This window comes from Perissodus microlepis, chromosome 4, assembly GCF_051167445.1.
Source record: "Perissodus microlepis isolate ML-2025 ecotype Zambia chromosome 4, ASM5116744v1, whole genome shotgun sequence".
NCBI lineage: Eukaryota > Metazoa > Chordata > Actinopteri > Cichliformes > Cichlidae > Perissodus > Perissodus microlepis.
In genome coordinates this window covers 8,265,597-8,383,092 of record NC_140464.1, presented here as the reverse complement: position 1 = coordinate 8,383,092, position 117,496 = coordinate 8,265,597, and the positions used below count along the sequence as shown (strand labels likewise).

Below are 117,496 nucleotides of genomic sequence, written 5' to 3'. Positions count from 1 at the left end.
CATTCAGTTTTTCTTTTGTTGCTGTTTTTTTCCCAGGTGAAAGAATGGTTTGGAACCTCATGCCCTACACAACCAAAGACTTTACCATTCGCTCTCTGGCTGACCGCATTAGTGATCTCAACCACCTTCTATTCCTCTACCCTGACAGACCCAAGGATGAGGTTTTCTCCAAATACTACACTCCGCCTCTCTGTAAGCATCCATCTGAGCACACAAACCGCTGTTACTTTCAAATTTGATTCTCACAGCTGCGAAGCCTTCATTACTGAATGATGTTCACATTGAGCCATTACTCATTCTGTCTCCCTGTGCTTGTCTGTTTCAAAGCTAAAGCAGTTGACGGTTACGTGAAACCACAGATCAAACAAGTTGTGCCTGAGTAAGTGTCCAGCTTCCTGTTCTCTCTTTTTCTCGTGTCCTTCCATCACCGTTTCCTCTCCATTCTTTTCTCATTGCCATCCACCCAGCATTTTATTCTGTAAAGCACAATTTAGAGTTAATCACAAAATACTGGGCCATGAATTCAGATCAGCTATTAGCTAGCTGTTACAGTTGGAGGAGGCCAATTAAGCGCGGCCTGGGTTCCTGCGTGAGCTCGTCTTCCGCTGATCATAAGAGTTAGGCTTGTTAGTTAGCAAGGCACGCTCCCTGCCTTTCTCCACAGTTGGTTCACCTGCAGATATGGAAAACGGCCATAATGATACAAAAAGGCCTGAAAATCATGCTGAGGATCGTTGCTTAGGCAACTACTGAACACAGGCTAATGGGGGGTTGTTGTTTTCTTTTCTTTTTTTTCCCTTGTGTCTATGTGTAGATACATTCAGAGATGTATATGTACTTTGTTCATTACTAAAATGTGGTGTTTTGGTTGTTTTCAGGTTTGCCACAGCCAATCCAGACCCAGCAAGTGGGAATCCAACTTACATGGATCAAGGTGCCTCTCCAGCACCTGTCAGTCACCCTCACGCCTATGGCATATATCCAGCTATGTGAGTTTACAACATTTTTTCCGTGTCCCAATTTTGTGCGTGCAAGGAGTTTCTTGTAACTCCTGCTGTTTGATCGCTGTTATGCCGAAAGCTTGTGTGAGTGGCCTCTATCTATTTCCTGTGGCAGGGCTGACTCTATGTTGGATGCAGATGGAGACTTTGACCTAGATGACACCATGGACGTAGCGAGGCATGTAGAAGAGCTTCTCCGGCGGCCTGTAGAGAGCCAGTGGAGTGGCCAGCAGTCGTGACCTTTGACCGTTTAACTCGCAACAAAACCAAATGAGCCCTGCCCAGCAACTTGCCCTACTCACATCGACATGGTTTAATTCCATTGGTCTCTCTCATTTTTTTTCATATTGCTATAATGTGAAATGTTCATAATGGTTGTGATTTTTTTTTTTTTTTGCTTTCCAGCATGAAAACATGCATGTCAGTGACTTCATATTGTTTTTATTTGTGTAATCAGTGTTTGTAAAAGAAAGTATAATGCAAAACCTCTAATGTTACAATGTTATGAAAAAGAAGTAATGGTCACTCACATAGTGCATGCATTTTCAATTGATTTTAAACTGATTTTTTTTTTTTAAATATGCTACTGTATGAAGTTATTTTAGAAGTTGAATGTTTTTATTTTATATTTTCTTCTTTGTAAATGGGTTATTAGTATTTTATTAGTGACATTGAACTTTCCCTTTGACAAAAAAAAGAAAGAAAAAAGAAACTTTGATGAAAAGTTTTGATTTTGCTCCTAACAACATAATCCGAGTCACTGCTCTGGAGAGTTACAGTCATTTTTCTTCAAACCCATATACACTAACCTAAAGGCAGAGTGACTCTTTGCTCACCGCAACTGACAGCACACACGCTTCAAAGATACACATGCACAAATTTAAGGTGTATTTGTTTCTGATTTGTTCACCAGCTGAAAGGAGGGGAGAATTATGTACCTCCCTTGCTCTCACAGGGCTACTTTTTCTTCTGTTTGTACCTGAAATGCAACTCTGAGCATCTACCCAGTGCTGCCTGCTTGTCCTCTCAGGTCCCTCTGTGCCCCTCATCAGTGCTACCTCGCATTATTCCACTGACAGTCTCTGTTAATGATTCTCTTGTTGTTTTCTACACCACATTCACACCAGTAGGTACGGTCAGAAGTTTTTCTTCTTTTAATCTGCATTATTTTGTGTGAAGACGATCCCTTGCTGCACAGGCTAACTCTGTTGGCTGTTTTTATGCTTGAAACTGCTCACCTGGAAAACACCGGAATCATGAAGTGTCACGTCTGATTGTTAATGCCTGAATATTTGAGGCTGTTCTGCTCCCTTGTGACTTTTCTGCCTTTCAGTGCATATATATATATTTTTTTTTCTTTGCATCTATGAATGAGTGCAGACTTCGAATGCTTGCACATACTCACAAGCTGCTGGGTCATGTTTAGGATTCTAGGATGTTGAACTGTGTCAGTCTGTTTCTTTGCCTGACTTTTGATTTCCCATATACCCCCACCCCTCCACACACACATAAAAAATAATTGTCTTGCATCTCAGGAATGAATCACTTTGCTTAACTGATGTATAAGCCAAAAAGAAGAGATCTATGTATACAAAATATATGAATTTATTTTCTCTAGCTTAATTGTATTTTATTATTATTATTGTTTCACTGGCACTCCCAAATTGAATGTAACCTTTTGCATGACCGCACAATACTCTCTCCGTCAGATAAGAAGTCCCCCGTTGACCATAAGTAGCAACTGAAAAAGGACGCACGGCAACTGGAAATTAGAGGTGTAGTTCTGTGTTTGTCCAGTAAACACAACAGTATTTGAAATATTTCTTTTCCTTTTTTTTAAAAAAAAAAATCTTTTTCTTTTGCCTCACTTTCTTTCCTGTTTTAGAAATCTCAAGCTACATGGACATTCTTGTGCTATGTCTCTCATTATCATCACTTCTGAGCTTTGTTTCACTGTAGTCTGTGTATTTTTTAACGATATAGATGGCGCTGTGTGCTGTTTTATGTACGTACCCTGTTTGTGGTTTGGGTTTATGACTTGGAAGTTTTCCAAGCGAAAAAGCTGTTGAGTTGAAAAGAAGGAAATAAAGTTTTATAAATAATTTGAATTCAATCTGTAGGAATACTTTGAATTTTAAATGTCTTGTGCTAAATATGTTTTGTATGTGCAAATATACAGAGTAAAACAAGTAATATGTGATAATATGCAGTACAACATTATATCAAAGTGTTGGACTAATCAATATTCGATGAGGCCTTCCATATGGAGAAAACAAATAAAAGTAATTTATGCCAGATTAAGAATGTGAGCTGAAGTCATCACCAAAGAATCTTGATTCTTGACATTGAATTAAACGACTAAAAAACAGTACTTTAAAAGAACATGCCTAGCTATTTGCATGAATATATTGACTATTGCACAAAGCATACCACTGTGATTTAGAGTTTTACACGTTTTACACAAAATAATAGACCATTTGTCAAAAGTCAGATCACCCCTGATCTGGGGCAGATCTACTGTGGAGGTGTGGCCTAGCATGTCCCATCCCCAGTGCCACCATAGTTTTGCATATGACAATACTGGTTATTAAAATAAGCTAGAATTAATGCTTTGAGCCTAGCTACAATTAACGTTGACTTATAGATACTAAAACTGAATATGTTGCATAATATAATTTGCATAGCAACCAAAATTGCTTTATTTTCTTGCTTTTAGCAGCAACTGACACCTATAATTGTCCCTGAGCACAATTTGAATCAATAACATTTGAGATTTCAACACAGGTGGTTGATTGTTACACTGGAAATGCTATGAAGGTGAGTCTTACGTAACCCAGTAAATCATGAAAAATGAGGTTTAAATTTCTGGTGGAAAAATACACCCGTTTCTTCATGAAAGTGCAGATTTCTGACATTTGGTGTAACAATTTGATTATTACTAAAGACTTTTTACTGATCCATCTCATGTGTAGCTTTCTGGATTTCACACTTATTTGGCTACATGCTTATTTATTATATAGGCTATACAGTACATAAAATCAAATTTGGCATTTTTATGTAACTGAAATATTATTTGGGCCAAAGCCAGTAAGAAAGTTACAGACAATGTCGATGTGCATATTTGCTGCATTTGTATTTAAACCGTATTTCATACATATTACAGAATGTAACACCAATGTGTAAAGAAATGGCTTTGAGTTGGCCACCCCATCTCATTTCCATACCACCCTAAGAAAATATCTCTAGATCCACCCTGGTGTCTTCCTCTATTTGAAAGGAAATTATTTCACATGCTGGGAATCTATATATCAGCTCGTTTCTGCCATCTGGTGGAGGCAGGAAACATGGCTTTGTGTGGTTTTTTGCTAAATTGTCACTTATCTGGTTTGTGTCATGCCTCGATAAGAGATTATTTTCCATGGAATTCAGTAAAACTTAACCGCATTCTGCCCATTTTTTTTACTATTGCTTTTTATTTAAACAAATAAACAAACAAACTATTGTTATAGCGCAAAGGCTTGATTTTGCATATGAAGACTCAACAGACTCAAGTAGAAGTTTTCCTGTAGAAATTGGGCCTAAAATAATTTACAGTACAGAAGGGACTATAGAACAACTGCAGGTAGGTCCATAAGTTTAATGTACAGGGCTTTACTTTCTGATTAGTTTTCCAAATCCTGCAAAACCAACAGATATTGATAGAAATTGGATATTATTTGAAGACTAAGTCACAGCCCAGTGAAGCATGCTTAGTTACTGTAGACAAAACTGAATGTTGACTGGAGGCGTCTGCAGCAAAGGCCCGGCAGAACATCTTAAAGAAGACACGGCATTTCATGATAACCGTGGCCTTCAGGCAGTCGTTAATTGCAAAGGATTTTTTTTATCAAATATTGAAAAAAACAATCCTTATTTAAAAACTATATTTTACCCAATTAGTACTGAACCTCGTAGTTAAGGGAATTAGGCATTATAATGGCTGCAATTCCCAATTAATGCAATATTGTTTGATTTCAAATTCACTGTAGTGGTGTACAGAAGAAGAATTCCCCCCAAAATGATACAATTAAATAAATTAATAAATACTGAAGATAGACAAAGTGAGATATATGACATTATGCTTTTATAATTAGGCTACAGTAATTATGCTGTGTCCATTTGCAATGAAAGTAATAAAATATATATGATATGTCAGTTTTGAGGGCGCAGACTGTTTTGTAGGTCAACCGAAAAATAATATACTTTTAAGGTGTGGTTATCTCCCGATGCTTCGATGTGTGCTCAGTCATCCAGGTAAGGAAATCCCAAAAAGTTGATTCTGCTCTGCTCATGAAAGGATGATACTTTAATTTCCACCTATAGTTGTGTAACTACACATAGGTATAAGTTAGCACATTTTCTGAGTTAAGGGCATAAAAAATATATATATAAATCTTGACCTTGTAAATTGTCACTGTGTCTCCTTTCTGTGATGTCCTAAGTGAGCCTAACATGAGGATGACAAATTTCATGACACATATATTAAAAAGCATGAATTCATGATTTTAACAGCAAATCATTTGAGGACAGTCAGCTAAAATTAAGCAAAACTAGAAACTTTTCAAAGAAGCAGCTGTTAGCCATATTCTGTACTTTAATATCTCTATCTTTATTCCAACTTTTATGAACCAAAATAAAGAGCCACCACTAGATGTCAGCAGAGTCCACAGGATCAGACAAGGGCCCGCTATTCAGTGCTTGTTGCTAAATTTCAATTGAAAAAGTGTAGATTATTAACAAAGCTTATTCATGCAGACTGATATATTTTCACTGGAAAGGTGTACGTTTTGATGGCTTGGGTCTTATTCATAGCACTGAACTGGCTTCTTTTCACATACAAATATGGTCATAGTGCAGAAGATCTTTTTGCATCTAAATAATGGCTCCCATTGGCCTGTGGGATATTCAGGTATTTTTAGGTGTCCTGTATATTTGGTAACCTATCTTCTGGTAATCCCGCCCCTTCCATCCCTCTCACCTTCACTTCTTTGCTGCTGTTAGCATGCCCTTTTCCTGTCTGAATACCATTTCTGAAGATCCTGGTACACTGATGTCTGATTCACTCCTGGCATGCATGCTGTTGATGTATATAGGATGTTCTCTTCAGAACCTGTATCCATATCCACATTTTCAATAATCTGTCTTAAGAGGTGCTTGTCTTGGTCCTATGATGGATAAAAAGTACAGCTTTTTCTTTTGAAGCACATAGCAGAATTGCCAAAAGAAAAAATTACTGCATGGGTTGATTTCACCTGATAAGGTAAAAGACTTTCTTGTCCATTGTTGCTTCTATTCACATTATCAGGCAGCGTAATCATTATGCTGTGTACAAAGAGTATTTCAATTATTTACTGTCTAAGATTAAATCATAAAAAATTGTCCTCAAAATGGGGCCAAGATTAGGCCACTGTCAGTGGGTTACATTGAGCTCAGTTTCCCCCATTATTCAGAGGAGTCATTATATAATGATCTTCTGATTTATTACTTTGTGAACAAAGCTGGTCATCAAATTACTACATCACTACAATGCACATAATGATATGGGTATCTGCAAAGTTTTGACAAGCACTACAAATAGACATATAGTAAAGGCTAGTGAACTGAAGATGAGAAATACATCTGACAATAGATCACCGCAGAGCAAGAAACTCTTCTTCATGAGCAATGAAGTCAGTTCTTCAGGTTGTGAAAGTGAAGTTGATGATGCATCGGAAGCTCAGGCGTCAAAGACGACTTTAAGGTTGACTTTATTCTAGCCAAAAGATGTGTATCATTCACTTCAGCTCGCACACTGATGCAACTGATAGCTGATCAGGCATCAACAGCGCTGCCTTCGTAGCAGATCAAAAGATGTTGTTGTCGAGAAGTAATCTTAACCAAGAAATGTTTAGAGCTGAGATACAAGAAGCATCAAGCTGTACATCCATGCTGCCTCGGGTGAGCAAGTGCAACATTAGTCAAACAGTTGAACTAGTTGACAGTCCACATTTTCCATTTTTAGCATTTTATGTAAACTTCTGCACACATTGTACTCTTTCTATAATTGTTGTAGTCATGAATTAGCAATCATTGTAGTCTGTGCAAGTTATCTATACAGTAAGATGTAAGCTGGCTGTTTACCTCTGGAGAAAGAATCTTCACTTTGCAGAACAGTGTGTGAAAAATATGCAAGAAACATCTACATACATGGCAAAAATAACACAAATGGCCCTCTGCCTAACTTACCCCAGTCTCTCCTCGCCCTGTCGTGGGAACTACCACAAACATGTTTTAAATATGCTGCCAGCTGTTTATTTTTCCATCTGTCAGTTTGATGAGTTTGTCAACACAACAGCGTCACTTTAAGATTGTGTAGTGTGTAGTTGACATGAAGAATCGGCTTGGTCATTGGCATTGCAGCTGGCTAGTTATCTGACAGTGATCTCTTTTGACTTTGTCCTTAAAAAAATCTATTGGAAGTGCACAATTAGTGTGTAAAAAAAAAAAAAAGCACAGTTCTAAAAAGCGTTTCTAATGTTCATTCTTTTATTTGTGGTTTCGATTCCTGATTAACCAATTATCACATGTGCTAGCACAGGAAGTGGTGACAAAGATCAGGAAGACACACCCTCCACTCCCCATCTGTGAACATCGTGAACTTCCTCTATAGATAGTCATCGCTGATATTTAGAGTTCTCATTTCTCACCAAATATTAATATATGCCTTGCTCTTTTGGTTTCATTTAAATGTCTGAGAAGGCGACTCCTCCCAGCACTCAGGGAGGAGAGAGCCGTTAGATGCTTGCAGGTACGGCAACGGCGATTCCATTGGCCCGAACCTGGCAGCTACTGCAACAGCAGGGAGCAGCGCCTTACTGTATACAGCTATGGCTGACATCCTGCCACAGGAAACTATAACAAACCTCAATAGAAAACAACAAGGTGTTATTTTGGAGTATCACTGCCATTTCAATGTTTAAAACTGCTGATGCGGCCTGCTCTGTATTTCTCTTTCTTGCTTACAGTTATTTTAGCTCATTTTACTCTCAGTCAAACAAAATAATGTTTATTTAGTTCCCGTGATTCTGATGTGGTAATTCATTGGGCCTCGATGCCCACAGTGAGTAAAGAAGTATATCACAGCTCAGTCTAACATACAGTTAATGTGGGTGCATAATGCCCCTTTTAAAAGACTGACTGCGGTCACATCTTGGGAATTCTTTTGAACTATCGCTTGAGTTTGGAGACCGGTCGTCTGAGGCCTTTTCACATTAAAGTGAGACAGCCGGGGTGGGTGGGGAAGCTTTTAAAAGCAGGATTTTTGCTAAATAATTTCTGAGAATGCATAATACATGACCCTCAGAGATCGCGAAGGGAAAGGAGAGAGAGCAACGAGCGAATAAGGGGAAGAAAGGGGTAGAAGCCTCTAGCCTCCTCTTTAAAAAAGTCACTGCCTATTTATATCAGCAGTCGTTTCATTCTCTCATCCCCTTGCCACATCCTACCTGTCCTTGAGAAGAAGCTGTAGGGTGGTGCGTTGTGGTCTCAGACCGAGTAGAAACACAGGCATCCTGAATGAAAACTTTAATTTCTACAGACCTTCATACCCTTTGAACACATCTGATGATTGTATACTGTTCACAATAATCTTGTGTGTGTCTCCCGTGGGTGTTGTGATTTAGCAGAAATAATTTCTCCACAGTATATAGCATTCACGTAAAAGATAACCACCCAAATATAGAACCAAATCTGCTCGCGATATAGAGATGCTTTTGCACTGATAAGTCTGGCCACATTTCACAAATCTGAGCACAAGTCATGCTCTCTGCTGCACATGTCTCTTCATATACAGATTGGACATGATTTGATTTGCCTTCTTAGTGGGTTATAAAGGAGGCTGCTTATCCCAGCTCAAGGGCTATAGCTCAAGTGATGATGTGAGTTGGTCTGACACTGAATGTCACACCCCTCATTGTTGTAGGTTTTCTCATCTGACCTCAGAAATGTCAGCAGATGCTCAGTTTGTGGTATGTATGTGGCTGTGTGACAAGAGTATTTTCAGTTTACTTTGTGAATATTAAGTATATTGTAAATGAGTACTGAATACTCAGTGTCCTCTGTTGTTCCTGCTGATTATCCCTAAATTAGTGCATAAGTAGGGAAGGGAGAGTTGGGAAGGTCATCCTTGCATGCTAAATGAAGAGTGATAATATGACGTTAAAAAAGAGCAAGAGTTCTGGCATTAGCTTTAACTGCAAAGCATGAAATAATTAAACAGTGTACATATGCACATCATAAGCATGCTCATTTAAACTACAATAAGTACATAAATGTGGAAATGTACTTTATTGCCCTGAATATCCAAAAACCACCCAGGAAATTAGGACGCTGTGTTTCTGAGGCTAGATCTGGTCATTATCATACAGTTTCTGCTGCAGGACTGACCTGTATGCTCCAGTCTGCACCACCTCAGGAAATTAACAGATGATGAAATTTTGGCACCATATAATGCCAAGGGATAAGTTACACAGTATTTAAGATGTTGAGCCACAGCATCCTGCCTGCACAGCTTCAGTGTGTGCCTGGGGTAATGATTTCATAAGTCTCCGGATCCCTGCTGCATGCTGCTGATTGAACATTATTCTTCTAAAAGATATTCCCCTTATTTGGTGTTTTGATTATTATGGTGGAACTTGCGATTTATACAATGTCTATATTCAACCCAACCATTCAGTATCTCTGTGTGTCATCTGAATGAGTGCATTCACATCAGGACAGAAATGTTTCCTCATAGGGTTAAAGAGATCACCCAGAAGAACTGGTATTCATCAGCAGTGACCCTACCCTCTGTGGGAACCAGTGGACCAAATCATGTAAGTGAAATCCCCCAATACAGTGTGGCTCAAGGGCCCAGGTATTAATTTTTATAAAACACCCACTCCTTTCCCACTAGATTCATTTGTTTTAAATGAATTTTTATTTATTTTTTACCTTAAAAGTTGGTGTATTTTCTTTTTTCTATTGGTTTTTGCAATAAACCATATGGGTACTGATAAAGAAATTCATAAAGTGTATCTTCACAAAATGAGCTAGAGTAAATCGCTGTATTTTAAATAGTAGTTTTAAGACTTTTTTAAGATTATTATTATTATTATTTTTTTTACATTTTTATGAATTATTTCCATGTTTCATTTTATTCTTGGCTCTTTAATAGGCTTCCTGGAGCGTCCTCTAGTGGAGACTGCAGCCTGCTTGGCAGAGAGAGTTTGTGAGTTAGTTACGAGCGCTTATTTTGACAAAAATGTCTGCTGAAACATTAAAACTGTAGAAATGTTAAAATGCTCACCCCAAATTCCAAAACACTCACACAAACGTGGTGAGCTTGCTTCAAAGCTTAGTGACTCTGCGCGTGCACGTCAAGGAATCGAGCCGTGATTGTGCACGCGACACTGGATGGAGTGGTGCACGCACTTGTCCGTGTGCGCACGCGTTTATGCGAGTGCGCTCTCACGTTCTTGAATTTGTCCCGCGGATGCCTGAGAGGGGAAGATCTCCTCCAGTTTGCAAGCACTGCAAAAGTGTTGCTGGCACGAGGCGATGCGCGCAGAGTCTAGAGAAGCGGACGTGGTGAGAGAAACAGATTTTTTTCAGGGCAAGGAGACGAAACTGCAAGCGATAAACAGGAGCGACATCCTCAAACCCCGATCATAAGTCTGTATTTCCATTTTTTTATGAGCACGCGCTTCCAGAAAGCGAAGCGGGGGACGTCGCGCGTGTGGGGTGCACCGTCTGCTTGTTATTTCACCAGGACAGTTCAGTCTGACCGGCCTGGCTCTCGAGTACCAACGCTGCCGTGCGCTCCGATGATGGACCAGCCTCGGTAATTCGGTGAAGGAGACGAGCCGCCCGGATGACAGCAAGTCCACCGTGGTTTGAGAAAATGGGTTGTTTTTACATTGTGGCGGGGAGGGCTCTGCTGTAACACCGGCGGATCATGGCAGGGGTACACGCTTCAGATGGGGTGTCGGGACATTTATTGGATCCTGCCATCAGCGCCCCGCCAGCTCAGGGCGCGACCAACGCTGCGGGGATCACCGGCGATGCGGCCACTCTACCTCCGACCGGTACCCGGACGTACTTGGAGGTGTCGGCCGCCGCTCAGGGGTACGGGGCGGAGGGAGTTTACACCAATGGACGGTACAGGGACCACGGCAGTCCAAGGATCGGGAGTGGCAGCCGTGATAATTCAGCGGAGAGAAGTCAGGGAGCTGGAAACACACCTTGCGGCATCATGAAGGTTGGCGATTAAAGCACTTATTCTCATTGTCACCGATCCTCAAGGTGACACAAGGAGAATTTGCAAAGTGGCGGTGCTACAGCTGTAAAGCAAGGCAGGCAGTAAAAATGTGTTTGCGGACTTCCAGAGTTTCCGTAAATGCCCCATAAAAAAATGAGAATTAGGCAGCTTTCAGTTTTGCAGCGCCCCGTAGAACTTTGGCATAATGTCAAAATTCATAGCCCTATGGGAATAAAGCCGAAAAGTTCGTTAAGGTTTCCATAGAACATCTTTATTTTGGTTTTCATGTGTGGATTTTCCTGCTTAGTGTCAAACCAGTCGGGACACTTTCAGTCACCTTGAAAACCTGATATTAGGTTACCGTAAAGGTCCATATTATAATAATATTAGTTATCCTTAGGTTGTATCTAAATTGGAATTTGTTACAGGGGTAAGAAATGTGGAAGTGAAAGTAAGTCGGACTGATGGTGTGTAGAATTTGGTGTACTTTGAAACTTTTTTCCCACAATATAAATTTAGATCGTTGGCCGGGGCATGCGCATTTCTTCTTATAGCTCCTTCAGTAATGGATAGTGTCATTCTAATGTTTTTAATGGCGCGCAACCCTAATTAGTGCTCCCATTACTAGAGGTTAATTAACTTGTCTTCCACAAACCTGCACTGTCAAAATGGCAAGTTTCCTCATGTTATATATAATGTGACTCTACATGCTTTTAGTAGGCTACTGCATAATATCTGCCTTGTTGCAGTCTGTTAGCGCGACAGATCATCATGGGGTCTCTGGTGGATATAGAAGTATTATGGAGGTGGGACACACTGGAGAGTTGCAGTCTGTCATATCAGACTCAGCTTGCATAGCAACTGACAGCATGCAGGCAGGTTATTTGTTACCCCCCATTATTGGATTTCCCCTGAATGTGAACAGACACAAAGTACTCTCCTTCAGACCTTCAAACAAACGCATAGGCACACACATCTATGAACTTTCAGATGTAAAATCCACTGCAAATTCCATTTATAGTGCCAGTAAAATAGCTATAAAGGAGCCAGTCTGCAGTTTACATTGCTTAAAAATGATGGTTGATTGGAATCAACAAAAAAAGAAAAAAAGAATACAGTAGATATTTGAATATCCTGAATTATCTGTGGAAAACGCTTATCATCAGAGTGTTACTTAGTTACAAGTGATACCTATGTGATGCAGTATGGTCTCTTCTGAGAGGTGCACTGATGTGTCTGAGGCTCTTTTTCCTGTTGGATGTCTGTGTGCGCTTGACTGCATCATGCATGTCCTTGGTGAAATAGAGTAGAAGGTACGTAAGATAGAATTTTGGAGCGAAAAGAAGGCCAGACTGATAAAAACACAAGGAAACTACAAACTGGGCATAGTTTGAATTCCCTTTTTTATGTTACACGTTACATGGTACAGTGTTAAGTTTAGAAAAGTCCTCTGCTCTATAAGCTTACTATGATACATCAAATATTGTTACAGTTGCTTGTCTTGACATGTAGAAGAACGTGTAGATATTCGCCGACAGACATTCATATCTTGAAATGTTGATACTTTCTAATCTTCATCGTGCATCCAAGTAGGGCTTAATTTCTCTGGTCGGTGCTAGAACGATGCACTCCACTAATAAGATAACTATAAAGTATACACTGGTCAAGTGGGGCATGGTGGGAAAATAGATCAACCATTCTATGCAGTTGGTTTCTGTATAGCTTCAGCGCACATGACTGCTTTTCAGCAGTTTACTGCATGTCTGTTTAAGCCAAGATCTAAAAGGTGAAGGAGTTGTGGGTGCATGGGAATCAGGAAGCAAACGAGCTATTCCAGCATTGCATCGGAACATTAACTTGGCCCTCGGTATGCAAATGTTGGAAGGAAGGAGTTTGCATGTTTGTCCTCTCCTAATTTCCTCAGCGGGGTGACATTTTCGTGGTGGAGAGACTGCAAAGTGGCTGGGGAGGTGGGTAGGTGGGGGGTGTTTGTGATGCAGCCTTGTTATGTAATGCTGGATTGTGGACAGCTGCAAGGCCGGCTCCAGCCTGGCTGCAGGGTGGAGGGGACTGACAACTAGCGCAGCTAGTGAAGCAGCAACCAGTGTTTTACGAAGCATGTAAGGCGTATATTCTTGCAAGTCAACATAATATACAGTACATTTAGCATATTGTTCCATTCATCTTTATGCATTCTAGATGGGTTTTTTTCAGGCGAGTACAGGCAAGGTAAAGCATTTCGACCTGCAAAGTCAGGTTCTAATTTATTAGAAAAGCACAGACATAAATGATATAAACCCACTTCAACAGAAAATAAAAATCAATACGGGTCACACCGTTATCAGTTGTTCTTGCATAAGAACATCTCACCCTTTCACCTCTTTTCTCTTTTGCCACGAGAGGCAGGACATCACTTCAACTTTTCATTGATCTCATGTAATAGATTTGAGTCAAAATGACTCAGTGTACCCCTCCCCACCTCCAGAATGCAATAGAATACTTTAAAAGAGCCCGACCTTGCGAGGGGATTAATCCACTGAGTAAAGTGAATGTCCTGGATGAAGATAGGGCCAGGTAAATGCTATGTTCAAATAATCTCAGATGAGACATCAAGTAATTTACAAATTTGCATGCAACTCATGCAATTTAAAGATAGATGTTGAGAATGTTTTTTCTTTTATCTGAAGGACAAAATATTCTCTGGGTTAAAACCAAGAAAGACAAGATTTTTGGCACTCTTGTCTCTGTTAGAGAAAAGTGTTCTGCCAAATAATGCCAAATAATCCTCGGCGCTGAAATGTTCCTTTCAATCTCAAGGTCATAGCCCTCCACTTATTTATCATATAAATAGAAAGAGCAGTTTATTACTGTGTTTGACTACCCCTGGTCTCGATAACAAATTCAGGACATCCTTCCCTCGTCTCAGCCAGATGACCTGTATGGTATCAGTGTTAAAGCTGACCAGGCAGATATCAGTGGATTTCATAACGCTCCAAGGTTGATGAGGGAGCAGTCCTAGTTCATGCCACAGGGGTTTTGTATGATTAATTAGGAATGGTCACCATGACATGAACTGTTATTTTAATTTGAATCTCCTTATTTGAATTATATCTGGAGGATTCTTGCAGTTTGATTATATTTTTCAGGATACCGACTTCACACATGCTTCCTTACTTTTTACAAGAACAGAATAACAGAATTCTTCGAAGACAGATCTTCTGGTTTGTATTATTCCAGTGAAATTTAAAATATGTCGAACACCTGGATAGAAACATAGCTGTAGGGGATATTTCGCGTATGAGGACAGCATCTTAAATCTCTGCCTCTGAGTCTGGCTATTGTTTCACTAATGTGAGCTTTGTCTGATCCTTTCCAGGGCTGAGGACAACTCAGTAGAAGCCTGAACTAATAACACTGATTACATATAGAGGGATCATCTGAGATGATGAAAATGAGAATTGGAATAAGAACCTGTTTATGCATCACTACTCCCATCACAGGCTTTATGAAAAATAATAGCTCTCTCCAGAAACTTAATTTAAAGGGAATATGGGTACAGATCACTCAAGTTTACGTAAAATGTGTGTCTGTTCATGGATTTCAAAGAGCATAAGTAATTCCCATGTGTCCTGCAGCAGCAACTTGTACTAAACGCCTAGATATTTTTGGAAGGCAGAGATCTGCACTGCATTGAAAAAGAGGCACCAGAAGATGTGAAGCGGTGATTACAGACGTCTGGGGCTGCTGAATCATCGCTCGCTCTCTTGGCTCGTGTTCTAAAAGCAGCAATCTGCGAAATACAAACATCTCAAATAGGCTTTATTGTATGTGAAACCGCAGCTTAGCATCAAACGGGGAGCTAAATCATAAACAGTTTTGTAAAGGTCACTCACCAACAAGAAACGAGAACAAGCTCACGATCACCCAAATCCAGTTATTGAACAACAGTGATTTTAGAGTGTAGAATTATGTGTGTTTTAAGTTTTTGACTTGCTATTTTAAGCATATTTGATAGGCATAACAAAACACTTTCCTCCCTTGAAGCTGACTTGCGTCATATAGTATAGAAAGGACAAGCAGCATAAGTGCAGCATGGTGTCATAGTGGTTAGCAATGGTGCCTCCCAGCAAGAAGGTCTTTTGACTTTGAGGTGGTGACTCTAAATTGGTTGCGGATGTGAGGTAGATAAAGCGCTTAAAGTGCAGAGAATAAAGCACTGTGTGAATGTGTGGTAAAAAGTAGCTTGGAGTCTAAAGCGCTTTAAATGCCAGTACGTTTGATCTGGTCAGTGGGAAAATTTGATATATTTGAGCCACTGTCTTTATTGGAGCTTTTGAAGCTTGGTTATAAACGCTTTCAAGAAACAGATCAAACTTATCCAGGTTATTATTGATGACTAGGCAAATTTCTAAATACAGTTCTAGCAAAGATTTGGAGATTTTTATAGCAGCGTCTTTAAAAATTGTTAAAAGGTCTCACGAACCAGTCAAGTTTCTCTTGTATTTTTGGCCATTCATGTGCGTGGAACAAAGGTGCCTCCTAATCCTTTGTCCTGGTTTATTCCCTTGAAGGATAGCGATTTTAACTATAACCCCAATTACCCATGTGTCAAATTGCAAAGAGATCAAACGAGAACAAGTGATTTGATTGGACACCGTCAGGGAGTGTTTGAGGTGATGGCTTATCTTGATGATCCTTGAGGGATGTGCACAACAGTGATGTCATCAGAGGATAGGCAGGTTGTCTATGTCAATGTGGTACTCATGCCAGAGAAAATCTGCGGCTGAAACAATCCAGGCAGGGCATTGGTTTGGACATACACTGTAGTAGAGTCTGGTATGGTCTTGGCTCTTCTGTAGAGTGGTTGTAAGGTTGAATAATGGTCAGATATGTCATCTGATCATCCCCAGGTTCATCTGAGCTAGGGGATGAGAGGTTTGAAAGATGATGTCTGTGAGAACTGCACCATCTCCATCAGGCTTTGCTTTTGCATGCGTTTACTGCCTTCATGCCACTTCCTCTCATCACATGTTTTTTTTTCTGTCAATATACAGTAAGACAGAAAGTGAATGTAACAGTGCATCCTCAAGAGTACTTTCTGTGAATGATGAAACAATTTGCAATCCTTTGCAAAATACAAAAGCTGCATGTTTTGAACCATGAACGTATCGGACGGATGATGACTTTTTTTAATGCCAATTGCATAATTACTTCTGTTTATTAGTAAGAATATTGACTGGTCCCCTCACTGATTCCCACTTAGAGTTCTGTGTGGAAAAAAACATGCTAGTTTTTGATGCAGGTTTTTGGTACGAGCAGAACTGTTTGTTGTCTTTGAATCTGTACATGCTGTAGAAATAAAGAGGGAAAAACCTCAAAGCAAAAGCTTCGCTGTCGGTACAAATGCTCTACTGTCATAAGGCTTATTTTACTGTTACTGTTCCATTGTGCAACTGTCAGAAAAACATGCCAGCATTGATAAAAGGAACAAAGGATTGGGAGGTTTACAATTCTTTTGGATTGGATCATTCCAACTGGAACCAGTCAAGCTGTTGTGGCTGATAATAAATGAGGCAGTAATAACTATTGAGTACAAATGGATAGGAATATGAAATCCCTTTAGTATGGTGATCAGGATCACGTGTTACCATGATCACATATGCACATAGGCGCCCGTGTGCACAGACACACACTTACACAGAAACACAAGAGGAGAAAAGAAGGCTAGTGCTAACACATATTAAAATCAGTTTTTTCATTTCTTTTATTGACTCAGTCATTCTTAGGTTTGGTCTGTCAGATAGAGAGCTCTGTCTTCACGTTTGCATCATTTATTCATCGTCTTCTGCAGACAAGCCATGCCAGGGTGGTCAGGAAGACTTATCTCTGAGACTGAAATTTGAACATGAGGAGAACCTGAACAGTAGAAGGAATGATGTGAGGGATATGGAAATTTCTAACAGTTGTATGCGACAAAAGACTGAACTTTCAGCCACATCTTTCTGTGAGAATATAATAAGATGAGAGAAAGTTAATATTGTAAGATAAGACCAGAGATTTGCTGGAGGAAGAAAGCGAGTCAGCATCTGACCGTCTGACCTTCTGGGTGGATTTACATGAAAGCATATCAGAGCTAGTATTATGTTTATGTTAAAGATATTAGTAAAGCTTAAAGTCAATATTACCGGCAACCAGTGATGGGAATAACAGCGTTATAAGTAACTGCGTTACTAACGGCGTTACTTTTTTCAGTAACGAGTAATCTAACTAATTGCTATTCCTATCGTTACAACGCCGTTACAGTTACTAACAAGGAAACGCGGTGGGAAGAAGTAAACACTTATTTAATCCCACCCCTTTGCCATAAGTTATCATATAGTAGTTTTTACCTTTAAAATAGTTTTTAAAGGTAAAATGTTGAGGGAAATGTTTAAAAATGGCCAGTTATACCCTGGACCCCAGAGAGTTAAACGTTTTTTTAAAGTAACGCAATAATTACTTTTCAAGTAATTAATTACTTTTAGAATATTGTAACTCAGTTACTAACTCAGTTACTTTTTTGAAGAAGTAACTAGTAACTATAATTAATTACTTTTTCAAAGTAACTTTCAAAGTAACTGCTGGCAACAGTAATTTCCCTACAGGGAAAAAAAGAAGGTACTGCTGCACTTTTGTTGTCATATTTTACAACAGAATAAGGGCATGTATGACTATACAACACTGAAATACACCTTTTAGACTACTATACATAAATGAGGTTCTAATGTCATCAAGCGAAGTCCAGCATAAATGCATAAATGAGTTTACTGTTCTGAGCCTATCCTGGCTGTCATAGTGTAAGAGCAGGGTACACCCTGGACAGGTTGCCAATCTGTTGCAAAACTAAGGCATATAGAAAGGCAACCAGTCACACTGACAGCCAATTTAGAACGATCAATTAACTTAACCCCATGCATGTCTTTGGACTATGGGAGGAAGCTGGAGTACCAGGAGAAAACCCACAAGACACTGGAAGAACATACAAACAGACTGGGATGAAACCCAGGTCCTTCTTGCTATGAAGAAAGAACTGTGGTGCTGACCGCTGCACCACGGTGCCCCCCCCCCTTTATTTGTGTATTTAATTCATTCATGTGGATTTCCATGAATGAACCAGTTAGCACTTGCATCGATTGCTTCTGTTGCTCAAATCTTTAGAACTTTAGGGTTAAAAAAAGAAGTGTATGAGGCTTGTCTCTACTCCAGCCTGTCTTATCAGCATTTACAGCTATCGGTATCCAGCGCTGTCCTGCATCATGTTTACTGTCGCCAAGTGGTACAAGTTTCTACAGCTTTGAACACTGATTGGTTTAAAGAGACCTATAGCTTAATCATGCTCTTTGGTTTCAGTATTTCTTTCTTCTTGTCAGCATGGATACTCGTGTACTCGATTTCTGTGTACCCACTTTGCTAGATATTTATTTATTAATTTTTTTATGTGTGCTTTTCCGCTTCGAGGTGCTCACCATGTCAAGACCTAGCCAACCTCAAACCTCAGCATATTTACAGCTTTCATAATCGTGGGACTGATCTTATGTAATTCACACTGAAAGCTGGACTGCACAAGTGCATTTTTCTGCTTCTTAGATGAGAAGAGGAGCTTGCTTTGTTTTTACATCTCTGTTGATAGATGCATGGTGAAATTACTGTATTTTATAATCTGTTTTTGGCTTTCAGTCAAATATTTGTGGTTTCAGGGTGTAAATTTCAATACTTCTTTCTGGTGCTTACTGAAATGCATGTTCAACACAAAGTAACAAAACCTGCCAAGTAGACCAAAATATCAAAACTAAGTCTGATTCAGTTTGTAGTCTTTGTTGTTTAGATTTTTAATGACTGATCATACAGTTTCAAGTTTAACGCTTATTCTATTAGAGACTTTATTAATAATTGTGTTTGCTTAGCAAAACATTAAAGACATTAAATGTCCAGTAGAAATGACAAACAGCAGCAATGATTAGCTTGACGAAAATTATTTACTGTAAAATTGATGCTCCTTTAAATGATCTTTCAGATGATGCTTGTAGGCTGACTCTTCGCTCAGTCTTATTTAGAACCGCAGCTTAATACACAGAGTTATATGAAATTTTCAGCCTTCACATTGAGCATTGTGCTTGTCAGGATGCCAACTTCAGGTAATCAGCGCAGAGTACTGTATAACCGCAAACCTAATTGTGTGAAAATCATTGTGTGCACAATACCAAGCTGCCTTCACTTTTTGCTATGCTTTTAAAAAACAAAACAAAAGCAGTGCAATGCATTGCAAAAGCATTATTCAAATTGCCCAAAGCATTATGCAAAACTGATACTGAAAACAAGACTCAGCACTCTTTTGGGTGGTAAAAACTTGCATGATCAGGTTCCTGTCTACTAACTGTGCAACTGTTGTACTCACTATTATGAGTCTAACTACTGGAACTCTGTCAGTGTTCAATTACACATTTAAGCTTTTGGGCTTTATGGTTAGTGATTGAAGCAGCACAGCACCGAGGCTCATAAACAGTATTGGCTAGAATCTAAAGGCCTGTTGTCAGCTCAGCTATGCTTTATGCTTTCTTACCGTTGTGGCTGACGATAGCCACTAGTACAGAGAGTTTGCCAAGGATTCACAGATGGTCCCATTTTTCTCTTTCTCTGGCACAGATTACATATGAACAGGGAATTTGGGGCTTTAAGCACAAGAGCTTAATGTTCATATAAATGGGAAGAGATATGATATAGAATTTAATTGTCTTGTTGTGTGATTCAATTATTGACCCTTTCTGGGAATTTTTGTTTGTGTCTTTGTGTCTCATTTCATCCAGGAAGTGCTTAGTTTAAGCCTTCCCATTTGTGCATCTGATGGTTTGTGGAATTTGCCAGAGTTGCTGTGTCTGCCCAGTCATTCTTTAACTGCATCACCTACACAAACAGAACATGAGTTGGAATCAAATTTGCCTCAAACTTTTAAAGCAAGATCTTAACTCCCAGTAATTCTGCTGTTTGTTTGAAATCTTGCACAGATGCTGCTTAGACCATATGCCTGGTTTATTTTAAAGATGTAAAAGTATCTGTGTCTTGTGCTGCTGTGTCCTCAGTGATGCTTTCTGTGACCTAGTATGTATTGCCCCAGGGTGTCTTTCTGCAGGTTACAGTACAAGCACAGACATGTGACTCAAACATTCCACTGATGCTCTGAAGACACGCACACACGCACACATGCACATTAATAATTTCAATGCATATGCATACATAAATGACTCTTTTGAATTGCACAACTGTGTTTTTGTGTTTCCAGTTCTGTTTATCTGTTCTTTACATCACCTGTCCACTAAATGTCTGCAGTATTGTATTATATGTGTGCACTATATATATGTACTGGTAGTTATTGACAAATTTTAGGATTGGTAGACTAAGCTCAGGGGTGTCTTGCAATAGCTTTCTATTTGCAATGGACTTCTGGTCTGCCTTCCCAAAGCTGCTGAATGTACTGTGCATCGGTTTGTATATTTATATTTTCTCTAAAAGTACACAGTTTGTGTGTGACTAGAGAACAGATAGTGCTTTGCTGTGACTTTGGAGTAAAGGATTATATGTGTGTTCTTTTCATTGCATGTGTAGGGTTCATGAGAGACATAGATCTGGACTTTACAGTGTGAAATATGATACTATACAGTGAGCTCTTCCTGGAGCTGGGAAAATAATAGATGGAGAGGGAGGAAGGAGAAGAGGCACAACCTGAAAGCAAATGAGAGAGAGCCGGTTTTCTTGAAATGAAAAGATAGAATTCATATTTAACAGCGCAATTTGTAGAATAAGAGGTTGTCACAGGGGTCGCTGTTCTATCTGTTAAGCCGCGTTGACATAGTGAAGGCTCATTCATCATCATGTACTGATATTTGTGTTTTAATACTGACTTGGAGGATCCTTGAATCAGTCTAGAATATATCAACAGTGGAAATTTATCCAACAACCAACCTGCATGTTGATCTGATGGATAACAAATGCAGTAATGCCTTGCTGTAAGGACCAGGCATCTAGACTTTGCTTGATGACATTAGAAACAGTCTGCCAGGAAGCAAAACTTTGACAGAGGAGCAGTGGTTTTCTTCACTTCTTCTTCACTCAACTCTTTTAACCGGTGGTGGTTTATACACCAGTCCTCATTTGTGTTTAGTCCTGTTTCCCTACCCTCACTCCTAATCGGTTGCCCTCCGGCAGATTCAGACTTCAGATTCAGGAGGTTTCTTTTTGTTAGGTTTTTCCTTTCCTTTCCTTCACCAGGTTCTTGCTCGTTGGGGGTTGTCTGAGTGTTAGGGTTTCTCTGTGTTATTGTAGGGCAGAGGTCTTGAACTCCAGTCCTCGAAGGCCACTGTCCGGAAACTTTTCCATGTGTCCCTGTTGCAACACACCTGAATACGATTAGTAGGTCATTAGCAAGACTATAGAACTTGACTGCATGCTGAGGTGGCAGTTCAGCCATTTGATTCATGTTACAGCAGCTCATGAGTGAATGAACACGGTGCAATAAAAGTACATTTTTCCAAACACTTACATTTACTTAAATTTACTTGAGTAGGGTTAGGGATTTCCACTTCAGCAGGCAGTCTAGTTCTCTTCTCTTGCTCATGACCTACTAATCTTATTCAGGTGTGTTGCAACAGGGACACATGGAAAAGTTTCAGGACACCGGCCCTCGAGGAGGGCTGCTCAGCCTAAAAGCAACCCCCAGCCTTCTGTGTTGTCTTCTGCCCAGCCTGTTCTTTAGCTGTTTTTGCTTTACTTCAGCATGATTGACAAGAGCTCTGAATCATAGACTGATTAAAAAGGAAAACAGCTTCTTACTTACTTCTTACTTTTCTAATGTTGGACTGGGGAAAGACTGGTTGCGAACATGACTAACTATTCTGTCTTTAGGCCCAAAATGGTTCGGGTGCTACTTAGCAACTAAATTCACGTCTCTGCATCATAATACATAGAGGTTCTTAGAGTTGTCATTCAATCTTTTGAACCACTTAAAAAATATTAATGAACTCTGCTAACTGCTGCTTTTAGGGACAGGAAATGGAAAGAAACAGGTTCTAGACCACAATCTGCCTGTGTGTCTTAAACCATATGATTGATGCATGGTGTGACAGCTGACACTGGCTAAATGCTCAAGTAGCAGGAATAGTATATCCACCACCTTGTGTTTATTTTTGCTTCTTTGACTGCTGCAGCTCCAGTTGAGCCTATCAGCAAGGAGCAAACACCTTTTTCTATTACAGTAAGAGGAACGATTAGTTGGGAAATGGGTGATAAAAGTCTGTGAATAGCAACAAAATGTGTATTGAAATGCCCTGAATTCCTGTGGTTCAGCCAACCAGTTCTCTAAACCTTTCTTCTATTTAACAAGTTACTTTAAGATGGATGTCCAGTCTTCAAAACTAGCTGCCATGAGTGTTTGCACCAGTACAGACCAAAAAATCTGCTTTCATAAACTTCAAACATGCCAGAGTAATACATTGCAGGCAACATGCTGGCTCCATGTTTTTGGCTTCTTGGTTGTCACTTGAGTAAAGCAGTTGTGAGCAGGAAATGTTTGAAAACTATGCTGGGTGGTCTGTTATTGGACATTCTGAGCTCTGACATTCCTAAAAAAAAAAATTTTACGTATGAGGTGGTTGTTTGAAAATGATGGCAGGGAAATCAACATTGAACAGTTTGCTGTTGGTTTTGACCAAAACAGGCAGGCAGACAGTCAGAAAGGAAAGTTAAAAGTAATGAAATGTCAGATTTCCTTGAATGCATTCCCATGAAGGATCATTGCACCTTCTTACAACTGCAGTTGCATACTTTGAAACCAAAGTAATTAATTTGGAAACTGATAAATATATGCAATTTATTATTAAAGGAGGGAAGCATGTGCAATAATGGCCCTTTATTGAGTTCCTACTACCTCGATGGCCTTTTTATGCATTTACCTTCTTAATGCCATTGCGTAATGTCAGATTCCAATTAGCCTGAACAGAACAGGCCAGTCATAGTAAGTGAGTACAAATTCAGCACAGTGTGACCCAGATGTCAACTGCCTTGACAAGTTGTGTGAAAGGAGCGCTTGTTGTCATTGGCATTTTCTTTCCTTTTTTTCTAAAATTGAGGCAGTTTAAAGAAATTGGAGGGAAAAAAACAGCTCGACTGTCTGGAATACAGTTTCATTTGTAAGCTTGTGTGTCGGTGTCGCCATATGATTGCACTCAAGGAGCGGATGCAAAGACATGAGTCAGTGTAACTTTGAGTGTGCGATTGTGTAAAAAGGTCAGACACTCATGCAACACGGAAGCCTGTTTAGTAATCAGGGAGAATTAAGGTCAGTGTGTAGATCTGATTGCCAGTGAGTTGCAGGTGCTGGGAGGTGTGGGTGGCACGCAGCGCGGGCCAAAAATAAACATAAGGATCTCAATTACATCTCAGTTTTTTTTAAATCGATTTAAATGCATCCACATCCAGCTGAACTTGATTTAATTTGACTGCGTATCCTAACTTTAGAAGGAGAGTAGGACATTCTACGGGAATATACTGGAAACAGGGAATACAACAATCGATGTCAATTTTCCCAATCAAGTGTTCCATTGATTACTCTGAGGGTTAATCATGTTAATCAATATGGACACAAAAGTAAATAATCTTTGCACTAACTTCATTAGTGACTTCTTTTTAGTGGAAGTGGTGGGAAAAGCTTTGAGATCCTAGATTACCTACACTAGTGTATGTGTTTTATTTGAAATTATTACATTGTTAATAAGGTATCAACCTTGTGGAAGCAATGTTCTACCTACTTTACAGTCATTTTAAATGGGTGTAATTAGATAATTAAGTGAGATAATCACTGTGGGTTTATTGGTCTCACACTGAATATTGAATCCAATCAATTTAAATCAATTTTGTTTCATTTTTTTTAGAAATAGGCCAGGGGGAATGATTATATTATAGTTCTTCCTGTTTAGTTGGCACATAAGTGTGTAAACAAAATAAAAGCATGCAATAAAAAGACTTGAAATTGATCACTGAGACAAATTTCTGATCTTGAGCAAACTCACTTAAAAGCCAGTGAATTTTTCTTTTGAATGGTAGTCTTATATCTCAGAAGCTGATTGTTTCAGACAAATAAAGCAATTTAAGACATTAGGGTCAGGCTGAGATGAGAGGAAAGCAATTTCTCAGGAGCTTAATGGAAGAAGTCTGAGAATATTGTCAAAATCTCACACTGATGTTAATTTGAGCTTGGCTAGGAGAAATAGGCTGGACAAAAAAAGAGGTTTGATTTGAAATTTTCCTTTTCTTCTGGATGTTCTGAATGTCAAATGGCCTGCGTTGAACAAGAAGTGGGGGAATAGCATACCGATCAATGTTCAGACATCTCTGGTGAATGCTGTTCAACAGAGGAGAGGAAAAGAGCAAAGATGGAGTATGAAAAGGAGGATGAACAGAGGACTAGACCAAAGGAGAAGGCACTGGGTGTTCTACAGCTATTAGGCCATTAGCACCTTCAGTTGGCAGTAAACCTGAACAGTCTTCTCCCAACAGCCCAGTCACGAAGCGGGAGGATGCAGAGAGAGGCAGGGAAGTGAAACACAGATGAACGGAGAGAGTGAAGATATGAGAGCATACATTTTGCATGTACATGCTTCAGTGAAGTCACAAGGGTGTTCCTCCTCCTTCTGCCTCTCTGTCCTCATTTAACCTGAGTATAGCGTGGGTGTTATCTGTAATTCATGAGAAGTTTGACTTAACAAAAAAGTAAAATGCTGTTTGTGTGGGTACCGGACGGATGCTATCTTCCTGAAGAGGCTCACGGTTGTGTTCATCAGATTTAGAGCGCCAACTTGAAATGAATTGTAATACGACTACAAAACAGTGTAGCTGTGTGCCATAGACTGAGGTCCTTACTCACAGGGATCATTTGCATGTGTGTGTGTGTGTTCAAATTGATGTGAAAACTAGTTCTAGTTGATCTGGATGGATGAGCTATAATGGCATATTTAATTATATTGAGTGACAGTCATCAAAGTATATGGGTGATTCTAATTTTTTGGAGTTTGATATTCAATTCTTAGCTTTCTTTAAAGTTTAGGTTTCAAAATTTATTTACTCAATTTTCAGAGTTTTTTGCTTTAGTTCTAGTTTGTATTAACGGAATTTAGTCAGTTCCATCATCGTTTCCCCCCAAATGTTAAGTTTATTCACGTGTCTGCGTTTCCTGATTTTCAGTTATTTTACTTTTATATGTTTTGTCTTGCAGTTAGTTTTACTCCCCCTGCTGTCTCAATGCAATTGATTGTCTTTATCTGTGAGATTACTAACATATGCAATTGATTCTAATCCCCTAATTATCGTCTTCTACCTAGTCTGTGTTGCCGTGTCTGTTGATTCCCCCCTTTGTGTTTTTATGAGTTATTTGAATTTTGGGATACCCAGGTTTTGGAGTCTAGTGTATTTCTACATTGACCTGAATGACTGTCTTGCCTTTTGTTAAAGTCAATTGCTTACTGATTACTTAATAATTAATCTATTCATTTTCCATTAAAGACAATCCAAGTAGTTGATGGAAATGTGGACATTTATACATTAGATTTTTATCAGCATACATGTTAAATATTGAATGAAGTAACAAACTGGCAGTTAAACTTTTGGCACACCTGATGAGAGTATTGGAAGATCTTTATATTTGTAGTAGGGGCCAGCGATATAACCTCGGAACTATATCACAAAAATTCAAGAAACTTTTTTGATGACATTTATGATACAGGAAAAATAGATTGCATCTTGCAGATTGCATCCTGTCATTGATGAATATGTAATTCAAAGAATGAATCTATTGCCATGAGGGGGTTGCTGCAGTAGCTTTATAGCGGAATAAGAGTGTCACAACATTAGGATTGTGGCATGTCCTGTACTCAGTGTGCTATAGACTGGTATAAAGGTAACTTTTTGTGTTGTGTGTCAGCCTCTCATGGTAAAAGCTACTTAACAACCTCCAGCAAAGCAGAATGCTTTTATAATACAACGAAACAGTCCCTGCTAAAGATTGAAACAACAAACTTGTTTGACTGCTTGAAGTGAAAACACCATTGAGTACAACCAGACTGCAACCAGACTCCACCGACCAATCAAATGGTCGCTGGAAATTACTGATGAGGTATCATGGCGAAAAAAGAGGACTTTAAGCACATGGTTAAAAAAGCTCAACCCAAAATGTAACATCCCAGGTAAAAAAAAGATTTTCATTTTTTTATGTCACAGTTTTGTGCATCTTGTCCAGAGTTGCAAGGTTAGCATGCTTTTTTTTTTGTTAAACAGTGAAGCAGACATGTTATACTTTTACTAACTGAACCTATATTAATGTAAGAGCAATATTAACACATGAGATTACAAACTTTTTTTTACTTTGCCTCCGCATGCAAACAGTCAGGGTTTAAAGTGAGATTTGGCAGGTGGAAGAGCCCTGATTGGTTGTAGTGGCTCAGCATGGTGAAACAAAATAACAGTAATTTCTATTGTGAGCTTCAGTAGGTTTTCTGTGTGTTCAGGATGTGTTTGTCTGACCTGTGCTGATGCTGCTGCTCCTCTGACATTTACTGCTCTTTGTGGGTTTACACAACCGAATTCAACAGGATGTAACCCAATATTTCACCTGCTATCTTTGCTGATTTCCATTCTCTACATGAACAGTATGCTGTTTATACTAGACAGTATAAAGTTAGCATGAAGTTTGAGTTTAAATAATTAATCTTTTTTTTTTTTTTTTAAATTTACCACAAACAAAAATATATATTGTTTTAATAAGGAACATAAAGTAAGACACAACCTATAAAAACACAAGTAAACAAAAGTAAAAAAAATGGGTGTACCATCTAGTTAACACACACACACACACACATATATATATGTATATATATATATATATATATATATATATATATATACACAGAAGTACAGTAACAAAATATTTTTTACTTTGTTACTGTACTTCTGTATAATTTTGTAAAGTATTTTTACTTTATTACCCCTCACCTCTGCCAACCATAAACACCAGAAGTCAAAGGTAAGAGGAAAAGTATCCTAGGTGGTGTTTTACCTGGAAAATGTAAGTAAAAGTATAATTTAACATCTTCTCACTGCGGTTTAACAATAACTACATTAACTTAACTTTGCAACTCTGCAATCTGCTTCTTTGGATGTTTTTTTTTTCTTTCTTTCAGGCAAGTAAAACAGATTTTTGTTCTAACATGTTGCTATGTATGGTTTATGAGTCCTTACTAGGTGAATATGACAGTGCTGATTAAAAATTATCTATTTATTGCGAGAAGATACATCCATTGGTGGATGGCTAAAGATTGTTTCTCATGTCTCTTCTATGCTTTTGAAATTTTCATTTAGTGACCAATAAATTAAAATGATTAGCCAATATCAGTATTCTGATAAATGGCTAACACTGGCCGATAACATTGGCCAGCCGATATAGTTTTCTGCCTCAAGTATGAACTAAATGCTAACGCAAATGGAAAATGTCCTACTGCTCCAGGTACACATTACAATTACTATCAACTCAAGTTTTGACTGCCAAAACATGAGCGCCTGCAGATGAGCAAAGGCCACAACTAAAATTTGAGTTCTGAGAAACATTCAAGGAAACTTTTGAATGCGGTAAACAGAGCAGATGCATCTAGGTTGTCGGTAATCGAGTCACCTCAGGTAATTAGTATTGATGCTGTATTAACAAACACCTCATGCTAACGAAACTCCCTCAGGCATTACATAAATAGCAAATGGAAACAGGTGGACATTTCCTCTTTGTTTACACTGTTTGTGCTTGTGAGGAGGGTGAAATGTGGTGTGTGTGTGTTGTGTTGTTTATGCTGTGGAAGAAGCATTCATGGTGCTACCCCTTGTGGTGCAGCCTCTTTCCTAACTACCACATACACACCAGTCTCTAGAGACCAATAGATTCGCAGTGTGTGTGCGTGAGAACCGCCTTAAAAGACTCATACAACCCACACAATGGCACCACAATCGAGCTACCTGCTATCACAGTCGGAGCTGAGTGAGGGGAGCTAAAGTGTGCAGATGAAAGAATGAGAAAAGGAGGTCTGGCAATAAATGCAGCTGAAGGGAAAAAACAGCATTATTTAAAAGTGTTGCTGCACAAGGGAAAAAAAGTGTGATGTATTTTTATGTTCCAGAAATGAAGAAAATAAAAACAAGCAAATTCAGGCGATGAGAGAAAAATGCTGGTAGTACAGGAGTAGATGGAGATTGACAGTGAAAACTGGCAGGAGTGTGGTTGTTTACAAGACAGAGAGGTATTCAGTTAAATGGTGGTGGAATGCAAATAGGAAGGAACAGGAGAAGAAATTAGCGGTGGAGAGGCAACGCTGATGCTGTGCTTAGCTAAATCTTACTGGCCATTAGATTAGCAGGAAATCTAATGGCAGTGATCTGTACAAATGTTAGTTTATAAAGCACACTGATGCTTTGGCAAAGGCCAAACTGCGCATCCAGACCAACATCGGATCACAAGAAGAAGCGTACACTCGGCCATGCGTACACGTGCATTGCTTGCTAACGTTGTTAAATCCTTTCCTTTCTACGCAGAAGTTTGTCCTTGTACGAGTACATGCTGCTCCTCCCTGTTCTGCTGCTCAGCCCCTCCCACCTGTGTCTAAACTCACTGCCAGAAAAGAGAGAAATAGAGAAGGAGAAGAAAGAAGATCACATTTCCCAGAGTCAATGCTGCATAGGTGATATAGGAATCTGGCAGCCAACTATCAGTAATAAGCATCTACCAGCCCAGCCTGCATCAAGCACATCAACAGCCTCCTCCCCGACATTAAGTATTGATTTCTGACAGACAGGACTTGTGATTGCCAACGTAGATCTGCCACTGTGTTTGTCTCCCCTGACTTGTGTGATACCTGTCATGTATGTGGGGGCATTTGCATGCTTGTGCTGTCAGGGTGATTGCTACATCTCTTATTGATGGAGCTGTTGACTGCGAGTAAATTGAAAAAAAAAAAATGCTCGCACAGTGGAAATGTGTTATAGACTGGGGCCATAAAGTAAAGTATATCCCTGCAGTCCCGGAGACGTGAATTGCCATGCACGCCTACTGGGCCCTGGCTTCTAGCTAAATAAAAGGGTTGCTGTGACACTGTGTGAATTATATTCTGTTTTAATGGGGTGCACTTCATATTTAATGTTTCATAATAGGCACATATGTATGCAAAAACAAATAACTAAACTCCCTATGCATTAGCGTGTTTAAGTATGACAACATCCATCCATCCATCCTCTTCTGCTTATCATTTCAGGGTAACAGTGGGGGGTCTGGATCCTATCCAGATGTTATAGGATAACAGGTTTCCAGTCTATCGCAGTGCTAACACAGAGGCGGATGGCCTCACATGCACACACATGGCCAATTTAGATTGGCCAATTACCCTAACACGCATGGGTTTGGCGAGGTGAAATTACTTGTCTGGGCGTGCCACTGCATCAGGCAATAAACGTGACATATTTTATGTTGGCATGAAATATATATTTTTGTTTAAAAAGAGACAGCCAAAATGAAAAGAGAATCAGTGTGGTACCCAGAAATGACACAATAAACAAGGAACTGGAAAGCTGACTGCCATTTAGATCATTCATCTTTGTACTGGAAATGGAAATGCACAAGGCTGTGCAACAGCTTGAAATTTACTCGTGCACTCTTTTTTCTGATGTCCTCGCTGCCATGCTGTCAAGTTTATAGTGATAATGGTGGGTGGCAGATTCACCATAAAAAGAAAGATGCAACTTTTAGAGCAACAAATCCCTTTGTGCTGTTGGTAGAAAATCTCAACAGATTTTTTTAGTTTTTTGTTTAAACAGTTACGTAATATCGTCCTCGAAGTCTTGAGGTTAATAGATGTCCAAAGCAAAGAGTAATTGCCATCGCCGCCGTAGAACTAGTTTGTTCCGGTATTAAAAGCATAATGCTAGAAGGACAATCAGAAAGGGCAGACTTATTCCAAAGCCATTTTTTTATCATGTGTAGGACCTCCCATACTATAACCAGAAATAACATTTGTTCAATTCAATTCAATTCAATTCAATTTTATTTATACAGCGCCAAATCCCAACAACAGTTGCCTCAAGGCACTTTATATTGTAAGGTAGACCCTACAATAATACATACAGAGAAAGAACCCAACAATCATATGACCCCCTATGAGCAAGCACTTTGGCGACTGGGAAGAAAAAACTCCTTTTTAACAGGAAGAAACCTCCAGCAGAACCAGGCTCAGAGAGGGGCGGGGCCATCTGCTGCGACTGGTTGGGGCGCTTATTAAAGGCATTTTGCTGATTGCTGTATCTGATTCCAAAGAGTTCCTGAGAATTCTTATTTGGCAGCTCTTCTGCTAATTTCCTATGATGGACAAACGTCCTCAGAAACTCAAATCCAGATAATTTTAGCAGAGCATGATCTGAAGAAAGTCTGTTTTCAAACCACATCTTCAATTTTTTGTTTAGCATGTTTAATAGCCATAATTTTGCGTCATTTCTCTATGCTTGGTAATAGCTAACAAAAAGTAGTGTGTTATATATTGTTTTGATAATGTTCTGATTTTAATGATTTCAAATAAATGTTTTAAAAAGTGCTTCTGAGACTGACGGGGAATTGCTGTTATGTAACGTTTGTGTGTGAAAGTGACTTGTAAGCCACACAGTACATGAAGGTCAGAATTATTCAATAGTCTAGCCTGCTTTTGAGAGATGCACTGCTTGCATATCAATGAGAAATATTCTCCTCCTGCATGTCTCAATGTTTCTTCATGTTTTCAAGATGCTTAATGGAGGAGACACCTAATTTCATGCCTCTGGTCAAGCATCCATTGTGTGTCTCATAATTTTCCTCTCAAATTTGATCTTTTTTTTTCTTGCCATGAAGGGAGCCTTGCAGTGCCACTGACTCATTTAACCAGTGATTTTCCACTTAGTCATTCATCAGAATTCTTTCTGCTGATTAAAGTGCATCAATCAGGCTGTAGATTTGTGATATCTGTGGAATTTTGTTTTTTAAAAAGCCCAGGGTGACACTTGTAGCCTTTGTGAAGCCTTCAGCTGCACATACAAGCAGGGCAGCTCACATTTTTTAGACAAAGAAGAAGGGAAATTAATCAAACGTGCAATGGTGTGTTTAATTGAAGTGGGAAAATTAAAGCTAAGAAGGCAGAAACTGTGTATTTATTTACTGTATTGTGGTTTTAGTGGGTGTAATTTATTGTTATTATACAGTTTTGATAATCTGTTCTGTATGAACTGATATTTCTCAGTTTCCTTCTCATTCAGTTGATAAACACCATCGTAAGGACTCAAGGTGCTGGTTCTGCTTTATTTCAGATTCAGATTTTTTTTTAATAATACGATAGATATATTAATCGGTGCCAATATATAGATAGTTGTACCGCAAATTACAAGTGAAATTATGTAATTGTTACGTAAGTATGATAATTTGAACATTCAAAGTTAAAAATGTGCTGCAGTGGCTTGTAAAAAATGACAAATGAGCTAAATATGCACAAGTCTGAGTGTTAAACATGAACGACGTCAGCTGTCACACTGGCTTGATCATCCTGAAGTCTCCATGTGAGCTTTTTGTTTATTTATTTCAAGAATCACAACTTTGTCTGGTTTGAGAGCATGACAGAGTGAAAGAGGATGTATAGCTGGAAAATGTTTTCTCTTCACTTTAAAAAGCAGAAGCTGAAAGTTGAGCATTCAGCTGGAAAAAGTGTCAACTTGGCTGTAATTTTGCATGAATGTTTTTGAGTGAGAGAGAGAGGGGGGCAAAGAGAAACCAAGACATCTGTGAGGTAATGCCTCATAAAATGTTGTCTGTCCCTGTCTGGCTTTATTTTGGAGGCACGGGGGATGCTGGATCGAGTGTGTGCGTCCGCAGCTGCTTGAAAAGAGCCTGTAACAGACAGCTGAGACTGAATTGAAAGGACAGTGACCAGTGAAAATTTGCATACCTCAAGGCAACTGATGTGATATTTTGCAGGCTTGGGTCAGACTAGTGATTTGCATGCTTGCATCATGCTGACTCAGCACCTAAAGGGAAAGAGAAAAAGCCAGAGGGAGAAGCTCTCATGGCAGCTCCTTGCTGCCATTGAACTCTTCTAAAAACAGCTCTGCATCACTCCTTTCCTCTTATCTTTTTATTGATGATTGATGTCTGGTGTGATAAACGTTTTTGCATGCAAACTGAAAAGAATGCTGAAAAACTGAGACAATGCTGTGATTTCATATGTGTTTTTGTTTTTTCTTTTGGTAACTCTGCTTCAAAAATAAAGCTCAACCTGTGTCCCATTTGTGTTTTCTGCCCTTAACCACTCGGCTGGAAAACGCATAAGCAAACACCCACAGCTTCACCTACGTTCTCTAACCCTTCAGTCAACCTATGTATTGATTCCTCACTGGATTTTCACTCAGTTTGAACAAAACTAAAAAAAAAAATGACTCATTTCTCTGTGTCCATTGTTTTCCTCGTGAACTGGCAGTACACACCGAGATCGGCGTCCTTCAGGACGCCTCTGCATAGCTCCTGAACTCGATACACAAGGCTCAGCGAGTGGTGCAGAGCAGTCCGTCTTGTCATCTCTTACTCGAGATGAGTTGGGCTCCAGCTTCGGTTCCGTCGATACTCAACACCTACAACTGCTTTGATGAGTAGAATTAGTTATGTGACACTTCAGGGCTAATCATTTTGGCATGGCACATGCATTTTATAGTTGCCAGTAGAATTTCTGTGTCATTAACCCCTCTATATTTTAAGTATATATAATATGGAACTTGGACAATTATGGTAAATTGTGAAGATGTATACACTGAGCAGTGTTTCTTTTTTTTTTGTTTTTGAGAATATTTTATTGGCAATTTGTTTATGTATTTCCTCTTCCTGCCCGTTTGTGTCGGATCATAGCGGTTCCTTCTTCTTGTGGCTTTGAGTGTAAATTAACAACTGAAAGACATCACTGAGTTGCTAAGCAACTTAGACACCCTATTAACCTCATTGTACATCTCTGACTACATTTCAGATGAATGAAATGTAGGAAAAATGCTGTATAAACAGAAAGATACCACTTTGTATGCAGTGCAGCATAGTATACAGTACATAGTGGCTTGTTCTTAGGCTACATCAAGTTGCCAGTTTATAATATTTAGACTACATTCATTTATATGAATCTACACATATATATTGGAGTTGCATATTTAAGTAAACACACTAACAATAAATGTTGACGTTGTGGAGCTGACCTTTTGAAGTTTTTACCGGCAGCAACCGTGAAGGAACTGTATGACAACTGGTCAGTAAACAATCAACATAACCTCCCCAAATGAAGCACAGTAATTAATAAAATATAGGTATGAGCTCATGCACAGAAACAAGTAAGGTGATCACTAAACTGTTACATAACAGCATTAATATTTACAGCAATGTCTTAATTTAATAATGCACACTGAAACTGGCAACTGCATATATAGCACATACTGTATAAAGTGAAAGTCAAGAATTTATTAAATTATTTAATGTGAATTTTTTTAAAGATATGTTCATAATTGTATCTAAAAGAATCGGTGGATTAGTCTCTACACTGCTGCTCAGTTTTTTTTCTTGCCTTGGCAGAAAAGCCATCAGTTTGGCTCACAAGTGTTGTAATTAATAAATCTTTTGGCCTAAGTGTGACAACACTGTTTATTTTATTAGTTGCTCTTTTAATATCCTGCTTTAACAGGAAGGGAGCACATTTTAAAATACGTCACAGTCATGTAAGAGAAGTCACAGCAAATGGGTTATTCCCTTTTCTAACTTTCTCTTCGAGATAAAACCAAATATTAAAGCATTTAATTTTTTATGCTATGTTTCTTAGAGTGAGTTTGACAAAAGGTTTCTTTTTATTAAGGATTAAATTATCTTAAATATTTAGCAGGCCTCTGTTTCTTGCTGTGCATGCTTAAACTGTATATACAGTCTCACAATATTTATGAAGGATAAAAATGTTATGCAAGCTTCCTAGTGTGCACACAGCATGCAACTTTTTATGAATTCATACAGTCGTAGACTAAATTTTAAACAAAACCTCTTATCGCTATTTTTTTAAACTTCTGTCTTGCAAGGCTAGTTAGCATTTATTTACATTTGACTTTCCTCCTGAATGTTTTTTGCCCTGGGATTAACCACTTTCCTGGGCTTTCCCTGTTAGACTGGTCTGTGTTAGACTAATTGCAAAACATGGGTTCAAATTCCCGTCACATATCCTGTATCATAATTTTTATCTTTTTTTATTTATAGATTCTGGAAAAGCAACATATGTCAGTGTCCCTCCATTTTTAACTTTATCATTTTATTTACATGCTGACAGTATGCTGAACACCATATGGTTACTTTCTGTATTTGGTAAATCGTGTTTCATTTTCCAGCAAATATCTTCCCAGTTATCACAGGAAAACTTGTGAATAGTATAAGAATCTGGATGCAGTCATGTAAGCACCCCTAAGGTAGGCCTTTCAGTTACTTATACTCAAGAAATTGGCAGTCAGTTGTAATCATGGTTCATACTTCACACTTCACACTTGTAGCTCATGAAAAAAATCAAATCTGTGTTTGATGGGGAGGAGTTCTGCAAGTACACCCTGCTGTGCTCTACTGAAAAACATGGATTAAATATACATATGCATGTGGTATTTTCATTTTTCATTGAAAGTGAATACTGAATCTTCTTTTCTCAGTTCTGCTTCAACATTATGTTTGCTCACTGATGCCATTCTTCAGGATTATGCACCTGGCTGTTTCTTCTATCAGCCTAGTGTTTGATCAGATTAGTTGTGGCGCATTTGTATTGTGCGGTGCATGCATGTTTGCAAGTGTCTTTGTTTGCTGTGTGCGACTGTCCTTCAGGTCGCTCACAGCGTAAAAAGAGGACAAACAGTAAGAACACATAAACAGAGGCACAAGCAAAGGAAGGTCCGGGCATACACCTCTACCACGTAGTAAAACTCTTAGTGTTATCACTTTGCTGCACTGTTATAATTGTATTAAATCCCTCCTGCACACTAAGCCTATACAGTGGAGTAGTGCAGAGCTGGCTGTTGTCCTTAATAAATGTAGTAAATCAGCCAGGATGCTCAAGGATGCAGCACGCTAAATCACAATAAGCTCTTTGTGCAGGAAGTGACAAAGGAGCTTCCACTTGCACGGCCCAGTGATTGAAGGCCTTCTGGTAAACTGAACAGGCAATAACAAAAACACAAGACAAATGATGGTCATATTTAGCTCCTGCTGAGGATGAGGCATACTGCAGATGCAGTTGTTTAGACCTGGAAAAGAGATGAAAGTAAGAAAGACAAAACATAAGGCGAAGTCGGGTAGAAAGGCAAAGTGCCCCATAGGACCCACATTGTGTATGACGGTCTGGTGCACTGACGTCAAACGGTGTGGAGTTCAATAAACTAGAGAAGATTGGTCGTTTCAGTGTGATGCTGTCAGCCCCTAAACCATGCACTGTAAGAGTATTGATTTTTCAAGCTCACCTAGGAATTTCATTCACTTGCGTGTGTAAGCATACTGTAGATGTTGCGCAGATGTAATCTTCTCTCAGGGCAGAAAAATTGCTAGATCCTTCTGCTAAAACTTTATTCAGCTACAGCTTAGGATTTGTCACTTTAAGAAGATAAAGTTTATGTGGATTAACTGTACTTTGTGGTGTGATTTTTCTCTCCTGCTGATTTTTTTTCTCTAACCTGCAACCCCCCAAAGTCCTTAACAGCTGCTCAAACCCTGGTTCCCCTCTCCCTGCCCTTGTAACACCCACACGTTCTACCCTAATATGTCAAAGCACTCACTGCAGAGGCTTTATTTACTGCTTTATTTTTTTATGTTGAAGGACTTAGGACACCTTACCCTTTCCTTAGCAATTAAACAAATGCACAATAAAAGCATCCTTGGAGAGATGTGAGTAATACTGGCGCTTTGGGTTTTTAAGTAAGACCTCCATCTTTGTTTATGAGCTGCTTTAAAATAGGGCTGTAGTTTCAAAGTCAGATTGTCAATTGGTGAGAAGCGCTAGCTTTCCAGGAATGATCCATTAATTCTGACAGCTGGAAGAGCTGAATAGATGCAAAAAACAACATGTTTTTTTACAGCTTTGAACTCATTCTGCTAAAGGGAGATTGCTATATCTGCCTTGTTAAAGAAGTTATTTATGTGGCTGCAGGTTTTTAAATGGTCATAGACTTAAGTGTAAACCTTAAACAGTTGTTTGCATATCACAGCTCAACAAAATAGTCAGGTATATGCTTGTCATCTCTGAGAGCTCTGTTTGTAGTTATCACTGTGCAGTTAATAGTTGATTTTTATGTTTTTGTAAGAGTTTTTTTCTGTTTAATTGGTTGAAGAGTAGATATTACGTAGATTTCACGTGATTCAGTTTATTTTGAAAAGTCTCAAAAGGATCTTGAGCTTTATTGTGAAAGGTTTATGTGGAACATAAACAAGCGGACACACGATGATGTTACCGTCATTGTTGCTAACTACGACACATAAAAACAGGCGCTTGTCCATCCTTAGTGTGGTTATATTAAATATAAGAGAAAGAGAGAACTTTAAGAAATTAATATAGCCTCTACAGTGACCATCAAAACGATGAAAAAATATTGCCGTAAAGAGTTTATTTTGCGACACCACGAAACAAACGATAGCGTAAAATGAAAGATAGACGTTTTTATATCGTCATCAGATATATATCGTTATATTACGGAGCCCCGGAGGGGACATGGGAGAAAAAAAAATTAAGACGGACTTTTGCGAGATCTCGCAAAACTAACTCGGGATCTCGCAAAACAAACTCGGGATCTCGCAAAACTTTTGCGAGCTCTCGCAAAACAAACTCGGGATCTCGCAAAACTTTTGCGAGATCTCGCAAAAGTTTCGACCTCCCGTTAGCTTCGAGCTAACGGGAGGTCGAGACCTACTACAGCCGGGAGGAACACCGCTTTCCCGGCACATCGTGCCTCGACCTCCCGGTCGGCTTCGAGCCGGCGTCCGAAGAATGCGGCTAAAACTTTTGCGAGATCTCGCAAAAGTTTTGCGAGATCCCGAGTTTGTTTTGCGAGAGCTCGCAAAAGTTTTGCGAGAGCTCGCAAAAGTCCGTCTTAATTTTTTTTTTCTCCCATGTCCCCTGCGGGGCTCCGTATTATATCGAACAGCCCTAAGATGAGATATACTTTTGTTTTGCAATAGATTCTGGGAAATTCCTTGTATTTCATGCAGAACCCCACCTTACTGATCTCTACTAAGCTAATGCTTCTGCTAGCTGCTGGCTCTGGGATTATAAGGTTTCTTGCGCTTTACAGAGAGCCATACAGCCAACTGCATCAAGAGAAAACTCTCTTTGTGAAACAGCCACTGTGCACCACTCACTTACAGTATCACACTGCTAGATGCTCTTTCCCTTTCAATACAGACTTCAGTTTTACTTATTCAGTAAGTTGCAAGGGAAGGTGGGATCTTCATACTGTGGTAGCATTCAGAAGTCAGAACTCATACAAACACATAAGCTCAAAATTGAAGCCATTTCAATGTGTTTTCTAAAGACAAGAGAAGATGCTGAGCCATGAAGAGAAATATTTCCAAATAGACTGTTTTTGTGACCCATTAAACGCAATGATATTGTGGTCTCAATTTAGAGGAGGCCCGCATCATTTAAACAACAGTTTATATGCCAAGCACGATATTCCCGTGATAAGATTAAACTGTGTGTGATTGTTTGGGGCCCGTTGCGTCCCCCATGTGTCAGGAAAAGAGGACAGTCTGAGAAAAATATGCTGATTGTAGACGAAAATACACAGAACGTGCTTCAGTTCAAGACAGTGGAATAGTTAACCATGTTTTTGTTACCCCTCTCTGATTAACCTTCACATGACCTTTAGTAACAATAATACATCCTTTCTTGCGTTTATATAGATGCCTGTTATTAGTCTGTGCTTTAAAAAAAAAACACATCCTCATCAGATTCATCTTCCCTCCTTCTGTTCAGTTCTCTCCCAACCCCCTCTTCTTCTCGGTAAAGTAAGGCCATTACTAAAAATAGGAATTACAATTCTCCTGTTCGTCTCTATGCATATCACCCACCTTCTTTCCTCCTGATTCAAGAGACCTTCAGTTTTTTCACCTGTGATGTGCATCAGCCAGTCCATCACCAGTGCCATTCCACCAAGCCGGTTTTCAGATTGGATTGTCCTCGCTGCAGAATTTCCAGGCAAACACAAAGGTCACCTTCAACCAGAGCTCCTCTGCAAAGTGGGCACATTGAACCACTCTCCTCACGTGTCCTGTACCCTCTCTTTACTGTGCATTTACACAAACATGCTCACTTCCTCCCATGTCCTAGATTTGTCTCCACTGCTGTGAGAAAAAGCTTTTAAAACTGCCATTCATCTTAGCGTCAACCCTGTTCCCAGCGCTTAATATGTGTTGCTCGTCATTCCAAGACATTCATTTCCTTAAATGAAAGCTGTAATTAAATGAGAGTACTCTTTGTCAGTGATAACTATATGGTTATATATGATGTAGAAAGATTTTAGTGATGTTTGTTTGCCTGTTTGTTACCAAATAAAATTTAATTAAAACCTGGTGGATGGTTGGAGTGTAATCAAACAAAGAATTGGGCTTGACAGTTGTGTTTTTCAAGCGCTCTTGCAGCTATTAGTGCGTGAATGTCTCCGCAGTGTTTTGTGTTGTAGCTGATGGAGGTCTGGTTCCTATTAGCTGCCTAAGATTATGTAGGTACCCTTGTGCCACCAAAATGGGTGACAGACAAGAGGCATGGACAGGAGACTGTCACAAGCCAGGATGCTGGTAGTGTATCATTTGGGTTTTGTGGCTCACTTGATCTTGATTCAGTGGCTCCTCCTGAAGCCTGATCAAATTGGGATCTGGGGATTTTGGAGGTCAGGTCTCTGCTTTGGGCTTTTTCCTGTGCCCTCATTTTCTGATTAGTTTTTATGGTGTGTTGGAAGGTAGAGGTCACTCGGTCTGCAACAATGTTGAGGTAGCATTAAGTTAAGCATTAAGTTTTAGTTGAGTCGGTTATATTTTATGTAATACATAATCATATCTGATATCCTCATCCTCAAGTATGATTAACTAAGTGCATTGGTGAATGATTATCAAAGTAAAAAGAAGGTGGCTCTTCATCCAGCAGATCAAAGATAAGCGGGTGTAGATTGCAAGAAATTTTTTCTTTACACTGGCCCTGGAACAGTCCATGAGTCGGTTTGCCAGCCTCTTGACGAGACAGAAGGAGCCTAGCCAAGGATCAGACTCACGGGGATTATTTATAGACTTGAGTGGGCTTCACGGACGCAGGCGTGGAATGTGTCAGAAAGAAAATGCATCATTGATCAAAGCTTGCTCAAAGACATCGTCTTATTTTTCCCAAATGCTGAGCAGAGATGGGGGATTGGGAAAAAAAACAACAGCGTTCACCAACGTCTCTATGTGTGCTGTGCTATAGTAAGCTTGCTTGCTCCACTACCCACACAGAGTCCTCTGCACCTACACAGGTGACTGGACTTCACTGAACACATGCCAAATTTAGCCTCCTTATCCTCTATCTCTACTCCAGCATCTAAATAGCTTCTCAGCTCTGGATGTTTAAAATACATACATGGTGGGTGTTTGAATATTGAGTGTGCTGTACGTGGAGGCAGGTGTGTAACTGTGCGCTAATATGTGGGTTTAACAATGAAGTAAAGTGTGTTTGTGTAGGTGTACATGAGGAGGCGTAGAAGAAAAAAACAGAACCTCGTAGGCGTCGGTTATGGATTGCACATCTTGTACCCCGTGTGATTTTTTTTTCTAACATTTTTACCTCAGGAAGAGATGGAGGCTTACAGAATTGCTATCAAGGACAGGCTGCAGTGATGTGTGTTTATAGGTCCTTCTTTTTTAGTCTGCATATCACACTAAGGAGCATCTTTCAGAGGACAGTGCTATTCCCTCTTTATGCCCACCTCCTGCTTGTCCTGTTCGCGAATAGAAAAGAGGGGAAATGTCAGGTGAGGCGTAGGGAGTGAAACGGAGCAGAGTGTAGTAGAGGTGTCCTGTGCTGCTGCTGCTGCTGCAGCACAGCTCGTTGTTGGCAGGAGGGGGCACTTTTCTCTCTCTGCCAGTCGCTGCAATGCAGATGGCAGTCAAGGTTATGCCTGTCCAACCACACCGACAGACTGAAGTAATGAGGATGCTCGTGCAGGAATTCCAAGAGATGACAATTAAGCTTTGGGAAACTTGTAGTTGTGTTGTTCTGTGATGGTTTTATTTGTAGCTTAAGATCCTTCATGCTCAGACTTGCAAATGTCGTAACAGATGTAACCTATGTTTCTTTGGCTGAGAGGCAATGTTTTGGTTCTTGTACACTTCACTAACATCTTTTATTTTCCTCTTTTTTGGAGGGTTGTAATCTATGGCTTGTTGTCATTTCACAGGAGTATTGTATTTGAAGTAGAGGGTAAATACTGTGGACGTGGATAGCACGGGACTGGCAGCGTGACATTTGTTGTTAATCAGCCTCCTGCTCATCCTCAGCTTCCTCTGTCTGGGTGTGATAAACATGTCAGTCTCAGCCAAACTGCAACACTGAGTATCACAGGCTGTATGTGGTCAGTGCTTTGGAAAAGTATGTTCAACATTTCTTTGGAAGTGGCCATGTTTAATACTATTGTATTTGAAAGCCACTCTAACATTCTCACTTCCTGTTCAAAGTGAGCTGCAGTCTTACACGGACATGCTGAGAGAAAACAAAAGAGGATGGGCAAATTTCCACATCCTGTGTGCTTGTCTATGCGCGCATATACCCAAAAAGAATTCCTCTGGGTTCCCCTTTTTGCTGCGCCTGAGGCTGAGGCAAACCAGTCACTGTGAACAGGTTTAAAACAGCTGCCTCTGTCAGATATTATTGAGGAAGTGATAGATCATTTTCCACAGGGTGGAAACATTTAGCACACCACTAGAATGACCTTAATTGTTTCCCAGTATCAATTTGATCTCTTTATTGATGCTGTATGAAGAGATATGTTTAGCCAAAGAGCAGATTAAGACAAGATAAAAATGTATTGTGAGCCAAGAGATGCAATGATGATGAGAGAAAGTGGAAACATGAACGATTGTTAGAGGTGAAAGGGCAAATGGTAGAAAAAAGGAGGAGACTGACAACAAGACCCAAGTGTTGAAAGGCTAATATAAACTAATATCCCTTTATTGCCCATTATCAGAAGTTAGTCAAACACACTTTCATGTCACACTCCCCTAAACCTTCACATCTCTGTCTCTACATCAACACAGCTTAGAACAATTGCCTGTGGCTGAAGACCATTTGGAGAAATGATAAAACACCGTGGTAATGAACGTAATGAGAGGAACACTTTGGAATGAGACAAAACTGTTTAATTAAAGCAATAATGACCACAAGGGGGTATTAAACATAGTTAAATTTGACGTTGGTGGGTCTAATGTAGTGATTGCATGATGGGCTTGGCACACAGCTCTGTTTGTTAGCATACGGCTGTTGTGGGATTAATACCTTGCAAATCCCTTTGTGTTTTGTTTTTTTTGCTTCCATGATTTCATTATAATAAGATGACCCAGCTCTCCTTGAGCTGTGCAGTTCTACCAGCCTTTGAATTATTAGGAAAATAATTAGCCTTGTTTATTTTATTCAAACACAGGATCCACTTCCCTAAAGAAGCACTGCACAAAATAAGATTCCTAACTTAAATCAGTTTGTTTTTCCATATAAAATCTGCTGTCGTGATCTTAAATGCACAGGAAGTTACTAATCCAAGCCTAAGATGAAAGCATTAAACTATTCGCTAAACAAAAACAAGGCAAATACGAGTAAATCTCCCCTGTCCTTTTTGGTGCTTTCAGTATAATGCGATCAGAGAATAGTTGCTCTGCTATGAGGATATCTGGGAAATAATTCTTTAAAGTTGTTCACATTTTTCTATCACTGTCACTTCAGTGTGCAGAGGTCAATTTGGATGCATGAGGAGATAACAAATTTAATGTGTGCATAGTCTTTTAAATATTAGAACCCTGTTCTTCATTGGCACATTCTATTCCGGGACACTCAGACACATTAGTTAAATGGGGGCAATGTGCTCAACAGAGGAGGTGCAAGATAAAAATTGTGAACATGAGCTGATAAAAAGCCTTCAAACATGCTCTGCTAAACAAGATAAAACTGTGGAGTGGATGCTTGCCTGGTGATGTTAGAGAATCCAGTGGCAGTTAACTGGAGCAATTATCCCCTCAATTCCCACGCACCCCACCGCCCTCACCAGACACAAGGATTATTCTATTGTTTTACACAGCTTCCATGAAATTACAAACATAACCTTACGTAATCACTCGGGACATTGAATTTCTACTTGGACTTGCCTGAAACAACTAATCTAGGCATCTAGTAAGCATCCTAGTCCAGTAGTCCCCAACCTTTTATGCGCCACGAACCAGTTTAATGTCAGACAATATTTTCACAGACCGGCCTTTAAGGTGTTGCGGATAAATACAACAAAATAAAATGATGCAACCAAGACAAAAACTGTGCTATTTTGTAAATATGATAATAAACGTGAATTCACTGTGTAATTGTGTTTAATGGAAGTTTATTAGCAGCGTCCTCCTGAAATGCACTAACAACATTGAGAGTAACATCCTCTTCTCTGCCCCTTAATGCTCTCTGGTTACTATGGTAACGCGTAAATATTTCTTTCAAAATAAGACACACATCTACATCATGGGAAAAGACCCAGGGAAACCGAGTTAACGATAAAAACCCTGAAAACCATAAATTTCATACCCGAGCCTCAGCTCTCGCGGCCCGGCACCAAAGGACTCACGGACTGGTACCGCTCCATGGCGCGTGGCTTGGGGACCGCCGCCCTACTCAGTTGGCTGAAGCAACTCAACTAGTTTCTTTTGTGTAAATGAGTAGCAGCTCTACACTAAAGCCATCCCGTATAGCCAAGCTTCTCACCCACTAACCTAATCTCGAAGGGAGACTCCAGACACCCTTCAGAGGCAGCTTGCATCCACCGTCTCATTCTTTTAGTCAATACAAAGAGTTCATGGCCAAGGTGAGATTGGCAACATAGCTTGACCAGTCTGAGACTTGGAACTTGTCCACAATCTGGACAGACTTAAGGGATCCTATGCTGAAATAGCTCCTGGCATCACTCGGACACATAAACTCCTTCACCATGATAAGGTGGTGATTTATGGAGGACCTTTCTCTCACTTTATGCATATACCTGAATATCCTGAACAGAGATGTGAAATATGCTGTGCACAAAATTAATATGTGCACCTTCTAACATGGTTTTACAAATTAATATATAAATAAATTTATTAGAATTGGTCAAACTGATTATTCAGAGTTGTGATTGACAGTGACTTGCACAGTGTGATAAAGTGTTCACCAAATCCACAGCAAAATCCTTGAACGTTATACTGTACACGTCTATAGACTTGTTATACATGTTCAAGGATTCAGATATGATCGTATTAAGTGATAATGGTATGATAAGGAAAAGAGACACATCACATGCTCTGTGCATGAAGTATCTAGATGGCAGCAATTGGTGTGGTTTTTGTGGGGGGGCTTTTGTGGTCCCTGGCTCAATACCATTGACTTCTTCTTCTCTGTGGGCCAGTAATTAGTCAGACTGTTCGGTGGGCTCTGACTTGCTGAGAGTTCTCTGGGGGATTTCCACTTATTATCTGACCGTGAAGAAACTAAGCTTTACATTCCAGGCACAGCAAGTGTCAAACACAATGGACCACCTGGATGAAAATGTAAATTCATTTGTGGACTAGGACAAACACAAGTACGTCTGCACACAATCAATTCAGGCATCTCGCATTCCCTCGCAGACCTTAAATTTTCTCGGCTATTCACACATTATGTTTGTGTTCTGCAAAACTCTCACTAAGATGGTGTAGTGGATTTCTCAATGTGCAACTAAGACTACTGCTGTGAGATTTTAAGCACTCGGCCACATTAGCGATTACTGTGACAAACAGTGACGGGCCTGGCTTCTCTCTCTTTTTGACTCTCTTTCCCTTGTCTGTTTTTCTTCATTCTCTCCATCCCTTTCTCGCCTTTCCTATTTCCAAATCTGTATTCAATTCCAAGATGGTTTATTGGCATGACAGATAACAATACCATGTTGCCAAGGCAAAATGTTACTCGCATTTTATTTATCTGTCAATCCCTGCCTTCCTAGCTCCTTCCCTCCTATTAGGAGTCAGTTTTTCAGCTACATTTCATTTGCCTTATTGGCGCTGAGGTTGCACAGTGTTGCCAAAACATCTAAACAAATTAAAGTTAACATTATCAAATCATCTTTCTTTCTCAATTTCTGTCAATTTCTACTTCCATCTCACTTGCGCTGTCTTAGCTTTGGCCCATTTTATCCCCTTTTCCCTTTTTTTCCCCCCTGTGGATGTCTATAACAGAGGATAGAGTCTGTTAGAGGCTGAATGATGTCTGCCCTAAGCTCTGGATTCAGACGTCAGTTTAAATAACTATCTAGGATGTAGGGAAGGAGAAGGCACTGCGGTGGGTTTTTTTTTTTTTTGGGGGGGGTGGGGGGGTGGGGGGGTGACGGGCAGCCTACATCTGAGGAGGGGACTGACTGTGACCTCTCACCTACCTCATGCAAGCAGACCCATGCTCACTGGCTTATGAAATCCTGTGCGGTGAAAGTGCTCTTTGTTTTTTAACACCTAGTGCTTCCGCTGGGAACGGTGTTGCTCTTGCTGGACATAACCCACCGTTACACTATCACATTCATCTGTTAATATAGTTTCTGCTGGGATTGTTTAAAATAAAGACTGGAGATAAATGTGCCTTGTAACAAAGATGAATTTTGCCTAGTTACTCAGATTCACCCTAGGCACTTTGAAACAGTAAGCATGTGCCTTTGCGATACCTGCGATTGTGTTTGACATGTCAATGTGTGCGTTTGCTGTGTAATGTGGCTTGATCCTACGGCTCGTTTTCTATGATCCTCAGGCACACATGCTGGCAAACAGAGCAAACATACTGTGACTCACATGTTGGAGAGCACGTCATCAAGAGGGCTCTGCTCTGTTCTGTCTTCACTCCCCATTACCCACGCCCCCTTGTTGCCTATTTCGTGGATTCTCATTGCACACACACAAATGACACTGGAGCTCTGTAGGCGAGAAGAACTGAGCCATGCCTGACCACTTTCTGCAAACCTGTTTTAGAGTTGAGATATGATAGCCGTGAGTGGCAAGCGGCCAAAACAGCCCTGGAGGAAGTAGGATAGCTGGAGGTTTGCTAGAATGGGGTGGAAGTGGGCCACATTAGAAAAAATGAGCAGTATGTCTAAAGTGTCATGGAAAGTCATGTGTTTAAAAACAGGATTAGCTGAGCTCCTAACCTTTTTGGTAATTTTAACTGTTGCCAACCCAGAGATGGAGACAAGAACTGTTTTTGGTTTTGTGGGGGTTTTTTTTTCACCTGACACACTAGAGTGTTGTATTTTGGAGTGTGTGAGTATGTGTGGTAGCAGTCAAGTGGTTCATGCCACCACACAAACAACTGGAGGAAGAGGACTTTTTAATTTTTCTTGAGCACACACAAAAACACTCCAGTCTGTGGAGATAAAGGAGGAATTAATCTCTCTGATAATGTTGCTTTCCGGCTTCCACATCATAGTGGAAGAGTACAGAAAAGCAAAGGAGATGGACTATATAAATTTTATAGATTATATGCCATTACAAATATAAAGATTTAAAAACTATGCAAAGACAGGAAGTCTATTAATATATTGCATCTATTGTACACAGCAGTACAGTCAAGGGTTATTGTTTTGATGTGAAGTATTCAATAGGGGACTGGAGTGTACAGGCAACCTGGGAGCCACGACTGTTGTTGCCTGGGAGAGCAGAGAGTTTTTTCCATTAATTGCCTCCCTGGAGTTATGTTCTGCAGTCACACTGCTTATGGTGCCCAGTGTCATAGTGTGAAAACAATGATAAGAGAAGGGACAGAGCGTGACACACCACTGTCTTTCAGGGGGTGTTGAAACACTCATCTCACCCTTCCACCAGGAAGTATTTGACCAAGACTCAAGTTGCTGGTGTTCCCACTGAGGTTTTGTAGACATCTGACTACTAACCATGTGGCATTAACTTCAACATTTTGGACCTGTGACAAAGCAATGTCAAGGTAATAGTGCTTAAGTCAGTCAGGCCTAGAGATCAATCCGTGACCATTTGTTAACCAATGATCATGAGAGAAACATGGGTATTCCCCAAATGGTTGCAAGTAGTTGCTGGATGGTTGGTTGGTGGAAGTCACTGGGAAAATGACTGCCAAAGGCTGAGTCACACAGCCCTACAGACTGGTCAGTAAACCCCTGGAAACCATCTGTTGCTAGGGAAAAATCCATATTCACCACCTGGTTAGCAAAAACATAACTGCTTTGATCGTTTGTGTGGTTGTAATTTGAATGGAGGTGGTGGATTTGTCTGCAAACAGCAGCCAGCTACTCTCTGAGGTCTAGTAAAATTATGAAAAGTGCAACACAAACTGGAACTGTAGACCATTTACCTTCAAAGTAAAAGCTGTGCCTTATGCAACATGTTGGCTACAGCACTTGTTTCCATTGCTCTTTTTCAGGTTTTACTACTGCTTGGCTAGTAGTTGCAGACAAACCTGAAAAACTACAGGCAACTGTGGCAATCTGTTAGCAACTAGCAACCAAATCAATTACTAGGAAGTTTCTGGTAAAGTAACTTGTTTGCAACCAGTTTCACCCATCCTAGCAACTGCTGGTTGTGTCACATCCAATAGGACAGATTACTTTCAAGCAATAGGCACGTTAGAAACCTCAGTAGAAAGGGGAATGTGGGAGCTGTGGAAGATTACCAAAATACCCCAACATCACCACAGCAGCAACAACAGGCAGTCAAGCATACACACATAAACACACACATACATAAAGAAACACAGGGCCAAAGGGGATCTGAGAAAATATGTGAATCAGAAATAAAAGAGCACAAGAAACAGTGAAAGAAGGTTTAAACAATTGTAAACAGGCAGTTCAAATCATTAAATTAACAAAATTATTTTCCATGAACTTTGTTATTCATGCATGTACTATTATATTATCATTTCCAACTAGTGTGTAATCATTTACTACCACACTACTAATCCTATGAAAAGCAGAATTGTTTTCAGTTGTGTTTTGCTGCTTAGCTTTGATTGAGAGGCAAAGAGAAACAGCATGCTGTCTTGTCTGGTTGTCCGGCTAATTGTAACAGCATGTTAATGAGACACTAGATTACCCTTATAGCCTTTGACCCTCTGTGGCTACATCACTTCCCTGAAGAAGGCCTGGAAATAATCAGACCTGAACAGATCTTCCCTCGTAGAACTACTTGCTCAGTCTGCTTTCAGTCATATTCCCAATACCCCAGTTAATGTTCATGTCCATCTGGCTGATTTTGCAAATAGCTCATGAAGAGCAAACCAGAGGAGAGACCAACTGTCTTTCAGTCTGTTTTTTTAAAAATAGACTAGAGTGGTAGCTGTAATTTTCTGTCACATGAGGTGAAAGGACCGTGCTCGTCAAAATAAAGTGCATGGCATTTGGGTTGAAATGTGAGCTCTTGATTATGGCCTCCAGATTTATCTCCCGCTTCTCCTATGATGGATGGGGCTGAATGATCTACTGGAGGAAATGAACGCAAGACAAATAAGGATCTAAGGACAGAATCAACTCTTTGGCCCGTTTATCTCCTATGTGAAGTGGTTGATGAGCTCATATTACTCTGTAAAAGAATTTGGAGCTACAAACTGACCAAACAGCACTGTCTTACCCTTACAGTCTTGGCACGGGTCCATGCATTTCCATGTGCCTGTGGCTCTTGGCACTAGCTCTCACAGAAATTGCATGCAAGTGTATCTCAAGGGGAATAACACAAATACTAGCTTTATTTTAACATATTGCAAGCAACCTTTTTGACCTGGGTGGACCAGGCATGATTGGGCTAAAGCACACCATCTGGTAAGATCAGTGATCACTGACTAAACTTATCCAGGAGGTATTCTCAGAAGCACTGAAGAATTAAAGATTTTGACATTATGATATTGAGTGCTTATGTGTAGGACAATGAGATAGAGGTCATAAAACAAGGGCACAAGTGGAGTAATGATCATGTCATTTCTTCAGCTCTGCCTAAAATGGTGCTCATTAATCGTGATGAGTTGCTATGCATCATCTGCTTCTGGCTGTCAGGTGGAAGATGGATAATCCGGAGGTGTTTCACTGTGGCTAAAGTTGGACCATGCTTTGGGGAGATTTATCAGGCCTGTACAGGCAGTCACTGTCTTGGGTGTTAAGGGGATGCCCTGAGGGTGACTGCCCTTTCTGGCTTTCCAAAAAACAAAACAAAAAAAGATGAAGATACAAGAGACAAGGTCAAATTAAGTGGCTTTGGTTACATTTATCTTGTATTGGAGGTTAAACAAACCATAGCTACCGATATGGCTCTGTAGTAATGGAAATGCCCTTTTGAAAGAGTCTCAAAGGTGTTGTGCTTAGAGTCTTAAATAACAGTAATTTGTGGCTTGGTTTAGGTTTTTAATGTACTGTTCTTTGTGCTATGCATTATTCAGCAAGCCTATTTTCCAAGTTTTAAACCAGGCCATGTGCATTCAGGCTATCTAGCTAACCACAGCTCTGTGTGGAAATAGGACAGTGCTGTGTACTCTCACCAGTTAGACTAACAGACCTAAGAGCTGAAAACGTTCCAGCATGTCATTGCAGGTGGTGTTTGCAAGTTGCATTTTACATTGCAAGTTTTATTTTAAAACTTACAAAAATTTAGCTCAGGACTGTGTAGAGTGATGTCTCCTTTTCAAATTATTCAAATTATTAGGTTTCACTGCAGTCTGTCATTCTCTCAGATTCTATATTGTACAAAAAAGATTGAAAACAGATTAACTTGTGGGGCTTTCCTATGAGAGAAATCATACCATTGTATCATCCAACACTGCGTCTCATCTCTTAAAATGTTTATAAGAAATAGTCATTACTAAATCAGAATCAATATGTGATTTAAAGTTATTAATGTGTGATGGATAATTAGTAATAACTTATTAAAATTTAATAGTTTGTCATATTTAAATTATTAGCAGATGGGAGTGGTGCATCGTTGTCTATCTTTACCTTTTAGCAGCTATAGTATGGGATTTTCCTTCATTTAATTCAGTGTGGATTTACATATCCACATATAGATATATTTAACTATAGACATAATGCTATCTTTTTGTTTCCTTTCTGCTTTTGAATTCACATATAATGTCTAACATGGTAACCTACATTTTCTCTCATCCAACTCTTCCCTACCCCATTTTGTTCCCAGGATGGCTCCAAACAGAGGCAGGTGAGGAAGAAAACGGTATCCTTCAGCTCAATGCCGAGCGACCGCAAGATCAACAGCACAGCTGCTTGTATGGCCTTCATGATGGAGGGTTGTGAAATGAAGAAGGTGCGCTCCAACTCGCGTATGTACAACCGCTACTTCCTGCTGGATCCGGACATGCACTGGTTGCGTTGGGAGCCATCCAAGAAAGATTCGGAGAAGGCTAAACTGGAAATCAAGAGCATTAAGGAGGTCCGTTTGGGGAAAAAAACTCCTGTTCTCCGCAGCAATGGTCTCTCTGATCAGTTTCCTGATGAATGCGCTTTCTCTATCATCTACGGGGATAACTACGAGTCCTTAGACTTAGTGGCTAGCACAGCAGATGTTGTCAGCACCTGGGTGATGGGCCTGAGGTATCTGGTGTCTTATGGCCGCCACACTGTGGATATGGTGGAACAGAGTCAGCCAAGTCTACGAACGTCTTGGATTGGATCAGTGTTTGAGCTAGCGGATGTGGAAAAGGAAGGACACATAGACCTATTCAGAGCCACCCAGATAATTAAGGGGCTCAACCCTGGAATGAAAGAGTCTAGGATACAACTGAAATTCAAAGAACTCCAGAAAGCTAAAGACCAGTACGGAGAGGCAATTAACTTGGACACTTTTGTTGAGGCCTACTGTGAGCTATGCACACGGCCAGAGATTTTCTTTCTGCTGGTGCAGTTCTCCAGTAACAAGGAATATCTTGACAGCAAAGATCTGATGCTTTTTGTAGAGGTAGAGCAGGGTGTGGAAGGAGTAACAGAGGACATGTGCAGGGATATTGTTCAGAAATTTGAGCCATCTGCTGAAGGCAGGGAGAGAGGCTACCTCTCCATTGACGGTTTTACACACTACCTCCTGTCCTCAGAATGCCACATTTTTGACCCCCAGCACAAACGTGTATGCCAGGATATGACTCAGCCTCTTTCCCATTACTACATCAACTCCTCGCATAATGCTTCCCTTCTGGAGGACCATTTCTGGGGTTCGTCAGACATCAGCAGTTACATTCGAGCTCTGAGGATGGGGTGTCGCAGCATTGAAGTAGTTGTATGGGATGGCCCTGATAATGAACCAGTAGTGTATGTGGGCAGTTCGGTAGCCTCACAGCTAGCTTTCTCTAAAGTTCTGGACGTTATCAACCAATATGCTTTCGAGAGCTCTGAGTACCCCCTTATTCTCTGCTTAGTGACCCACTGTTGCATTCCCCAGCAGAGGGTCATGGCACAGCACACGAAGAAGATTCTCGGGGACAAGCTGTATATTGACTCACCCAACAAGGAGGAAAACTACCTACCCTCTCCTGAGAAACTCAAAGGTAAAATCCTCCTTAAAGGCAAGAAGCTGCCACCCAGCTGCAGTGATGCTGAAGGGGATGTGACAGATGAGGAGGAGGGTCTGGAAATGTCCCAAAGAGTGGGAAATGATGAGAAAGACCAGCTGAATGGCTTGGGCTGTAAGATATTCAGGCTGTGCAGAGAGCTGTCTGATCTTGTATCTCTCTGCAAGTCAGTCCAGTTCAGGGACTTTGAGTTCTCTAAGAGGGAGCAAAAATACTGGGAAATATGTTCCTTCAATGAGGTAGATGCAAACAAGTTTGCTAATGAGTTTCCAGAAGAATTTGTCTGCTATAACAAGCGCTTCCTCTCCAGGGTATATCCCACTCCCATGAGGATTGATGCCAGCAACATGAACCCCCAGGATTTCTGGAAATGTGGCTGCCAGATTGTGGCCATGAACTATCAGACTCCAGGTCTGATGATGGATCTCAACCTAGGGTGGTTCAGGCAGAATGGCAACTGTGGGTATGTTTTACGGCCAGCCATTATGAGGGCGGAGGTGTCCTACTTTAGTGCCAATGCTCGGGACTCCCTTCCAGGAGTGTCTGCACAGCTTCTTCACATCAAAGTCATCAGTGGGCAGAATCTTCCCAAGCCTCGTGGTTCTGCTGCTAAAGGGGACGTGGTGGAGCCCTACATATATGTGGAGATCCATGGCATACCAGCTGACTGTGCTGAGCAAAGAACCAAGACTGTGTCTCAGAATGGTGACAACCCTATTTTTGATGAGAGCTTTGAATTCCAGATTAATTTACCTGAACTTGCAGTACTGCGTTTTGTGGTTCTAGACGATGACTACATCGGAGATGAGTTCATTGGCCAGTACACCATCCCATTTGAGTGCCTACAGCCAGGCTATAGGCATGTCCCTCTACAGTCTCTTACAGGAGAGTTCTTACCCAACACGACCCTGTTTGTTCACGTGGCCATCACCAACAGACGTGGTGGAGGAAAGGGTCATAAGAGGGGTATATCTGTCAGGAAGAGTAGGAAGGCCCGGGAGTACACCACCACCAAGACCACAGGAATCAAAGTAGTGGATGAGCTCTTCAGAGCTTCCACCCAGCCTCTCAGGGAGGCCACAGACCTCAGAGAAAATGTGCAGGTAAGGAATTAAATACTAAGAAAATATTAAGTTACAGTTTGAAAACTGGCTTCTCAGTCTATAGATGGCTGGGGTGGGGTTTGTGGATGTGCTCTGCATCTTCCCCCATCACTTCCTTTTGATTTAAAAGAAAAGTACAAGGAAAAAACTGCCATATATAAGTGATTCCACAGTACAGATCAGTAGAACATCAAATTCAGATATGATTTTCTGTGGTAATATGGTATTTAAACTGGCTTATATAATGCAATATTTTCGGCACACATAGGTTAAAGACAGCATTAAAGTAGTTTATTTTTTAAGTTTACCATTTTTTTTCTAAACATTTTACCCTGATTTTGAGGTTATAAAACACGCTGATAATATTTACTAACCCTTTTTAGCCATTTAATTAATAATTTGTATAATATCAAGGCTTTCAAAATAAATTTACATAATATTTTATTGCATCCGTAGCAATAAAATCCATTGTAAATGTTTTGCATTGTACTTAGTTCACTTGCTATTGTGGATAGAGGCTTGTCACTAATTGTGCTCTATTAATGTAATAAAAGAAAGGGGCAATAAAGCGACATTGGTGTACAATTCTAAAGTTTATGAATAGTGTAATCATTAATGAGGCACAATTTCTGCCCCAGGATGACGAGTGGGTTGCTAGGCACTTAGTGCAGTATTTTAATGCTCCTCTCAGCTCAAATGAAGATTTGTAAGCACTGTGTATATTTGTCTGACGAGGAGCAGCACGGGCCTTTCAGTGTCTTTGTTGGTGGTCATTAATATATGGTGTGTGGCAACTGCAGAGTGGTATAAATGCTTGTGCCATTTGTGCTGTCTACAAATTATAACTCAACTAGAGCTGGCTAGAGGGTTTTTTTTGTTGTTGTTGTGTGTGTGTGTTCTTAAGTTGTTAGTTTACGTCGGCAGCCTCTTGTTTTGTCGTGTTTGAAGGAGGTCATTTTTGTACACTGCTGAAACAGCTCCAACAACAGAGTTCCATCTTCCACTAAAAAGTAGATTTCTAAGTGAAAGAAAAGACTAAAATGAATAAATATGTGCATTTTTGTTCTTCTTACTTGCCTATTGATCATATGTGTAAAGGAGCCCATGGGAGAGAAGGAGAGATTTAATCTTTTCCTCAAAGTCTAGTTTTAAACATTACTGTAAATCACTTTACACACTTGTGCACATGGAACAAAGTAGTGATATTTTCTTTGTTAACAGAATAAGTTTCTGGACTTTTTTCAAGGATAGCTGCATAGGCAGAGATAATCCTCACTAACTTCTGATGGAAACTCAGTCATTTTGTTCTATAAGCCGGCCTGAAATATGACAGAAGCGGCTCAGTTCAGAGAAGAGCCTCCAGACATACTCTTAGTAGGCTTTTAAAGGGTAAAAAGTTAGTTCACTTGCTGTATAACTGGTGAATTTTTATAGTGGCAAACTTGACTGGATCAAATATGTAATGATGATGAGTTTTTTTATAAGTAGAAATTAAATTCGAGGTGCATGCAGCACATCGCTTCCACGTATCATGATCATGAGGTCTGTTTGTCTTCAGATAGCAGCAACCTCAGTCTAATGGTAAAGCAAACAAAAGACAGACTGAACTAAATTAGCAGAGATGTAATGATGATTAGAGATCCCGTGGCATGCAGTCATGCATTTTTTTGTTGTGGAAATGGGCATGTTCTGAAAAAGGGCTTCATTATTCCTATCAGCATGGGAGAAAATATGTTTGTGTTCTAGGGTGAAACCGATCCTGTGATGCAGAAGAGGAATAATAGGAAAGTACGGTATTTTCTTTGTTCAAATTTTTTTGTTTGTGTAGTTAAACCTGTTAATACAAGCAGTTAGTCAGCACCACTGACTGAAATAAATGAATAAATAAAAAAAATCCCCAGCTTGACAAAACATTTTGACATGTGGCATAATCACATGTTTTTCTTTTTGGCATGAACCAAAACCTTGAGTTGTCATAAGGTCCTCTTAATCTTTACTTTGATGTCTGTCAGCAGAAATTATTAATAAAGTCATGAAATATGGCCCAATCTGTCTTATAAATCTCTGACAGCCTAATAAATATTCTTACTTTTGTAAGAGTCAAATAAAATTACTAATGCAGATTAAGTATTTCGTTGCAGGCATGCCATGTGTCACAGTTAAGACCCTACAGACTTTGTTCTGTAGCTATGATTCATCTCTCATAACAAATGGCTTTAGAATTTTAATTTATAAGACTTCATGGAAAATGCTTGGTGGTTGAAAGTGAACGTGTGTTCAGCTGATGCGATCGTGTTGGCACCTCTTATTAAACCACATTTTCCTCTGGTTTGAAATGTAAATACGCCTTTTTGAAACAAAGAGATAAAAGTTGATGAAATAGATGAAAGAGGTGAAGTTATGAGGGAAGCTTTAAAGAAAACAAATAAAGGTGTTTTTAGAATGAGGCATATTGCCTTTTAAATGTAAAATAATGGACGAATGGGAAGGGCTTGTACAGACCAGCTGCAGAGAGAGCGGTTCTGTGGATCTGGAGACAGCTGAATGAAAGGATCTGTGGCCAAATACCCACAAGGCGACAACTAGACACTCTTTAAAAAAACATATCTGTTGTACTCAGTGTGCACACACACTTATTTTTTTAATATATTAAGCAAAATGAATTATTTGATTGCTTTCATTCTTTCAAATAAAAAGCATTATTTCACCTCACTTAGCTCTTCTAAGACTCCTTCATCCTTAAGCTGCAAAGCTTCCAGGTGTTCTGCTTTGAATAACAAAGGAACAAGAAGTACATTTGAATATTAAAAAGACTAAGGGAATCCATGAACATTGACCAGTGGGCTATTATAATAAGTTGGCATTTTTAATATGTGGATCTATCTACGCAGCAGATTAATTACTTCTGCGGGAGACTTGAATAAAGTCCTTTTCTGAGTGCTGCTGCCCGTGAATGTTACAAAGTGTTGATGGATGAGAACTGCTGCCAGCCTGGATTTTCTTTTTATTTGCTGAAAATCATGTGGGCCACCATTGGCGCGTTCACCATCACTTAGTGCTGCGGGCAAGAGAGAAGAGAGAGATTCGGAGATAGAAGCAGAAAGAGAGACAGAAAAGGGCAAACTGAAACAAAAGCAAGGTCCTAACTGGACACAGAGCTCCCATTTGGGAAATGTTGGAAGAGGAACAGAGTGGGGAAGGGAGTAATTAAAAACACAAGCCTCTCACTGAGTTTTGTAACACCATGGCTTGGAAAGACTGCGGCTTTTATTGCTCAACAATTATCAAAAAACATTTACTCGTATCGTCCCAAGCACACATGCGAGGAATTATACAAAACATAATGAATGTTAATAACTTTAGCTCAGACCACACTGAGACATAAACACATGCAGCCACACATGCTGATCGTTCAGGCACACGCATAATCACACAGTGGTTTTTAATCCAGAGCCCCAGAGCTGTCCCACTTCCACCATTGTGTTTCTCTGTAGCTGTGCTCAGTGGTCCAAGGGGTGTTAACCGTGTATGGTGCTCAGCATACAGATCCTGTGTCCCCTGACCACCCTCTTTGTCTACTGTAAAGTTGGGCCTCCCAGTGACAGCATGTCCTCTAGCGTATGGGGATTTTTCTGCAGGCCTAGCCCAGGGAGACAGCTGGTTTCCCAAGCAGCAGCCTCACTGTGTGGACTGATTTCCAAACACCGACACCAGCTTGTTTTTGCTAAACTGTTTTCTTGCTATCTCATACTCTCTCTTTCGTCACTAAATTTTAACACCCTCTCATACCTTTTTGTTTTCTCAGTGTTTCTCATTAACTGCCTCTCCTTTTTTTTTTTGCTTTTTCAGTTACTCATGCTTCAAACATGACTGTTTGTTTACACTCCTTCCCTTTCTCCATCCCTTTCTCTTCTCTCACCTCACTCGTTCTCAAGGATAAGGTCTGCTTGCTTAAATTCCCACGCTAGCAAAAGAAGAAATTAGAGTATGTGCTTACTAAATGTTTATGTTAGGTGGTTTCTTTTTGAGGAATTAGTAAGCAGATTCAGTATTAGGTTGCAAATAAATTCCATGACTATAAACACATTTCAGTTTTATTTAATGTGCTATTGACAGCTGTGCAGAATTCTGTATTTTGTTTTAGTTAACTGCACAAGCAAGTACCTGTAAGACACTAAAAAAGGCAAAATTACCCAAGGTTTTTAAAGATTTGGCTGAAACAATCCTTGTCGACGATGGCATTGCACTTACTACAGTGACACACTGATCAATGGAAGTACTTCAAGATTCAGTATCATGCTCAAGGCCTCTTGAATCTGTGACAAGAGGGCGACTGAGGTTTGGATCACGCTCAGTCGTCAGTGATAGGCATGCAAACATGATTTGCTGAGATAGAGATTTTAGATGATTTATTTTTGAGCAGACTGATATTATAGGAAGTGGGAATAATTTTAGGGTCATCATGGTCATCAAGAAAAACACTGTGCTGAAGTATGTTGTTTCTGATCAGGCGGGAAACTCACAACTCTATTTAACTCTATTAAATCTCTTTACTTAAACTGATCTGTAAAATGTAGTTGTATTCTATTAGGACAACTATGATTTCATCAGTCACCAAGTGCACTATATCAACAGGAATTTTCCTTAGCTCCATACATTGGCAGTTGAGATAAACACTGTAGTAGCTATTCTGAGACCAATGACATACAAGGGCACAGAGTGTTGTTTATAGAATATTTATATTTATTGATTTATTTGTATTTTAACATTAACGTCTCCTTTTAATTAATGGAGGATCTTGAAATTAATGAACAAGGAACTGGTTAAGTATAAGCACTATCACTTATATATTAAACAATGCCCACACAAATGTGTCACACAGTCTTTTTTATGTCCACCATTTGTACCTGTTTATAGCCAGATTCCTATTTTCTTATGTGGGTGCTTTCTTCCCAGAATGCAATGGTGTCCTTCAAGGAGCTCTGTGGTCTGACCCCTGCAGCCAACATGAAGCAGTGTATCCTGACGGTGTCTACATGGCTGATGAACAGCGAGAGATCGCTGAGGGTAACTGTGGACCTGAGCGAGACCTATCCCACCATGGAAGCTCAGGGTGTTGTGCCTGAGCTGCTGCGCAAAGTACTGAACGCCTATGACATGGTAAAAAAACAACAAACAAAAAAAACCCAGCACACACAGAAAAGAGTGAATGCCACCGCCTTTGACACTGTCAGGGAAACAAATGCGTTAATAATACAGATGTGCGTAAATGTTATGTGAATGGTTCTGAATTTTGCACTGGAAGTACTTTTGTGCTTTCCTTTTAATTTCAGTTATTAAAATTCAGTTCACACAAACATTCAGACACTTGATTACATTTCGCGCTGCGTGTGTGAGGACAGACAGTAACACCTGTCCTTTATCGTGCAGCATCCAAGTAAATATCGATTTGGGGAAAAGATGAGATCTCAAAGCATAAAGCCTTCAAGTGTAACAACAAAGTCTGTGCTGGGATGATGTGATTTGCATTTCTTGTCCCGTGCAGATTTTCATACATGCTCTGCTTACAAAGGTAAACTAGAAAAAAAGGCAAAGCAGAGAGTAAACTTGTTCCCTGCCTTATTGCCTGATTGCTTAACATTTCAGGCGTTAACACAGCTGGTTGAGTTTTACACGGCTTCTAAACATGGCTCAAACCAGCTCAATGACCAGCCAGATTGTATAGCTTCAGTTACTCATTGTATTATTTCACACGTCCTTCTCTGTCTTGCCTCCTCTCTTGCAAGAAAACCATATTTTTCACCCACTCGACATTGGCTGTGCTCAGAAAGGGGGTTGGAGGACGCTGCCTGCAATTAGTCATCACCCGCTGTTTGTCCTGCCCTCCTCTCTTGTGAGACTTAGTGGGAGCTGATGAAGTGAACGAGTGGTGAGGAAAAGGTTGTAGCATGCACACTGCTCAGGTCAACAGCGCTCCTGCTGTTGACACCTACAGATGCACGCACACATCAGTAGGAGCACAGGGCACAGCTCCACGTACAGTACAGTCTGCTTTGGCTTCACAGCAGAAGGCTTGGTCCTATCAAACCAACTCTCCAGTCTACCTACAAAAAGGTTTTTGGGGAAGAAGCTAAAAGACAGGTCCCAACTCTCATGTTTCTATGTTTTAGAAAAAAAGATGGCAAAATCATACATGTGCAAGTGTCTGTTTGATGTTCATTATTCTCTCTCTTTCTCTCTCTCGTGACAAATCCCGTCACCTTCCCTGATTTATTTCCCAGTGTTTTTTCTAGCACTTGTAATTGTTCTGTTAATTGTGTCATGTTAGAGGTTTGCGGTTCTACAGCAGATACCCAAGGTCTAAGGAACTAATAAAATGTTGGATGTTCAGTAACCTATAGTCTTGTCCCGAAGCTTGGGCCGTGACAGCTGTGTTTGCTTCTCTGAGATTGGCTTGTTGCCACACTCCCTGCTGAAGAACAGAGGACTGAGTGTGTGTGTGTGTGTGTGTGTGTGTGTGTGTTGTTTGTAAATGCTTGCAACTTCAAGAGAGCGTGGCTGCCAACACAAGGCCGTTTACTGTATAATTTCAGATTGTAGTTCATGTCCCGAGTCACCCACAATTGGGACTTTGTCAGTGTGAGCTACTTACAAGACCAGAATGTAATGCAGCTTAGAGATATGCTGCATATTTTTTTCACTTTTGTAGATGGCCATGAAATTAACAGTACTAACTACAGTCTGTGGGGTTTTGTTAAGATTTTTCATTTAGAAATATAGATTGATGACATATATATATGAACATTTTTTCTATTTCTATTGTAATCTTAAACCATACCCATAATGACATTTTTGTCCCAAATGGCTTCCCTTTGCATAATTTCTGCATTTAAACTAGTTTTCTTGAAAAGATCAAAACAAGAAGAGGCATGTGCATGCACACACACACACACACACACACACACTATAAGAGTCCACTTCCTGTCTCCCACAGGAGTGTGAAACTTCATTAGCCTCCTCCTCTGTGCTGTAGCGATAGTCCAGCTGCTCCTCATCAGCACTGTGGTATGATGTCTATGGCTGAGAGTATAACTTTTCCATTAATAATACTGATACTAACAGAGAGACCTGTCTAAAGCATGTTTTGTTAGATAATTAGGAAATAATGTCTGTTTTAAGACTCATTAACCGCTGACATACCAAACATGTTGCTTGCAAGTACATTCGTCTCGTGAATTTTACCCAACTTACTTATATAATTGCATAAAAGACAAAAGAAATCTCAGCCGTGTTGTTTATATGCCCAATTAATTTGAAAGAATTTTCTGATTATGATCTTACCAGAATTAATCTAATCAGACATTTACATGGCAGCTTTGTTGCCTTAATTGGGTTAGGCTGAATTGTTATTGTCTCTGTAAACGTAGCAATTAAGAGCTCATTCCAAATACTTCAAACTGAGCCCTGACTGAGGGGATCAAATCTGTTATAAATGAACAAAAACAATGTGGCAGGAAAGACAACTCTAATTTTTTTTTGAAGTGTTTACCTCTTAGCATTTTTATTTGTTCTCATCTTTATATTCATTGATTAACCACAACATTAAAACCACTAACCTGCCAAAATAGCTCTGGCATAAGCTACCTCAGGGGATGACAGGCACTGTAACGTTGGCAGTCCATCCTGTTGCTTAGAGCCCTGTATTACGAAGCATACCCAGACTATCTTTCCATTATCTGGATTCACTTACCCTAATACTGGCAATTGGGATAAGCAGTCACTCAAAGCTGGTTATCACCTCGTTAAGTTAACCCAAGATTTCCCCCCCTGCTCGTTCACATGAAAAGAGCGGTGTTGGCAGCATCTGATCAATCACACAGACATGAAGGAGTATATCAGAAGTAGAGCAGCTGATTTTACAAAGGAAGATAAAACTATACCACAGAAAAATATGCAGCTATGAAACACATAATACAGTGCAGTGTGAGCGTGTGTGAGAGTAAAAACACTATAGAGTAAATATAATGTAGTGCTGAAAGTGTGCGCTTTGAAGACTGGAAAGAAAGCTGGCAAAAATGCTGACTTTGTAATCTAACAGACTTATCAGTATCATAGCTCTATCATTAAAAGCTTCCTGTCATGTTCGACTCAAATCTTTACAACTTAAAACACTCATAAATATTGTGTTTTACATCTGATTGCCTCAAGGCCTTATGACATCATCCACGCTATGCACTTGAATATATGAAAGTGATGAGCACCTCTTTCACTGAATTTTGAGTGTTTTTATCAACCTAGCTACATCTGTGGTGTTCCCGATCAAAAGTGAGCGCCATAGGAAATGAATGGGAATCCACTCGACCCCCCCACCCCCACCCATTGGCCCCTGACCGCCTGAATGGCCCACTGAACTGAATTTGGTGGTGAAAAATGTTTGCTATGCTAATTTAAGAGCTGTTAAAACTGACCGGTCAATTTTGACTGGGAAGAATCCGATGGATCATAATCGTGTATTTCATTAAGTTATTGTTTAAAAGACAGTTTTGGTTTTTAGTCTTTGTCAGATAACTCCATATGTCCAATGTGGACAAAGCCAGCAACACAGTGAATTACTTGAGGTGACTAGCAAACAACTTGCTAGCTAGCCGACGCCTACCTGCTTCTTTCTGCTGTAAATTTTAATGTGTGTCTTATAAGGACTGATTCACTTTTAGAACCACCTTCAAGTGGCATTTCGAGGAACTGCAGTTTTTGGGGGTTCTTCCATTTTTTCAGACCTGGAGGGTGCCGCTTGGGGTTGCGGTCTCTGAGTTCCGTGGATTGGGCTTGTTCTGGCACATCCCTCTGATGCTCGATTGGATTGGGATCTGGAGAATGTCGAAGCTGAATGAATTCCTTGAGCTCTTTTTCATGTTCCTTGCACTGATCCAAGGAACATTGTCCTGTCTCGGAGGGGGGCGGGGGTGTCATGTTGTGTTGGAGATTGCCTTTGCCTTAGGAGTCGAGGGTGGTAATATCCACATGAATGCAAATAATCCAAGGTTTAGATGATCGAGTTTATTCACTCTGTCATTGCTTTTAATGGTGAGGTTGATTTCTTTTCTATACTGGGAGGCCCTGGTAGGGAATTAAGGTGTTCTACAAATTAACTCCATGTCTTCTTTTTATTGTAGCTGATCCAAACCAGCAAAACGCTGATCGAGTCAGCTGATGTGGTCTACTCCAAGCTCACACAAGCACAACGAGCAGGTATGTACCACTGTTTAGTCACTGTTGAAAAATGCTGACCTTTATGCCTTTTCATTAAATATCTAAACAAATTAAAAAAAATAAGATATGGACGTGTAAATAAGGATTTAAAAAAAAAGAGGTTGAGATAAACGGGGTGTTAGCAGCAACATTCCATGACAAAATTTATATTTATAACTGGAAACTTGAGTCAAGTTGATATTTATCCTTCCCGTAGGCTGTTAAAAATGTGTGATATTGTCCTGTTCCTTCCTGTATTCAAAATCTTTCTTCTTATGACACTTAAAAAAATAAGTGTTTCTATGAAGCAAAGCAGGAAACTGCAATCTCTCTGCTACTGTGATGAAAATGACTCATAATTCAAGGACAAAATTTATGAGAAATGATTTAAATTACCTCTCTTACTGGCACATTTTATTAATTTGTTTAAGAAAAATAAGATCCACAAGAAAACAGCCTGTGTTTATTTAAGGAGGGATGAATGTTTTCAGCTTCTCTGCTTTAATCCCAATGAATCATGTGATTTACGAATGTGCATCCGCACCCTTTTAAACATATTGTGTGTCATGTTCTCCTGCCCAGCAGAATGAGCATAGTGTGTCTACTCCTACAGCATCTGCATCAACATCAACAGCCGTGGCTGCTGTCAATAGAGCAGGCCATCATCAGTGAGTCAGCAGAGTAGTAATCATGTCAGTGGGCAGGTGAAAACAATCATCCAGCCACACAGACAAAGGGCTGCAGGAGAAAGAGGACAGAGAGCATAAACATCCTTTGAAAGGAGGAGAGAAATGAAAAGGTTTGACAAAGTGTGTAGAAAGAGGGGGAGGGATGGAAAATGGTGAGAAAGGACTGAATTAACAAAGCATTTTATCAGTGCAGTCTTTTAAAAGGGCTGCTTGATGCAAGAGGTCCAGTGTTTTAGGAGAGAGGATAAAATTGGCCATAATAAGATCATTAAGGGAGAAATGGCTTAAAATCAAGAAATCCTGTGGCTTGTCTTCTCGAGCCTCTTTTAAATTCAGCGCTAATTCTTCCTCATTTGCCTTGCTGCTTTGCTATGCAGCAGTGCCTCTGCTGAAGAGCTCCTCGAAAAGGAGCTCAGTTTGAATAGTGACATCTTCATTTTTCATGTTAAGACATTTTATGGCTACAGGAAACCGAAAGACATGATTGAAACTAATGAACATGAATAATAAACTAATGAACCTGCAGATTTGGCTCCGTTATAGACCTGGTGTGAACTTGAAAATGTGTATTTTATTTTACATTTTATGTGTGAAAACTGGGGTTGGCTAATTGGCTCATGTCAACCCAATATCTTGAGGCCATTAAGTCCACTTTAAGCCTGCTTTACTCCCCGGTGTCACTCAGAGGCAGACATATGCTTAACACCCCTGACCACAGCAAGCCAAGCTGATATTTGTGCAGCGCAGTTACACAGTGAAGTAGGCTAAACCCTGGAGCTTCAATCATAGAGATGCCCTCCCGCTCCAAGGTTCCCCAGTGCAGAGCTAGAAGCATCTTCAAAGGCGATGACAGGAGAGTTAAGCAAAGCTTAAGCCTCACACAGCCACAGCCTCAATCACATCAGTGTCTGCTAAAAATCAGAGGTTTCAGCTTTGTGTGCTGCTGCAGACACATGAAAATTTTTTAAACAGAACAGTAATAAATGAACCGTGTTCTGCTTTGTAGATTAAATGTATGCTTCTCTGACATAACTGAAATAACATTCAAAGGGGCTCATCAAAAGCCTTCCAATCCAAATGAAATGCAAATATTAAAGTTTTACATTTTAAAGTTTTAAATGTAAGTTAAAAGAAACATACAAGGACACAAAAGGTAGGAGCAGCAGCCTTGAGGGGCCTCAGCTGCATGCCAAACACAGCATTTTTCCTATTACTCACTCTAATTTCCTCTGCCCCAAGCACTCACACACAAGCCTTCGTCCAAACCATGCAGTTCTCAAATATACATCTCCTCTGTGTGTATGCATGTCCATAGTTTCAGGCATTGTAGTTTTGATGGCAGTAAATGAGGCAGAAAAATAAAAACACGTTGGCCAAAGAGCAATCATTTTCAGTGACACAGTATAACATTACAGCAGGCAGCAAAACAAACACTTTCCCCAACAGAGTTTAGAAAATTTAACTTACTTGGCTTTTTATGGATAAAGTTACCTATTGCCTAAAATCAAAATTGCAAAATGGGAATTCTAAGCTTTAAAGGAAATCTAATCTTGTTGACTTAAGTGAATATAAAGGCAAGTTAGCCTTTATTAAGTCATTTTAGCTTAGAATAAACAGAGCAGAGTGAACCTAACACCAGTATTTGATATCATACTTGTTTAGTTTTTGCAGCTTCACTTGCTGCAATGCCATAATAATTGGCTTAATATTGTAAGGTTGCTCCCTGTGCAGCAACACATGTAATCACACTTGGTATAAAGAACAAAAATACACATTTGTATTTGTGTTAGAACATTCTTGAGGACACACTATGACACCACCACCACCACCAGCATGAACTGTCAATACAATGCAGGATCTTTGCTTTCAAGTTGTTTGTGCCAGATTCTGGCAGATTCCGGTATTAGAGACTCATCGGACCAGGCAACGTTTTTTTTCCAGTTTCCTGTTGTCCAGTTTTGATGAGCCTGTGTGACTTATAGCCTCAATTTCCTGTTCTTAGCTGACAAAAGTGGCACCTGATGTGGTTTTCTGCTGCTGTAGCCCATCTGCTTCAAGCTTTGACGTATTTTGTGTTTACAGATGCGCTTCTGCAAACCTTCATTGTAACAATTGGTTTTTCTTGAGTTACTGTTGCCTTGCTATGAGCTTAAAGCAGTCTGGCTATTCTCCTCTGACCTCTAGCATCAGCAAGCATTATGGTCTAGAAAAGTTGGATAATAGATTCTTTTGGACCGTTCCTTGTAAAGCTTATGGATGTGGAAAATCCTAGTAGATCCAGGTTTCTGAAATAACTAAAACTAGTCTGTCAGGCACCAACAACCCACTTTCAAAGTCACTTAACTCACCTGCGTAAACTTCAGCAAGCTGTTGTACAATGTCTGTCTGACTTAATGCATAGAGTTGTGCCATGTGATTGACTTATTGGATATTTGCATTAATGAGCAGTTGAACAGGCACTTCTAATAAAGGGGACACTGAGTGTATGTATATGTACAGATGCATAAGCAGTATTGGTGGTCCAGGTGGTTCCTTAAATTTAAAATCTGCTGTTGGCAGAACAGCAGATGCAAATCTTACTTCTCTTGTCTAACCCTCTACCAGCAGATGAACATGGAAACAAACCCCAACATTTTGCTTCATGCACAAGGGTCACCTGCTTAATCACATGCTAATTTGGACTTTTTATTTCTTTATACTACTAACCAGAAGTCGACTAATGATCAGTGATCACAAACCTGACCGTAGGCTTTTAGTTCCCTGTTGGAGCACTTAAAATTCAATATACTCTAAAGTTATTGTGGATTATTTTACTGTAACATATAAAAGATGCTGCTTCATCTTTAAGTGTTCAGATGTTTAGTTTAACATAAATATGAAACTAACGCAAAGCAAAACATACTGAGCTGCTTGTTGTGAAACTTCTCTAAAATGACAGAATATATGTTGGTGGACAAATAAAATTCTAGACAGACTTTCTGCAGTAATGCTACAGTGTCACTGTCCCTAAATAGACTTTCCCCCTGTTTTTATCATGTTCTTAACCTGTGTCTCAGCTCATTAAAATGATTTCTTACCCCTGGAGAAAAGAAACGCCATGCATTGCACTGGGTTTGACTCGACTCCCCACCAAAACTCGGCATCATTCTGATGGCTTGGAAAGCATGAATTTACCTATCTTGATAGATTGACAAGTACTGAATGCATCCTTCAGAAGCCATTTCATCAACCATATGATTATGTACATACTGACAATGACAGTAGCATCAGCCTGAACATAGAGAGTCAGTGAGAGGCATGTGAAGCGTGAAATGATGGATTTGCACGGAATAGAAGGTTTTGTCCTCACGATCAATCCAGAAGTCGAAGTTATAATTTTGTTATAATGGCTGTGTGAGAAGCAGAAAAGGTGCTAATGGACGACAGGCTGTCAGTATCCAAAACAGAATGTGGAGTAGGGTGCGTGAGTATGTTCGCTTCATGTAAGCACATGCACTCATTAATTTTAGGACCTGTGATTGAACCTGACACTTTTGCCCTAGACATTAAAATTGTTCTCTGCTCATCAGCTAAATGCTGTTGTGACAAAGCCATAATCACACCAATGCCCACGATCTGAATGAGAGGCTCAAACTATCCTCTTACATCCTAACCTGCCCACTGGCACATTCCTCATTTTAAGAGTAGGAAGTTAAAAATGGATAGTTTGGGGTTGCTGTGGTTTTTAAGTCTCAGCAGCACCGCCTCCTTCCTTCCTGTGCACAGTTTTTCCCAGTTATTATTGCAGCTAATCAGTTCAATTTGGGCAGTGAAGCTGACGTGTTGATGAGGATGGAGAGGTGTTAGATAATTCCCCTTGGGCACTATTGATGGCTCACTATCACACACATAATGTGGGACCAGGAAAACAGCTGGGATGCACACTCTGGCACCTCCAGATGCTACCACTGTGTTTTTGTGCACATTGTGTACACTGGCTTATTTGTCTGCATGCATATCTAATCTGTGTGTGGGTTTCCAGTCATTCTCCCCAGTAGCCTCTGCTTCACTAGCTTATTTAAAGATTTGTTCCAGCAGTGTTTCTTAAAAATGTAATGCATAAGCTTTGTTGTGTTCAGAATTCATTTAGATGTGTATGTGTCGTGGTGTACTAGTTTGTCAGTGCACCGATTTACTCACATCGCAAAGAACAGAGCATTCATTTTCAGATGCAAATGTGGCATGACTGTACCTTTATTATGAAGGTGATATACTTGGTGATGAGATGATATAAATACTTAAATACACACATCCTGGTCGTGGGAGAAAGATTCTAAGCAGAGATGCCTAGACCTTCCTCTTCTTGGCCACATCCTTTAACCCTTCTTTCGGGACACCAAAGTGTTCCTAAGCCACCTGAGAGATATAATGTCTCCAGCATGTCGTGGGTTTCCCCCCGGCCTTCATCCCATTGGGACATGCCCAAAACACCTGACCTAAGAAGCGCCCAGGAGAATGTGGAGAAGTACACACTCTGAGCCCCTCCCCAATGAGAGATAAGCTGAGCACCTTATCCTGTCTCCAAGGCTGAGCCCACACATCCAGGCATTCAGAGGAAAGTCATTTCTGTCACTTATATCCACGATCTCATTATTTTGTTCACTACCCACAGCCTGTGGCCATAGGTGAGCGTAGGTGGACCAGTAAATCAACAGCTTCGCTTTCCCGCTTTGCTCTCTCTTCACCACAACATACCAGTACAGCATCTGCATTGCTGCAGATGTTGCAAGAGTATGTCTGTCAATCTCCTATTCTGCTCTCCCCTCACTCATTAACAAGACCCTGAAATACTCCGACTTAAAATCAAAGGTGCTGATTCTCATTTCTCACACTCCCCGGTGCAAGCTGGAGGTCATGACTCAGTAAAGCTAACAGAACCACATCTGCAAAAAGAAGAGGAAAGATTGGGAGACCACCAATACTGACATCATCTACCCCTTAGCTGTGTCTAGAAATTCTGTTCATAAAAGAATTGGTGCCAAAGGGCAGCCCAGTGAACTCAGTACTCACAGGGAATCAGTCTGACTTGTTGCCTCAGAGCGAATCAAGCTCTCAATGCAGTTGGACAGAAACCAAATGGGCTGAAGATGAAGCAGTCCTGAAGCATGCCTCACATTATACTTTGAGAAATGCAGTCGAGTACTTTCTCCAAATTCCCAAAAACTATGTAGACTCATTGAGCAACCTTGAATTCATTGTTCTTCCTGGATCCAAGGTTCAACTAACAGATGAACTCTCCTCTCTGGTAACCTGGCATAGACCTTCCCCGGGTGTCATGGATTGGCCGTGTGGGAGCAAGGGTGGAGCCTCATGCAGGACTCTGGGGAAATGGGAGTAACTCCAAAAAACTGCTTTAATGCTGTCAGGCAAAGAGTAAACAAAAGCCAAAAATGTACGCAGAAAAAAGCCAGGAATTCCAAATACCAGAAACCATGGAGCAAGGGAACACACAGCAGTGAGGGACAATATGACAAAGGACAAGAAGAGACAGAGACAACATATACTCACAAGTTAATGAGGGAGAAGTAGCACGTGACAACACAGCTGAGGATAACGTAACATAATAACTCAAAAGGAAGTAAAACTAAACACCAAGCACAAGAGACAAAAGACTACCACAATAAAAATGGGAAGTAGCAAAACACAAAGACTAAACAAGACACGGAAACACAAGGGAGGCAGGAACTCAAGGATTTAAATATAAACCAAAGTATAACCATGAACAGAACTAGAAGTGAAAATGAAGCCAGATAAAATCATTGCAAAGCAACCGGGAAATGCAAAAACTCAGAACAAGTGATTCTCAAAACCAATAGAACAGTAATTTATAGAAAACCCAGGGACTCTGAGAAAGGGAGGCTGAGGAGTGAAGTTAGAGCACACCCTCCTGCCCCCCTTCTTGAAAAGGGGGCACCGACTGTATTTCTCGGCACCTCTATGTATTCCACGTCTGGTAGCGAGGTGTTCAGGCATCTGTCTTGAATATAGCCATGCATCATGCCATATTAAGGCAGGTACAGGAACAGGTGCAAGCTTACTGTATGAGTTAAAGATCCGCTGCCTCTCTGCCAGCCCTACCATGTGTATTTATTGATGTTCTCTTCCTTGCAAAGGTTTTCGCTATGATGAACCACTGTTGTAGTCAGCACTGTGTATTTTATTGCCAATAGAAAAGATAAAGAACTCTCCCTCCCTTTATCTTCCTTGGATTTAACCAGTTTTTCTCCCAGCTCATCAGCAGCTGGAATATCCCATGTTCTGCTTCATGGCATTGTGTTTGGGCTTTGCAGTGTGTATGAATAGAGATAAATTAATGAAACACTGAGCTGACTGTCATGCATTCCCCACTCAGAGCATTTCCTATCTTTTTATTCATTATTTCTTTTCATCAGATCCTGTTTGAAGGTTCTGTTTGATTTTATTATTTACTTACCTTTCTGTCTCTCTGCCTGAAGCCACTGTATGTTTTTGAAGCAGAAGAGGTGCTGCTGCAGTACTCATTACAAAGGCAAAAACCCTCTCTGCTTTTACTCTACCGAGGTGTGTGTGTGTGACATGTTTGCATTTGTTTGGCTACTCAGAAGAGATATATTATTCCCTAAGTCCTCCTTAGGATCCGACTCTCCCTGTCTCGCTCTCTCAACGTAAAATTCAATCTCTTCAGAGTGTGCTACGGGGCCACATTTTTATTAGCTCAAATTTCACATAGTTTAAGTGACACTAAGGAACAGCAACATCGAGACTGTTAGGGGAAGGGAAAGCTTCATAATGCCAAATTAAATGCTTCAAGAGCTGTATTGCCTCCTCTAGCTAATTTGCTAAATTCATGACTTACTCTGCTCCCTGCCATCCTAATTTCTTGTGTCCTGTGAACACAAACTTCCTTGGCTCTTCTCTGAGCCCATTAACTACAACAGATTACTAGATCAAATCAGTCCTAATCCCTGTTAGCAGAACTTTCAGGCTCTGAAACAAATATTCTGCATTGTTTGTACATCACCAGTGTTTGGAAATTATAGCACATTAGTTATTTTTGGTATGGTTCAGCCTGGTTTGCCCTGAAAACTGGTAATTTTGTTTTTATTCTATTTATTTATTTTTTTATCTTGACTTCATAAAGTCAACATAGTCTCATTTTTCTTCTTACTTAACTACTTAACTGTGTTTTCCAAAATGAGAGGCCTCTATATCCCCTTGCATGTTTCTGTGCTTCAAGGATGCACTCTGAACATGACAACACAAACAGTTTGTCAAATGGGGAACAATGTAGCAACATTACAAAACCAAGACGACATCTCATACTTTCCTAGCACAAATTTTGGGTGTTTTTTGAATATTAAAACAAAACAAAAAAAACCCTAACAAAACAGTGGATATTATACGGCTCTGATACTTGCTGACAGTACAGTAAGTCTCTTACTCTCCACCAGTTCAACTAAAGAATGTTCCTGAAAAGAGGTTTCTTGCAGCACCTGCCACCTGGAAATGTTCAAAGACTAAAGAAGGAATGACCTGAGGTGACGGGCTTCTTGTGAATTGTAGTGTATTATGTTTCATCATTGTTTTTGCAGTAAATCGAAGCTGGAGAACTATAAGGTAAGTTGTCAGGGACAGACTGACAAGCAGGCTGAGCCTTAGGTTTAGGAGGAGTTTGCTCTTAAAGCCCAGGGGATTAGTTACGGTCTGCCTGGGCTAAATGAAGCAGGAAGCACTGATAGATTAATTAGAGTTTAGCCTGCTTCATATGACCTCTGTTTAGACAGCCATAGCAACCCAACACATTGCATGCTAAAATCCAACTGTAACGCTCCAACTTGGTTGTGGGTAGAAGAACAAACAATAAAATGTACTAAAAGATGGTTATATTACAGTATGTCGTTGCATTTTATAATGTCTGTGAAGTTATATGCATAACAGATCTGGACTAATATGCATTAATGCATTTATGGCAGTTTTGTACACTGCAAGACACTTTACCTAAAACTTCTCAGCGGGCATATTTTGTTTCATGGTGTTTTTTGCAAAATTGCAAAATGTAGTTATTTTCCTTGGTCTGCATGCATGAGGATATTTACTCTATTAAGAAATTTCTTCTACTAAAAATTGGGGAAAAAATATTTTCTTTTTACACAAATATAATGCTCCAATGTAGACTATGCCTAAAAGTGTTTTTTGCATGGTATTGTTTCGACTTTAATATGATTTGCTTTTATTTACATGGCACGCCTGCCTGTGTCTTTGTCCAGGTTTGGACTTCCACGAGGACCTGCATCGCATTGGAGCAAAGGAGGGTCTGAAAGGACGTAAACTGCAGAAGGCTATGGAGAGCTACGCTTGGAACATCACTGTGCTGAAGGTTAGTGAACCCCTCCTACAACACAGCAACAAGCCTAATAATTAATCTAACCCCCCCCCATTTGTATAAAGTACAACTATTAAAACTGATTAATGTGCATTTGAGATTACTTTGGGGACTGTACCCAACTGGACAAGCAATCTGAGACCATGTTGCTGAGATTAAATAACATAATGTCTTAAGAAAGCTCACTGGGCTAATTGTATTTCCCTCTTCTCTAATCCCTAAACCTCTTAATTAATTACTGTTGAGTCCAAGTACCATTTTATTTATTTGGTCGTGTAACTATCTTGACAAGACATGATAGGATTGTTCGCGCTTGTTTGTAGACACACATATGCTGCTCTGTTATTCCTCATAAGGAGACACTGGATCCCCTAGACATGCCTTGATGATGATGCATTCTTGTCTTTGCCTGCCCCTTGACACAGGAGATAAGGCTGCTCAATGCTCTCATCTCATTTCCTCTACGACTGCTGCCGGTAATAGCAACGCTAAAATAACGCCACATGCTAAGTACAGACAGAGTGGCTTGAGCATTAGGATAGATAGATGTCTTCTCCTTTTCATGCCAGTCTTGCCAGATGGAAAACAACAAAAAGGGGGTTGCATTGCTGCTAGGGTTAAAATGATGTCCTCCACCCATCTATAGTGCAATTTATGCCCTTGCTGTTTAGATAGACCAGCTGTCCAGAATCTATCTCAGTACTAACCACATTCACACACCTTATTTTTCCAATTGCCGTCTCCCCCCCGTTTCGTCTGTTCTTCTGTGATGAGCCACCCTTTCAATAACAAGGTGGCACCCACATAACTCCTTCTTGTCCTCTTCCCATTCTTCAGTTGTAATCTGCGTCTCATAGTGAACATTTGGTGAGAGCTTGGTGCTTGTTTGCCAAGGCTGGCAGCCGTACCCAGTTATTATTTCACCTGTCAGCCTCTCCAGATTCTCAGCAGGCCAGGAAGTACTCGCTGGTTGTTAGAGATGGAAGTGTGGGATGCTGAGAGGAAAGCCGAGGGAAGAGCCATGTCCTATCTGTTTGTCAGTGTTCGTCTCTAGCTCCCTCTCCAACCTTACTTTGACAGTTTCTGTCAGTTCGGGGCTGTCACGGTGAATGAGGGTATTTGCCCATTTCTGCCACTTATTGTTCCAGTTAGTCAGAAGAAAAGAAAAATCAAAGAGAGAGAAAGAGATCCTTTGAAGCAAATGTCAGCCATATTGCTGTTCTTTTTAGAAGAATAACAGGGTTTGAAAAAAGACGTGTCTCCCAAATCGTTCACGTTTTGTACTTTCTAGTGTTATAATCTGTTTTCTTGGGCAGTTACATATAATTAAATAACCTCCTCTTAAATTCACTCAGATTTTGGCCTCTTCAGTGTTTTCTGTGGTAAGCCAATGTAACTCTAACCCTTTTATATGTGATTAAATCAAATTCTGGTAGATGTCTTGTTTTTATGGTTAATCCTTAATATAAGAACTGACTCAATCTATATGTCCCAATGATGTTTATATTCTGCTGTCTCTTCTAACTCCCCATGAATGTCTATAAATGTAAAATAATACCTAGAGGCAGGTTATCGACTACTCGATTTCTCTCATAGGAGTGGTCTGTTTCTGATAGACAAAAAGGACACTGGTCTAGAATTTAATGAGGATATAGTTGTGGGATTTAGTAGCTGTCCTTACATCAGCTTAGCCTCCTGCGGACAACGTTAGGCCAGCTGTAGGGGTGAATGCATGCAAAGACAAGTGTAGCCGTTATTTGACTCAGACAGCACAGGATAAGCTTCTTGCCGTCTTATTTTATGCCTGGTGAGTCATAACTTACATAATTTCTTTTTTTCCCCTCCTTCTTCTTTTTTTATTCCAAACATATGACATGCTCATACTCCGGGTTTGCGTGCTGTATTGGTTGAGCTAAAATGCCACTTGCAGTGTATTAACATCACCAACGGGTAGATCGCAGGCCATCGTCTGCAGAGCATCACCTTTAGTCTTACCCCAGCATGTCATACCGCTGTACCTGCCTTGTGGCACTAAGAACTTTATCCCTTTCGCCGTTTATATTTTAGTCTGGTCCACAACAGGTCAGACTGTGTCTCTTCACAAGGAGGTTAGCCCAGCAAGCTGTCGCAGCACGTCAGACAGACCGAAGTTCAGTGCGAGGGAGGTAAAATATGCAGATAAATGCAGATAAAAGGAAAATTGCTTTCAACTTTCTTGTGAGCAGATGTTGAAGTGGACATGCTGGAGGAATCTGGCGAGAGTAAACCCTGAGGGGAAGAGTCAAGAATTAGATTGTTCAAGTGGAGGGAGTTTGTCGAAGCGTGTGGTCTTTCTCCCTTTTTTTTTCATCTCCTTTGGACAGTTCTAATAATATAAGCACCTCTTACACACAGAAATAACTGCCTGTGGAGAAAACTCCACCACATTTCCACATGGCAGAGACAGCTAGCTTAAGGGAGGGAGGCAGCCATGGCAGTGGCCCAGATTGACTTGACAGTGCCGTAGCGCAGGATGCCTGCCCTGACCACTTCCTCCACATATGGCAGGGTTTCATCTCTGGGGTGTTCAAATAAAGAGCAGAAATGTAGTATAACATTGCCACCATATGCCAGCAGTACTTACAAGCTGAGAGGAACAGTACAAAGGGCTGGCAAGAAACCAAAGCCCTTTGTTCATTGTCTTCATACTGCCCCCTTCTGCATCTTTTTGAGTAATACATTAACAATAAGCACCTTTACTTTCTTCTCACTAAAAAGTCATGCAGATAATGGTCATTTAGAGATTAAAATCTATTTTCTAAATAAACAAAAAAAGAGGGATAAAAGAAAATTGCATTGATGGTGTTATTTAAAATAGACTTAGTATAAGTAGCCTTTAGGGAATGCTGTTTGAATGCATTTAAATTTTATATAGTTGAGTGATATTAACAAATGTTTCTTTCTGCTTCTTCTTCTGTGTCTAATTCTTAGGGCCAGGCTGACCTGCTAAAGCACGCAAAGAGTGAGGCACTGGACACTCTGCGTCAGATCCACTGTGCAGCTCAGTCCTGTGGCCTCAGTAAAAATGGAGCAGCTTCCCCACAGCTTCAGCACCATCCTCACCACCAGCCGCAGCAGACACAGCAGCAGCCTCAGGCCAAGATCCACCCAGCGCCTCCACTGCTGTGCCAACCCCAAAATCAGCTCCAGTCTCAGACCGCACCTCAGGCTTATCTGCACCCGCATCCCCAGCAATATCCCCAGCTGCATCCCCAGCTATCGGCTCCTCCTCTGGCCCCACCTGTTCCAAAACCACCTGCCTACCCTCAACCGCCACCGCTACCCCAGCACCAGTTTCAATTCCAAAACCAGCAGCAGGGGGCAGCAGTACCTCTCGACACCATCCCCGAGAAAGAAAAAGAGACTGTCAGTGACAGTCCTGCGGGATCCTGCTGACCCGCTGCCTGTGCCCACAGAGAATCCGTCCCAAAGAGAGATAGTGAGATAGAGAAGCAGAAAGGTGTAGAAAGAAAGCAAGAGGTCAGTAAAGAAAGAGAGATGGAGGAAGTTGCTGAGAAGTTGAAGGAGATGATGAGGAGGAGGAAGCCTCGTCGTGTTAGAAGCGAGACGCAAGTTTGAGAGGTGATTTGAGTTGGCCAGAGATATGAAAGAGAAGAGAGATACTACACTTCAGCTAGAAGTGAAAAACAGAAGGATAACAGCTGAAAACATCAGTGAGTTACATATCCCTGTCTCTCTCTGGGCACTGCTATTTTCAAGCCCCTCCACGATGTACTCTAGCTCTGTGGGTACAGGCTTTACCTCACTTTGGCATTTAATGCCACAAATTTGCCTTTTTATTTTCAGAGACACCTTGGCATGTCTTCAAGTGTTTATTTCTTCACATTCACACTTTCCCTCCCACAACTAAGACATACAGGAAACCCTCACTTATTTTGATGATGAAGAGGAGGCCATTTTAATTTTAGTGGCACAAAGTAGAGCAGCTCTACTAGTCTGTAGGGGTCACAAATGGCCATTTCAGCACAAAATAAGCAGCTATAGTGCTAAAATAGAAAACAAAATCACCCTGATGTATTATTGCTGGTGTCAGTCTTCATCAGGCCCCTCAGATCTCTAGTGTCAATTCTCTTAGGGTTTAAGTTCACCGGCATTCTTATACACTCCTCACACAATCTTTTTGTCTCCTTCCTAGGGGCTATGTATATGATGTTATGTGAGTTGATGTCCTGGTCCCTAGGATGGAGCACGTCCTTAAGTGGCGGAGTTCACCAGTCAGTCACAACTGGAATATTTGACCCCTCCCGTTAGAGGTCAAAGATCATCAGGAACATGATACTGCTGTCTATAAGAATAAAGTGACTATAGATGTAAAATGTATGGAAAGTGTATGAAGGGAACATATATTGCTATAATAATTCTGAGACATTCATGATTGATATTATTATAACTGTTGTTAGTTTTATTGATATCCTAAGTATTTTTTAACATTACTTCCACATACACAGTGATTTGACACCTGTTGTTCTGTGGTGCAGATCAAGCCAACCAGTGCATGTGGGATTGGAATGAAAGGTTTAGGGGTTAGCACCACAACACAACAGTCAAACAGTAACCTGACGTGTTTCACTTCAAAGTGAGTGTGGATTCTGTAAGAGATCTCTTAAGTGGCCCATTAAAACTGGCTTCATTGTTTCTCCTGTCTCCTCTTGTTCATTACTATTTAATAATCATTCAAGTAGCGATATAAACTGGGATAAATGGATGTTCTTTGCAATTTTATTTAGATTTTTAAACTGATAAACTGATATAAGGTTTTTACTGTGCAGGGTTCACACACGGTGCCACTGCTTTTATTTTTTTAAAGAGACCTAGCCATTTGAAAGCAACAATCAATATAGCTTTACAAAAGTGCACTGTAATGCATAGTCAATTCTCAATCGATCTTAAATGATTCCCTTATTACTAAAATAGATTTAAGCCATTTAGTTTATCATGAATAAGATAGCACTGCTTCCTGTTGTCCATAAGATGGCAACAAACAATAAGCAAATGGTTGTGAGGATAAAAACAACTTTTAAGAGTTGTTATCTTGTTATTTTTACTGCAAATTTTCCCCGATTTGTAAAGCAGATCATTTGTGCACAGATGTGCCTGACATGCCTGACACCCTACCGGAAGTCTTTTTCTAGGTCTTTTCTTGTGAAGTGCTTTCACTATGAGAGAGTAAAGTCCATGCATCCTCATTAGCATAGACTTTGAATGAACTTGTCATTAGAGCAGAGAAAGGGCAGCCGTTTTTAAAAAATATATATATATATATGTGCTAATTGACTTCAGCCCCTCACCAGTCATTGTAATGGTATGTCTTAATAAACCTTTAGTATGCAGCCACAAAAACATACCTGCAGTGCATCAAAGGTCCACTCAGGCGTCTTGGAGATGACCTGGGATAGGCCGCTAATTAATGGCAGAGAGCTTTACAGCAAACTTCAAATGAGCAAAGACCAGAAAAAAAGAGAATCAGTGGTTTTGTGCTACGTTTGTCACTGGTCTAAATGACGTCCAGAGGACTGATGGGAAGGATGGCACAGGCAATATAAAAGACACTCATTCTACCCCTGGGACCAGATGACTTCCCTTCAGACAACAGAGCAGATGTTGTGGTTCCCCACCAAGTTCCAACAAGCTGCTGGGATGGAAATGAATAACAAGGTAAGAAGACAGCTTCATTTTTTTGTTTGTTTGTGTAAAATTTTCATGGTTTTACTTTGCTGATTTGTTTTGTTTGTTCTTTTTAATTGCTTTTTCTACATTAGCATCCTTTTGTGCTGCTAAAGGTATAAGCAGCCTACTGAAAAACAATTTGGGATATTTGGTATCAGTTATTCAATTCTCAAGTGTAGTGGAGGAATAAATTTAATGCGTTTTACTTTAAATATTTAACTGACCGTTTCCTACTGAATGTGGTTTTATCATGTCACTAAGCTCCAATGATAAATATATATGTACATTTATTATACAGCATCTTCTCTTCTGTAACCCTGGAGTGAGGGGATAAAAATAAATAGAAGAATAGAAATAATTTCCCTATGATATAGGATAAATAACTAATTATGCCTGGCTATATACATATATGTTCAGGCTTATAAACTTTATCATTAAATGGGGGCTGTTTGTATTGTACGTAATGCAATGTTGGTTAAAATTTAAGCTTACCAACATGTTGCATGGGCATGTTGACACTGACTGACTAGTGCTTTAGGTTTATTATCATTGTTTATAATAGATTTCAGTATTATTTTATTATAAATTCAGTGATTTATATTTATTATGCATTGGAATTTGTCCATTCAATTTCATATTAATTCACATTTACATGTACTTCTAGCACTCTGTATTTTCTGTTATTTAATCATACCTCTTTAATCCTAAAAATCATATTTTTAATCTGACCAGAAAGCCATGGTATTGGTCTTGCTGCTGCTGCTGTCTCAGCTGGCCTGTGACGCTCACAGCGTGCCTGAGTGCTGCAGAGAACCGTCTCGTCCCTGCCGCCTTTATGTGTTGCTGTGTCGCTCAGGCAACAAGGGACCGGGTGGAGCCCTCACGGATGATGCGGCTGCTGGGATCCTCACTCTGGGCAAACGAAAAGAGGACGAGTATCGCTTTCAGAGCCGACTCCAACAGCTCCTACAAGGCTCCAGGAACCAAGCAGCAGGGATTCTGACAATGGGGAAGAGAACCAGAGAGAGAGCTGGGGAGCAGTACATGGACTGGATGGCTCAATCTGGAACGACCATTATGACACCCCTCCCTGTTTGAAACTAATTGAGTAAAACCAGGGACGCTGTTTAAATGAAAAAAGTCACATCTTCCACCAAATGTATATTTTTTTTCCTCAGAAATAATGTGAATTTGAATGTGATCTCCAAATTTTAGGAAAAATGTTCTATATTGTACATATATGTAAAAGGGTCTGTGATCTAATAAAAAAGAATCAAAGCTGACCAACTGTTAACTTTCATGACTATATACAAAGGTGACAAACACTCAATTTTATTTTCTGGAATAAGTTAAGCATTTGATAGACATCACATACAGTAATGATCATTTCTTGGGTGATGGGAGGAATATGGGATAAAAAGCACACTGTGGAAGACACCCAGAGATTTAAAATAGATAATCAAGATTTATCCACGTGAAAATCACTGATGAATGCCTGAATCCAGCCAAAAAATAAAAACAACCTTCGTGTTAGTCTATAAGCACAATCCATCAGCCACACCCAAGGTAAATAGTAACCAGCCACCAGTGCATGTAGGGTGTTTCAGGTTTCTTAAATTTAATTTTGCTTCATCTAAGTGTAGTATGGTGAAAAGATATGATCCCTGTAGCTATAGGGAGAATAAAACATAAAGCACAAACTGTTTTTTTTAACTGCTTCCTTACCGGGTATTAAAGGCATAGACTTCCAAGGCAGTCTGCCGATTTGAAATGTTGGAACAGACACATGCCTCCCTGTAATGCTCGCAATCATTGCCAGGCACCTGGCTCAAACTCAGTCCGGCTGGTGGCTTTTTAAAGAATTTTTTTATATCTGCCAAACTGACACAGATGCATAGAAATCTCAAATCTGTCCAACAGAAAGTACCTCTGATTAAAACAAACAAAAACAAAACTGTTTGTGATTAAAAATAGAAATTTTCATGGGTATGAATTTATATGCGTAACTAATATAGTGGATTTGTGTGCACAACAGCTTTATGCAACCATATGGAGTCGAGAGGAAATGCTAATAAGTGATGATGAAACATAAAGAACCAGTGAAATCTGCTATTTCGAGGTCAGTTTGTGTGTATAGGTTTTTACTGCATCTTCTACAGCAACTATCTGCGTGGGTGTTTGTTGATGCATGGGGAGTAAAGAAAATGTGAAATAGAGGTGGTGATACAGACAGCAGCCTGTTAGATTCTTCAAGCACATCAACAAAAAGCCTAGCAGCAAATTGACTGTTATTACACTGAGCAAAAACGGGAATCGCTTGATGCTGTGCTTTATTCAACTTGACCTCTACCCTCATGTGTCAAAAGAAGGGCTGATAAAAACACAGAATCTTTCCAGAGATGCCAAAGAAGATAATCAGTTGCTTTCTTCCACAGCAAACAAAACGTGCACACACACCTCCCTTTCTGTGTTGTGTTATTAACGTGGGATCCAGCTGTACCTCAGAAAAATGATTGGTAATTTAAGTGAGAAGTCTAAGCAACAGAAAATCCTATTCTGCCTCCCATTGTGGAGTTTCACAAGATAGAGGTGAGAGCGTGAGAAAGCAAGAGATGGAAGAAAAAGGAAAGTTATTTCTAATAACTTCTCTGGGGAGAAGGCAAGGTTTTATGTGAGAAAGAAAGTGAAGGCAAGAGATATTTCATAAATTCAGTGGATAGAACGGGGGATGGTTCAAGCTTTTTTCTATGAGAGAGAGGGAGCGAGAGAGACGGGGAGGGAGGGAGCGAGAGAGGTTGGGGACTCAGTGGCAAGATTCATGGAGAGTGGAGTTACACTGACTGAGGAGCAGCTGAGACTTTGCTGTGATACTGGAGCAGTGCTGAGCACAGAGCGATGCACAACTGAACCTGAAAACTTCTGACTCAGGCTGAGAAAAGCTTTAGAGCTTTAGCACGGAAAACCTCTGAATTTTCCTTCAAAGAAGAAATGGAAAACTCTGTGATACATTTCAGTAGTTTTATCCACTCAATATAGAATATATAAAACTTCCACTCCACTGAAGAGTTACAAGAAAACTCAAGAAGCGGTGTTGAAAGTCTTATTCGGGTCTTCTATAGGGAATGGTGGCAAACTAATTGAAACTAGGACTCTGCAACCTTTTTTTTCTGGTGAAAGATGCCTGTAATGAAGGGCCTCCTTGCTCCACAAAATACCTTCTTGGACACCATTGCCAACCACTTTGATGGAACTCGTAAGTATTTTGGGGAGAGGGGATCACTTTGCATTAATACAGATTTTTTTTTAAAAAAAATGCTGATAATTACATTTCTGATGAATATACATGAATAGTACATCGATTAACCTGCAGACCAAGTATTCGGAATCTGCGACTGATATTGTTAGACAAGTCAAACTGCTAGTGCCCGCAGATTTTGAACAGTATGTGTTCTTCTTAAAATGTGTATTACTTATATTTTAAGAAATAGCATATAATACATTTATATATGAAACATGTTGGCTGCAAAAGGTCAATCAATTTTAAAGATGAAGCTTTCCCAGCTTGCGTTTAGGATTTTTGCCATTGGCATTTCTGTAACCCAATTTAGGACTGTGACAAGCGCTGATAAACACTCCTGTCAATCAATATGTCTAACAATAGTGAGATCCCATTTAATATGTTGGAGCTGAAGAGCCACTTGTTGAGATGATGTGTTGCTTGTTAGAATATTTCCCTGTTGAGAATAATGTCAAGGTCTTTCTCAACAGCAAACAAAAAAAAAGGCAAATCAAATTATTCATGAACAACATTAAAGTTTTAGAGCTAAAGTCTGGCATCTTTCTTTCAGTTTGAAATCTACCAAAAGAGAAGGAAAAAAAAAAATATGAGCTTTTTAAAAAGTTACTGAAAAATCTATTGTTTATTATAAGACCGGCTTAGCACGGTGTCGTTAATTAAATAACTATGTGCGGCAGTTACAGAATGATGCTAATAACTGTGAAAACACTACTGTATTTAAACACTAGACTTTGCTGAATAATTAATCCTGATTAAATACCAGCTCTAATAAAACATATTACTTTTTAGCATTTAATTACAGCCATTAAAGTTTCAAATGAAAATGTAGCTTATGCACCAAGCGCTTGACATGATTTGATTTTTGCTCATTATGCGAAACTAATGCAATGTAAAGCTAATATTTACATGTGCTTGGATTACTAAGAAAGCACAGTTATTTTTCCAGTCTTATGTAACCTAGCATGAGATGAAGAGGCAGATTAACAGTCTCACTCTACAGCACATAGAATATTGTACTTTTTTTCTTCTTGTTTCTGGGTAATAAGTGGCTTTTCTTCCTGCTTGTTCTGCCTCAGAAGCAAAGAAATGAAACAACATTCTCACACTATAACACTTAATATACAGAAAGAAAAACCTTATTACCTTGGCATATGGAACAGATCCACCTGGTTACACCCACTCAAACACATATGAACAATACCAGGCATGGAAAGTTACATCTTACATCAAGTAACCAAGCATGTCAGTTTTACTCTACATCAGATTTAGTGAAAAAAAAAAAGAAATACATCAACAATATATATATATTTTTTCAGAAAACAAGAAAAGTGGTGCACAGGTCAGACGTTGCGTTTCTCTCGCCATTGAAAATTCTCCATCTGTTCTCTGAGGTTTTTTGCCCTCACCTTCACATCCGCAGAAAGCAGATATAGAATTGCATTTACACATATCTGGGCAGCAAACATGTTTTCATTATCTGGCAGCCACAGTGCCTCTGTATGTGAGTCGTGCGTCGGTGGACTGATCAAGTCACTGAGTAGGATGTAAAAGGATCAACTGACAAGAGATGGCTTCAGCATAACGCCGCAGGAATCCAGGAATAGTTGAAAAATATATGTTGATTGATTTGAAAGTGTTGGATCACATACTGTGAGGGTGACTGAATATAGGCAGTATGATCCTGACATGAGAGCAGAGAGATTAATTTAGATGAATTACTGCATATGCAAGAGACAGAGAGCCAATCAAATATAATTTGAGGTGTGGTTCAGTCAACCTGTGAAAGCAGGAAAAGTTTACTTTTTCATCTAGTCACTCACAACTTATACAGGGTACTGATCTTAATTGACAATTTTAAAGCTTTCAGAATAATATTCATTAGATATATGTGCACTGTAGCCTGTAGAAGCAAAAGGAGTCTATCAAACGTGTTTGTTTTTGTGCTGAAATTGCAGTTGTCTCCTCCCCACGTTCTGATGTGGATAGTTAGCAATACTAAATGCATCTGAATCAACAAATGCTTGCATTTTAACAATGTTTTTGCAGTGATTCACATCATTTTGAGGTTTGATGAGTGTCAGTGTTAACCATGGTCATGGCATGTTGACCCAATTGCTATTCAAACCTTTTGTTTGTGAGGGGTGGCTAGTCAAAAGAAAGTCAGAGTAGCTTTAAGACTGCGGGCTTGCACCAGTATAAGATAAATTAAGGTTATTTCAACTGTAAATCATGCACAGCTAGTCCAATAATGTCCAAAAATACAAATGTGGTGCAGGAGATTATCGTAGCAGGTCCCCTTTGAGCAAGTGGACTTAGTCAAATCTATTAAATGTGTTTTGTACAAATCAGAGTGAGGTTACTGTTGCAACATTACCATTTTTTTCCTGCACAAATTGCCATGGCAACATAAGCGCAGGAAGATCTTAATTTAGCTTCTTATGAGATTAAGTGCACACACTTCAGGTGAAAAAATAAAATAAAATAAAAAAAACCTTCACTAATTGCACATGTGTTCTTCTGGAGGCAACACTTTGTTAGCACCCTTTAGTGATGCTGGCAATTATTTTGTGGTTGAAAAATCATTTAAAATACAATACTGTATGACAGCATGCATCTGAATAAACTGCTATTATCAGTCTCTGTTTACTTTCCGAGCTGTAGAGAGAACACAAAGCATCGGCCTCATTATATCTGGCCGCAGTACAGGTGCTTGGTGTTGTCCTTGCAGCTATATCATCATTGGAGTGCTTTGCTACATAAGCAAACAAAGAACTTTGGGGGAATTAAATTTGCTTGCATCAAAGTGTGTTTGAATGAACAAATAAAAGATGACATGTCAGTGTACTCAGTCTATTTGTCTAAATATTGATGGGTTGGACAACTGAAAGCACACTTCCATTAGTCATTGAATGATGAAGACATCTGGTTGTTGCGTCCCTTTACAATAGAGTCTAAACTGCATCACCCCAAACAGTTTATTTCTATATATCAGTTTGTAACTTAAGGAACTGGGCAAGTTGGGTAAGCTATTCTATTTTCCACCTTTTTGACAGGTGATACACAAAGAAAAGCTATTCTTACACTGTTATTTAATTATTAATTATTTGGCAACAATGATAAGAGCTATTGTTGGTGGAGTAAAGATGTAATGTACAGTCTGTCAAGACTCAAAGCACTTTATACAGCATCCCTCATTCACACACCTTCGACTTGGGTTAGTATCTTTCCCAAGTATATTTAGCATACAGACTGGAGCAGCAAGGGATTAAACCACCAACCTTCCAACCAGTAGTTGACCCGCTCTCTTGAGCTACAGCCACCCTGACTCATTGTGAAGTGAATGGAAAAATAAAAAAGGAGGACTTTAACTTCACCTCAAATCAACAATTAGAGGTTTGAAAAGATGTTTGCACACAAAATTGGTTTTGGAATTGATAAAGTAGGCTAACATTAAGCTTCTGGATAGCATTCCCAAAAACCCTAACCTAAACTTTGCTCATAAATTGTGCCGGGTCCATGCCAGAAAATCAATCAGTTTAAATGAACTCCACCAATTCCGCATAGTTTGGTGGAAAAGTAACTGAAATTTTTGGTTAACAGGACAAAACATTTTGGAAAAATATTCATCAGTGCAATGTCTAATGATTGAAAATGATTTAGAACCAGAGCCTCACTGAGGTCCTGGGACCAGCTGGCACTCTGCATATATTCTTGGACTTAATGCTCACCAGCAGCAAACTTCAAAGCTCTCTTTGATGTACACTAGATAACTGCCAACTTCAGGGTTCTGAGCTGAAAATACAAAGAATGACTCAGATAGGAAAAGTTACTTTTTGTGCTTCAAGAGAACTTGTATTTTAAAAATTATGTTAAAAAACATTATACTTGACACATTTCAATGTTTTCTTTCAGAACTGCAGCTATATACTTTGGATACATCTATTCACTTCCTACTGTTCGGTTCGCCATGTCTGTTTCTCCAGGTCTCACAATAACTTTACCTGATTTTTGATCTTTTTATTTTCCTCACAGACTGTAACTTCCTCCTGGGAAATACTCAGGGGAGCTGTGGATACCCCATTGTCTACTGCTCCGATGGCTTTTGTGAGTTAACCGGCTTTGTTCGAACAGAGGTGATGCAGAAAACCTGTACGTGTCGTTTCCTTCACGGGGCTGAGACCAGTGAAAATGTGATTCAACAGTTAGACAAAGCCCTGGAAGGCCAGCAGGAGTACCAAGGAGAAGTCTGTTTTTATAGGAAAAATGGTGAGAATCACAGACACTCACGGTCACAAACGAGAATGACTTGAGCTTGGCAACAAAAAAAATTGTTATTTCATCAGTATTAGAGATCTAATCATCATTTTGGTGAATTAATTGTCTGATGAGGTAATGTCTTTGTAATAACATTTTTAATACTCCCAGGAAATCCATTCTGGTGCCTCCTGGATATTGTACCAATTAAAAATGAGAAAGGTGAGGTTGTGCTGTTCCTGTTATCCTTCAAAGATGTCAGCGAATCACATGGAAAAAAACATCGCTGTACTCAAAGAGACGGTGAGGCCTGGCTGCTTGCGTTTCTTTAGTTTTTAACAAAAGCACTTATTTTTTGTGTCATTTAATGTGCATTTTTTGGCATAATTTACACACAATTTTATTTAGTGCGTATTATTTTCCTTACAGGAATGTTAGAGACTGCTGACCAGAGAAGAAAAAGTGGACAATCACACTTTTTTCAAAGTAGAGAGAGGGGGAGGACCATTCTACACCACTTGAACAGGCTGTTCACCAAGAGGAACAAGAAGAAGTTGCCTAATGTGAGAGCAAACCACTGGCTTAGAAATAAATACATAAAACGAAAGCACCGTTTTGCACTTTTACTAGCTAAACATTTACACTCAACAACAAAGCGGTCCTTTATATGCTAATAATCAGGTAACCCTGAGTCAGGTGAGTTTTGCATTTAGTGCCAAGGTATGTACTTTGTGTACCAGATAGGGGCAGTTGGCCCTATTCAAACAGCTGTGATGATGATGATGTGTCATACTTTTAGTGCCCTTCAAGAATTAAAGTACTTGCAAACACAGCCCGGGCACTTGAGATTTGCAGGCTTGTAAAATTAGCTTACTCTCTCCATCTGTGTCATCACTATGCCACCAAGCAAGGATATCAAAGCAGTGCTGATTTGAAGTCTAAAGCTGAATGACTTGTTATCTTTTCAGAGTGTGTTCCAGAAACCGTCCCTGCCCGAGTACAAGGTGGCAGCTGTGAAGAGGTCCCGCTTTATCCTGCTGCACTACAGCATGTTCAAGGCTCTGTGGGACTGGTTAATCCTTCTGGCAACTTTCTATGTCGCAGTCACAGTGCCTTACAACGTCTGCTTTGTCAGCCATGATGAGGGCGGTGACCATCGGCCACTTGTCAGCCGCAGTACCATAGGCAGTGACATTGCTGTAGAGATGCTCTTCATTCTTGGTATAATATATTTGAATTTATTGAAAAAATAAGGATGCAGTAGTATAACCTTTAATTTTTTTTTTTTAGGTAAAATTGAAATACTCAAAACCTTAAACAAATGAAAATGTTTTTCTAAGAGGTTCTACTCTGCAAGCTACTAGTCTCTTCTACATGTTACTTACATTATGAAGAGACAACAATGTTAAGTTTAAATGAAGAAACATATTCCCCAGTGCAGCTGCAGTAGTTTCCCTGGCAATGGCTAACACACGACTACCTCCTACTTTTTCTCACCCACTCAGGCTGTCTTTGTTGCCCTAGGTTAGAAATCATAATTAGATTTCTCTCACGTCGTCCCATTTTTCCTACAAAGAAAGTGCGATAGCACATGTGCCACGAGGCTCGCTGACTTCCTGTGTCTCAACAAGTTTGTCTGGGGACAGACACCATCACAAAATTAGCTCACCTGGTAACACGTTTTTCCTTTTTTTCTTTCATTTAAACTCATCCTCAGTTCAGTCTTACTGAAATTAAACAAACAGTCGCCTTTTCAGTGTACAAAAGAGAGTTGGGTTTATTGCCAGGGAAACCTTGCATTAACTGCTTTGTGCTTCTTATGCTGCAAATTCTATTTGTCCTTGCAACATGCAGCTTGATATGTTTCTTTGTTTAACATTGTTGGGCTGCAACCCCCGCCCCTTACTCATAGAATCTGTGCAACTTTAACTAGCACTATAACTATGATTTAATTATTTGCTGAAATAAGGCTTTGTATCCTAATATCCCACTGTCTTCTTGAGCTATATTGTTGTAATGTATATTATTTTATATATTAACTGCCCCGGCTATGACTCTAGTGAAATCTTGTTTTCTTTGTTCTGGTTTGCCATCTTTCTCTTTTGTTTTTAACTTTACTGTTCCCTTTCAGATATTCTCCTGAATTTCCGTACCACCTTTGTGAGTCAGTCAGGTCAGGTGGTGTACGACACCCGATCCATCTGCCTCCATTATTGCACTACCTGGTTCTTTGTAGATCTGATTGCAGCACTCCCCTTTGACCTTCTCTATGCTTTCAACATTACAGTGGTAAGACTTTTATTCCAGATAAGTGAAAATCTAAAATGACCTTTGTTTTATACTTTCCAGTGTCTTTAAATGGACTAACTTTAAGCCTATAGTGAGTAATGCTATAGTGCTATTTCCCCCAGAGAAGAGAGTGGAGATGATTATCCTTCTACATTCATGCCCTTCACTGAACATTCTTGTTAGTCTGCTTGCTTCGACACTAGTACTTCTCATGGATTAGTCTTAGTTTGCCAAAGGCAACCTCAGCTGACGCACAAAGTCATCTCCCTAACTGTATTTTTGTTTTGTTTGACGTCCACTGCAAACTCTCCAGCTATTACGCTGTTCTAACTTTGATAGTATTTGATGGTACTAACAGAGAAGTGGGGATGTGTCACAAGTTAAACACACTCATACAGATCCTTGAACGGCAAAACTACTAAATAAACTAATCTGCATCTTTGATGTTGTACTTTTCCACTCCTTTTCCAGACATCATTGGTGCACCTGTTGAAAACAGTCCGTCTGCTGCGCTTGCTACGGCTGTTACAAAAACTGGATCGATATTCTCAGTACAGCGCTGTAGTCCTGACCCTGCTCATGTCTGTGTTTGCACTGCTTGCTCATTGGATGGCTTGTGTCTGGTATATCATTGGACGCAAGGAGATAGAAAGCGGTGACCCAGTAACCTGGGACATAGGTGAGGACACTGCAGTTTTGTTTGAATAGTCCCACACAGTTAAAAATATAATATTCTCCCTCACTCGTTTGCTTTACTGAGACAAATTAGGTGTCTTTTTTTGGCAACATCGCCGTGTCAGTGCTGCACATCTCTGCTAATGCTTGAATGCTTCAGCATCATTTCATCCCCTAGCTTGTTTCCTCAGAGGAAGTGTAGGTCAAGAAATGATTGCATTATATCACCAGTAACACATTATGTCATTCTATATTATATCATGTATTATATCACCTACGACAGCAGAAAAGTTCATCCATTAAAAAAGAATAACAAAAAAATAAAACATTATTCTATCATTAATTTAATCACTCAGATAGACCTACGTAACAACCTTCTCACCTCTTCCACCAGGTTGGCTTCAGGAGCTGGGAAAACGTCTGGAGACGCCGTACATCAACAGCACCGTGGGTGGTCCATCCTTGCCTAGCGCCTACATTGCTTCTCTCTATTTCACCCTCAGCAGCCTTACAAGTGTTGGTTTTGGGAATGTGTGCGCCAATACAGAAGCAGAGAAAATCTTCTCCATCTGTATTATGCTGATGGGAGGTGAGTTTAAAGGACATGGCAGGAAATTCCCAACTATATGAAAAATGTTTCAAGAATGTCCCCATATTTCTGTCTCTGTCACCTCCAGCCCTGATGCATGCAGTAGTCTTTGGCAACGTGACTGCCATCATCCAGCGCATGTACTCACGTCGCTCCCTCTACCACACCCGCATGAAGGATCTCAAGGACTTCATCCGTGTGCATCGGCTACCTCAACAGCTCAAGCAAAGGATGTTGGAGTACTTTCAGGCCACCTGGTCTGTCAACAATGGAATCAACACCAATGAGGTGGGTAAAGAATCACACTTTAGCCGTGTTCTCCTGGCTCTTTGTGTTTATGAAAAATATTTTCTTGGACATAATAAGTTATTTTTCTGGCAGAATGCATCATTTTTAATATGTAGCTGAAGAATATGTCTATTCTTTTTGGATATTGGTTATTCTACACTCAGAAATGCCATTCTTAAAATATGGGGCACCTCAGATTCTCTGGAGTCTTATTCCAGTTCTTTAAGTAGATAGTCCTTTTTTGCAAATAGAATTTCAGTATACTGCCAGAGCCTATCTAGGAGAAGTTCCTGTAATTACAAGGGTTGGAGCTGAAATAGAGAGAGCACTCATTAACACCCCCAACCATCAGTATCCTCAGATAATTAATTCAGTGTTGAAGGTAACAGAGAGAGCCACTGGTTTCTGAGAACATGCTGGCAGCATTATCATGTCTTTAAAAACACAGTCTGCCCTTTTTTTATTTGTTTAATTTAGGAGTGGTTAACCATATCATATGTGTAGGCTTCTTATTAGCACTATTGCATAGTCAAATATCTCTAAGTAATTGTCTAAAACAAAAAGATTGAAGTATTTTAAAAGGAGAGTACCTGGTGATTTTTGACTACAAGAGGAGGGACAGACTTTGCAGGAAACACGTAAATGCAGTACTGCAATATTCCAGTTTTATCAAGCCGAAATGTAGCAAGACAAGAAGGCAGTAGAGTTTTGTTTCTGTGAGAAGAATATCTGGGTGAACAATGAGCTGATAATTACAAGTACTTAAAAAAGAGGGTAATTTGTGTCTTGCAAAGCTCTATATGCATTTAAGTACCGAACGGTGGTTAACTATTAAATAGCGGTTCTTATTTTTATCGTGTCCTCGCTCTTAGCTGTTACATGACTTCCCAGATGAACTGCGAGCTGACATTACCATGCATCTGAACAAAGACATACTGCAGCTGCCTGTGTTTGAGCGAGCCAGCAGAGGGTGTCTGCGCTCCCTCTCCCTCCACATCAAAACTTCCTTCTGTGCACCAGGGGAATATCTTATCCGCCAAGGAGATGCCCTACAAGCTAATTACTTTGTGTGCTCCGGTTCCCTGGAGGTTCTGAAAGATGGCATGGTCCTAGCGATCCTGGGTCAGTGTGCACCCAGTGTTTTAATGTTAATCTCATACAGATTTCTCTACATATTAGCTGTGTATTGACATATTACACATACTACGTTTATGTGACAATCCCTACAGGCAAAGGCGACCTCATAGGGGCTGACCTACCAGAGCATGACAAGGTGATCAAGACCAATGCAGATGTGAAGGCACTGACATACTGCGACTTGCAGTACATCAGTGTCAGGGCTTTGAGGGAGGTCCTGGGGCTTTATCCAGAGTATAGCAGTCGGTTCAGCTTGGACATCCACCACAATCTCACCTACAACTTGAGAGAAGGCAGTGAAGCTGATGTAAGACATTTACTTTGAAGCAATGGAATAAAACTGAGAATGAGACACATTCAAATGCACCACAATTCAAAATATGGTGTACAAACATACCTATGCTATATGGAACACTTTACATGTTCAGTTTACAGTGTGAGTGTAATGCTTTGTTCATTTTCACTTCCATGCCTTTAGGGAGTAACACGGTTTCAGCTGACACCCAGGCAGTCTCAGGTATGTCTGCCTCATTAGGATGATTAATTTAGCCTTGACATGCTTGATACAGCCATCAGTTAAATCTGTCTTAGCTTAAGGGATTAGTCCGGCTTGCATTGCATTTGAAAACTTAGAACTCTTGATAAATGTCATGTAGATATGAAAACACTTAAAATGCCTTTTTTTATAGCTGAGATAATAATGCTCCAGTTGCTGCTAGGTAACAGAGAGAAATGGAGCAAACAGCATGTACTATATATGGTTTCTACACTCCAGTCATCAAGAAAAACACTAAGCTTAATTAAAACTATCCTACAAGAGAAGTATTTCTGACACTATCAAAATCACTAGACTAAGAATTTTTGTAGCAAACAAATCTATTACCCAAACAAAAAGCATGCACAAATCTTTGCAATCAGCTTCATTGAGTTTTCCATCTTTTTTCTCCTCAGTTTATGGATCATAAACTACCCTATATCATTCAGGGAGCTGATGCAAAACATACAGACCACGTAAAATACTCTCAGCACCGGAGACTGCCTCTACTACAGAGTATGGGCAGCCCTGTCCATCAACCCTGCCTCAGCACGTTGCTAGGCGGGGAGCTCCGGCACATCTGCGCACTGCAGCTCTGCCGATCACCTGCTCAGGGAAGCAGGGGTTGTAGTCCTTCCCCACAACCTTTTTTCAGCGAGGAGCTCTCTCCATCTCCTTTACCCAGTCTTACCAGTGACCTAGACTTGAACCATCGGCCTGCCAAACTCATGCCATCCAGTTCTTGTATTAGTCCTCTGAACCTCAGCCCCAGGTGACCTATTCATTCTCCTTTGGTCAAATATCAATAATCTGTTTGCATATAATTAAATTAATATAACACCCATTTGTCTTACTGTCAGGGTCGTGGATGGAATTGAGGATAATGATCACACATTTCAGTTTAATATGGAACAGAGCGAGGCAAAGACTAATGTTGCAGGTAAAGTGTCTGAAAACTGCATGATTAATGAGAAATTGTAAATATAAGCCTTTCTATTCAGGACTAGACATTAAATATAACCCAAAGTCGGGACAGATTAGATGAGTTTCTCACTTTTTAAAAAAAAAAAAAAAAATCCTTTTTCAGATCGGTTACACGTCTGTAGCCTGTTTCTTGAGACAGAAGAAGTGAGACAGAGCGTCAGCAAACTAAGCAAAGAGGTATGTTCCCTTATTAGGCAAAAGTGCTGCTCCTTGAAATATGCCCAAATGTGTTTTGTGAGGACACAGTAACCTTTACCTTTGACCAAGTAAATCTAATCAGTTAATTCTTGAATTCATATCAACTTAACATGATAGCAGTTACAAATAAACAGTTAACAGTTTTGAATAAACAGTCATTATTTCTCATTCTTTCAGGTAAACAACTTAAACCAAGATGTTTCCAACCTTGCCAAGGAACTCCATGACATAATACATTTTCTGCATTCTCATATGACAATGCTCCACAATAACTCTCCAGCTTCCACATGTTCATGTGGCACTCAGGTGCTCCCCAACCCAAGTGTGACAACTTCTAGCCACTGGCAACCGGATGTCCCTTTAAATATCTCCACTGAGTTACCACCTGTTCATGAAATGATTAGCCATCCTGCTAGAAATATATGGCACTCCAGTGGAATACCCTCCCAGTGCGCCAGTTCCGCCTTGCTGTACTCGTCAAGCACAATACCATCCTGTTCACACCTGGTCTGCTCTGACAGAGACACAACTCAGAGGCTTCAGTGCTTCTCTAGCCCTTTCCAAACACCCAGAACATCTCCAGGCTCTCCTTACATGACCTCCTCTCATGCCCATGGAGGTCCATCGCTCCTGGGTATCAGTTCTGCCTTCAGTGGCTACCCATTAAGTTGTCAGGCCTCACACGTGGTTAGTAGTGCAAAAATCCACACGATAAGCAGCACCCACTCCTTATGTTCTACAGTAAACTGTGGCTACTCCCAGCCACCCCTAAGTGTTCAAACCAACTCGGATTCTTTACATAATCAGACCAAATCCCAGACACCTATACATTTATCCACCACTCCTTCAGCCCAACCACAGTATCACACTGCCTTTAGCTCTTTGACGCCATCAAGAGCCCACACTTTGATATACACAGGATACGAGGACCAGCGAGGTACTGTCGAAGGCTCCAGACAGAATGATCCGGTAGGATCCAGTCCTGTCCACCAAACACAGGACCTGGCAAATTCTCTGATGGAGCAAGTACCAAACATGGACAGTAAAGCTTCACTTTATAAAGAGAGGACAGAGACCATGGAGTCTCATTCCACAGGAGACAGCATTCTTGATATGAAAGAAAGACCACACTGATGACATCCCTATCTGGTTGTGCTATCAGCGAGTAAATAACAAAGCTGACGTAATGTTTAGAGTACCTTACCAAGAAATCTGGTGTGAAGTTTGAAATTAATAAATTGTTATTTAGCCAAGTTCTCAATCAACTATTGGAATCCAACTGCCACTACAGAATAAACCTGTTTTTTTCCACTGATGGTTCTTGTGTTTTTATATGGCATTAATAATGTTTGTGAATTGAGATTATGTCATGGTCTGCATAGATCATAGCTGAAGCAATATTATTTTGCAGACCATACACTCTCACTCAACCATTCAATGCAAAATTGTTTGGCTAGTTATTCATTTTATTTATTTTTAATTTTTTTCTATCACGTGAATTGTCACTGCTGTATTCAGCCACAAAATGTTTCCAGGGTTGGCTTAGAAGCCACAAGTGAATGGGCAGCACCCCTGAGTGGTGATATGTCGTTACTACAACAAACACAAGACTGGCATTTCATGAGATATGGCCTTTTGGAGCCACAACCAAGCTTTTGACCTGTAGAATGATGTAACATATTCCTGAAACATGTTAATCATATTTGACCAATCTTGGTCCAATCAACCTGGCATATAACAATGACATTTTCAACAGACTGCTGAAAAACCTTGATATTTTTATTCATTGGTAGTATCATGGCAGATATATTTATGTCCATGTGACTCTTTAGCATTTAGCAACAATTCTGAAATTAATAATATACTGAGGGGCATGTAAGATTTTGTGTCATCAGTCAAAGCAAAGAAGGCCATTCTTTCACTATTAATTCATCTTTCATTTTGAACACGTGAAGATGCAAGGAGATGAGATAGTGAAAGTTGGTGAGTTTAACAATCTAAAGCAACAAACACTGCCCATTAGAGGTGAAGAAAAATGAGTAGGCAGGTTAGAGTGGGTGGAAATGAGTGACAGGTGATTTGTGACAGAAGGATAGCAACAAAGGTGAAAGGAAACATTTACAAGATGTTAGTGTTTGGAGATGGTGGCACTTACAAAAAAGCATGAGGTTGAGCTGGGGGTGGCAGAACTGAAGATGCTAAGATATTCATTGGGTTGTAACCAGGATGGACAAAATTAGAAATGAATATATCAGAAGGACAGCTTGGATACAAAGTTAAAGAGGCAAGGATGTTTTGGACATATGTAGAAGAGGATAGTGGATATACTGGACAAACACTGAGGTGCCAGGCAGGAGGAGAACAGGAAGCCCACAGGAGAAGACTCATGCAGTGAAGAAAGATATGCAGAGGATTAGTGTGACAGAGGAGGATTCTAGGGATAGGGTTAAATGGCGGCAGATGATGTGGTGACCCCTAAATGAAGAAGCCAAAGGAAAATGAAGATCAGAATTTACTGTTCGACATTGGAGACATCACAAGGATCATTAAAATATTAGTAAAAATTAAAAAGGATCCCTCTTTATGAAAGCAGATTGTATCCCAAGCTTAAAAATATAATTAAAAATATTATGCTAAACAAAATTTGTTACAAATTTTCACGCCATTTGAAAAGCACAAGTTTTATTGTCATTATACATAATTTTCATAAACACCATATCATTATATTATAATTATATTCAAATTAAGATAATTTTAGATGTTATTTATGACTAGATATATAAAACCTTGATAAAAATGTCGTGCTGCAGACTGGAGGGTCTAGCGTAACCCGCTGTCCTCATTGGTCAGAAAGCCACTGACAAAAAGTGGGAGGTTCCCGGAAAAATTGCTAACCGGAAGGGAAGGCCGGAGCCCAAGAAGAAGAAGAAGAAGGCAGCTGCTGCCGATGAGACCAGCGAAGGAAGAAAAAGTAATGTAAGTAAAACAACTTGAAATTAAGAGTCATGTTGGTGAAGAGCAATACTGAACGTGTGTTGGATTATTTTGTCGACAAACTGTTTACTGTAGTTTGATCTATTTTGTTATTATTATTTTTTTTCTGCTTAGCATGTCAGCAAAGTCCGGGCTCAACCGAAATGCCTTATCAGACTGGATCGAGGGAAGCTACGAGCTGCCCTGTGGGACAAACATTCTAAATATTGGAAAAAAAATAATAATAATGCCACGGCAGAGCCCTGAGGTAGCTTAGAAAAATGTGACATCGTTTCATGCCAGCAAGTGGACGCAATAAGACGTCCCGGAGTTTCTCAAACGTCAGACAGCTGACGACACAGGGCCGAGAAAAGGAAAGTTGTCTAATGACGCTTTCGACTTTTGGCCGTAGCTGCTAACACAGCTAATGCTATCAGAAGTCAAGTTTCCTTGCCAAGAACATAGCTTTTGTTTTCTTTGTCAGTTTAGGCTAGCAAATGGGTGCTACTGCTAAGTAAGCAACAAGGTTGATTCTTTCACGTTGTGTAGTCAGCGTTCATTTTGTTAGCCAAGTGCTTAGTGGAACTCACAAGTTGCAGTTGTGTCGTCTACGTTTATGATATCGGTTCCGTATCGCACCTAAATGTAACGTACCGTTTTAGCCGATACAGGTGCATTGTTGTTTGGTAGTTATTTTATCGATTGTTTTGAAGCAAGCCTTAGCTTTACAGTTTAAGTTGCCTTATCATTGTGCTTAACCCGGCATCGACCGAGCAAAACTTCTCACTTACTTTGAAATATTAGTTGTAGATTAACTAACTTAATATGTTACGTTCCTGCCACCGGTTAAGTGTCTAATAACTGGTCTTATGTGCGAGGTCTAGGCTCAGTCGAGGCACATCATAGTCGTCTTATGTTCTCTAAATTAGATGTACTATCAAGGCAGCTGTAATCTCTTTTCACAATCTGGTGCTTTTTATTATCAGCTGCATTTGTGCATCACATTGTGTGACAGAGTAAATGTGCGTACATAGTCTCTTGCTTACCTCTGAAGTTGTATTTATGGCAGTGCCTTCTCATCATTAAAATGTCATTACTGCTGACTTTGTGTGTAACATCCGCATATTGCAACGTTGGGGTTGTTATGTGCCTGCACGTGTGTCTTCTTGCATTTAACAGCAAATACTTTTTTTTTTTGTATGCTGTGTATCTTCACAGCTTATGTTTATGGTTTAATACAGGTAACGGAGCTTGGCCTTTGAGATAAAGATGTGATTTACAATTGCTTGCCTGAGCTCTCATGTTTATGGCATGTGGACCTTGTCCTTCTTAAACAGCCACTCTTTTTGACAACCCAGCCCTAAAATAAGGACTGCAAATTAGTTGAACACTAGTTTGCAATACATTTGGGTGCTATGTTTTGGCATTGCCTTTAAAGTTGTAAGTTGTTGTAGTTAAACGGACAGCTGGATCTACTAAGTGTCGCTCAATCAACTGGACTCAATTTTTGAGTAAATCTGTGTAAAGGATCAAATATCAAATCCCATTATTCAATAATTCACTTAAAATCACTTGAAGTCATAAAGTGGACAAAGTCTGTTTTAAACAGTTTGATGAGATGAAAGGTCTCAGTTTGGGATCCATCTGACCATCCATACAGACATGATTGTATTTTTCATTTCAGTTAGAAATGAAGAGAGCTTTCTTTTTTGTTATTGCTAAGTTTTAGCATCTGAAGATCTGGCCTCTGACTAATGCTAATTCACTCATTCTTCACAATGGGGGGGGGAGGTCCAGTGATGCTTGTGATGACTGTGCTGTTTGCTTTTCCTGTATTGTGTCACCACATTCCCATCTAAAATCACAATGCCAAACCAATTCTTTGTACCTATCTTGGATTCAGAACATTTCCTGTTTCTTTTGATTTTCCAAGAATGGTGCTGCTTTTCAATCTTTGTCTACAACCAAGGACAAACTATCACCTTTGGCGACAATAGATAGGCCTTTAATATATGCTCATGTGTACATGCAAATTTGGACACAGCCATCTGTACAAGCAGATGGGATTATGAGCTAAGACAAAAGTATGGTCATGTATCATCAGATACCATTTCTTCCATGACCCCACCCTTCAAATAAAGTACATGTCTCTGCTTGTCTTCGTAATTTCAGTGTTTTGGTGGCAGGTTGTTAATCTAGTTTATAAATTGAATGTGAAAGTGATTTTCTTTTTCTAAAATCTAGTCTGAAGTTTAAGGAAATCATCATACTGTCCAGGCAAACCAAAAATGTATTAATTACAGAATGTCATTTTTAATTGTGTGACCAGGAATGGAGAATTAATCCTGTTATTTTCCTTCTGCAAATATGGTCTTTTGAGAAATGGTGTTAGGTGACAGCTTGTTTTCTGCATAAGAAGAGCCTCGATTACGCACTAGTACAACAATACAAAATCTTCAAATCTAGCAGTCACAAGAACACTTGGAAACTGATCATAGCAGCTGGTAACCTGATCTTTCTGCTTAATTTTTCAGTATAACTAATGTTTAACGATACCTAGATTTTGTTCACGGAGCAAAAGCAATTAAAAAAATGTTTTCATTGCTTCTTTGACTGATTAAACGTGTTTAATTTGTGCATGCATTCTCCAATTTAGATTGCAATAAACCGCAATCACTACTAAGTTCTTGGATATTATGCCAGCAGCAGAACATACAGGGGGCCACAATAAATATTTCACAGCCTCTCCCTCTCGTCTGTTGTTTTTTCCTGCCTTTTCTCCTCCCCCTCTGACCTATGTCCCACTGTCTCTCGTTCCCTGACCCACTTCCCTGTGGAGGTTTGCAGTACCCATTAGGATGCCATCACAGCATCCGTCAGATGCTGCTTAAGATGTGTGAAAGTCTCTATCAGTGTAACAAAGAGTCTCTGATTGCAAGCCTGTCAGCTGCTTCCAGCTTTGATGTTACTGTTGTGGCTCTCAGTCATTACTAAATCATCAATCCAGCAGCTAGGCTTTGTGGATAGAATTAGATTTTTAGTACTTTGTTTTCCCATTTATATATCCTCTTTTTATTTAAAAAAACCCCCAAAAAACTACGTCATGGTCCTTGGTTGAAGATGAACTTGTGTGTTTTATTTACGAATGCAGTGCTTTTGTCATCGTCAAAAGTTGAAATTCAGTATTAAATATTAAATACTATAAATAGTAGAAAATAATTTACTTAAGGAATGTTGGTGGAATAGGTCTTAATTTCCCAGTATCATGGGAAAGTACCAGTACAGTTTATCTATTACTATGTAGCTTATTCCTAAGAACAGAAGAATTAACTTAATTAACTTAATTCTTCTGTTTTAAAAAGAAAAAGAAAGAAAGAACGAAAAAAGAGGAAGAAACAACTCATTTGCCTAGTGAGGAATGTTAATCTTATGAGTACAGACTGACTTTTCCAACTCTGCTGTGCTATAAAGGATTTCCTTTCTCTGTTAGGCTGTGAAACAGAGCCGATCTACTAGTTAAGGAGCCCAGCGTAATCTTTAGTGTACTGCTAGAGATATCTACTGTACATGTATACAGCTGTAATCCCATGTAAGAGTTAACTGACTTTAATGCTTTAATGAAATTGGAAAATATTTATTTTACCATAACACATGTAATGACTGTGTGTTATGGCCATCATTTTTGTTTGCGTAACAGGAAACTGTAAAGGAACTGGTGTTTTTTTTTTTTTTTTTTTTTTTTAATAGCTCCTTATATCTGCAAATGCTAAATTAAACCAGTTCCTCCAAAAACATAATGGAAATGTGTTGGAGACAAGTTAGTCTGTTGACTGACTGTAGCTTGGGTGATTCACTGTCAAATAAAACATGCCATTTCTTAATATTTCATTGACAAAGCCATGATCTACAGTCACATGCTAAAGATTAAGCATAGCTCAGCAACAGGCGGGGGTGGAGCTGGCACAACCAAATCATTAGCCATGATGCCGTTTCTTGATTTTCCCTCATTCGTGAGCTATCCCCCTGTCTTTAAGGAAGAGTCCTCATACGTGGCTTGATTGTTCATCATGCTTCTGTGTTGAGCTATTCCTGTGATCATGCTGAGTCTATCCCAGGTTTTAATGTGCTCAGCAGTAAAATGTCTTCTGCAATCTTCACTTCCTGCTTTGAGCTGAGTTGTGTTTCCTGTCTTTTGACCAAGCAGAAGCTGGCTGACCTCATGTGTATCACCCAACTGACATGCACGCACGCACACACACAGGCAAGGTTTCACTTACTAACAGCAGGCGAAATGAAAGGAACAAATTGGTGGTGTCCTGTTTACACATAAGCTACAGATTTTATTTTGTACCAAATTAAACTAACCACAAACCCCCATTTGTTTGTTTTTTCAAAGGTTTCTTTTTATTGTTCTTACAGTCCTTGCAAAACAAAATTTGGCCAATAGCCACTGCTGGCATTCTTTTGTGGTCAATGCTTAACGTTTAATGAGTTTATCTTCTTTTCTATGTAGATAACAGCCACAAATATATTAATGATGCATGACTATATCTTTGAGCTGTGGGTATTTTTGAAATCACAGGAACACTTTGAGTTGTATTGTATTTATATTTGTGCATTAGGCAAGTTGCTTTAACTGGTAGTTAAGCCAAAAAATTAAGCAAAAGTAAGAATTTCATCCTGTAATGCATGCTTCAGCCATTTAAATGTTTAATAACCTAACCTGTGAGAGCAAGTTGGAGGACACAATTTAAAATCAGAGACTAAGTGCTCTCCTTCAGCTCTTGTTTATAGTAAATAAAGTTAGGTTATAAACTCTTTATCTCGAGGCCCAATGTGATGAGAGTTTTGCTGTCAACAACTTGGATTTTAAATTGTTTAATCGTTTTGGGTTAAAGAAAATGTGTTACTGCTTACTTCAATAATCTTTCTTATGTCAAACTGCCTGCAGGAACAAGGAGTTATTTTGTTTTGGGGGGATTTGATGCTACTGGTGTTCACAGGTTTCACAATGACTGTGGTTGTTTTCAGTAGAAATCTGTTTTGTTTGGAGTAGAGCTTAACTAAATTTGTTGTGTTTTGCAGCTCCCACTGGTGAGGCCTCCTCTTCTTCCAGTAAATCTGCCAACCAACCTAAACTTTCCTACGTCCAGCTTAACTTCATCAGCTCCCCTATAGTAAGCCCAAGCCTGAAGTCAGCCATACACCCTCTTCCCCCGGCTCCTCCTTCTTTTTCCCAATTTTCAACACTGCAATATGGCAGGGCGAGGTGGACCGGCACGGACCAACGGCACCGCAGCAAGCAGCAAGATCTGCCAGTTTAAGCTAGTGCTGTTGGGAGAGTCGGCAGTGGGCAAGTCCAGCCTGGTGCTGCGCTTTGTCAAAGGCCAGTTCCACGAGTACCAGGAGAGCACCATCGGAGGTGAGGGTTTTTTGTTTGTTTGTTTGTTTTTCTTGCTTGATTTCCACAATTGTCTATTGTATTATTCTTTGACTTTCTGCTTTACTTACAGACATATGTAGCATCAAAGCTATATATGTCTTGTGTGTATGTACAGGTAAGCAGACTCTTAATGCGTGTTTGAAATTGTTCATCTACAGTGTAAAAGTAGACTTTACAAATAACTTCAAAAAATTTAAAACGTAATCATAAACAAATGTATATCTTTTTGTTCTGACTCTTAAAAAGTTTTAAACTTAGGTGCTCAAGCAGAAAAACATGCCCTTGCTAGTTCAGAGAACTGCTTGCCTGCAGGTCTTAATCTTTTCCGTTACTAGAGTCTATGCAGGAAGAGTCGTGTAACCAGTTCTTTGCAGCTAAAATGAGCCACCAAACTCCTCACATGTATATTTGATGATATTAAAATGTATTTGAGGTGATGGCTAAATATGTTTGTTTTTTTTTCTCTACACTATGGGATCTTCTGCCTGAGCTAAATCATTCGTCCAGCTGGACAAACAATCACTGAGTTTAGTTATTAATACATTTACTCTCCTACTAGAATTCCAGTGCTGAATACTCAATACAGTAAAGTAAACAAACTAATGCATGTATTTGTAAGCAAGTAAGGAAATGATTAGCTGAAGAATGAATTGGAGACTGAATACTGATTAATGACTTTAAAAATGAAATTAATTGATAACAGTTTTTTGACAAATATAATGTAAGGAGGTGGTGCAAAGTATCTGTATTTGTTTCCTGGGTTGCAGCCATTCACATGCTTCTCAATGTTGGGTTTATATGGAGTTTCTTTACACTTGTAAAAACTGTTAAGTATGTTGTGATTAGCAAGACCAAAAAGATGTTTCTGTATAATACAAAGGCATGGAAAAATCATTCTTACCTAAGTTCTTACCTAAGTTACCTAAGTTTGAGTTCAGTTAAAGTGAGGGAAAGCTTCTTCTTCAGTTCTTCATCTACCTATCTCAATATTATTGCTGCAACATTTATTACACCACCTCTCTGCTCATGTCTGGATCCAATATTTATGTGTTATTGCAGTTTCTCACTTTTAATTAAAGTTGTTTGTATTTCAATTTTGTATCAGGTGAAAGCCAAAAGTAAACTGTGTTAAATCAGTGCTGAACAGTTGGTTCATTCGTTCTGTCTTTTCTTTTGATCGTTTTTCCTTTTGCTTTGTGTAGAACCAACTTTCCCCATGTTTCCTGTATCAGGTTGCTTGTGAGTAATGTGGCTATAGGATGTAATGACAGGAAGCTCAGTGCTTACACTCGCCAAAAGACTTGAAACGAGTCAGCATTTTTTATTTTTTTTCCCGAACTTGTGGTTGGTCAGCAGCATGCCTAGTCAAAGATTACAAAGCTTTAAAGTATGTGCTATGTGAGTGCTCAGTTTTCTCGGTCTTGTGACAGTTGGCTAATTAAATGGAGCTTTGCCTCTGTTCATAAACCATAGCATGTTGTATGTACCTGGTAGCTTTTTTTGTTTTTTTCTTGGTTTTTTTGCGTTATAGGTTTATCTCCATAGCTGGCATGTCCTCTGGAGTCTGAATTTATCAGCAAGTTTTAAACTTCTTTTCATTCAATGACTGATTTCCCTCATTATTTTAATGATATTGTGATTACAAAACCAAGTTTAAATATGAAAGTCCACCCCTAGAGATGATGACTTTTCTGCTTTCTCTTAACCCCCTCTTTGTCAAATATTGAATAATTTCTTTCTACTTCCTTTCCAGCTGCCTTCCTCACACAGACAGTATGTTTGGATGATACAACAGTTAAGTTTGAAATCTGGGACACTGCTGGACAAGAACGGTATCACAGCTTGGCACCCATGTACTACAGAGGAGCCCAGGCTGCCATTGTAGTCTATGATATCACCAACACAGTAAGTAACATGCGCTGTGACAGGACTGTGGACAGTCAAAAGTCGTACGTCATTTGTTTGCTGACCCTTGTCTTCTAGCTTGGGTTGATGATTGCTTAACAGCAATCAGACCTTTGGCCTTCTATTTTTTTTTGTCAAATGTAAAATGAAAAACCTGCAGCAGTGATTTAAATTTTAAAAGCATAGCGTTATGTAATGATGCACATTCTTTTTTTTTTTTTTTTTTTTTTTTTTTTTTTAAAGGATACATTCACACGTGCAAAGAACTGGGTGAAGGAGCTCCAGCGACAAGCCAGCCCGAATATTGTAATTGCAATTGCAGGAAACAAAGCAGACCTGGCAAACAAGAGAGCTGTAGATTTCCAGGTAATGAGGAAGTTCTGAGATCAATTGCTGAAGCTCGTGAAAGCTTCTAAAATTATTTAACAGACGACTGTGAATTCATACTGCTTGCATTTTTCTTTTTTTAGGAAGCACAAGCATATGCAGATGACAACAGTTTGCTCTTCATGGAAACCTCAGCTAAGACTGCAATGAATGTCAATGAGATTTTTATGGCTATAGGTAAGTGTTAGACAGAGGGATAATAGCTTATTAAGTACTGAAGTGGAAAATAAATCAGCAACCATCCTGATGATAGGAATTCTAAAGTCTGGATTAAGTAATCATTTTCTTACAACGATGTGAAGAAATGATGATAAATGTTAAGAATGCAAGGTGGCAAACTTTAGACTTCATTTTTATGCACTGCTCAGTCCATCGGCCAAAATAATCATTTCATACAAGGAAAAAAAAGGGGGGGGGGGGATTGCCAGAAATCCTCATCAAAACATACTGCATAAGACCACTGATGGTCATTTCCCATGTAAATGTTAAATTTAATTGCTGGAGATTGTAAAATGTGAATTTGCTGATTTTCTTCAGTTTGCATTACACTAAATTGGATAACTTTGGTGTTTGGACTGTTCAGAGGAAAAAAGGCTTTTTGCTGTTGAAACATTGACACCAAAAATAGATTAGGATATTTTCCTCTGTCCTACAGTGCTATTTATAAATCTAGACTTGTTTGTGAGAGTTGCACAGTTCTAGAGATGTCAGCATCTATGCCTTCTCATAATAACTAATAAATAATAATTATTATTATTATTGAACCAGATGGCATTTGACTTGTTGTGGGCAAAGTAGAAAAAAAACCCTTTGAATGCATCGTCTCGTTTAGAAATGATACCCCCCACACACTTGTGTACAAAGACCTTAAAAAAAACCCTCTAAACCATGGTGTGGGCCTTTTGTTAGTATCGACCAACTAAATGAAATGCTCACTGACAAGAGATGCCTTTTAATATTTACATCCTGTTACAAGTGTAAGCCTCTCATGGGTAAACAGGTGCCTACTTCTACAGTCTGGCACCTTTCATGCTTTGCAGGTGTAGTTCAGTAAAAGAAACTCACGCTGCAGGTCGCATTTTCATTTCATTACCAGAAAAATTCTATCTGGAAAAATAGCCCTACATGTCAGGGGAATAATGTTTGAATTTGTTCCTTTCAAGTTATTAAAAAGAAAATCTTATTACTAATGAAAATAGCAGGTTGTTGGACGCTTACTGTCATGTTATTATAGTACAGGAATTAAGTCTTTGTACTTTGTACCACAAAACAGCCAAGAAGCTTCCAAAAAATGAGCCTCAGGGTGCAGCAGGCGCCGGCGGACGAGCCAGAGGTGGCGTGGACCTGCAGGAAGCTGCACCACAGGGCAGAAGTGGCCAGTGCTGCGGGGGCAGCAACTAGCACAATAAATCGGCTGATGCAACCAATCTAAAGCTTCGATCAACCTGACCAGAAATTAGCCAGCTGTCAAACGACGTCCCATTGGTCAAACCAAACCACGGTCAGACCAACCACCCTATGAGCAACACGGCACCAATTAACTGTTTGGCAAATGAATCCACTGGCCAGTAAACTGCCAGACTCCACTGATGGTTTAAACTGGCGAACCAAGCAACAGATCAAGAAATCAACTTACTCATAGAGAATCATGTTTCATGCCAATCCATGACCTCTCGATTGATGATGGACCCTTGATGTCATCTTGGGGGGGGAAACGCATCCCATTCATGGAAGAAGGAAAAAACAAAGCTCAGTCATTACCAGTGGCACTTACTAGCGCCACTCATTTTTGTTTCTGTATTTGTGTAAAGGATTACAAAAAGTAATGCAACCAGAAGGAGTATAAGAAGACTCACTAGCCCTACCCTTTCTATTCTGCCCTCTTTCTTTCCCGTGCACCATAAATTTCTGAAGTTTTTCCGTCGTGGTCTTGAGACACGGTTAAAACTCAAATAGAGGTGCATGCAGCATCCTTCACTTTTCTGTCTTGTCCCTGGTCAGATTTTTGGAAAAAGGTTTCTACCAGGAGAAGAGGAATGGAAACATATTCCATCTTGATGGAGCTGTGTAGATTGAAATAAATCATCTTTATTATTATTATTTTTCTGTTTCCTTTTGACACAAGCTGGTCAATATGATTTTAAAGCCTAGTCTTTCAGGTTTTACAATCATCCAACCATGTTATTAAACAATAAACAGTAAATAGTACTTTAATAACATTGTCACTTGTGTAATTTTTAGCATTAATGAAATGTCTTTGAATCATCTGTGTAAAATGGCAAATACATAAAGCAAGATTTGTTTTCGTGACCAAAATCACAATTGTGTACTGAAAACATATGACTGTATTTGTATCCGACTTTTCAAGTTTATAATCAAACAGTAGTTCTTGTCAAAACATTATCTTCCCAATCTCTACATGATGTTTTGTCAACCTTAATTATGTTGTGATTTTTCTTTTTTGTTTGTTTTTTCTATGTCTTAATTTTTCTCTGAAGATCTATGGTATTAAATGCACTGGTTCTGTCTCATCATTTTGGTGAATTTAGATGTTATCCTCAGCTTCCTTTTTCTTTTCTCTCTCCTTATTTGTATTCTGCACATCAGGGAGGGATTGCTTTTCAACACTGTTGTCATCATCCTGTTATGGCATCAAAGACTAGCACAACAGAACTTGCACGGCAGTCACTGCCGTTAGGTGAGGGGGGGGAAGGAGGAGGAAGGAAAATGTAATTTTATGAATAAACAAGGGTAAGGTTATGTTTCTTTGTATGCCTGTTTAATCATTTTGTCCTATCTAATTAACTACCACACTGGATTTTTAAAAATATATCTACATCAGCTTCTGCTAGTAATGACAGCTATGAGTTGTACTGTTGTGGCTTGTAGATGATTTTATCCCACTGCCCCACAAGAGTTTAAAAGACATGTATTATCTGTAGCTGGCCACAAATTGGCTTTGGCATTACTTTTACTAACTCTCTATATTTCCAGATTCCTTCCCTGTTTCTTTTCTCTCCGGGCTATGGTCTAATTATCCTGAGATTTCCTAAAGATTAGATTTCTATTTAAACTGGCTTTGCTTTCTTGACACATCCTGACTAGAGTTTCCTGGAAAATACCAAGTATAATAATCCCTTAGCTAATCTAAGTGCATCTGAAGAGATCATTAAGTAGAGAGGTAATTGTTCAGTTAGTGCTAAATACAGGTTTACTGTTAGGTTTTTGTTTGTTCCCCCATGTGTTTTGTGAAAAGGTGAATCCTTTGTGCCAACCAAGGTTGCAAAGTGGTTTGAAGAAATTTTAGACACATAAATCGTAGGCATCTCATCCAAACAAACAAGCTCCAGATAAACTATTTAAATATATAATTATATAAAGATGTGGACAAAATTATAAGCCTTTAAGCTTTTTTTGCAAAAACTTCCCAAGTGCTCTTTTACAAAGCAAGGGATTTTCAATGTACTATTTCTAAATGGGCTAGTTTTCTTTATAAGCATAAATGATTTCTATTTGCACACAAGGACATAATTATTTTTTTAGGTTATAAGTTGCCTATTGAAAGACTGACCTTTTTAATAACCTATAGCACACTGCTCTGCATTGACCTGCTTTAAATCTGTAATGCTCAGAACTTATAAAATCCTGGAAAAACTGAGGAGAATCTTCTAAATTACATACAGTATAAAAACTTTAGCAAGATTTCCGACTGGCGCTTGAGAATGCATCATACCAAAAACAAAAATAAGTTCAAGACACAAAATAAATAAGTAACTAAAAATTTCAAAGACCCCAGAATAACTGCCAAGACTTAGCCAAATTGATAAATGTAGTCTCAAAGAAGACAAACACTAGACCTCTCCACAGGAATGGACAGCAGACCAAGAAACCCCCCATTTCTACATAAGAGACATCTTCAAGCCAGACTGAAGTACACTAAGGACAATCTGGAGAAAAATTAGACATACTGGAAGCATGTCTTTGGTCAGATATGACTACATTACAAATAGCTTTTTGACCATAAAGACACTGCACAGGAGACAAGGGTGTGACATGTTGAAAACTACAATTTAAAACACACAATTGATTGCTAGCATCAGGCCCTGGTAGTTTTTGGTTTTGTAAAATAACTTTGTTTACCTGCTTAAAGCTAAATAATGTAAAAAATAAAACGTGGATGTTTTAAAAAAATCCCCTACTTATTCCCTAAGTCACTCAAGTCATTCACAAGTCTGTGAATGATACTCATGGCCACTGGTCAGTGATCATGAGAATTTGCATATTGACGATGATGAAACTGAACTGACTGTTAGTCAGTGGTGCTACTTTCAGTCTTTCTGCAAATGTACCATCTATAAGGCTGGGGAAACCTGTAGTCAGCTGAAACTGAAGCTGTACTTTGCACTAAGAATACTGTGTCCAGATAAACAGAATGAGCTCTCTGGGATTTCATTACTGTGATGGTCTAAGGAGCTTGGAAAGAAAAGCGTCTGGATGTTTTACCTCTCATCTGAGAAGCTTCTTCAGTTCTAAGGGTCAAATGGCAGAGAGTCCCAGATTTAAACCCCGTGGGAGTATCCCCCCAAGGAGAGACAAAAGGACCCCCTGATGATCCTCTACTTAATCACATGAGCCAAGGTGTGAAAACGGGTGTGGGTCACAATCAGCCAGGGTTTCGGGTGAGCTCATTGTGAAACCTAGCCCCACCCTATCCTGTGACTTCCTGAGGTCAGATGGCCCAGGGTGTGAGTGGGCATTAAAGTGTCTGGGAAGGGATCTCAAAACTGGATTATAGATGGCAGACAGTTGGTGTCGTAAACCACCACCTCTGTTCAAAGATGGTCGCTCACAGTGGACATAAATGGCTTCTTTCACTCCTCTTTCAAACCATTGAAAGAGTGACCTTTGTCCTTTAAATGCAGATGGACTGCTGAGTCTTGTCCTGTGGAGGTGGCTCTTCTATGTTGTGCCATGCGCTTATGAAGTGGCTGTTTGGTTTCTCCAATGTAGAGGTCTGGGCAGTCCTCGCTACACTGTACAGCATACACCACATTGTTAAGTTTGTGTTCTGGCGTTTTGTCTTTCGGGTGAACCAGTTTTGGTCTGAGTGTGTTGCTGGGTCTGAAATGCACTGGGATGTTGTGCTTGGCGAAAACTCTCCTGAGTTTCTCTGATACACCGGCTACATAGGGGATGACAATGTTGTTGCGTCTGTCCTTCTTATCCTCCCTTGTTGGTGTCTGTTCTTCTTTTCTGTGCATCTTTGCTGACTTTATAAATGCCCAATTAGGATAACCGCATGTTTTAAGTGCTTCCTTTACATGTGTGTGTTCCTTCTTTTTCCCTTCAGGCTTAGAGGGAACACGTTCTGCCCGGTGGTGTAGGGTCCTAATTACTCCAAGTTTGTGTTCCAGAGGGTGATGGGAGTCAAAGAGGAGGTACTGGTCCGTGTGTGTGGGCTTCCGGTAAACTTCGATGTTGAGGTTGCCATTCTCTTCAGTGTGCACAGCGCAGTCCAGGAAAGGCAAAGTTATCCTTTTTGTTGTCCCTGGTGAACTTGATGTTTTTATCCACGGCTTTAATGTGCGCAGTGAAGGATTCCATCATCAAGACATGATGTATAAAAGCTACTTAAGGGGTCGTGTGATTTGATATTTTTGCCAAATATCCTTCCTGACACAACCCCAAGGGGATTTGAATCTCTGGTTAGAACCTGTTTTTATTGTTATTATTTATTGTTAAATCACATTTTCACATTGTGGAAACTAACATGCATACACACTTGAGGTCAGTTGCTGTCTGTGGCAGCTGTTTTGCTGACATGCCTAAAAGAGGAAATGTATAAAAAGGGATATTTAATCCTGAATTTGGATGTGTGGAGCTATTCAGTTTAATTATTCCTTAGTCAGAATGTGTTTAATCTGTTTGACAAACAGAGTAAAAAGTCCATCTTATTCTTTAACATTGTCCTATAGAAAAGGGCCAAAAGGAGCAGATTTTAGCCTTCTATAATAGTCCTGAAGGAATCCTAAAACTTTAAATTTACTTGATGGGGCTTATTTGATAATGACACTTCCGTTTAAACATTTATATTGGATATTTTTTCTAATACTTGCTGTGGATTGTCATTTACTTCTGGGGTGCATACAGTGACATCTGGGGCTCCTTTTACGTAAAACAAAAATGTGAGAGCTGCAGATCCCACTATAACCAATAGAGGGTGAGCTGCTAGCTAAAGAGGGTTTAACAACACACGGCAGGAAGGTGAGCAACGAAGACATGCAAGCGGAGATCTGTGGTAACATTTATGTTAACGCATTTAAAATATAAGGACATACAATTGACAAGATTCCTGACCTTACAGGCACTTAGTTAGCTATTTTTGCACGTGTTACACATGCAGAAGTGTAGCATATTAAAGGAAAAACCTAAACCCTCACAGTGAGTTGATTCGTTTGATCTATGCTGTGGGCGGATTTAACTGGTTGGGGTCCGTTAAGGGGAGGGGCAATATAAATCAGTTGTCAATAAATCTGAAGAAGGCTATATCGGTTTTAACCGTAGACAATACAAAATAACTTTGCTACAATTCTAACGAATCCTACTTTGCCGACAGAACTTGAATGCAGCATATGAGCTAAACGGGAGCTGAGGAAGAGACTATAGCAGCGTGGATATGTCGGACCCGGCGGCGCAGGCCTTACAACCCCGGCTTCTTCAAGCCCAGTCTGCTGGGTCAGCGGGCTCCAGTACTACTACTACTGCAGGCTCAGGATCAGGGAACAGTGACCCGGTCAGACCAGGGCTCAGCCAGCAACAACGTGCAAGCCAGAAAAAAGCACAAGTCCGAGCTTTCCCACGGGCGAAGAAGCTTGAAAAACTTGGCGTATTCTCCGCATGCAAGGTAGCTAGCATAGCTAGCCAAAGTTCACCATAACAAAGCACTCTTCAGACAGTATTAGCATTACTGTGTATATTCAGGAACAAACATGTAGCATGTAACCTAACATATGTGTTGCAGTATCAGTTTTTAACTGTCAAGGCAGTCTTGTATTTGCTGTATTATTCACATTAAAGCCTCAAAAATGCATTTATTGTTAGGCTAACTGAACAGTCATTCATTTACGTACAAAAGCTACAGTTGTGTTATTGTGTAAATCGATGTGTATGGATTATTTGCGTATTTTCAGGCTAATGACACATGCAAGTGCAATGGATGGAAAAACCCAAACCCACCGTCGGCCACACGTATTGATCTGCAACAGCAAGCAGCCAGCCTAAGCGAGCCCTGCCGCAGCTGTGGACATGCTCTGGGTACAAACTAGCATCCACGTACTGCTCACCTTGGAAATGCTGTAATAACGAACAAACGTGTCATGCATTTACATTTTTCTTTACACCTTAATTACAGCTAATCATGTGTCACATCTGGAGAACGTGTCCGAAGATGAGATTAACAGGCTGTTGGGGATGGTGGTTGATGTGGAGAACCTTTTTATGTCTGTACACAAAGAAGAAGACACTGATACCAAGCAGGTCTATTTCTACCTTTTTAAGGTATGTAAAAGGCATTCAAACATTAGTGTGATTGTGATCGTGGTTCAGTTGGACTCAGAAGTTGATGTACATGACATTTTTTAGATATAAACTTGTCTCGTTACTTCTTCACTCTTTCCTTCAGCTGCTGAGGAAATGCATCCTTCAGATGAGCCAGCCAGTCGTAGAAGGATCCCTCGGAAGTCCACCTTTTGAGAAGCCCAACATTGAGCAGGTAAATTTTAAGAAAATAGCTTCGGTTAATGTTTTGGTCTTAAGCAGTGTCTACTGACTGGTGAGCACAGACTTTAAATCTTTAAATATTTTTGTCTTTCTTTTAATTTCACAGGGGGTTTTGAATTTTGTCCAGTATAAGTTCAGCCACCTTGCACCAAAGGAAAGACAGACCATGTTTGAACTGTCAAAGATGTTCCTTTTGTGCCTAAATTACTGGAAGCTTGAGACCCCTACGCAGTATCGTCAACGTACCCAGAAGGATGATGGGACAGCTTACAAAGTGGACTACACTAGGTGCGTTCATTTGATATTAGAGAAAGCTGATGTGTACGTTTACTTGTTTCTAAAGTGACTATTGTATGTCAGTCTGTGCAATAAGGCGTTTCTTCTTATGATCGCAGGTGGTTGTGCTATTGCCATGTTCCACAAAGTAACGACAGCTTACCGCGCTATGAAACCACTCAGGTGTTTGGGCGCAACTTGCTCAAGTCCATTTTCACCGTCACCCGACGCCAACTCCTGGAGAAGTTTAGGGTGGAGAAGGATAAACTGCTACCAGAGAAACGTACACTTATCCTCACACATTTCCCTAAGTAAGGACAAGCTTTATTGAAACAGTGTATGCTTGTATTCAAGTTAAAAGGCAAACTGAAAAGCTGCAGAAAGATTATCAGTGTACTTGATGGTGCACTAGACAGTGTTCACATTCATCTTGTGGGGATCACTTTATGGTTATTACATTTGTACATGTGTGTCTTCAGGTTCTTGTCCATGCTGGAGGAGGAAATCTATGGTGAGAATTCACCCATATGGGAGGCTGATTTCACCATGCCGGCCTCCGATGGCACACAGCTCGGACATCAGACAGGTGAGGCAGTCATAAAGTTGTACAGTTGAGCTTTTGCAATGTGTTTGGTCTATGTGTAAGGCATATGTTTAAAGGCAAATGAAGAGTGAATGTGGCAGTATGCTAGCAACCCAAGAAATCACAAGAAGGTTTTTGGTGCAGCACACAACGTTTCAATGAATGTGCATTTTTCTTGCGCAACCTATGGTTGCCAGGAAGTCTCTAGACCTGTGTGACTGAAGGCTTAGTTCCTGTTGTATAGTTTGTAAATATGTCAAGTCTTTTTGTCTGTCATTGCAGTGATCAGTCCGGCTTCAGTGTCTGGCTCTCCTGCTCTGTCCAAGTGTCTGAACAGCAGCTCTTCTGTCAGCAGCATGGATACTGGAGGAGCAGAACCAAAGACAGGTGTGTAAACCAACTTTAAAACCACCTGCACAGGACTCTAGAATGTCTTGTAATGTCTAGTGCTTAGATGCTGTCAGTGGCCTCTGTGGATCAGACATGTTTTCAGCACCTCCTGTGGGTGCACAATTGGATGATATTTTGAAGGTGAACCAGCACATTGGTTCCTTAAGTTTCTGAACAGTTGTTTTCCAGTAAGGTGGGGGAGGCCAACGCTGTATCCTTGGTTTTTAACAATCTGTAGGTAATGCTTTTTTTTTTTTTTTTTTTCCAATCAGACCTTCCTGTGTCATAGATCACTGTCGGCGAATGTTTATGCTTTTTATTGCTTTGATCTGAGAAATGTTGCACTCTTTTCAGGAGAAAAGCGCAAACTTCCCGAGACCTTGACCCTGGAGGATGCCAAGCGGATTCGTGTGATGGGAGATATACCAATGGAGCTGGTCAATGAAGTCATGATGACAATCACTGACCCTGCTGCTATGCTCGGACCAGAGGTCAGTTGGTTAAACTCCATTCTTTTAATGTTTGGTTAAGTTCATAACACCTGTGTCATGTCTAAGGAGACACCCTGGTCAATTTTCTGTGATCAAAATTTTAACTCACCAGGCAAGGTAACATTTTTAGCATGGAACAATTATGAATGAGTTCTGTCACATTTACTATGATGTGTCATAACAGCCTAAGTGGTGGTATTTAAAAAGCTTTGACTTAACACCAGGGTTATGTAAAGAAGTTGGTGTTGTTTTGGTACAATTTTAAAGACATTTAATACTGATGTTGTTTTGTTTTTTTTGCTATGTTTAATATTTCTAGACTAATCTGCTGACACCAAATGCTGCCCGTGACGAGACTGCAAGGCTGGAGGAGAGACGTGGTATCATAGAGTTTCATGTCATTGGAAACTCACTTTCCCAGAAATCAAACAAGAAGATCCTGATGTGGCTGGTTGGCCTACAGAATGTCTTTTCACATCAGTTACCTCGTATGCCCAAAGAGTACATAACACGACTGGTGTTTGACCCGTAAGTCTAATGTTCTTTCCACATGTCGTGCCACTTGAGGCCCACACATGATTGACATCTGTCTTTTTTATATATTTTTTTTTATAGGAAACACAAGACCCTAGCCCTTATCAAAGATGGCCGCGTCATTGGAGGCATCTGTTTTAGGATGTTTCCCACTCAGGGCTTCACAGAGATCGTCTTTTGTGCCGTCACATCCAATGAGCAAGTTAAGGTATATAATAAGGGGTTAAATTTATACTTTCAGTTCAGAAAAACCAGCTTACTTACACGTACCTATAGCAAAAAATAAACATGAATACGATTATGAGCAGTATTGCTGAATATTGTTGGAATTTCTTTTATAAATCCAGTGCTTTTTCTCGGGTCTCTTTAAGGGCTATGGTACCCACCTGATGAACCACCTTAAGGAGTACCACATCAAACACAATATCCTCTATTTCCTCACCTATGCTGATGAGTATGCCATTGGCTACTTCAAGAAGCAGGTACTGCAGGCGTGACTTGTGCATTAACTTTCCCTCTCTCATTTTTGTCTTTCTATTAATTTTTTTTTTCTTTTTCCCTCCGCAGGGCTTTTCCAAAGACATCAAAGTGCCGAAGAGTCGATACCTTGGATACATCAAAGACTATGAGGGAGCGACCCTCATGGAGTGCGAACTGAACCCTAGAATCCCTTATACCGAGCTTTCTCATATCATTAAAAGACAGAAGGAGGTATGTCAAAGTTCTCATTAAAGCAAACCTTGTTTTTCTTCATTTTTGTGAACATGTCAGTGTGTTTCTTATGAGATAAATTTGAAAATGTCAATAGATTATTAAGAAACTGATTGAGAGGAAACAGAGCCAGATCAGAAAGGTTTACCCGGGTCTCACCTGCTTCAAAGAGGGAGTACGACAGATCCCAGTGGAGAGCATTCCAGGCATAAGTGAGTGTTTGTTTTTGTGTTTGTGTGTATGCACCCTGAAAATATATATAATAAAATGCTTATTAATGTTTTACTTACAAGTATTTTTATACATATTTTTTTCTTTTTGTCTTTCTATTCAGGAGAGACAGGCTGGAAACCCAGTAACAAGGACAAAGGGTAAACTCTTTGGATATATTTTTAAATGATGTTGCTTTGGACTGTGACCTCCCCTGCAGGGACACTTTCATTGAACAGATTAAGATTTAGAAATGACTGAGTAGTGAAGAAAACAAAGCTCAGATGAGTACAATCAGTAAACAAAAAATATATATAATAAGAAATACCTACTGAAATATACAATTTATCAAAGTTGTTATGATTTTAGTATTAATGCTAAGATGCCACTATTGTTGGTGTTCAGAAATGTATTCACCTAACTTTAGCTTTTCGTTGTGTCTTTAAGTCTACAGGTCCTCTAAGTGTAGTCAAAGGTTTACTTATCATTTATATCTTTCATAGGAAAGAGGTGAAGGATCCTGATGTGCTATACAACATGCTGAAGAACCTTCTCGCCCAGATAAAGGTGAGGATCACCAGAGGCCTGTATTCGGAAGCAGTATTTGGGGCTTAACTTCAGGGTTAACCATAGATTTTTGCTGTTATAAGGGTTAACTCTTTTACCAGGGTACATCATGGTGCTAAGAAGTTTCCATAAAAAGCATCATCCATGAGAGGTGAAATGTCTTTAAAACAAAACAAAACAAAAACAGTCCAGTTGTATTTGTTTATTTTCAAGCTCTCATGGCTACCGTGACCTGGATGAACCTACACAGACAAGTCACTTGGATGACTACTGACTGCAAATTTCCCTAACCTTATAAACAGTCCATTTGCATAACAGTCAATTTGCATTGACTAACAATGGACCGTGAGTTCAGTTTCATGATCTCGAGTATTAAAATTGTCATGACTATTGATCTATTTCCATGGGTACCATATTCATGAAGAGTTTGGGAATGGCCGCTGTCACAGTATTGTAAAGCCTGGATTATACTTTATTGCAGAGACGGACAGCTGGAGACCCGACGGCCGAATACTCATTTCTGTTATACTTCCGCTGCCTGGGCATATGTGTAGTTTGTGCACTGTAATGTAATTCTACACAGAAAAGTCTGCCCAGTCACAAAACAACAAACAGGCACATGGACATTCACGTATATCCTCGGGCTTAATGTCTGATGACGAAATTTAGGTCACAGTCTGCCCAAGCGGAGTCATGGATGCTGAAAACATGAAAACTGCTTTAGATGGTGAAATATGTACTCAAAGGCCCCCTCCTCAGTTCAGAACTGGTCACTGCCTTTTCATATAATTGACTTTGGATGCATCACTTGTGTGGACTTCAGTCAGTATTTTTTCTAATATTAGAGTTTTCAATATTTGTAACATAAGCTGCTCTGCTGCCAGCAGATTTGCATGTTTGTCATTGGACACTTAAGGAAAAGAGATTCTTGGTATGTTGAACTTGCTTGCAGGTACAAGCCCCAGCTAACACCTGAGTGGAGCACACACAAGGATACACCCAGACTGACAAGACCTGAGACTAACTAAAACTTTGTCACCTCTGCAGACTCATCCTGATGCTTGGCCCTTTATGGAACCAGTGAAGAAATCTGAAGCTCCGGATTACTACGAAATCATCCGTTTTCCTATTGGTGAGTAAGCCTCGCTTAGATAATATGACCCCCCGCCCCCCAGCAATAGTTTGCAAATCTCTTAAAACCTAGCAAATCTGTCACTTTAAGAAAAAAAAGGGGTTTCTTTTCAATTTGATGGCAGCAATATATCTTTAAAAAAAGGTGGTACAGGGACTATATGTTTCCCACTGTGTAGCATCCTCTCTTTTATCAAAAGTGTAAACACCTGGGAGCTACTGGACTTTCAGGGAGAGCAGTGTTGAGCCCGTTCTTGTCTGATATAGGATTCTAGCTGCTCAACCGTCCGGGGTCGTCTTTGTTGTATTACTGGTTTCATGATATGCCAAATGTTTTTAATTGAGATGTGTTACTGCCATCAAAATGGTTTCTGTGATAATATAGATAATATATGGGTTTGAGATTTTCACATCATTGCATTTCATTTTTGTTTACATTTTACATCCCAGTGTTTTTGGAATTGGGGTTATTGTTTATGGTATTTAAGCCATTACTTTTTAATTTATGCAGATTTTCTTTGTCCTTGTTTTGCCCTCACAGACCTAAAGACTATGACAGAAAGACTCAAGAACAGATACTATGTGACCAAGAAACTTTTTATTGCCGACCTACAGCGAATCATCACCAACTGTCGCGAGTACAACCCCCCAGACAGCGAGTACTGCAAGTGTGCCAACACCTTAGAAAAATTTTTCTACTTCAAATTAAAAGACGGAGGTCTGATTGAGAAATGAAGCCTGCCTCAGAACTATTTCGACTGACAAGGAGTTACTTTCACAGCGGCCAAACGCCAAGATAGAGAAGATTTTTAGCTATTGTCATATCTTGGTTAAGAAAAGGTTATTTTCAAGGGGGAAAAAAAAGAATTGCTGAGAAATTGTTGGACTTGCATCACAGCCAGTTGAATACTACAAGTTTCAAAATGTGATCCAGTTAAACTTACCTGATGACGTCTTCTTTCAGTACTCGCAGTGGGTGAATTACCTGCTAATACATGTTTCAATGAGTGTACCAAAGTTACAGGTCCAAGTAATAATGCGACTTTCCACCATTCTTTGTAGAGTGACAGATTCAGCTTTGTTGCATTTTACAGGAGCCAGTGTTTAAGTAGTAAAGAGTTCATTAAAAAACAACAAAAACTGGACCTTGGGACCTAAAGCCACGTTGCCTTCCATTACTGAGACACTTGAGCATCCCAGCCATTTTCATAGGAATGAATATAAATGCTCTAAGGGGCAAAGTGCTTAGAGCACTTGAAAAATGGGAAGTACTTTGCTAAGTAGTACAGAAACAATTGAATTAGTCATTTGTTTAAAAAAAAGAAAAAAAAGAGTAAAATTGTTACTCTCACATGAAGTGCAAATTCTGAATGTTTGCAAGTGAGGACTTCTTTTTTTTTTTTTTTTTTTTTTTTTGCTTTTTTTAATATTTACCATCTATTGATTTTGATTTTTTTTCCCTAAATGTTTGACTGTTGGTCATGATAAAAGAAAATTGTCATTTGGATAAATGACTAATTATGAGAACAGCACTGCAGATGAAAATAACTGCTGGTTGCAGCTCTACTGTTAAGACAAATTGAGGCACTCCGTGATGGACTGGGCATAAAATATTTCCAGCACTTGTGTGCTAAAGAAAATAAGTAAATCAAAAGTTACCTTAATAGAAACGTTTTCATGCTAATATAATACTTATTTATACATAAAATATAAAACATAATGTTTATGCAGCATTCCAAACGATTTTGATGAGGTCACAGTTAGTATAGCTTCTTTTGCAGGTGTTTACTGTACGTGTTTGAACTGGTTTGTCCTGTAGGATTGTCACCTCCACATAGGAAGTGTTTTGTGTGTAGCCTCACTTTTGTGGTGGTTCCATGTTTACTGGTTAGTTTTTGTTGCAAACACAAAAAACAGGGGAGGCAGCCGTTAATCAGCAGTCCTGTATAGATTATGACTTTTGGAAAGAGAACATGACTTGGTTTATTTTATCACACTGTTCGCAAGCTGTGGAAGGTGCTAATGCATGGCTACAGTTTACAATGTGCATTAAAAAAACAAAACAAAACCTTCAGGCACAGTTGCAGGGTTTTTTAAGTGTTTTTTTTTTTTTTACTTTGTTTTTATGCCTGTTCTTTTATTGTTCATTTACTGAACATTTTTTGCTCAGCGGTCAGTGTCAGTGCTTCTTAAGATGCATCCGAAGGGAAGTAATTGTCTAATGCTTTTTTTTTTTTCTTCTTTTAAACTTTTCATCAACATCGTATGTTTGCGTGTGTGTGTGAATGTCTGTTTTGTTTTGTACTTGAATCATGACAAGCTTTGAATTGTTGGAGTGATGTCAGTGTTTCGTTATTCAGGGTTGTCAGTTATGTAGTTCATCCTCAGACTACCAATGTTGCATTTCAGACTTTCTTAAAAGGTGTCTGAGTGAACCTTCTAGCTGTTTGAGGATGGCTACTGTTGAGTTATGGTTTAAATACCGTTTACTGTAACTGTAATACTGTTCACGACAATAAAGTTGTTGGGGTTGTTTTTGTTTTTTTGGTAAATAATTCTTTTCATGGTCACTTGGCTAAATAAAGAAGGTCACCAACAAACACTTTTAATCTGAGGGAAAAATATTAGTAAAATCATAAAAGGCTTTTTAGAGGACAGTGAACATTATAACCTAATAACACTAGAAATGGTGTGCCTTTAGTTAAGGCCAGGTAGTCTGTAATGGTTGATTTCATCAGTGAACTTTATGATCCGCTCAAATGTAAAAAAATTGCGTGCATATAACTAAATAAGTGACTGTTATATATAATGCATCTTTATGCTCTCTTGTATGATTGTGTATAATAGGCTTTAGAGTTCTGTTTCCTGATACAATGAAAACAAGACGGGTGTATCAAGGGCGTGGTGCATGCAAAAACTGCTTAAAATCTACAACACCCTAAGGATTACACAGTGCTAAGATATATTTAGGGTAACTTTTCAGTTGGCCTGACACTTTCAACTGAAGGTTTTATCAGAAAAAATATTTATTTTGTTCAAAAATACTTGAGGCTTGTAAAGGCTAGTGGATCATTAACAGTGCTACCTAAACCAGTTAGATAAAATAAAGAAATTAGTCATCTCAGGCAAAAGTCCAGCTCCTCAGGGTAAGGAGGTGGTGTTTTTCAGTTGTGGTTTGTTTCTTGTCAAAGAATGCAAAGTTTTAAAGGCATTTCGGTAAAATCTAATGTGAAAAACAATGAATTGTGAAATTTGAATTATTTATGGACACACCAAAAACAATATATTACTTCAACGTAGATGTAATGGTATACTTTACTTCTTTTCATGGTATTTTTCATTGATTTCTATTAGTTATAAAGAACCTAAATTCCCTGCACAGTTACCTGCAAAATGTCTTGCTGCTGTATTATGTAAGGTTTTAAAACACAACTGCT

General features: G+C 39.7%; 6 protein-coding genes across 8 annotated transcripts in view; all 6 read left to right on the top strand.

Moving 5' to 3' along the window:
• stat5a (signal transducer and activator of transcription 5a) overlaps positions 1-3,109 on the top strand; it is a 54,551-nt gene extending 51,442 nt beyond the window's left edge. For both annotated transcript variants that reach the window (XM_084925424.1, XM_084925423.1), the window contains 4 exons: positions 37-192; positions 328-379; positions 879-989; positions 1,117-3,109. In XM_084925424.1, coding sequence (XP_084781550.1) covers positions 37-192; positions 328-379; positions 879-989; positions 1,117-1,240 — 443 coding nt within the window. In that variant the 3' untranslated portion in view covers positions 1,241-3,109. The remainder of the gene's footprint in view (positions 1-36; positions 193-327; positions 380-878; positions 990-1,116) is intronic.
• Positions 3,110-10,477: 7,368 nt separating this feature from the next.
• LOC146388245 (inactive phospholipase C-like protein 2) lies at positions 10,478-75,400 on the top strand. The gene is made up of 6 exons (XM_084925421.1): positions 10,478-11,316; positions 49,880-52,366; positions 57,323-57,526; positions 61,540-61,615; positions 70,590-70,699; positions 73,676-75,400. The coding sequence occupies exons 1-6, from the start codon at positions 11,014-11,016 to the stop codon at positions 74,138-74,140; spliced, it is 3,645 nt and encodes a 1,214-aa protein (XP_084781547.1). The 5' UTR covers positions 10,478-11,013; the 3' UTR covers positions 74,141-75,400.
• A 122-nt stretch (positions 75,401-75,522) lies between these two features.
• Positions 75,523-77,767, top strand: hcrt (hypocretin (orexin) neuropeptide precursor). Its single transcript, XM_084925427.1, has 2 exons — positions 75,523-76,420; positions 77,165-77,767. The coding sequence occupies exons 1-2, from the start codon at positions 76,337-76,339 to the stop codon at positions 77,528-77,530; spliced, it is 450 nt and encodes a 149-aa protein (XP_084781553.1). The 5' UTR covers positions 75,523-76,336; the 3' UTR covers positions 77,531-77,767.
• Positions 77,768-79,258: 1,491 nt separating this feature from the next.
• kcnh4a (potassium voltage-gated channel, subfamily H (eag-related), member 4a) lies at positions 79,259-91,994 on the top strand. Its single transcript, XM_084925422.1, has 16 exons — positions 79,259-79,685; positions 83,763-83,996; positions 84,156-84,287; positions 84,414-84,547; positions 84,953-85,205; positions 86,116-86,273; positions 86,745-86,952; positions 87,343-87,537; positions 87,626-87,825; positions 88,698-88,947; positions 89,055-89,269; positions 89,441-89,479; positions 89,914-90,269; positions 90,358-90,437; positions 90,585-90,658; positions 90,857-91,994. Exons 1-16 carry the CDS (start codon positions 79,610-79,612, stop codon positions 91,811-91,813), a joined length of 3,561 nt encoding a protein of 1,186 aa, XP_084781548.1. The 5' UTR covers positions 79,259-79,609; the 3' UTR covers positions 91,814-91,994.
• Positions 91,995-93,546: 1,552 nt separating this feature from the next.
• Positions 93,547-104,147, top strand: rab5c (RAB5C, member RAS oncogene family). Its single transcript, XM_084925420.1, has 6 exons — positions 93,547-93,655; positions 98,738-99,074; positions 100,849-101,000; positions 101,244-101,366; positions 101,471-101,564; positions 102,661-104,147. The coding sequence occupies exons 2-6, from the start codon at positions 98,909-98,911 to the stop codon at positions 102,786-102,788; spliced, it is 663 nt and encodes a 220-aa protein (XP_084781546.1). The 5' UTR covers positions 93,547-93,655; positions 98,738-98,908; the 3' UTR covers positions 102,789-104,147.
• Positions 104,148-107,628: 3,481 nt separating this feature from the next.
• On the top strand, positions 107,629-116,600 carry kat2a (K(lysine) acetyltransferase 2A). 2 transcript variants are annotated; one of them, XM_084925416.1, is made up of 19 exons: positions 107,629-107,685; positions 108,004-108,291; positions 108,578-108,701; positions 108,799-108,944; positions 109,069-109,158; positions 109,273-109,454; positions 109,562-109,753; positions 109,922-110,028; positions 110,308-110,412; positions 110,770-110,906; positions 111,226-111,434; positions 111,522-111,648; positions 111,812-111,922; positions 112,008-112,151; positions 112,249-112,363; positions 112,486-112,522; positions 112,865-112,928; positions 113,976-114,060; positions 114,601-116,600. In XM_084925416.1, the coding sequence occupies exons 2-19, from the start codon at positions 108,064-108,066 to the stop codon at positions 114,792-114,794; spliced, it is 2,397 nt and encodes a 798-aa protein (XP_084781542.1). In that variant the 5' UTR covers positions 107,629-107,685; positions 108,004-108,063; the 3' UTR covers positions 114,795-116,600. The 2 variants fall into 2 exon arrangements, with proteins under 2 accessions (XP_084781542.1, XP_084781543.1); XM_084925417.1 differs by lacking the exon at positions 107,629-107,685 and adding an exon at positions 107,722-107,828.
• The last annotated feature ends 896 nt before the right edge of the window (positions 116,601-117,496 follow it).

Bases quoted from the DNA above. Each gene is read 5' to 3' on its own strand.
- LOC146388245 (XM_084925421.1), top strand. From the start codon at position 11,014: ATGGCAGGGGTACACGCTTCAGATGGGGTGTCGGGACATTTATTGGAT. The intron at 11,317-49,879 runs GTTGGCGATTAA...TTTTGTTCCCAG, and splicing joins CACCTTGCGGCATCATGAAG to GATGGCTCCAAACAGAGGCA. The intron at 61,616-70,589 runs GTATGTACCACT...GTCTTTGTCCAG, and splicing joins CACACAAGCACAACGAGCAG to GTTTGGACTTCCACGAGGAC.
- hcrt (XM_084925427.1), top strand. From the start codon at position 76,337: ATGACTTCCCTTCAGACAACAGAGCAGATGTTGTGGTTCCCCACCAAG. The intron at 76,421-77,164 runs GTAAGAAGACAG...TAATCTGACCAG, and splicing joins GGATGGAAATGAATAACAAG to AAAGCCATGGTATTGGTCTT.
- kcnh4a (XM_084925422.1), top strand. From the start codon at position 79,610: ATGCCTGTAATGAAGGGCCTCCTTGCTCCACAAAATACCTTCTTGGAC. The intron at 86,274-86,744 runs GTAAGACTTTTA...CTCCTTTTCCAG, and splicing joins ATGCTTTCAACATTACAGTG to ACATCATTGGTGCACCTGTT. The intron at 89,270-89,440 runs GTAAGACATTTA...CCATGCCTTTAG, and splicing joins GAGAAGGCAGTGAAGCTGAT to GGAGTAACACGGTTTCAGCT.
- rab5c (XM_084925420.1), top strand. From the start codon at position 98,909: ATGGCAGGGCGAGGTGGACCGGCACGGACCAACGGCACCGCAGCAAGC. The intron at 101,367-101,470 runs GTAATGAGGAAG...TTCTTTTTTTAG, and splicing joins AGAGAGCTGTAGATTTCCAG to GAAGCACAAGCATATGCAGA. The intron at 101,565-102,660 runs GTAAGTGTTAGA...ACCACAAAACAG, and splicing joins TGAGATTTTTATGGCTATAG to CCAAGAAGCTTCCAAAAAAT.
- kat2a (XM_084925416.1), top strand. From the start codon at position 108,064: ATGTCGGACCCGGCGGCGCAGGCCTTACAACCCCGGCTTCTTCAAGCC. The intron at 112,152-112,248 runs GTATGTCAAAGT...AAATGTCAATAG, and splicing joins TCATTAAAAGACAGAAGGAG to ATTATTAAGAAACTGATTGA. The intron at 112,929-113,975 runs GTGAGGATCACC...TCACCTCTGCAG, and splicing joins ACCTTCTCGCCCAGATAAAG to ACTCATCCTGATGCTTGGCC.